General features: G+C 40.1%; 9 protein-coding genes across 14 annotated transcripts; 7 read left to right on the top strand and 2 right to left on the bottom strand.

The window, feature by feature from the left end:
* Positions 1-17,233: 17,233 nt before the first annotated feature.
* On the top strand, positions 17,234-26,578 carry cabp5b (calcium binding protein 5b). The gene is made up of 6 exons (XM_071533308.1): positions 17,234-17,284; positions 20,550-20,580; positions 20,709-20,852; positions 21,250-21,359; positions 24,478-24,625; positions 26,550-26,578. Exons 1-6 carry the CDS (start codon positions 17,234-17,236, stop codon positions 26,576-26,578), a joined length of 513 nt encoding a protein of 170 aa, XP_071389409.1.
* An 11,779-nt stretch (positions 26,579-38,357) lies between these two features.
* On the bottom strand, positions 38,358-43,728 carry asphd1 (aspartate beta-hydroxylase domain containing 1). The gene is made up of 5 exons (XM_071533370.1): positions 43,276-43,728; positions 41,771-41,977; positions 40,855-41,062; positions 39,038-39,151; positions 38,358-38,467 (listed from the first exon to the last, which is right to left on the bottom strand). The coding sequence occupies exons 1-5, from the start codon at positions 43,726-43,728 to the stop codon at positions 38,358-38,360; spliced, it is 1,092 nt and encodes a 363-aa protein (XP_071389471.1).
* A 3,470-nt stretch (positions 43,729-47,198) lies between these two features.
* sez6l2 (seizure related 6 homolog (mouse)-like 2) lies at positions 47,199-66,020 on the top strand. The gene is made up of 18 exons (XM_071533307.1): positions 47,199-47,256; positions 47,490-47,618; positions 47,706-47,921; positions 52,334-52,467; positions 53,854-54,046; positions 54,517-54,702; positions 54,960-55,143; positions 55,805-55,968; positions 57,173-57,367; positions 59,842-59,980; positions 60,643-60,839; positions 62,578-62,772; positions 63,423-63,617; positions 63,734-63,925; positions 64,374-64,412; positions 64,790-64,907; positions 65,586-65,697; positions 65,901-66,020. The coding sequence occupies exons 1-18, from the start codon at positions 47,199-47,201 to the stop codon at positions 65,928-65,930; spliced, it is 2,676 nt and encodes an 891-aa protein (XP_071389408.1). The 3' UTR covers positions 65,931-66,020.
* Positions 66,021-69,755: 3,735 nt separating this feature from the next.
* Positions 69,756-75,893, top strand: kctd13 (potassium channel tetramerization domain containing 13). Its single transcript, XM_071533324.1, has 7 exons — positions 69,756-70,157; positions 71,406-71,666; positions 72,216-72,385; positions 72,745-72,834; positions 73,303-73,355; positions 73,551-73,746; positions 74,373-75,893. Exons 2-7 carry the CDS (start codon positions 71,429-71,431, stop codon positions 74,613-74,615), a joined length of 990 nt encoding a protein of 329 aa, XP_071389425.1. The 5' UTR covers positions 69,756-70,157; positions 71,406-71,428; the 3' UTR covers positions 74,616-75,893.
* A 406-nt stretch (positions 75,894-76,299) lies between these two features.
* On the top strand, positions 76,300-82,426 carry hirip3 (HIRA interacting protein 3). Of its 2 annotated transcripts, XM_071533372.1 has the most exons (9): positions 76,309-76,370; positions 76,514-76,608; positions 78,043-78,163; positions 78,271-78,430; positions 78,924-79,322; positions 79,417-79,592; positions 80,034-80,181; positions 80,737-80,835; positions 82,007-82,426. In XM_071533372.1, exons 3-9 carry the CDS (start codon positions 78,125-78,127, stop codon positions 82,189-82,191), a joined length of 1,206 nt encoding a protein of 401 aa, XP_071389473.1. In that variant the 5' UTR covers positions 76,309-76,370; positions 76,514-76,608; positions 78,043-78,124; the 3' UTR covers positions 82,192-82,426. The 2 variants fall into 2 exon arrangements, with proteins under 2 accessions (XP_071389472.1, XP_071389473.1); XM_071533371.1 differs by lacking the exon at positions 76,514-76,608 and having other exon boundaries at positions 76,300-76,370.
* A 5,129-nt stretch (positions 82,427-87,555) lies between these two features.
* On the top strand, positions 87,556-92,291 carry antkmt (adenine nucleotide translocase lysine methyltransferase). 2 transcript variants are annotated; one of them, XM_071533319.1, is made up of 6 exons: positions 87,556-87,606; positions 88,133-88,297; positions 88,569-88,673; positions 89,150-89,290; positions 89,901-89,951; positions 90,298-92,291. In XM_071533319.1, exons 2-6 carry the CDS (start codon positions 88,136-88,138, stop codon positions 90,520-90,522), a joined length of 684 nt encoding a protein of 227 aa, XP_071389420.1. In that variant the 5' UTR covers positions 87,556-87,606; positions 88,133-88,135; the 3' UTR covers positions 90,523-92,291. The 2 variants fall into 2 exon arrangements, with proteins under 2 accessions (XP_071389420.1, XP_071389421.1); XM_071533320.1 differs by lacking the exon at positions 87,556-87,606 and having other exon boundaries at positions 88,115-88,297.
* A 1,621-nt stretch (positions 92,292-93,912) lies between these two features.
* xpo6 (exportin 6) lies at positions 93,913-116,856 on the top strand. Of its 2 annotated transcripts, XM_071533317.1 has the most exons (24): positions 93,913-94,647; positions 96,364-96,454; positions 98,073-98,185; positions 98,976-99,173; positions 100,185-100,344; positions 100,833-100,910; positions 101,086-101,620; positions 102,295-102,421; positions 102,546-102,655; positions 102,859-102,967; positions 103,171-103,263; positions 104,970-105,039; positions 105,177-105,336; positions 105,757-105,849; positions 106,459-106,603; positions 108,554-108,700; positions 109,323-109,512; positions 109,676-109,831; positions 110,312-110,426; positions 113,487-113,658; positions 113,957-114,118; positions 114,436-114,534; positions 114,927-115,157; positions 115,698-116,856. In XM_071533317.1, exons 1-24 carry the CDS (start codon positions 94,645-94,647, stop codon positions 115,797-115,799), a joined length of 3,459 nt encoding a protein of 1,152 aa, XP_071389418.1. In that variant the 5' UTR covers positions 93,913-94,644; the 3' UTR covers positions 115,800-116,856. The 2 variants fall into 2 exon arrangements, with proteins under 2 accessions (XP_071389418.1, XP_071389419.1); XM_071533318.1 differs by lacking the exons at positions 93,913-94,647; positions 96,364-96,454; positions 98,073-98,185; positions 98,976-99,173 and adding an exon at positions 99,192-99,379.
* A 1,521-nt stretch (positions 116,857-118,377) lies between these two features.
* On the top strand, positions 118,378-121,358 carry nme4 (NME/NM23 nucleoside diphosphate kinase 4). 2 transcript variants are annotated; one of them, XM_071533341.1, is made up of 5 exons: positions 118,378-118,392; positions 120,024-120,134; positions 120,239-120,340; positions 120,858-120,970; positions 121,241-121,358. In XM_071533341.1, the coding sequence occupies exons 1-5, from the start codon at positions 118,378-118,380 to the stop codon at positions 121,356-121,358; spliced, it is 459 nt and encodes a 152-aa protein (XP_071389442.1). The 2 variants fall into 2 exon arrangements, with proteins under 2 accessions (XP_071389442.1, XP_071389441.1); XM_071533340.1 differs by lacking the exon at positions 118,378-118,392 and adding an exon at positions 118,746-118,896 and having other exon boundaries at positions 120,004-120,134.
* A 2,500-nt stretch (positions 121,359-123,858) lies between these two features.
* Positions 123,859-132,169, bottom strand: eps8l1a (EPS8 signaling adaptor L1a). Of its 2 annotated transcripts, none has more exons than XM_071533342.1 (15): positions 132,048-132,169; positions 130,734-130,851; positions 130,436-130,494; positions 129,944-130,082; positions 129,104-129,192; positions 128,888-128,962; positions 128,657-128,805; positions 128,424-128,568; positions 128,210-128,268; positions 126,889-126,997; positions 126,634-126,774; positions 126,306-126,453; positions 125,749-125,914; positions 125,421-125,553; positions 123,859-124,499 (listed from the first exon to the last, which is right to left on the bottom strand). In XM_071533342.1, the coding sequence occupies exons 2-15, from the start codon at positions 130,849-130,851 to the stop codon at positions 124,413-124,415; spliced, it is 1,617 nt and encodes a 538-aa protein (XP_071389443.1). In that variant the 5' UTR covers positions 132,048-132,169; the 3' UTR covers positions 123,859-124,412. The 2 variants fall into 2 exon arrangements, with proteins under 2 accessions (XP_071389443.1, XP_071389444.1); XM_071533343.1 differs by having other exon boundaries at positions 130,734-130,912; positions 132,048-132,090.
* Between the last annotated feature and the right edge of the window lie 10,706 nt (positions 132,170-142,875).

Below are 142,875 nucleotides of genomic sequence, written 5' to 3'. Positions count from 1 at the left end.
CGTGACATGAACTGTTTATAGCAGACTGTAAGGAAGTCAACTTTGCATAGAATAGGACACTGACATGCTATAAAAGGAGGAGGGATTGTCCTATTACAAGCTTTCAAGGGTTGAAGAGAATGTGATCCCTAATTCCTTATATTTGTTAAGATACAATATAAATTAAAGTAAATGTGTTTATGAATTTACACAATCACTTAAAAGGTGAGTCTTGTTTTTTGCATTACAGTAATTCATTGAAGACTTTAGATCACTGCAGTCTCACAACCAGGCAACACTGGAAACACAAAACGACGAAACACCCCCAAAAAATAAGGTTTAGTGTGTCCTCGTCCTCCTCTTCCTCCTCTTACTGTTACTCCTCTTCCTCTGGCTCTCACTGCAACATTGGTTTCTATTGTTCTCAAAAACAAGAGAGCTCACCTGCAGCCTTTTTTATAGCGCTAAAGGTCTGATTTCTGAGTGAACAATTCAGATATTAGTGTTTATATGTGTGATGAGTGGATGTGGCAATTGGTAAATGAAGTTAGCATTTGGCATGGCAGTGCTTCCAAATGAACACATGTGATTTTAGTTTTTGAATGTCGTGCCCAGGGTTGGGAGGGTTACTTTTAAAACGTATTCCACTACAGATTACTGAATACATGCCCTAAAATGTAATTTGTAACGTATTCCATTAGATTACTCAAGTTAAGTAATGTATTCTAAATACTTTGGATTACTTTTGGAATACTTCAAAATCGTCTTGCTGAGCCCATTTGTCTGGGTCACTCTGAATGTAGTTAACACTTGCTTAGGAATGACTTTATTACCATCTTCAGAGGAAAAGTTATGCAAGTATGTAAACACAAATGTGGTGTTTTGTCCTGCAACTGATACTGTCTAAAGAAAAATGGCATCCACCAGAGAACAAAGTCTTCAGTTTTCCTTTACCCTTTCTTTAATTTCCATAGCATCAGTTAACAAGTAGAGTAAAACACATTAGACAAACTTTAAAGAAAAAAATAGCAATTTAAAACAAATTTCCTGCATTTCTACACCACCTAACCTCTTGGATTAAGTCAAGAAACAGCAACCCTGTATAATGTTAACCAAAAATGTAAAGATTATGTTATATTACTAGATTTCAGCATTGAGGTGCTTACATTCATGATTTTGCATAGGCATACTAACCTAAAAACCTATTATTGGGAATCGTGAAAAAGTTTCAGAGCGACAGACACAGAGCGTCCCCGTAACCATAGCAACTCACTCTCACTCTTGCCTGCGTGCGCACGGCGCGAGAGGAGAGGGAGAGACAAGAGCCGCTGACTGAGATTACTCTGAGCAGCATGCAGGGGAATAAATTACAATATAATACATTTGTGTATATTTCAGACTTCACTATTCAGATGGTCTGAATAACTCGCTGCTGCGCTGTGCTGCTCTGTCTCGTCTGTCCTGCTGTCAGTGGGCTTGTTCGGAACCGGATACTAACGTACTGCCTACTACATACTCAATATGTATGTACTGTATGTACTGCATACTGCCTACTAATTATGAAATTAAGTATGCAGACTGTTCACACTGTAGTATACAACCAAGTATCCCAGAATGCATTTCGCACTCGCCGGCAGCGATAGCGCGAATTTTAAAGCAGGATAAAAGCTGTTTTAATTTTGGCTCTACGATTGTTAATGTCACTTTAGTAAGTTTTAATATTTTTTCAGGCGAGAAAGTAACCATGTAGATTCCCAATATGTGGTCAGTGTATCCAAATAACGCCTGTTTGTAAATCTGCTGCGACGTTTTCGGAGATTTGAAGGTAAACAAACCAGACCAGCGCGCCGCCGCTCCTGCCCCCCCGTTCCCTCGTCCCCCCGTTTGTTTTCCTACCTGTACCATAACGTCCTGTGCATCACGTTCACTCGCCATCAACATTTTAACATTTTGCATTTTATTCATTTCATTTTACATTTTATCCAACCATGCCTCTTACCAGACGACAGAGGCAATCAGCTCGTCGTCTGCGGTACATGATTCAACTGTACCTGATTTTGGGATTTCCCCCAGAAGTAAGTATTAGCACATTATCAGCTCACTAGCTCCCAGTATATTAATGTGAAGTCTGAAGACACGCAATGCATTTTGGGGCGGTTGAGTATATCCAGTAAGCTCACGGCGCATACTCAGAAATTCTTGCTAATCTAGTATACATCCGGGCATTTCTCACGTACACAAAATTCACATACTATGCAGTTGGAACGTACTACATACTTAATTTCACGTCACACTTAGTATGAATAGTACGTTAGTATGCGGTTAGTATCCGATTTCGAACACACCCGGTGTCTCTTTTCCCGTCGCCACGTTATCAGTTATGAATTTGTTTTTCACTGCGTGAGAAAATGGACTTGTGGCGTGAGAGCGTGTGAAAAATGTCAATCGCGTGAGTCTCACGGTCAATGCGTGAGAGTTGGCAGCCCTGTGAACTCGCTTGACATTATTATGTATGAAACTGCCAATCAGATTTATTTACTTATTAATCGAAGGTGCCGGAATGCGGTTCCGGATCGTTCCGGCCCACTTTAACCCCTGTTTGTAAGTAAAATGTTCTTTATATTTCCATGTCAAAAACGCATTCCTGAGAGTGTCCTGGCTGTGTGTCTCCTCCCACATTGCTATTGTCTTGTGGTGTGTGGCAGCTGCACCGTGCACGCACAAATTGTTCCACATTTTTTAAATCTGTTTATGGGAAATGTGTGCCTCATATGAATTGTAGAGCAAATAAAACAAAACAAACAAATAAAGTAATCCCTTCAAGTAATCTATTTTTAAAGACAGTAACTGTATTCAGAATACCACCAATTTAAACTGTAACTGTAACGGAATACAGTTACTCATATTTTGTATTTTAAATACGTAACGCCATTACATGTATTCCGTTACTCCCCAACCCTGGTCGTGCCTAATGTAGAGAACGGGAGAACACTACACATTACTGTGTGTGTTTGCAAAAAGTGTGACTGAGAATTGCAAACTGAGTGAAAAGCAGAAAATGTGCTTGTAGGTTTGCAGACTTGGTTTAGGGATTTGATAGATGAGTTTCAGCTTTTAGTGATTGTGTCCCAAGTTCCAGTTTTAGTGTGTAAACAAGTGTGAAAAACTGTAATATGATGTGTTCTACTTTTGGAATATAATTCTTTATTTTTGGTTCTTGCTCTTTCAAAAAATGTTCTTTTTTAAACCCAGTCATACTTCAGTGCTAGTCTGCTACAGATGAGTGTTGCAAGTAGGGGTGTGTGTGTGTGTGCATGTACTAAGAGATGAATCATGTGAGACAGAGGGGGGTCTAACAGCCCAGTAAGGATGAGTACTGTAGGATTTTGTACAGCTGCAAAACCAACTCCAGTCACTGTGGAAATCGAGTACAATAATAAACAGCAGAGTCTTCAGTCTTCAGACTGTTCATCTGGAGATACAGCTGCTGTCTGCTGTCGTCTCTGGAGATGGTGAACCGGCCTTGGACTGACTGAGAGTAGTGGATGCTACTACTATAGATATAGGCAATCCACTCCAGTCCTTTTCCAGGAGCCTGTCTGATCCAGCTCATTTCGGAACTGCTGAATGTGAATCCAGAGGCTGTGCAGGTCAGTCTGTGGGATTCTCCAGGCTTTTTAACCACTGGTTCAGATTCTGTCAGAGTCTGACCATCAACACCTGTCAAGACAACAGAGAAAACCATCACATGCATTAAGTTAGTAACTTTAATGAAGACAACGTCAAATCAAGATTAGTGAAAAGCTTCACCTGCCCAGCAGATAGTTTAAAAGCAGCAGTCCTGTCCTATAGCCCATCATGTTAAACTGTGTGGCCACTGTTCTCTGTCATCCTCTCTGCAGTCAGATAAGTAGAGATGGAAGACATCTAAGTTTTGCATTGACTCCTCCTCACAGGTAGGGAGGATAGTACTGGATTGGACTCTCAGTTATTGTTTGGTGAAACTGGAGAATGAATGTTCACTGTACAAAGGGACTATTAGGGTTAAATTTGACCCACAGGTAAAGAATGATTGAGATTTCAGCAGAATATAGAGATAGAGTTTCCAGAGCCTCAACACACCTCTAAGTCTGACGTGTGCCGAGTTGGTGATAACATCACATCACCTCCTACAATATTATCATCACTAATTATCAGTATATGATTATAGTATATATATATACAGTATAATTTGTATATACATATATATATAATATATATATGTATATATATTATATGTATATATAATATATATAATTTGTATATACATATGTATATATATATATTATATATATATATATATATATATATATATATGTATATACAAATTTACAAATTTGCCCAACCTACTTTTCCCCCTCTGCTCCCCCCCTCATCCATTCACTTGTATTTTATATTTCTGTACTATGATGATTCATGAATTTTGACAAGGTCAATAATGATTATTTTTATGTCAAATATTTATTTAAGATAAAGATTTATTCAGGATTTACTTGATCTCCTTTCAATTTTGTTATATTTTTCCTTCTTTCTCTGGGAACTGGCCTTGAATTTATTAGTGGGCTGATGGTGCCTCCTCTGGTGACTTCATGTTACAAGTGTTCAGGGACTGAGGGTTTTTGTACAGGTCTACTGATGGTTTGTGTTACTGTGGATCTCTGGCACAATTAATACACAGCAGAGTCTTCAGGCTGCAGATTCTGTCCGTTTAGAGTCACTATTTTGCTGGAAGAGTCTAAGGAGATACTAAACTTGGTTTTTAGTGAATCTTTGTAGTATTCAGCTCCAGTAGCTTTCATTCCAATCCACTCCAGTCCTTTCCCTGCAGGCTGTCTGATCCAAGCTGTGTAATCACTACCAACAGAATAAGAGACCTGACAGGTGATGGTCAGAGGTTGACCTGGCTGGACAGTCAGAGAGGCTGGCTGTGTCAACGTTTCACATTTCACACCTGTGGAGGAAAACATATTGAATATTTCAATGTTTTACAGTGTAGTAAGAATGAACAACTGGTGCACTGAGATCAAACTGTTAGTGTTTCTCCCTCAAAGAGACTTACAGATCCAGCAGCCAGCAGCAGCAGCAGTGGTTGGTGTTGAAGCTTCTCTTCATCTGCCTCAACTGACAGCGTGACATGAACTGTTTATAACAGACTGTAAGGAAGTCAACTTTGCATAGAATAGGACACTGACATGCTATAAAAGGAGGAGGGATTGTCCTATTACAAGCATTCAAGGCTTGAAGATAATTTGATTCCTAATTCATTATATTTGTTAAGATACATATTCAAGAAAATGTGTTAATTAATTCAAACTATTTCTTAATGATTAAGTGTTTTTTTGTATTCATATGTTTCACTGAAGAGTTTAGAGCACCAGGTAACACTGGAATGCTTAGTTTGGTTCTCTGGTAATAATCATACAAGCATCAGCAAATCTTGCCACAGATTATTTTATGTCTGTCTGGTGAAATACTGTTAAGGATTTACAACCAGGATTTACAACCAGACAACTAGGCTCAGTTTAAAGATTAAAGTTTAAACCATGAATTGTTAGAATGAGTGAGCTAAAATACCATGGTAAGCTTTTGAAAGGAGTAGAGGGCCTGGGTTGGGAGATTGAGGGAGAAAGGAGGTTAGCAAATGGTTTAATGTATGTGTGCATATACAGTATATTTGTATGTAGGTATTTATAGTGTTTGTGTATGTTTTTATAGGTGTGTATACACAGGGTTCTATTTTAGGCCCAACATTGTTCACATTATATATAAATGACATTGGTGCCTCTGTGAAGAACTGTAAGCTACACTTCTATGCAGATGATGCAATTCTCTATGCCTGTGCATCATCCGCAGAACAAGCTGTAAAAAATCTTCAAGTTGCATTTGACTGTGTTCAGAAATCTCTGATTGATCTCAGATTAATCCTCAATGACTCTAAGACTAAATTTATGATCTTCTCACAAGCCAGAAACCAAGACAAAGCATTAAACATTTGCTCCCTTAATGGGGCCAAAATTGAGCGTGTAGCCTCATACAAATATCTAGGTATCTGGCTAGATGAAAAGCTTTCATTTAAAACTCACATACTTGAGCTCAAAAAGAAACTGAGGACTAGACTGGGATCTCTCTACAGAAACAGATCATGCTTTACTCTTGAAAACAGGAAGGCAATTGTACAATCAACTCTTACATCAGTTTTGGATTATGGTGATATACTTTATATGCATGCAGCCCCTACTACTCTGAAATCACTAGATACATTCTACCATGGTGCCTTACGGTTTATAACTGGGGATAGTTTCAGAACTCACCACTGTTTGCTTTTTCTGAAATTAGGATGGCCTTCGCTTAGTGTTAGAAGGGAACAACACTGTCTCCTCTTTGTCTACAATGCATTACTAAATCAGTTACCTTCATATCTTACATCTCTTTTAAAGCTCAAATCTATCTCTTATAAGACACGTGCACAGGAATATTTGACTCTTGAAACTCCCTTCATTAACACTGAACTTGGGAAATTAGCTTTTAGTTTTTATGCACCAGACAAGTGGAACAGGCTGCAGGGACTGCTGAAACTAAAACAGATGGTTTCACTCAATCATTTTAAGTTTTTATTGAAGGACATGGTAACAGTGGAGTGTTCCTGTTTCTATTGATCTGTAAAGATGCTTTATGTTATATGTATATGTATGGCTTTATGTATTTTCTATATATTGTGTTGTTATATTGTGTGTCTCTGTGATGCTTTATTGTTATTGCATTGTATCAGGGCGTCATTGTAAAAGAGGGCACCCGCTCTCAATTGACCACCCTGAATAAATAAAAAAAATGTAAAAAAAATCCTGTTTCCTAACCTCTAATCTGCCATGTAAAGGGAAAATGAATGAAAAAAATGTAGTCGCAAAAATTATACTGTAAATATTTGAATTATACTGTAATCACTGATGGTTAAGTTTTTTATTACATAATATAGGAATTATATTTATCATTTTCACTTATACTCTATATCCATTTGTTTTTTTTAGTTTTAGTTTTCATTTAATCAGGGAACTGGTCTGTTTGTAGACTGCTGTACATAGTATGTCAGTTGTGAGGATGACTTTATTTTTCATATGTCCTTTATTAGTTTTCAGTGTGAAGATTAGTTTGTCCACATATTATTCAAATATGTGTTTAAAAGCTGAAAAAAATTATACTGTATTTTGGTTTGTGTACTAATGGATAGTTTAGAAGATACTCCTAAATGTCTCTATTTGTGGTTTTACACTGTAGCAGGTAAATGAGCACCTTTTCATTACAGGTAGCAATGCAATTAATTCCATCATTTCTTAAATATGCTAAGATGTAATCAGACATAACTTTTGAAATATACATGATAGAAACATGGGGTTAGATCATCGTTTTTCAATTAAATCCTCTACCATTTAAATATGTTTTATTGACCTTTGAATGAAACAAGGGATATTTAGGTGGACACCATATTGTTAGTTTGATTTATTTTTTATTAAGAAGAGTTAGGGTTGTTTAATTCAAGATAAATTTGGCCAAACTTTAGTCACTCCTCCAATCTGCATATAGATATAACATATGCCATTTGACAGACACTTTTATCCAAAGTGCTTTACAGTACCATAAGTGCATGCGTTCTTAGCATGGGCTGCCCCAGTGGGAATCAAATGCTTAAGTGTGGTGAGGTTAGGTCCATGCTCTACTCACTGAGCTGTACAGTACCACAGGACTACAGGTATATGAACCACAGAGATGGAAGAGATCACAGTTTTGTCTCAACGGCTCCTCACAGAGGGAAACCCCACAAAGATATTTTGTTTATTATATATACTTTAAGTATGCATATAAAACTTTATTCAAGGCTATTCACAAAAACATGTCAAAGACAATACAGTACTGTTTTTATTGAGACTGTATTTCTCTAAGTGTGTTGATATTGTCATATAATGTTGTTGATTCTGTGAAAATGAAGTGCAGAAAGCAACTCCCTGACTTGGTTTGACTTGTTAAGTTTTTGTACAGCTTTGCCCCCTCCTGTGTCACTGTGGCTGTCGAGCACAATAATAAACAGCAGAGTCTTCAGTCTTCAGACAGTTCATCTGGAGATACACCTGCTGTCTGCTGTTGTCTCTGGAGATGGTGAACCGGTCTTGGACTGACTGAGAGCAGTAGGTGCTGCTACCATCGCTGCTGATAAAGGCAACCCACTCCAGTCATTTTCCAGGAGCCTGTCTGATCCAAGCCATCCAGAAGCTGCTGAATGTGAATCCAGAGGCTGTACAGGTCAATCTGTGGGATTCTGCAGGCTTTTTAACTGCTGGTCCAGACTGAGTCAGTGTTTGACCCTGGGCACCTAAATAAATGAAAATAATTAATTAGCTGATGCAACGTATTGTCTTGATATCAGTAGGTTCTTCAAAACTAACTCTGTCCTTACCTGCCCAGCTAATAGACAAGATGAGATAAGCAACCATATAGTCTGGGCTGATCATCTTTAACAGCCTTTGTCTCTACCAGCCTACAGTGTGTATGACAGAGATTTAGTCCCTCTCCTTCACTCTACAGACAGATATGTAGAGATGAAAGAGATCAGAGTTTTTGCATTGACTCCTCCTCAAAGAGGGAAAACCACAAAGAGTTAAGTTAATAAGAAGGGTTTTGTGCTCTAGTCCTAAATTAACAGATACACTGAGACTTGTTGGCAGCAGCTGTATGTTTTAATCTTGTTTTAGGAAACTGGTATTTTACAGTTTTTTCTGATTGCTTAGGCACTATCATTGAAACTAGAGGCTATTTTTGCAAAACTCTACACACTAACCACAAAACCTTACACCAAACCAGCAAAACATTATACATCTCTTGCAAAAGCAAACAATTCAAATTCAAAACAAAGCAAAACTCTTCAAACTCTTTTAAAAAAGTGTGTTTTTGCGTCAATACAGTACACACAAACCATCATTTGCACACGAAGCACCAAATGAAAAACACTTGTGGCTTTTGCTTTTTTTTTTTTGCAATAAAGTTTTGTCATACATGTAGTAAACACACATACACACAGGTATCCAAATGTGTAAAGTATTGATGTACATTCCGAACATAAAACACTATCAATACAAATAAGGGGGAAAAGTTATTTACATTATTTTTTTTCTCAAAATGTTCTACAGTAACACTCCTCAAACAACAAAAGCGCAGTAGAAGAAAACAAAAACATTTGTGCTAGAAACAGAACAGAACAGAAAAAAAATAGGCTATCTGGCCAGAAGTTTACAGTGTTGCTAGAAGTGTGTAAATTGCAAACTGAGTGTAAAGCAGTGAGTTGAGTTTACAGTTTTGCAAAAAGTGTGTTATAAAATTACAAACTGAGTGTAAAGCAGAGAACGTGCATTCAGTTTGGCACACTTGGTAAATGCATTGGCTACAAGTGTTAATGGTTTCAGAGATAGTGCTTCAAGAATCACTGTTAGTGTTTAAGCATTCAGAAAAAACTGTAAACCCATGATACACTGTTAAAAATCTGGTACATGGTAGATGGGTGATTTTGCCAACAAATTATATCCAATAATGTTTTTACTTTGGTCTCTTTTAGCCCACAGTCTTATCCACATATTGCCAAATGTATCAGTGCTTCAAAATGTTCAAAATATCACAATATGTGTAACATATCTAATGAAAGGACTGTAACAGTATCGCTTCATAAACGAGAGAGAGAGAGAGCGAGAGCGGTGAGTGGTGAGTGAGCTATGCCCCCACCCCTCGCGAATGGAGCGTCAGATGTATGAGGCGCCAAACCGGACAAAAGCTGAGCAAAAATTGCGAGAGGAAATGGTGATACATGCACAAGAGAGACCGAGTTACTGCGCGAGAGAGACTGGGTTATACTGCGTGAGAAAGGACGAATTACTAGTTACTAGTACCATTACTATTCCACCTGTGGGCGGGCTTGCTCCTGATTGGTTACTGCGCTCTGTCAATTATTTTTGCGCTGTGCACCTTCAAAATAGGAGTTTGCTACTTCCCTCTTTGCCAGCAGGTTGACAGCCTCATCTAGTTATGAAAAATGTATCAATCTTCAAATAAAATAATAAAGTTGAGTTACCATAAAGCATCATATCTATTTTCCGAATTCAAAGAATAAGCTCAGTTTTAAGCCCACAGTCTTATCCACATATTGCCAAATGTATCAGTGCTTCAGAAAATGTTCAAAATATCACAATATGTGTAACATATCTAATGAAAGGACTGTAGCAGTATCGCCTATTTCATAAACGAGAGAGAGAGAGAGAGAGAGAGAGAGAGAGAGAGCGGTGAGTGAGTGATGCCTCCACCCCTCACGAATGGAGCGTCAGATGAGCCGATCAGGGCGATCAGACAGCAGTATTTTGGAGAAAAACGGAACAAAATGGCAAGGAACCCTTCCAAAAAACGAAAGGGTGGGGCAGAGAATTTCAGAGATAAAAAAAATAAAGGCCTGTGAAGCTGAGGCATCAAAATGCGCAAAAATGACTGACCTTTTCACCAGCAGCATTTCCATTGCCGGTGATGAACATCATCAAGAGGTTTAGTGCCTCTCTGTCCACCTTCCCCCGTCCTGAAGGGAGGTAAAGGACACTGGCCTCACTGCCTCTCTCTACATGCCCACCGCTTTACTTTACTTTGTTTATAGTTTATTGTTATTAGACAACGTTATATTTCATTATAATTTATTGTTACCTGGTGTTGGTTAATTTAAATATTTATTATTGAAAGTTACCAAATTAAAGTGAGAAAAATGGCAATGGCAATCCCTGACTGATTTCATCTGTATTGATATAGATTATATGGCACTAAATGCACAATATAGCAGCCTGTATCTGTTGTGGTATCCTCACAGTGGTCTAAGTCTTATTGTATTCATGTATGCGTCAATGGGGTGGGGATGGTGTGGAATATTCGCAGGCTGGATGGGGGCCAGTCTGGGTCAAAAAGTCCAGGGCCATTTTCTTGTCCCAGTCCAACCCTGTACTGTAGCCTCCCTTCCTTTATTTGGTGTGACTTATTCCAGATAGATAGATAGATAGATAGATAGATAGATAGATAGATAGATAATCACATGCTATGTGGATGGATAGATGAATAAGTATGTGTGTGTGTCTCTCTGTGTACAAATACATGTATATGTAAAAATAGTTGTTCAGAACAACTTAATGGATTGTGTTTTTAGCATTCTTCTCTTCTTCTCAGGAAATGGACAGTTGGACACAGAGTAGCTGCATGTTCATGTTTCATGTTCATTTTCTGCACTGTTCATGTCGTCTTATGTCTGATCCTCTGCTGCCTCTGCAGGTTTCACAACCACTTTGATTCTCTGAGTGGTTTTTGTGCAGCTGCTCTACTCACTGACACCATAGTGTGTTTCTGGCACAGTAATACACAGCAGAGTCCTCCGGCTTTAAATCAGACAGTCTCAGATACACCATGTTGTTGGGGTTATCTCTAGTGATTTCTACACGTCCTTGCACACTACTAGCATAATCTGTTTTACTTGCATCATAGTAAATAAGCCCCATCCATTCCAGTGTTTGTCCTGCAGGTTGCCTTATCCAGTACATTCCATAGCTACTGAAAGTAAAGCCAGTTCCCCTGCAGGACAGACTGAGAGTTTCCCCAGGCTTTTTCAGCACTGGACTGGAGGGAATGGACTCCAGAGCCTGGCCATTCAAACCTGCCAAAGAACAAGGAGAAAAAGAGAGGGGTGAGCGAGATACAACAGAGAGGAACAACTGGTAAAACATTAACATCTTCATCTAGTGTTTTGTCAGTATAGCAGCATAGAGCATGACAACTCACACGGCACACAGAGAGCTGCCAGCAGAAGAGAGAGTTTGTCCATCATCCTGAGGCTGAAGGTGTGAACTCAGCTGCTCCAAAACAACAAGACAACAAGTCAGCAGGAAGACAGAAGTATACGCTCTGAGAACTCTGTATTTGCATTGGCATTTTACAAGGGAGGGGCTAATGTGTTTAGATCAGAGATCACTCAGAAATAAGATAAAATGTGTTATGTGGATGGTCACACCTATTTTGACGTACCAGCACTAGTTTCACTGACACACATGGACTCATGCTTGCTCCTACCTTTTGTGCTTCTGTTTCCTGGCTACTATTAGAATAATTAAACTATCAAATCAAAGAATTGAAAAGTCAAACAAAAAAAATATACCTGTTTTTTTATCCTTTTAAAATGACTTTTTATGCCAAACACAGTGTTTAGGACACACCATCCTTCTGTTTAGCACATCAGAAGTGTTGTCGGACTCAGGATTTACATCAGGATGCCAGGGAAAAGACATCATCTTTGAGAAAAGCTCATTTTGCAACCTGAAAAAAAGAATATGTCAAAGAATAGCTATACCTGCACATAAGGGACAGGCAGAGTCTTCACCTGCACATTGGCTGAAATTGTGGGGGAATTGTAGCACACCAGACGTTGCACCTATAATGAATCTAATTCAGTTGGCCTCCATACACCACAGCTCCCTCCAACTGAGTCTCTTATTCTCTTCACTTTCCCAATTCATCCACTGACCCTACTTTACCTGAGAGACAGCCTTGGCACACCTTGATACTTCTTCCTGCAGATCTGTTTGCTCCACAACAATCTTTTTTTCCCCCTGACAGCGTTGCCCTGCTCCATAAAGTTTACCCTTTGCCCCGCCCTAAGCTTCCCTGCCCTTGTTCCACCTGGTCTACAACATCCCAACGTCTGAGTGCTCACTGTGGCCATTGAACTCCTTTTCTTAACTTCTCTGCTAGGTTGATATAGGTTGTTCCAAAATCACAAAAGAAATTCCAAAACAATTGTTCCTGCTATAGCTCCTGATTCTTCTCCTTGTCATTTAAAGTCACATCACATCACCTAATCTTTTGACAGGTTTCTCAAAAACTGTTGCTTCCTTGTCTATGTGTAACCTTGTATTTGGCAGTATCCTCTTCATAAGGGAGACTTTCCTGGACTTGGCTTAACTTTCAACCTAACCCAATTTAGGTAATCATTAATTTTGTTCAGCAACCTTTTGGTAGGCTTACATGGTGCTGTAATAGTCATAATAGTCATATCATCCATAGGCTATGTGTTCTTTTAGATTGACTTGCTGTAAAAAAAAAAACATTGTTGGAAATACAATTCCAAAAAATATGACAAATATTCCAAAATATAATTGTAGAAAAGTGCTTGTTGGTAAGAAGCCAAAGAAACAGTTAGTCATAAACCACAACTCAGCTGACTTTCACATTATCTGTCTGAGTGAGTGACTGAGTGCATGCGTGGGTGCGTGGGTGCGTGGGTGCGGTGTGTGTGTGTTTAGTTTAGGGGCAGTGCCACACTGTTGTTAGTGTCATCACATTTCAGATCTCCTACTGCCCCCTGCTGGACATCATAAGAATATTCTTTGAGGTGTTTTTGTGAAGCCCCTCTGCTCGCTCAGATCAGTGTGGCTCTCTGGCACAGTAATACACTGCAGAATCCTCTGGCTTTAAGTTGGACAGTCTCAGGTTTACCATGCTGTTGGTATCATCTCGACTGATTTCTATACGTCCTCGCACACTGCTAGCATAAGTGTTGCGACTGGCATCAGAGAAGCGTGTGCTATATGTGTTTGGCTCAGAGGTCACTCAAATATACCTCAAAGATAAAAAAAAAAATGCGTCATGTGGATGTTCATACCTATTTTGAAGTATCAGCACTAGTTTGTGGACTCATGCTTGCTCCTAGATTTTATGCTTTTGTTTCATGCTTGCTATTAAAATTATGAAACTATCAAATCAAAAATTGAAAAGTCAAGCTGTCCATGATCTTAAAAATACACCTTTCTATGTGTATGCTTTTTTGACACTTTTTAAAATGACTTTTTATTCCAAGCAGAGTATTTAGGATACCTCTGTCTCGCTTTTCCGCTGTCTGATGCGTCAGGATTTGTGTGAGGATGCCAGGAAGAAGATAGGGGTTGATGTGTTTCAGGTGAAAGGTTATTTTAATAGCCCCTTTGGGATTTTTTTAATCTCACTTGGTTAATCTGTGCTTTTCCCTTTTAAACTCCCTTTTAATATTAAACCCAATGTGATTTGCAGTTGGTTAAAATTATGGGACAGCCAGTAACATATTTCCAGCAGGACTGAGTGTCACTGGTTACATTTACACCCAAACCCCAACCTTACAATAGTTTTAATGTTATTAGGAAAATACTATGATTAAGACATGGGTCATGTAAATATTTCAATTCTGATGCTTAGATTGAGATTATATTCATAGAGTATTAATAAGTAATAAGTAAGACGTGAAGTACTGCGATATTGTGATTTGATTATTGTTGGTTTGTTTGGTATATAAACACCATACCCAAAGTAAATGTGTCCATCATTGTTTTCACAAGTTGCTGCTTGCAGTAAACCTTGAGCTGAGCGACTGAGCAGTTCCCTTCCCAGTGGAAACCCCTCAGTGGCCAACAGTAGAAGACTGGTTGTACTGGTCAGCTCCTAGTGAGAATGTGTGGAGCTGTGTGAATGTGAAGCAGACTGTTGCTGGAAAAGATCAAGCATGCTCAGTCTTCTTTCCCCTGTATAAATAAAGGTTTAAAAAAAAAAAAAAAAAGATTGCAGTTCTTCACTGATATCTTTTGATCCTACCCTGTGGTACTGGCCTTAGTGTGATTGTATTCAATATATTCCAATGTTTTGCCAACTGGTTGTCTCTGTCAGGGCATTTGTTAACTACCTTTTTACCTTTTTTCCAATTCATCAGTGTTTCTCCAGGCCTTTTCACCACTGGACTTAGGGAAAAGACACAAGGTGTTTACCCTGTACAAAAGAGGATTGTTTGGTCAAGGTTTTACAAAGCTGAAAGTGAACCCTACAGTCTCCACTTGGACTGTTGTCCAAAAACCACCTCCTTTGGAGAATGCAGGTATCAGTCCCACAACGTTTTGTATTAACTCTGCCAAGAAATTTGGCCACAAGGAATATTCCCCAAGGCAGTGGCACCATTTATTTTATAGGATAATCCATATTACTATTTATCAACAGCTGCAAATGTTTGTGCTTGTGGCCCATTGAGAGATTAAACATATGGATCTTAATTCCTGTTGCATAATGAAGTGTCAGCTGAAACTACCCATCTTGTTCAACGTAAGTGCTCTACCCTTTGAGATGATTCCCTTTGTGATGCTGTCTCATAGATGACTCAAGAAGCTGTGCCCCTAGGGTTTTGCTTCATGGTAGGTCATGCTGCAGTAATTTCACTTTGCACTAATGTCAGTAGCAGGCAATCGATGCAAAAGCAGCCTCAGGAGCCCCATCAGTGCAGCAGAGGAAAACATGGAGCCATATCATCTTCTCACACCCTGACGAGTAAAACCCTTCAACTCCATAGTCTCGTGGTCAAATGTTTGCCTAAACTCTTAATATAGCTGCCTATTTAGAGCAAATACATTGTATGGGAATAGGAATATGTTGTAACTATTAAATGCTAACATACTGCTACTGTACTTGCTTTGTAAATTACAAGAGCATTAATGCTGTGGATAATGCTCAATACTGCAAGAGAAGACAGCAGACCATGTTACAGTGTAACCAACAACCAGCCCTGATCATCTCCCTCATGCATTAGCTGCAGTGACATCATGTTGCTATCTTTCTCAGGGACACTATTTCTAAAAGTTATCAGAGTACAAAACACATTTAGCATTTCACTCCAAGAAAATCAATCCTCCTTGTTTTTAATCTTTTTAATAAGTGCTATAATACATTGCAAATACAGTATATATTACCAAGTGATTCTATTTTCTTTAAGTGAAATATCACTCTAGTAAACACTTTGCTTTTTCGGTTAAATTAGCTCAGGAAAGTACCCCATGGTTGGTGATTTCATTACAAGTGGTGAATTTGGTCTGTCTGTATGCCGTTTATATGAACACTCGCGGATTAATGCTGTTATGTAAAAAGATTTGAAAAGCGAGTTGAAGACTTCTATGGCTATTAGTGCTTTATATAACAAAGAGAGTGGACCTTTGAATACTTTGTGTGTGATCTAATTGGTCATGTGTTGATTTAAATCATGTTCATGTGTTGGGCTCCTCATGCAATGCAACAGACTTGCAACAATTGAAATTAAAATGTGATCATGGTGAGGAGATTAGAGAATATCTCATCTTCTTAAGTTACACTAACGCAGATCAGCACCTTTAATATTGCCATAGCATACATGGTTATGTAATCAGCTGATGATGTAAATTCTCATATGAAAATACATGTTAGTCCACAAGCCTTGTGACTGCTCCATTAAGTCTCAAATGATTATCAGATAATTTTCATGCTGAGATTGATTACTTAAAATATTGTATGTTGACAAATGCATTGCATCTATTAAGGTTAATTTTGAAAATCATTTAAATCTTGTAGCAGTACAACAATGCCCTTAGATTAGATTTGTTTTTCATATAATTAAAGAAATTACTGCTGTGCCATATTATGTAATGGCATGCAATTCAGGATCCTGTCCCATCTAATACTAGACTTTTTTTTCTCTCCCCACCATCTCGCTCCCCATCTGTTGCACCCCTGCCAGCACTCTTTCTTGCTTCGTTTAGGGATAACAGCTACAAAGCCCTATCTAGTCACTCATTTGCTCAACTAGCACCACATGAAAGGACAGGAAGAGGAAACAAAGCATGAAAACAACAGGAAAAATCAGGAAAAAGAGATAATTATTCTACATGGATTCCCTTTTTTCCTACTAATAAGGATTAAAATCCAAAGAGGTGAGAAAATAGTTCTTTATATCATATTTCAGTTGAATTTTATAACATATTACAGTAAAACATAATTTTTAATAACATTGCAATCAGTGTTATTTCAGTCATACCGCTTTTACAGTAACTGTAATGTTCCACTGAAATACTATATATAAGCCTATCTTTCTTTTCTAGACCAAAGCTGCTGAGATAATCCATAAGAGACCTCATTCCTCCTCACTGGCATACGCAGATCAACACTGATCACAGTTTTACACACACACACACACACACACACACACCCACTCGTACATACAAAAGAAAACAAATGATATAGCTACAACACACACATAACATAACAGTAGCGTTGAAATTTTGGCAAAGAACTCAACAAGTACATAGAAAGAAACTATCTTGGGATCTCCACTAAACCCCTCATCATGAGCCATGGGCAAGCATGCATCTTTCTTAGAGGAGGAAAGAGGAGACAAGTAAGTGAACATGTGCCTTACGATTTCTGTTTTATAGTTGTGTTTTTCCATATTTACATTTGTCTTCACTCTAAGAATTTTTGTCAAATTCTCAAATGAGGAAAAAAGAAAAAAGAAAAAAATCGAGTTCTTGAATTTCCTTGTTTTACCAGGAAGGTGGATCTTGCCTTTATCCATTGTTCATTTATGAAAAAATATTGTTTTGTTATTACGGTTATTGTTATATGTTATTATTTTGGTAATTGTGGCTAAAAATGCTATGGAGCTAATAGGAAAAGAGGCTTGAAGGACTTGTCCCATTCTGGCACAGTAGTAGGATGGCAAACCTTTTAGCTGGTGCACCAGCTGGGGGCATTGACAGCGACTCAATTTCATTTTTATTTGTCCTTAATTGCACAAGCTTATGCTCAGGAAAATAAAAATCTATTTTTATATGCAAGTAAAAACATACCCAAAATCAATAGTTGGGATTCTACACAAGAAAATAGTTGTTTATATCATATTTCGGTTGAATTTTATTACTTGTTACAGTAAAACACAATTTTTAATGACCTTGTAATCACTGTAATTTCAGTCTACACTTACTCTTTATGTACATAATTTGATGAGCAACAGAAATTTCAGAAGTTTACAGCAAATCTGTAGCAATGCTTTCTGCTAAATACATATATGTATTATCTTGGATCAATAAGATAAGATATTGTAAGATTAGAAATTGAGGTTTAAAGCGGGGATTTAAAGGATGGCACAGACTCAGCTAGCCTGAAAGCCTATATCATTCCTAATATCAGAACATAATAACAGATGGCGGTCATACAAACAGAAATGTGTATAGATATGCACAGACTCACAGAATGTACAGAAATATAAAAAAATATGTGCAGATCAGAAACTCTTCAAGCTGATGTATAGATAAACTCTAGATTCACTATGTTTTTCCATTTTGTTCACAACTGATTTTTGATCAGTTAGATGTGGCTAGGCTCATTCTCTGTAAGGTCCTCTGAGACATGCTTGTGCTATATAAATAAACAAACTTGAACTTGATAAGGAATACAAAAAAATATATATTTTTTTAAATGCAAATCCATTAAGTTAATAAGAATTGCACTTTGATTTGCAAATTATCTAAAAACATTATTCTTTTAAATTGCAAATGCCTTAGACATTTAAGTTAACACTAACAAGTTTCAGGAGTAAATGTAAGTACATTCAAGAGTTGAGTTTACTCGATCATTCTCTTGATGAGATTATCACAACCAAGTATCTATAAACTCAAATGCGCAACAATATTAGAGTGGCACATGAAGCCTATGCAAAATAATAAACAAAATAATATCTGTAGAGGAGTTACAGTGAAAGCAACAAATTTTGAACAAAGAGCACATAGTATGTGGATGGTGTGGCAAAGCAATGCTGCTACATATTTGGATGTTAATTATTGCTCAACAGGGTTTGGATTAGAATTATTGCTGTCATTCAAACTAAAAAGCGAAAAGTCCAGGAAAATTACGAAGTGACCCATCAAATCATAATAAACCGATTAATGAATTAATTAATTGCATTGTTCTAGGACTTTTGTTCTGAAATCTGTTATGTAATCATATTACATAAATGTGTAATTTGAGTAGGCTATGTCATAATTTAATGAGACTGGTATGAATGTGCTATGTAAGCCCCTTCATAATTAATGTAGTCTGATCGCATGGGCCTTGTAAAGGTACATTGTTATTTCTTGACACCTGTTATACATCAAATCTAACATGAATTCCCCAACCATTAACTTTTTCTTGCAAAGACCCCGAAATTACCTAACCAAAGTAATCAAAACCCCTGTGACTATAGTAAAAAAAAAAAAAAAGCATTCAGGCCCAGATCTTAGGTCACGTTACTTCTTGGGGCTTTTTTTTATCATGGACAATGTGCTCAGTTTCAATGAATGAAACTATCATGGTTAATTATGAAATATCTTATAAGCACTTATAAGTAGTACATAAAAAAACAAAAAAACAAAGACACAGGTTAGTCATAGACTCGATGCAGCAGCCTACACAGTTCAGCAGTATTGAAGCGAGTGAATGATTCTGGTTCATTGTGTCGTCTGTAGACATTGCCACTGATGGCCACTAGGGGCAGATATGTTAACTGTCAGTGAGCGAAAGAATGAATACGTGAATTAGGTTTTCTGGATGAATGAGGTGCTTCACATCTAGAAAAAAAATTCTGCCAAGTCAGTAGGTTTCCCACAGGCTTGGTCTACTGCAATGGAAAAATGGTCAACATGTCTACTGCAAAATACGGATTCCCTGTTTTCTGTTTAACTAAATACGAACCTTTTAAGAGTTTTGCTGATTCCTGCAGAGAGAAAAGGATATTCTTTTTTTTTTGCTTTGGCTTGGTCATTCTGCTCTTTAATGTAATAATGTAGTGCAGTAATTCCTAAACTTTTAGTAAAAAAGGTTTCTATACCAGAAAATGGTTAATTAGGCTTGTATCATAGCAGAACCCTTTATGGTGCCATAACACAAAGAACCTCCTTATTCTGCATGTAAGACCTTCAACCCCATTGTGTACTTCCTCCAGCATGGAGGAAGTACTCAATTTCTTATTACTTTTTTGTCATGTTCAGACATGCACAAATAATTAGGCAGAGAGCAAGCTATCAATAATTTACTGTTTTTTAACCTACTCAGTTATTTTATTTTATTTTATATATTTTTTATGTATGTATATGGGTTTTATGGGTTTGCTTAGAGTGACCTTCAGCATACATTGACTAGAAATGTTGAGATGTGGTTAAAATAAATTCTGATCAGAGATTTTTTTATAGCCTGATGTCTTTCCACATAACTCTGTTGCTATATTTGGAAAACAAAGTTGTAGTTTTCCAAAATGCATAATGCTTGTGTGCTGACACTTTTACTCTTGCAACTGCATCAGCATTTGTACAAACATGGAGTAAATCTATGTCTCAAAGTTATTTGCTGTATGAAAGTAAAAGAAAAAAATCTTTGTGTGTTATGTTACCAACCAAGCACATTTGTTTAATGTTGGCTTGTTCCATAAAGACTGCATTTTTTTATTTTTTAATCTGTAATGCATCATTTGCTTTTGCTGGATATACAGAGCTGTAAGACCCTGTAGGGTCATTCTCTCAGAGAGCCACCATGTGATGACTATATGTTAATGGTTGTAGAGTTTGGGGTAAGATACTGTATATAAAAAAGTACTAATCATTTCATGTCCATTTCATATTGCTTTGCAGACAAGAAGTCTTACACATGATGAAATAGAAGGTAATAATCTTTGCATGGCTTTCATTAAAAGATGTGCTTGTGAGAGACATTGTTGACATTGTTCTTAACATTTCGCTAAATTTAGTCACATGACATTCTCAATCTCCCTCTCCCTGTCTGTTCTGTAGAGTTACGTGAAGCTTTTGTAGAGTTTGATAAGGACAAGGATGGATTCATAAGCTGTAAAGACTTGGGGAACCTGATGAGGACCATGGGTTACATGCCAACCGAAATGGAACTGATAGAACTGAGCCAGAACATCAACATGAATCGTAAGTAATTTCCTCTGGTTCAAGGAAACAGAAAAATACTGGACAACAAGTGAGTGCTCCAACTGCATGGGCACCTCTGTTAATATATATACATATTACATACATACATATACATATTAAAATCAGAGAAGCTTTTACCATAGCACATATTTTGAAGATGAAGATGATAGAAAGGCCTTCCAGAAATGGTTTTGGCTGTATTTCAGGGGCACTTAAAGGTCGATCTTGGACAGTTTAATCAAGACAGCCAACACTTTAATTTGTGTCAAGACAAACCTAGGGGTTTGTCTTGACACAAACCCCTAGATGCTTAACTCTTAGTAAAAAATATTTTTTTCAGTTTCAAATTTCTGCCATGGCATGCCTATAATAACCTGTGTCCTCTGTCCTACCACAGTGGGAGGGAGGGTGGACTTTGAGGATTTTGTGGAACTAATGACCCCCAAGCTTCTGGCTGAAACTGCAGGGATGATTGGGCTGAAGGAACTTAAAGATGCTTTTAAAGAGGTGAGCTCATGAACATACCTCAACTCTGTCTGTCTGTCTGTCTGTCTGTCTGTCTGTTTGTCTCTCTCTCTTTCATGTATTCATGCAGGTGTGAAATGATTAGTGATGGTATATTATGGGTGGTGAACAAGACTTTCTTACTCTTCATTCCAAATCAAGGAAATGGGTCCAGTTGACTGGAAGACCAATCGACTATCAATACATCTTTGGCACCTCCTGGTAGACACTGAATGAATACAAACCGTTGCACTGCTAACACATGCCAGTTTAACTGGGAGATCTAGTCCCTCGAGCATGCCCTGGGTCAGCTCCAGGGCATGCTGGACCTCACTCATGCAGAGAGTGAAGTTAGCAACTCAGCAACCAAATTTTGGCCACTTGTATCCACAAACTCATTCTATCAGTCACTTCCCAAAGCTTGTGAACATGGGTAAGGGTCAGAATGAAGATCGACCTGTAAATTAAGAGTTTTGCTGTTGTTGCTCAACTCTCTCTTTGCCACCATGGCATTACTGCAGCCACTGAACCCAACCAGCAGTCAATTTCATTATCCCTTTTACGCTCACTCATGAATAAGGCCCAAGATATGTGAATGCTTCCATTTGGAACAGTTGCTCATCCCTCACATGAATGGGACAGGCCACCATTTTCTGGGAGAGAGCCATGGCCTTAGACTTGGAGGTGCTGACTCTCATCCCATCTCATTACTGCTTCAGTGCAAAAGGAGATCACAGTCCGATGGAGGCAAAAGGATGACATCATCCACAAACAGCAGAGATGCCACCGTAATGTCACTGAACTGGGCACTCTCCAGACCTTGGCTGCGCAGAAGGAAAAATACTCAGACCCAGTGGCAGACTCAGGCTGTTTGAAGGGCAGGGGCGAAAAAATAAAAAGGGCACCTACTGCATGACATGGGGCCCCACCGGCACAAAAAAAGTTATGATGCATCATGTATGATGAAATAGTCTTCATCCTTGATTAAGATTAAGATTAAGATTATGTTATTAGGCAATCCAGATTAAAAGTATAACCACACCTCTATGATAAAAACACACAGGGAAATATAAACTTTTAAAATGTTTATTTCACAAACACCTCCAAAGTAAAACACAGTAACTACATCTTAGAAGGTTACTTTACAACTTGAATATAGTCTATTATCGCGAAAAAAAAATATGCCACAGAAAAGCAATAGCCCACTGTAATAGCCCACTGTAAGAGATTATAGGCTATGCCACAAGGTCACTATAAACTCATCGCTGAGTAGGCTATCACAAACACACTGTAGGTGCCAAAAAGAATATAGTGATTTTTCGTTAGGGATGCAAAATTAAATGGTGAATAAAAAGAATATATGAAAATTGTACTCACATAGGCTATAGTCTATCACCACTAACCATTATCTCCTTCAAAATAACAAAAAAGCTATCAACTCCATAATCCCAAAATGTAAACAGTTAGACTTATAGGCCTACTGTAGTTTAGGGGCTTTGTTTTACTGTATATAGCCTAGAGATAATGCTTTGCCTTAATGCGTTTTATTACCCGTCACTATCTATAAAAGCACTTGCAGTGTACATACATTAGTATTTAGTAATGCATCATTGGTAAAACTCAATCTTTACAACTTCAAAGAAAGCTTGCTGTATTACCTACCTCACACACTGTAGTAGGATGTCAGGGATACAGCTCAGATTGTATTAAGCCCCCTCTGACATCTGAATATTCTAGAGGGGGTGTGGCTAAAACTGAAAACTTAAATGGATGGAATAGATGTAAGTTTTTAACAATGGGAATGAGTATTTAAAACTTTATTGTGTAATTGTTGGCAACAATTTACTTTGTCTTTTACTATCAAATACAGTTAACCTAACATAATCTAACCTAACCTAAAGGGTACATTGAAAAATAAAAAACAGGGACAGTGCAGATGAGATTACATCAAAATGCTAGCTATATATTAGCCTAATTGGCCCCTTGCAAAAACGCAGAAAAGATTTGTTAGCAGCCATACAATGTGTTTTGAATGTAAGCAGGGTTTGAGAGGTAAATTCAAAATCTTATCAAAGTATCTGGCAGCACCCCTAGACTGTCGTCACGGCACCCACTTTGGGAAAGCCTGTCCTAGAGAGGGCACATTGTAGCAGAGACTGTAGGGCACTGCATCTCATTTTCTTCACTGGGATTTTTTTCTCTCCATTGCAAGGGCACTTCATCATGTTTTCTCACTTGGAAGGGCATCTAAGAGGGCACTTCATGAGTTTTTCATCAGAAAGGCACCTGTAGGGAACCTCAAGTTTATTCCATTGTAAGGGCACCTATATGGCACCACATCACATTTTCTCCACTGGAGGGGCATCCATTAGGAAACTTCCCCACATTCTCACGCATGTAGGGACGCCCTTTACAGCACTGCATCACATTTTATCTACTGGAGGGGCTCTTCTCCATTAGAGGAGCACCTAATTGGGCACTTCATCATGTTTTCTCACCTGTAGGAGTACCCTATACAGTACTGCATCCCATTTTCTCTACTGGAAAGGGCACCCTTTGGGACACTGTCATGTAGGGGCGCCATAGAGGGCACTTCATAACGGCATCCTTTTCCATTGGAAGGGCACCCATAGGGAACGTCAAGTTTAGACCATTGTAAGGGCACCTTATAGGGCACTGCGTCACGTTTTCTCCACTAGAAGGGCACTCATAAAGACACGTTATCAAATTTTCTTGCTCTAGAGGGCACATCATCATAATTTATTGCATGAAGGGGCACCAGAGAGGGCACTCAATAATTTTTTTCCCATGTGAAGGGCAGCCAATAGGGCACTTCCTCTCGTTTTCGCCACTCTAGAGGGCACTTTAGCAATGCTTTTTCAACCTCCCCTGGTGCCCAACAGGCATAGCAACTGACTCCTACCCGTCACCTTGCGGGTGGTGGGCCCACAAAGCAGTGGCCCTGTGCTGTCTTGGAAATATCTATGACAAAACCCAGACATAATGGCTTCCAACTGCATAACAATGCTCCAGTGTCAGAAAGGCCGCTATGTTGAATTATTATTTACAGTAAATCACATTCACAGTTTCTGTTTTTCTCTTTCCCTCTTTCGCTCTATAGTTTGACATGGATGGTGACGGTGCTATTACATCTGATGAGTTGAGGCACGCCATGATGAAGTTATTAGGTGAACAAACCAACAAAAGTGAGATTGATGCAGTGGTCAGAGAAGCTGACAACAATGGAGATGGGACAGTTGACTTTGAGGGTGAGACACACAAGTGCACACACGCACACATGCATGCACACACACACACACACACACACACCCACACACACACCAAGTACTAAGCACTAAGAATATAAAGGTCTAGGCCTTTTTATAGCAGCCGTATCTCGAATATTGATAATGTTATGGCCTCCAAATGTTGGCTTAGAAGACATCATTTTGATGTTATTTTTAAGAGAACATAAGGTTGCTCTGTGAGAGAGGGGGAATGTGAATTAATAAGTCTCCAATTTTTCAGATGCTCACACTGCGCCTTTTGTGACCTGTCACATTATTAAATGTGGCCATTAAGGAGAATCTGGTCCATCATTGTCAGCTTTTTTGGCCTACGGATTTTATGAGAATGAGTCATATACTATATTCTTGACATAAGAAGACGAATCAGTTTGTTTCTGTCACCCTTGTAGACGTGTGTATTGTTGACACATAATCTACAACCTGAATACATTTCTTGCATCATAACACCTTGACAAAATCCATTTTAACAATTGTATTTGCTATTGCATTGTTAAGCCCTAATTTTCTACTGCAAACCACACTTTAACTTTTATTGTACACTTTTATGTTCTTACTAGTAAAAGGGTTGTTTTTTTTTAACCAAACCCTAAAACTAGATGTCAATCATACAATTTTATATGTTTTACTAATCATAAACATATAGTGAAAGTGGAAGAGCAACTAATTTTTAATAAACACTTATTCGCAAATAATTAATAATAACGCATAGAACTGGATTGGAGACTAATGCTAATTAAAATAGTGACTAGTGTGTAATGAAAAAACTACTAGTAAACAAACATGTTGTTGATATCTTAATCACATGTTGATATGTAAATGAGAATAATTAATATCAGTCACTTAAAACTAGTAGTAAAAATTATTAGCCACTAATATTAAATCAGAACTACTATCTATGAGCGACTAGTACACGACTGTAGCTGGCAGAATAACTAGTGACTAGTGCTGCGTTGTAGGGAATAAATGACAAAACGGCCTGCCATACAAGGACATGCTCATGAACCCTCTGCGCACCCTCCGCTCATTGTTTGTTAATCTGTACTTCTGTGCATGCTGGAAAAACCCTGCTTTTGGTGTCAGTAACCTATTTTGCTCTTCCTAGTAGCCCCTTTTTTAGGCTAAGAAGTGGCCAAAATGTCATTGTACAATTTTAAAGACCCTCTTTAAATTACTGTTACTTAACTGTCCGTTAAGTTGTTCATTAAACAATAAATTAGAATAAGAAATTCATACAGAATTCGTACAGAATTCTCCAGCCCCGTTTATCTTTAGTGTGATCATTGATGAAGTTGGGTTTGATTGTGTACAAATACATACATACATACATACATACACACACATACCTTGAGTTTACCATCTTTCAACAACTAGTTCCTGCAAAGCAAAGCAACCAAACTATATTCTGATACTCGCCGAGAGTATGTTATACTCTAATACCAGCAATTGTTCGAATAATAATTATAAAAATGTTTTAATTCCTACAAAATGACTTTGCATACTGTAAATTAAGATGAAAAATAGAAGAAAAAAATAGAAGATAAAAACAAAAGATCTTTTGTTTTTATCTTCTATTTTTTTGTATACATTTTTTTTGTATAAATAAATAAAATGTTTTAGTAACCTACATCATGTGATTGTGACTCCCCCTGCTGCGATAGACCTGTTGTGCCAGTTGTGGACACCTATAATTAACCCCACCTGTGTCTATTGATTGTGAAATTACCAATACACACGCTGAAGAAGGGCGTCTTGCCCGAAATGTCCGTGTGGCAAATAAAAAGTCAATTTGGAGTGCTGTCCTAGTTTCTTTTTATTTTTATTTTTCATTAACAATAAAAACCTACAAGAACTTAACTAATCATTGTTGTGTCCATCTTCTTTGCAGAGTTTGTGAGAATGATGTCACGGGAATGAGGACCACAAAAAGAAGATGTATAATCGTGAATGGAGAGGAATTATTTTTAGGAAATTTTATGCTAATGGTACTTGTAATGGATAATTTCATACATTTGATTTGCATTTGCCTCATACACAAAATCATCTTGAGCTAATTACATTTAATTTAGTTTACTCAGTGAACAAAGAAGATGTTGTACATTGTTTTATGTCAAACTTGCTGCTGATGAAGTTAATTAAAGGTGATTGTGATACTGTAGCTCTGGACTGCCACACTCATCATTCTTTGGACGTTTTTGGTTCAGAAATCACAGCAAGTTAGGCAAGGACCAAGACATTGTCAAAGGTCATCGGTAGTTCATTACTACTAAAAAAATGTAATTTGCACCTATTATTAAAAGATCTTATACACTTTGTATTTCTTAAATCCATCTGAAATTCAGCAATGGATATCCCTCACTTCCCAAATATTTTTGGTTACATTTCTTCCCATACAGCCCTAAATTTTCTTGAATTGTCCCACACGGTTCCATTTAATCACTACTACAATTCTGCTGAGGGTCTTTAGGGGCTGTGCTGAGTAGGGCAGGGATTGAGAGAAACCCAGGAGAAGTCCAGCCAGTCTATGGAGCACACCTGCTATTAATTAACCATCCTGAATATATGTGAATATTGCTTCTAACATGGAAAAGGGAGCATTTACTTATAAAGAATGATGGACTTATCTATGAAAGGAGATCATTGAACTTAGCACTGGTGGTACAATTTATGTTAGCATGTTGATTTATGTTTTGATGCAGGAATAAATTACTCGGACAGAACCAGACACTGAACATTGTGATACTAGTGCTGGAACCTGGGAACGGGAAGCGCAGGCTGAGGACCGGGCTCTTGTGAGTAGTCTGCTGTCACCGTTCCCCACCTTGCCCCTGGACATGCCAAAATGATGCTGGCAGATGAGCCCAAGGCGTTCTTCAACACATTTGGTGGTGTGTGGGTGGAATGAGTAATGTTCCTGCTTTCTTCTGCTCACTGAGGAGGTTCAGTTGGTCACCAACAGTTTTTCAAAGGGACATCGGCATTGGTTCTGGGGGATCACCTATGAGGATGTCAGCTGCCCGTCTCCAATGCGCAGCAGCTCCTCAACTCCTGTAGGCAGCAGCTGCAGCTGTGGTTATCCACCCCAGAGGAAATCATTGAACAGATGTTCTTGGAGCAGTTCAGCATTGGCCTCCTGAAGGCAACGGCTGACTGGGCCAACTGTGCCACTGGCCCACTGGCCCCCCACCGTGGCTGCAGCCTTGGCCCTGGCAGCGAACCATCTGTTCCTCCAGCTGACGAGGGGAGGTCCCATGTCCTGGAAAATGCCCTACGCCTGCTCCGTGCCGGTAGAAGCTTCTTGGCCCTATCTCCTCTGCTCGTGCTCCTCCCATGCCAGTGTGTCGCCGGTGTGTACAGGCTGCTCCCAGATTATGATCCATCATCACCTGGTTCAACTATTGGTGGAGATAGCAGCCGGTCTCACCTGAGACTGACAGAGGCAAAGATGGGAAGTTGAGGCCGAGTTGGGGGCACATCTGTTCAGCAGAAAGGGAGGCTGCACCGCTTCCAATGGAGGATTTCCTTCTAGTAGTCTCAGGATGACACCTTGTGGTTTACATTTTAATAAATAGCAAAAGGTCAATGGTCAGTTGGTGCAGCAGTTGTCACAACACTCAGACAAATTGTAAAATCACTCAGTTGTTGGTCCCTAAAAGCTGTCGAGACACGCTTTTCCATGGTGGCTCATCATAATCCAATTTCTGATCATTAGGAACAGAACAAGACAATAAATTGGTTAATGGCCCACTTCTCATGGCCAGACATTCACACAGAAGTGTGTTTAGGTGCTGCTGCCCAAGTACAACCACAGTCTTCTACTATTGACCACTGAGTAGCTGCAATGGGGCAGTAGGGGGTTAAGTGTCCTGTCTCTCTCTACTGTATCAAATAAATGGAAAAAAAAAAGACTGTTAGACAGGCTTTGTTACATATTATCATTCAGTACATAATCCCAAAAGGGCTTTGAGTTGCTGTATGGCCAACAACCTATGGGTGTATAGGACCTGATTAAAGAAAGCTGGCAGAACAGTCCAAGGATCAGTGAGTGAGAGCAAAATTGTCTGTCCTGGACCTGCAAGCAAAACTCCATTCACTAGGGTAGATTGCAAGTGAGAATTTACTCCTGGCACAGAAACAACGCCTGTATAACAAAGTTACCCGGCTGAGACAATTTTCAATGGTAGATAAAATGCTTGTATTACTCCCACTTCCAGCTCAAAATTACACACCCAGTGTTAAGGGCCTGTCATGGTCACACAGCGAGTCAGGGATGCTGTCTTAGCACAACTTGAAAAGGGTGATGCACTATAGTTTTGCCATCTCAATTTCCTAAAAGCTTGGAGCGAGGTGGTTGCTGTTTCTTTGACTACAACAATTAAGAGAGATGGGGTAAGACTTGAGGTTCTTTGTGACAACCGTCTCTCACCGCGGCAGAAAGCAGAGGTAGCTGTGTTGCAAAAGAGCTTTGTTGAGGTGGTTCCAACCCTGCCAGGATGCACAGATGTCCTTCCTACTCATAAAGACTGAACATTATCACAGGACCTCTCTGCATCCAACAGCTCCAGCAAGAACTGCAGACATTGGGGACCTACTTGCATGCAACAATTCCTGACTATACACAAGAGTGGGTCTATGTTTCATCACTCTTTTTGATGGGGCCTGAGGTCTCATTTCCCTTATCCTGTGATTGTCAGTACCAGTGTTGGGCTAGTTACTCAAAATTAGTAATTAGTTACAGTTACTAGTTACTGCTCTCAAAAAGTAATTGAATTACTTTACCAATTACTGCATAATAAAAGTAATTAGTTACTAGGGAAAGTAACTTTTGCGTTACTTTTAAATGTCTGCTTCAATCCTCTTATTAATGCACACATAGCTATATTATTTTAATGTTGCTGTGGCACAGTGTGGGACAAGACAACTGTCAAATTTTATCTATCATTGTACCCATTATCACTATGATGAAAAGTAAGTAGTGGAACAATAAAACACAATAGATATGTTTTGATAGGCGTATTTATTGTAGCCTCGACAGGCCTTCAAATCAAGCATTAGGATACTCTAACAATAACAAATCGTACTGGTGCAGTGGAAATTATCCTTATGGCCAATCTGAGTCCTTTAGAAATGGAAACATGTTACATTTGAGCAGAACAGATTTGGCAATCAACCTTGTTATTAAATACATCATGACCAAAAAAGGTAAATGTATGTATTTCTATCAAAGAAATTGTTATGAATCAGATCAGTGTTGTAACATAACCTCACGGGGCTGTACATGGTAGTAGGCTCATGAGACTCAATGATGATCATTAGGGAGCTCAACTACTGATTGATAAAATATAGGCAGATAAACCCAAATGTCCCATGAATTTGGTCATGAAAATGCAATCCCCCTACAGGCAAGCCTGATATTGCTTCTGAATGGCAGATTGCCCTTGATATTAATAACAGACTTATTTTCCAACCACTTTGTTCATTTGGCATCTTTCACTAGTGAAAATAAGCGGCTGGCTGATATTATTGCATAATAAAAGGCTGACAATATAAGCTGTACAATGGGACAATTATTATTTTCCCTTTTCATTTTTTTTAAGGTGAATTGAAGGCAAATTGCAACTAACACACAATCAATGTGCACATTTGCATAGAAAATGTTGGAATTGATAAATCATTGCAATGAAAGATTGAAATAATTGCCAATAATAATGGGACAATTCACTGACTAAGTTTGTAGATTACATTGTGGGCTAGTTTAATGTCAAGATCTTGCTGATGTTTAAAGCAAAGTTGCCACAATATTGGGTTGCGTCACATATACCATGATTCCATATTCAAAATCCAAAAATCATCCCTTTTACCAGCCATTTCAAATTTGGTCCAGTGTCTTCATACTTCAATGAAATCAACCAATCAGGACTAGAAAGGGGAGCCCCAAGCACAGCCAACCAATCAGAGTAGTTCTTCATTTCCTTGTCTTTATGGCAAAGTGCTGCAGTAATAATTATTAAAAATAATTCTAAACAATTTTGTACTGAAAAATTTACCTTACAGATCTGTTTCACAAAAGCCAGGTTATGACATAAAATGTCTAAAAAAGTGAAAAATACCTCCTTATAACTAGTGTTAATGCAGGTTATAAACCGACATCATAGTAAAATATGAGCAGATGCCATAGCTGAGCAATTTTCAGTAATGCTAAAGTTCCTGCTTCATACACACTTCATACCCACTAGGGCCATGGCCCACGCAGGTATCTCGACTGGCTACTTGTACTGACATGATGAGGTAGACAGTTGAACAAATTTAACTGAGATTAATTCCAAGAGTTTCATTGTAAAAAATGATGCCTAAGTAAACCTCAATATGAGATATTTGATTTGATATTTATGTCATATATGCCGACAAAATACAAATAATCTGACAATCAGATGCTTTGCCTTCCATCCACTCACAAACCCTTCATAGAATGAAAGTCCAGTGTAGAATGAATGATACATTGTGAAGCTACATAACTACATATACATAAACAATCTCTGGAATAATCTGCCTTTCTGTGGGGGATTAGTTCAATCTCTGTAATCCTCATCATGGGAACCTCAGACGAGCAGATGGCAGATAAGACAAAATCGCCACACAAACTCATCTACTGACTGAACAAAAAAACACAGTGACCGAAAAAGAGCTATTGGAGCTAAATCTGAACTACAATTTGTATATACAGTGTATATACCGTGTGCGCGTGCGTGTGCGAATGTACTGTATGTGCCTGTGTGTGAGAAAAGGCTAAGATGAGATGAATAGTAATGCTCCTGGGGCTTGACCTCAAACACGCATCCTCCCCTTGTTGAAAGTCTTACAGTAGCCTATCTCATTCTATCAGAATATGATCCAGCTCAGGGTAAATTATGCAGGAGTATTTCCATCTGTATTGAACTGAAAATAGGGGGCCTACCCATCATGCGAGTGGGCAGGTGGTGGGCGGGGCCATGCACATTAGGGGAAACATCATGCACTTTACAGTGTCAGCTCAGTGAAAGCTCTTTTCAAAACTACTTTGACGTTTTAACAGGTACATCGGCCAGATTTGACACACAATGTTCCACTCAAGCTCTGAGAAAGGATTTACCACATTAGCATAGTAATCCAAATTTCTCCCTGCAATTACACACAAAAAGGGATACCAAGGTATGTTAAACAGTTGTTACTTGGTTCTTGACATTAAGTAGTTAACACTCATATCCATAACATTTCGCTGTTTTCACATAGGCCACTGCAATATTTAAGAACTTTGTTCCAAATGGAAATACAGTATCGTGAAATGTGCAACTACATGCATCATGTGGCCCTTCTGCTAATCTCTTTTCCTATTTTCAGTTAAAATGTCATCCATAACTACAGGGAACAAGCACTGATAACATTTGTTTTGTCCTCCCTAATTACGTTATTGTACCATGTAAATATTTTTTAAGTATGCAGTAATTACAAAAATAGTTACACCATAACTACCATGTAACTCTCTCAGAATTACAAAATTGTTACCCCTTAATTCCCGGACTTCTTGTTTTGTTACACTGTAACTACAGCATTGTTATTTTACTAGTACCCCTGATTATAAACTATTTCTTTTTTAAGTGGTATATTAAAAGATTGTCAGTGAAAAAACAGCCACATTTAGAAAAAATATTGATTATATTGTTAGTAATAGAGGTATAGAAAAGGTTAATGGCCAACATTTACTAATTCCATTACACTTTCACTGCTTTAGGCTACAGGTTACCCATACCTGCAGGAATAAAGGTGTGTTTTGAAGAAATTAGCAAAGACACTGTAACAGTAGTGTGCAAATAAATGTATTCAAATAAAATGATTCAGTTGTTCATTTGTGTAAAGTGGATAGGAGGATGACAGGAGTTCAGAAGTGGACTGCAGGTGAGAGGGCAGTCAAGCAGGACTGCTGTTGCAGCCATGTTGTCAGCAGATTTCTTGTTCTATTTCACACTCTAACAGGGCTCTAGCCACTCATCTAGGCGCCTCAGTGCGCTGAAAATTTGCATGCACGTACTCAGCCAATCAGGATGAGCCTATACACCCTCTATGGGGCCTCGTACTATAAATGGTGAGCAGCCCCTCATTCAGCATCCACTAAGTCTTCAGCGCCTACGAACAAGTTTGCTTAGGATGGCATCGTCTGAGAACAACATTGCTAAATACTGCCCGGGCTCGGAACATGCCGCGGACGGTGTCTCCGACTTGCCGAACTGCAGCAGCTTCAGGGCTCTCTCCAGGGTGAGACGGTGGCAGGGTTGGGCACATTTCGAACGCTATCAGCATCAGCGTTCCCCTGAAATCGAACTCCGCTGTGATGACAGTGAGGTGGAGGCCGGTGGCGGCTCGCCCGAGCCCTGCTCCTCTGCCGCTGTCACAGCGCTTCCGCTGCCGGCTCCTCCCCTGGTGGCGGAGGACGAAGAAGGGATTCCGCCGGGGGACAGCGATGACAACATCTCCTCTGTCTCCGTCACGGCTGCATCCTTCACCTCCGCCGCTCTACCTCATCCATCCACATGGCGGCCCAGACGGCAGCCATGGCCAATAACCTGGGGCTGCTGGGGGTGTCCCTATCCACCATTTTGACTGGAAACGCCTCTCTCTCTGCTTCTGAATTGGATCATGTATCCCGTATTGCGGGACAGATGAACAATTTAATCAGTGTCCAAGAGGCGTGGACGGCGTAATGTGGCTTCCTCTTCCGCTACGTCCTCCTCTCGCCGCCTGCCAGCGTCTGCAGCGCAGCCTGCCCTGCCACCGGCTCACTCCGATGGCGACGCTCCTCCTCCACCACCGGCCCAGAGAGGACCCCAGGGCTCCCGTCGACCGCTGGCTTGTTCCTGGAAGGCTGGGAACCAGGCGCGAGGGCTCAATCCACCATTGATAGCTACAAGGCTAAATGGTTGGGCTTTCAGAAATGGTGCGGGGAGCGGAACATTGATCTTTTGAACTGTGCTCTACTGGTGCACTCCACTATTAAAGTGTATGCGTCGGCAATCTCTTCCTGCCATGAGGGGTTTGGAGAGAGGTCGGTTTTCGGCCACCCCCTCATGAAGCGTTTTTTGCAGGGGGCTAGGAGAAAACGCCCAGTGATGCGTTCCACCGCCCCCCAGTGGGAACTGCCTTTGGTCTTGGAGGCTCTGTCTAAGGAGCCTTTTGAACCAATTAGGAAGACTTCTCTTAAGCTGTTGTTGGTCAAGACAGCTCTGCTGCTTGCTTTGACCTCAGCTAAAAGGGTGAGTGACTTGTGCGCTCTTTCGGTCCATTCCAGCTGTTTGCTGATACGTGGGGACCTGAGTGGCGCCACACTCAGACAGAATTCGTCTTTTGCACCCAAGAACATCAATAGTTCTTTTCGGTCTAGGACGATTCAGCTGGAGGCTTTCTATCCTCCTCGTCATGGTGAGGAGAGGGAGGAGAGGCTGCACCATTTATGCCCTGTGCGTGCGTTGGCGTGTTATGTTGAACGCACAGCCATGGTGAGGCGCACACAGCAGCTTTTTGTGTGCTATGCAGACAGTGTGGCTGGCAAGCCCCTGTCAAAGCAGAGACTCGCCTACTGGCTCTGTGAGGGAATATCACAGGCTTATGTGCTGGCAGGTAGGGACCCTCCTGCAGTCATCCGCGCACACTCAACACGGAGTGTGGCTGCGTCAACGGCTCTGTTTAGTGGAACAGGTGTGGAGGAGATCTGCACGGCGGCCTCCTGGTCAACGCCCTGTCCATTCATCAGGTTCTATCTGTTGGATGTGTCTGGGTCTTTCTCCGGTTCTGTACTCAGTACTGGTACACGAGATCTGTGAAGAAATGACCTACTAGGCCTGAGTCTCTCGTGTTGAACCCCGATGGAGACCGGCCACTGGGTTGGCCAGCGTTACATCTTACTGTTTGTCAACATGATTAAGTGTAGCATTGGTTTTTCACGCCCCCCATTCTGTAGACATGGGTGTGAGCGGAACCATATCTGGCTGACCTATTACATCGTTACAGTCAATCCAGGCTATGACACAGCATGTTGTTCGTGTTAGTGTCTCGGCAGGGAGTGAAGTCATCGGGCTTTGCCCCCTAAGCCAATAGAGTCCTGTTAGAGGGCGAAGCCTGTGTGAAATAGAACGATAGTTAAGTATTGTAACTCTAGTACTATGATCACAGGCGGAGCCCTCTAACAGCTCGCCCTGCCGCTCCACGAGTCGCTGAAGACTTAGTGGATGCTGACTGAGGGGCTGCTCGCCATTTATACTGCGAGGCCCCATAGAGGGTGTATAGGCTCATCCTGATTGGCTGAGCATGTGCATGCAAATTTTCAGTGCGCTGAGGTGACTAGATGAGTGGCTAAGCAAATAGAGCCCTGTTAGAGGGCTCCGCCTGTGATCATAGAACTAGAGTTACAATAATTAACTATCGTTCTTCCTCCGGAATGCGGGACAGCCAAACAAAGAAGCCATGCTTTTTCTTCTTTGGTTTTGTCGATAGGCTGTCTTTGGCACCGGAACTCTGAGGTCCTGTAGGTTTGACGGGTGAAAGTGTCTTTTCCAGGGTCAGACCGGACAGATCCTTGGTGTCCTTTACAGTTTCAACCACAAGGCTTGGTGGAGCTTTGACCTCAACCTGGATGGCTGGAGCCTGGGACTCCTGAAGCAGGTTGGTCGATCCTTCCTTCAGCAGGTGAATCAGGGTGTCTTCAGCAAGAGAGACGGGGAAAGCCTCCTCTGAGGTGGAGTCATTGTCAGGTCCAGCAGAGAGGACAGTGACTTTTGTTCCCTCACAACATTCAGGTTGATGCAGGACGGTGACAGAGCTTTCAGGAGCGGCCTCAGTCTGTGCACAAGGGCTGAAGGTTTCTGTCTTGATGATAAAAGGACATTGTTCGTATTCCTTCTGCAAGTCCTGGAGGAACAGCATCAGTTTAGAATCAGCTTTGACTATTGCCTCATGGGATGGAGTCTCAACAAGGCGGAGCAGGTTGGATTGAGCCTCAACATGCTGAGCCGGGTGGATGGATGCTCCAGCATTACCTAACGCTGTGTCTTCGGTCATGAGAGGAGACTCTTTCTCTGTGGGAGGAAGGTCTCCTTTGTCCATATCCAAGAGAAATTTGCATGCTGATGAAGCTGTGCTGACTATTGGTTCCCATATATTGAGGTTCTCAAATCCACAAGCAGGTTTGGAGCCGAGACCAACAGCAGACTGAGGTGAAAGGTCACAGTCGAGCTCAGCAGGACCTCCAGAGAAACTAGAGGCTTCAGCATAAAGGTATTGCTCCTTATTCAGGACTTTCGCAAACATGCAGTTGATGTTTTCATGGCGATCGTCATTAAGGGCATTGAGTTGAGCGACCATTTGCATGGATGCTGAAAGAAATGCAATGGCAACATCTTAATAATCAAACAACCATAAGGCCACCTGATGGAGCTTCATTCAAGGTCAACATGCTTCATCATAGCTTTATCGTATGCCTTTCATCATCAGCAAAATCCCCTGTTCTAATCTTTTTATGTTAAATAATAAAATAAAAAATGCATGTGGCTTACTAAGATGGAAATCACTCTCCATGTTTTCTTTTCTAAAAGGTAGATATTGTTGATGTTTCTCCAAATGAATGCAACGTGAGTTTTCTGTCTCAATTTGCAGGTGAACAGTGATCAGAGATGAAACTGTGAGTCTGAGTCTGTTCAGGTCAGTCAGGTCTTTATGACACTAACATTCTAAATTCTATGAACGCTGCTGCATTCTGTCCAGCTGCATTATGACTCATCAGATGAAGCTCAGGCTCCAGTAAACTATAATGACAGAGATGCCCCTCTTCATACATGGTTTATAAACTACACATGATTAAAAAACACAACTGAATATTTGGAATTTGTATTAAGATAGTGTATTTTTTTATGCAGAAAACATCTATTTAATTCTTAATTCCTGTTGCACTTTCAGCTGTTTTAAGCCACAAGTTAGCTCATTCTAATCTTACTACCTACTACTACTATATATTACTATTACCTATTACAACTACCTACTATCATATCTGAGGGGATACTTTAGGAAAATAAAAAGTCATCATCTTTATTTCAGCTTTTTTCCACAACAACCTGTGCATCAATACATGTAGTTAATAGAAACATGGGTAGCACTTTACAATGGCCTTTTCCAGTGCATGAACCTTTAAGCACGATAACATTTGTTTTGTCCCCCCTAATTACATTATTGTACCCTATATATTTTAAGTATGCAGTAATTAAGTTACACCATAACTACCTTATAAATCTCTCATAATTACAACATTGTTACCCCTTAATTCCCGGACTTCTTGTTTTGTTACCCTGTAACTACAGCATTGTTATTTTAATTACAAACTAGTTACACCGTAATTTAAATGGGCTGTAAAATAAACCAACCATTTATACCACTTGATCATTATTGTTGATTTATTGCCTTTTTAAACTAAATTTGTCTCTTGAGAATCCCTCAGCAAATTCAGGCCTGCTCCATATGTATTCATACAAGCATATGTATTGTTCCTTTGAAAATGTCTATTCCAGCTTTTACCTCTGTCTTGTAACAACAATACAGTATATGTATATGGTTCCTGTTTGATCTCTGCTTGCTTGTAGAATAGAGCACATGTCAGAGAGCAGTTATACTGTGAGCAAAGGAAGAACCTATCCTCCTATCATAGTATCTTACATTTTACAATTAATTTACAATGGCACTCAGTCAATACAGGTTTATTTGTTGCATACCATTAGAGGGTTTGGCTTGTATATTCGTGAGTAGTACATGCCATATGTAAACCACAGTGAAAATGCTTATCAGAACAAACAAACAAATACAAACATACATAAATTCATATTGATAGATACACACATACAAGGTAGATACATACATACATGATAGTAAGAAGAAGAAGAAGAAGAAGAAGAAGAAGAAGAAGAAGAAGAAAAATCACAGTATACAAAAGGTAAAATAAGTACGGAAGAGGATTAGGGCCACATGTGAAAAATGTATTTGAGTTCTGAGTTTAAAGTCAGAATTCTGAGAATAAAGTCAGAATTCTGAGAATAAAGTCAGAATTCTGAGAATAAAGTCAGAATTCTGCATCAAACTCTTAAAGTCAGAATTCTGAGATTAAATTCAGAATTCTGACTTTTTTCTCAGAATTCTGAGTTTAAAGTCAGAACTCAAATAGATTTTTCACATGTGGCCCTAATCCTCTTCCGTAAATAAGGCATCAAATTAGAAAACAAAAATAAAGATATGGAAGTTCACATTTTGGTGATTGAACCATAGATCATTGACCTAAATTTCAAAATAGAGCATCTCATTCATGGAGCTGATTCGAAAGGCCTGCTCTTCCTCAAGGCATATTAGCACATGCACCAGCTCAAAACAAAGTCCTGTAATCAAGAGAAACAGGTTTCACATGCAAAGAGCATTCATGAGCATAGCATGTCATGATGCTGAGTTTTTAGAAAAGTTAAAACTATTCCGCTCTTCTTAGCTTAGGTCTTAATGGCTTGTACAATTCGTAGAGTAGATTCACACAGTGATTCATTGGCTGGAATGATGTTAACATTTAGATTTATGACCCACAACAAGCGAGGCTAAGATAAGGCACCCCTACATGTCGTATACTGGTAGTGCAGGAGCAAATTCAGAGGTCCGGGTTGAATATGAAGTCCAGAGCTTGTCTCTCTGCTGCAGCCACATTCGGATGCCAGAGATCCACACTGAAAATGACTCGTGGTCCATCCTCTGGAGGCCCTTTAAAAATAGATATTGATACAATTGTAAGTGAATATGCAACAGCTATTTTAATCAGATCTCATTTTGGAAAAACAATTAATTACACGCTAATAAGGTTTTTCATCACATCTGGAGAAAGTAATCTCATCTTTGAGGGGTTTACCTGTCCATGCAACTTTAACCTCACAGAGTAAATAAAATGATGCACCTTTAAAGTTTTTGGGGTTTCTTTGTCACTGAGTGCTGTTTATATTGGAGCAGTGCAACATGGTTTGCTCCAATGGATCTACACTCATTATCTTGGATAACAAAGTAATTATGGGGCTAAAGTAAAGACTCACTTAAAGCACTACAACCTTTTTTATACACAGAGAAAATGAATAACATTTTATTTCTGTTTTGGGTGTGTATGGCCCACACCAATTAATTTGGCACCAGTTCTCTTAACTACTCTTTGTTCTTATGAACTGAATAAATGCAGCCATAAGTAAATTGAGTTTTCTGCATAATTTCCCACTCATCCGTAAGGAGTAAATGTGTACACAAATAAGAGAAAAAGTATTTCAAAATTATAAGTGATTCACAGACCCTTGTGGGAGACGGTGTGAAGGAATGAGTCGTCAACCAGGAGGCAGTGTCCCTCGGACCAGCACTGAGGTTCCCCTCCCACCACCAGCTCACACAGAGGTGGGGTCTGCAGACCTAGAAAAGAGGTTTTCACCAAGAGGTTTTGTCATTTCAATTACAAACTATTATTTTTTCATTCAAATAAGAAGGGCATGCACTCCAGCCTGCCACCATTTACTCTTAAGTTAGATAAAGGGAAAACACAAAGGATTACCACCAGAGGGATCACAGTACAGAATGTGGTACAGAAGGGGAATTGAACCTCGACCCCAAACCACAAAATATTATGCAAGGGTTTGAGAGTCAGCTACTCTTCTGACTACACCACAAAATACAAATGTGTTAAACCTCTCTTTAGATCCATGTGACCTCTTCTTTTTGTCTAAAAACCTCAGTATTTTGTTCAGTTTTTTAATTGTGATAACCCGGCATGCTAGATGAACCCATGCAGTCGCAGCACAAGGACAGTTGCCAGATAAGTGCACTTGTTCCCTGCACTTGTATGTACTGCTGTACCCTCTCTCACCCAACCTGGTGTCTGTTGCTATTTAGAGTGTGTCACTTATATTGTACACTGAATATTACCGTACTTAACTATTGGGTATTTGTGCTAAAATCCTGTAGGGGCTCAAGCCCTCTTTTTCTCTTGGTTTTGTTACAAAGTCCCTGGTGCACAGCAGCAGTCACCACTGCCCTTATTGCCCTTTAAAAACCCCAAATGATGGGGTAATCCTCGACTGACTGAAAGGAAAGAAATTAAATGGATATAATTTGTCTGCTCCTTGACTAGCCCTCTGTTTGGTCCTCTATCACCCACATCGCTGCACTCCATTCTACTGGTACTTCACAGGCAGTGCCTTTAACAGGTTTATTATTATTAAAAGATCAAGGGCTGAAACCCTATTGCCTTGATTCCAGTTTTTCCTGTGAGAGGCGTGCAACTTCACATCATGGTAGAGGACAGCATTTCACAGACCAATATGCAAGATGACCCCAACTGGCCAAATGGGATCATTATAAATAAATGCCAATCTCTACATTTTCAAATGACTATACCTCCAATACTATTCAGAACATGGTAAATGTGCAGTTCACCTTTGCTACCAATGTGCCTGTCAGGTCCTGAGTCTGGACTTACAGTAAAATCTGATTCCCTGACATGAGCAGTAAGTTGGTTCCTAAGGAAGCAGAAGGAGGAGGTGGGGGAACGTTCTGCCCCCGGTGGGTTCCTCAAAACAGGGGAACGATGAGGAGGCCTGCATCCTGAGAGTGGAGTGTTCAAGTGGGTTTAGTAAGTAAATATGTGATGTATTTAATTCTTTAATTTTATTCCAAGTTAGAAGTAAGTAGGACTAAGTAGGAGCTAACAAAAAGAGACATGGACCAGGGTTTTGTGATCATGTTTTCTGGTTGACGTCAGTATTGTTGATGTGGAGTATTTAAGTTGAATGCTTTTGAGAGTAGAGCTGGGACAGTCAAAGAGTAATGTGCTGCAGCAATCTATTCGCTCTCAGTTGGAAGAGGAGAGTCAGTGCCTGATCTTGGAGATACTTCTGAGATGACAATATTTGGTTTCATGTGTCTGAGAGAACCTTTGATTCATAATAATTACACTGCATCAGAGCCAAAGCATTTCCTTTCACAATCCTCACCACCACACACAGTATTCTCCACTTTCATTCAAGCCTGAATATGTAGAATCTCAAACTAGGACTTCAGACATAGAACTTCAAAACCCCAGTGTTTCTTTTCTCCCTGAACCTAACCAATTTACTCACCCAGATGACATCGTAGACGTGTATTGGTGGGTCCATATGAGCCCCCCAGTGTAGCTCCAGGCCCTAACAGCCAAAACCCAGCGGCTCCCAAGGAATTACTGATTATAAATGTACGGAGAGAGAGAAGTGTTCGGTAGGTGCAGGGACAGGAACGGCAATTCCCTGCCACACAGACACCTGCACTGTACAAGGGAAACACTGCCTGACCCTGAAAGAGACAGTAAGCTGCATTACATGTTACTCAAATGAGCCTGAGGACAGTCTCTAAAACTGTAGAATAGACACACACATCAATATCGGGATAAATTCAAGGGGTGAATTTTCAATAGAGCAAAAATGAATGACATTGCAAAAACACAAAATAAATATTGAATTTAAATGTAGATTTAGTTCTTGATTTGGGTCAAGTGAGGTGGATTTGATCCATCCCTGATACACATGCAAAACATGTAGAAAGAAAACTAAAAATCCAATAAATGACAGTGGCCTATTACTATGGCTACTTAACCAATAAGACCTGGATTTAGTGAGCATTTGTTTTGCCACTAATGCAGTAGAGCATGATAAATTGGTAGATTCTGGTTTCTTAACCATCTACACAAGCATTTTGGGCATATGGAAGGAATGGGGTGGTGACTTTTTGTATTGTTAAACAAATAAATATGTATTTTGAGGTATGTCAGCAAAATTGGAAGGAGATCAATCAAACAACACCATCAATGTGATTTATTATATCAGGAAGCATGAAGTACATTTTGGACTGTGCACTCCATATAAGACCTATTTATATTTAACATCTAAGCCCCAGATAGAGCCAGTATTAGTAAATCACATGCAAAGGTTGAAACTGTTTCTTGGTAATTCTTTGCGCCTTTCTCATATAGTAGATTTGAACCTGAATTATAATTTTCTGTACCTTTGGTCCCACACAGGTCCATCCTAATTTTGGGTCAACGCCCCTCTGGTAAACAGCCTGGAATTCAGACAAGATTACAGGGTAGTTGGCCTCTAAGACCTCTATGTCATGACGATGGGCATCGCGTGGGAAGAAGGGAACGCTTGGGACATCTGGGAGGAAGAAAAGATGAGGCTTCTGGATTGTAGAGTGATCACTGAGTCTGACCTGAAGTGAGAACAATCAGAAATTAGTGACAAATTCTTAATTAAATTCCATGACAAGGTTTTTCTTAATCCAGTGTTTACTATATTGTTGCAGTACGGTGACACACCGGATTAAGGTAGGTAGTTGGTACACTCTATTCCTGTAATGCTTTGTTTCCACCAAAAAAGGTTTGCTTGGCACTGTTTACTTCATCTGCGGATGGGCTTAATATAAACATAATGTGAAAAAAGTGTCTTCATTTAACAGTCCATTTCTAAGCAAATACACTGATTGATTTTTTAGCTAGTGTTAAGTAAAAACAAAAAAATCAGGAAATTCTCTTAAAAGCATTTGATTTCCTGATTTGTTTAGTCATAGAGTGAAGATTTCTGATTTGCAGTCACTCTTCCAACTACAGTTTATCACCAATCAACATTTTAGTGGGCTTTTCTAAGAGTAGAAAATTGTCCCTTAGTTGTTTTTGGCCACTGTCGCTGTGAAAATTTGTTGATGTGACTGTGCAAACTACCTGGCTAGGGTTCCTCTGCTGCCACAGGAAACACAGCCCAAGCATAACATGGTGCTTGTTGGATTTCGACTTCAAACACACAAGGTGCACACCACAATTCTCCCAGTGCTTGTGAGGACCAGTGGTTGCGCCCTCAAACCATATAAAGCTGTGGGGAAATGTTTCCTATTGACCACATAAGACCACAACCATTGTATCCCCAAATCTGGCATAAAACCTTTGAGGAACACCTTAAACATTTATGTACTTTTCTCACCTTTATTCTTTGTCTTTAATATTTCTTTTTAGTCCTAGGTTCAGTTGTCTAGTTTAAGTAATCATTTACTGTACCTTCATGACAGGGGGCGTAATACATGGTGTGATCGGTCGGCCACAGCACTGTGTGTTACTCATCTGGGGGAGCTTCAATAAGACTAGTTTGACAGGTTGTATATCACTCACAGCAGGAGGTTATTAAGTTCATTAGGTCTCTGTAAATTGCACAACACTGTATCACAAATTTATTTTCTGGGTTGTAATTTGCATGGAGCAATTTTACCTATTTTGCAAATATTGATAACACAGGTTGGGGGGGAAGGACTAAAACACTGGTAACAGCAGAACTCTGAGAAAGCTAATGTGTGAGGTAAATTGTTCATTCACGCACAAGTTATTTATGCTATGAAGCAATATCTTCTACAAAAATGAAATATGGCTTCAAAGTAATGCCTTATTGAACACATATACAAAAGACATAAGGTATGTATGATAGTAAGCATCAGCCCATGGACTGCATGGATTACACTCTTACCTGCTCACTGAGCCCCTTATGGATGCGGCCCATGCCCACCCAACTGTAGCGCTTGGCATACTCTTGCAGTGCTGCATATAGTTTCTTGCCTCCTGCAGATGCCTGGGCTGGGAACAAGGCATGACTCAGCACTGGGGAGAGGTAGCCCCGTCCCTGCTCCTCATCCTCCCCTGTTTCCATGGGAATGCAGGGGGTAACTTGATCAGTTCTCAACAATTTGGATCCTGCATTACACTCAGTTCCAACACAGCTGCCAGCACGGGACAACATGGTCCGCCTCGAGCCTGACTTGAGCTTTCCAGGGTGAGCTCGTCCTGGGGTGGGCAGGTCAGAGCCCATCCGATAACAGTGCCACAGAAAGAGGAGCAGTAGAGTCCACAGAAGCCCACTTAATGGATGGACACCCAACGCAGCATATGGAGGCAAGGGGAGTGGGTTCATTGACCAATACATCCTTTAGATTTTGTGAAATGCTGAAATAATGAAATGGAAACAGATTAAGAGATGATGCCAATGAGGCCAAGTGAGGTAACAATGAATTATTATAATGTACATTAAAAAGTAGTTCAAACTATGTTTCTACCGACAGAAAAGTAATTCATAAATCACATCATTGCCAATTGACTCAAGAACTTCTGCACCTGTCTTAATATTAGCATACTGGTCCACACTAAGTTGGTGCAGCCTTGACTGTGACAGTCACGTTAACAGGAAACCTTGTCACATAACATGTGGCTAGCTTGCTAGTTAAAAGTGACTGCTAGAACTTTTTTGCACTCTTTCCATTCCGTCAATATTGTATGTGGCAGTGCAGCGCTACAATTGTATGACACACTCAACAACATGATATATTGTTTATTATTAGAATGTTTTCACATCACACTATAAAAACAACTAAGTTACAATATTCTCAGAGAATCTTCCCTACAATCCAAAAAGCTTGTGAAGCTCATACTGAGCATGCAAAGAGCAAGGCAGGCTCTGACTGCCAGCGGTCAGGGGCCACTGGGAATGCTGGACCTTTCTGGCTTGAAACTGCCTACTCATTCATTCATTTTCATTACGTTAATCATTTTCAGGGTCACAGGGGGCTGGAGCCTATCCCAGCATGCATTGGGCATAAGGCAGGGAAACACCTTGAACAGGTTGCCAGTCTATCACAGGGCTAACATAGATAGACAGACAATCGCTCACCATTTACACCTATGGGCAATTTAGAGTCTCCAATCCACCTGACTTGCATGTGTTTGGAATACAGGAGGAAACCAGAGAGGAAACCCACACAAACATGGGAAGAATCTGCAAACTCCACACAGAAAGGGCCGGGAATCGAACCCTGGCTGTTCTTGCTGTGAGACAGTGAAACAGCGCTAACCACTGAGCCATGCACCGTGTTTCCCACAGCCCACTCAGTACTTCAAAAATCTCATGAGATAGATTTCCCTACTTTCGGCCCCAACTGGCATCATTTATTTTCACCCAGAGCCACTGACCTTTCAGTTCGGCTGCTTCTGAGGCTGCTTTTATGGTGTTATGTAAGTCCTGATCTCAAATCCCTAGCTCCCTGAGTAAACTGGTTGTGGATGTCGCTACAAATCCACAGCAGCCAACTTCCCCAGGCTTTCCAGCCTCACTGTTCAACCTTGGCTGCTAGTTCAGTGTATCTCAGTTTCTTACTTTTAATGTGCTGCATTTACTGCATCTTTCTTTCCCCTACCAGCCCAAACGTGTGCCTTCTGAACAAAGCCATTTTAATGCATAGTGTTGTCTTCCCTATACGTATAGGTAAAGAATTTGTCTTTTTTCCCTGACTTTCAGTTGATGCTCGCATGCACTTCAACACTTGGCTATGTCACCATGTAATGTAATAAAGTAATGTTATTTTAGATGTTGATAGTGTTAAAATGAACTCTTACAAACAATATTATATTTGCAAGAGTATCAAATGTTGCCATTGTGTTTCCCTTATGTTATTTTACATAATGTTGTGTAGTGCAGTCAAAAACTGCAGAGATGCCATGATGCACGCAGAACCAGATGTGGAGCAGACCTGCATCAAAGCCGGACCAAAGGATGAGAATAATGGACCTGTGCTGCATTTGGGCAAAATATAAACCAATAACAAACCAGGACCAGTTCTGTACTGTTTGAGCACTTGATATGCAAATTGGATTTGCGTGGATTTTGACTGTTGTGCTTAAAGATACCCAGTCTCAGTTTCCCTTTACATTTCTTGTTGTTTCAATGTGTAAGACAGACAGACAGAAACTGGGGGCTTTGGGACTCTCACTGTTACTTTACCCACCAGCAGAACACTGTGTACGCGTGTGTGCACGCACGTCCGTGTGTGTGCGTGCGTGCGTGCGTGCGTGCGTGTGTGTGTGTGTGTGTGTGTGTTCAGTGGGAGGGCTCTTTCCTAATAGGCTTATTCCTACAGATTCGTTTCGTAGTTACAGCAATTACATGCTAAGTGATGGTTCTGCCCAGCGCAAACACACACAGCACGGTTACACACCACAGCGGTGTTTCACAAACAGCCCACCATCTGGCTTCACTCTTATCTTTTACACATATCTGCTCACTGCTTGAGCTTTCATTTTGTCTTTGCTCCGCTGCTCCAGCCCCTGCAGTTCCCCTGGCCTATGGTTCATATTTAGTGTCCGCATGCCATGTTAGCGCAAACAAACCTCCACCCATTACTGGAAACTACTGCACGAGAAGGTTCGGCATGCATAGCGTTTGGCACATGCGGGCCGTTAAATGAGTAAACACACAGTAGATAGCACGCCGCGTCTCTCTGTGATTACCTTGATATAAAGTGCAGCGCTGTGTCGGACAGACTTCAGCACCGTCCTGGTGGACAGCTCCTCCAGCGCTCAAAGACAAGTCTGAAAAACCGCCGCTCGCCGGTGCAATGCGCGCTTCCAGCCACTAGGGCGCACCTGGAGCTTCAACACAAATGCCCTCACACCACAGCCGAATGCGTCAACCACACGGCAACCAGCTAGGGGCATCTCACCAACACCAACCCTTCTGCCTTCTCGGGGCCTAGAGCAACAGGATATACAGTCGAAGAAAAAGACCAGAGGAGGCAGCTTGGAGACGAAGGTAAGCGGCAGCTGCCTTTCAATGTTGCCGACATGGTTGTCGCTCCCACAGTGGAGATGACTGACGCTAAAAATCGTCCTCCGCACAAAGAGGGCCGGGTGAGATGCGAGTGATGCTGCCTCCTGTAGCCCCATCATTTTGTCACACACCACGCTGGCATTTTCACCGAGGAAACGCCTCGAATAACGACGGACGTGCTTATTAACACATTAGCATTAACGCGTTAATGATATAATTAGTCTTATGGAGTGCGTGTGGTGAGGGTAGCCTTGTTTGGTGAATTTTGGAATAGCGCATTTTCTGGCATGTTGTTGCAGATTTGGAGAGAAAATGCAGGGGGAATGCCTGAAAATTTAACCTTCTTGCGGGCGCAATGTTTACCTCTTTCACTCGCCCAGGCCTGTGAAAATAACTATTATTAAATTGCCATTTATGGGTCTACATCATATATATTGAATTGGTTATCCTCCTAGATATATCGCAGTAATCCACTAATCCGAGTCATTTTGGCCTGTGTGATGTAAACATACGCTCAATATCTGAATTGCGAGGGAATTTTCCTGAATTTTTCAGGGGGAAAATTGTACTATTTCTTCTGGGATCAATGTGATAAACATGACAACTTCAACCTCTAATGAAGGACTGCAGTTCAACAAGAGATATTCCTGCGCCTCTTGATGAAACCCTGCGTGCTAATAAATAATGAGACTGTGATGATGAGATTGGTTTTTTTTCTGTAGATGATCATAGCATCTTTTTGCTTAATCATTCTGCACGCTTCAACCCTCTCAGGTCACTCAGTCTCATCCAAAGCCATGGGGTTCTCACGTCTTGCTGTGATGCTGTCTGTCACCATGATCCACCTAGCTTCAGGTAACAAATACTGTGTGTGCGTGTGTGTGTGTGTGTGTGTGTGTGCGTGCTCTGATGCATGCACGTTTGTTGTCCCAGCATAATCATGGACTAGTGGTGAGTGGCTTTTAGATTACAGACCAGTGGTTAGAAAAATAGTTATTTGCTGTGCAGTTTGCTTGCCAAGTCCTGCTAATCACATGCATCTTTAGTTATTTTTGTGAATAACAAATAATGAGTCTTGCCTATTTCAGGAATGAGCTTTGTGACTCCTGAGCCTGATGCTCCACCCACATCAACCCCAGACTCTTATCCACTGGGTGACCTGATCCATGCTGCTCTACAGAGTAAGGAATATTTGGGACAGGCTTCTGTAGGCACAGGTACATTAATATGGGTCTTGGCTTGGTATGATGTGGGTGGCTCATTTGAATTGACACTTACGGCGTTTGAACCTTTGGACTTTGCAGGTACTACAACCAACCCGACGCAGGCTGTGCCCGGGCTCGGCCAGACCGAGTCTGCGGCTACCGTCATATCTCCGGGGGTGCTGACCACAGCTTTAACCTCGTCTTCTGCAGCCGGCCACACAGGAGCAAGAAATTCCATGTCCTCACCGCTCATAGAGGAGGAGACCACTACCACTCTGATCACCACAACAACCATAACCACAATGCACATGCCAGGTACCTGCATGGCGCTATGAATTTAATGGGATCTGACTCTCCCAGAGCTGTGGTTGTTTATCTAATTACTGTGGTTCTGATAAAGTGATGGGTAAAATGCTCGAGCAAGTAATTCAGAACCCCCAAGTTTGTAACTCAATGTTTTGCAGATCTGTTTAAGTGAAGGTGACACCAGTAGTTTTGGAGTATTTTAGATTTTGGTGGTACCAGCAGTGACAAGTGCTGTGTTTTTTATAAACACATTTCTATTGAATCACATTGGTTCCCGTCGCAACGTCGTCTGTTTCTCTCTCCGCCTGCCTTTGAAGAAAGACTAACAAGGAAATCTCTACAGACAAGGTAATGTGAAACAGCCATTTTTAAATTTGAATTATGAAACTTGAAAAAGTTTCTGCATAATGTGAGATACTTACAAAACAAAAAAAATTGATTTAGTTTATAATGTTACAGGATCAGTCCTCAGTAACCTAATGTTGTATTTTTGTAGCTAGTTATAGAGTTAAGTTAGCAAACTACTAATTATGTTAACTGACATTCTAAAACATCAGCAAGTGTTGATTTTAGGTTTTCAGCTTACTGCTAATATCATAGTGTTTGTATTTCAGCTAAATTTAGAAGTAGTTAATGACAGCTGCTGGATGATAATTTGAGTGCTAACAGTCTAATGTTCATGTGTGTTTGTGTATGCTCCTGCTTTTCTCCTGCAAGTGCCATGTAACATGTTTCATGTACGTCCGGGTTACAGGATTCAAGTGTTGAACTTTTGGAGGGAGGTGGAGGGTGAAGGACACAGATGACTGAAGTCTTGGAGACCAGGAGAAGATGAGAGTAAAGAACGGCTGGTTTGTATATTTCAGATTTTTCAGATTGATTCCAGCCAGGAGTGTTGTGAAGCATAAACACAGCAAAAGCCTAGTTTACACACCCTACAAGCTGATAAGCCATGAATGTACAAAAATATTAGGGACACTTTCTCTTTTCATGAAGTACACCGATGAGGTGAATCCAAGTAGAAGTCATAATCCCTTATTGATTTCCCTTATTAAATGTATACCAATCACAAAGGAGGAGATGTAGATAAAGAGAAGGATTTGTAAGCTTTGAGCCAACTAAGATGTGGATTGTGCTCAATATCAAGAGATGCCCTAATATTTTAGTACATTCATTGCAAATCTTTATGAAAATAATATAAAACATAAATTGGTACTATTCTGAAAACACCTTTTATTATTTTTGTTATCCTTTGGTTATCACCAAATGGATTTCATTGTTTACCCATTTTGTATTCACTAGTGCATCCCTGCTACTGTCCCATACAGTAATGAAACTCCACACCAAGAAGCTTTTCAAAGGTGGTGTTTTTACTCTTTTCACAGGCTAAAAACTGGGGGTTTTCCTGTCAGCCAAAGGCCCGATACCTGGTGATGTAGGTGATGAAATGCACTCCAGGTCTCCTGTTTGATGGGTTCAGTGACACCACCTCTTTCCCCCTCTGTCCCCCATAACACAAAGCCAGAAAAACACAGTGGTTCACCTGTCTCAACTGCTGGGAGAAGCCAGCTGCATCACTAAAATTACCTACATGGACTTTCATGTATTATCCCTTATTGATTTCTGTTATTAAATCTATACCAATCACAAGGGAGGAGATGTAGCTAAAGAGAATCCAGTCAGAGAAGAATGTTAAAGCTTTGAGACAATTGAGATGTGGATTGTGCTAAAGGAGCTGCGACACAAAGTCAGGAAGATGTCTGCCATATTTTGTACATTGTGTATTTGTTGTCAAGTGACACATTCGCTGTTTGTAACTAACTTATTTTTTCAAATTGTGACATGAAAAGTTTTGTACACAGAAAAATATTTGCAATAAAATTTCAAAATGCCCTTTGTCTTTTAGTAATTACAAAAAAACAAACAGAACATGGATTATGAACACAACCAACAGTTATTCTCAAATCAAATAAACCAATAGCCAGGTGAATGAATATAACCATTGTCATCAGCAGCAGCACCTAATATCAATGTTGTAACATCATCAGAACGGCAGCATTAATTTGACAAAGTATCAGTTAGTTTCAACATGACTAGATAACTAATAATAGAGTTGCTGACGTGCCAAATGGTGTCCTGTTCAAATGAGTGGCTAAAATGCACTTCAGCAGTGCGCCATGACAATATAAACCTTTGGCTGAAGGGGCTCGGCTGCCTGTATAGCACTCAGTGAAGGTGGGTGAGAGCTGTTGTTCATTCTGGTGAAAAAAGAGCATCACCATCACCATAGTGATGGTTTGAGATAAGGATGAGGAAATGGCGTTGAGAATGCAGGTGGTGGGTCAGCTGATTGACACCAGATTTGTGGACAGAAAGGTCAAGCCAGAGAAAGAGGGGGAGGGAGCTTCCTCTTGTAGTAGGTGACAACATCGGGTGGAGGGCGGCAGCGGTGGAGGGGAGGGAACGAGGAGAAAGAAGAGAGAGTGGAAAATAGTCTCCAGGTGTAACAAACAGAGGATTGCATTTTAAAAATGTATTTAGACCAATACTGTAGCCTGGAATGGGAAGTAGCAGTATTAACAGAATATTGCTGTGGTGGGACAATTGGCTGATATATTCAATATCTGGTCTTATCAACTGATGTCGGTCTATATGGGTACATGTTGTGGTGATTTGGTTTTGTTTTACTTGACTTTTATGTTGTTTTTATTCTTTTTACTGTGTTTTATTGTTTTTTTGTGTGTGTGTTTTTATTGCAACCTCTGTTTCCAAAACACCTTTCCCCTACAGGCTGAATATGACAAAGTTATGGGACAAAGTTTGAATTTTCAAAAGCATAGGAACTATCAAACAATGTTAGCAGGTTGCTAGTATTACCAACACAGTCTCATCTTCAAATGTCCTGAAAAGAGCATGAACGTAGGTGATGTGGATGTGAATTATGCAACCATTACATTCCCCCACCATGACAGGATTATGTGACCATACCACGAATCACCATAGAGCACAGTATTAAATGACATTTTAAAATGCCTTCAATACATTGCCAGATTGGTCTGCATACCTAAACTTTATTGCATGGCATAAGGTCATATCATTATTTCACAACACTGCCTGCCATTAAGTGTATCCGCTACATGCAGAAGCTCAGATGAATCCATCTTGAAGCATGTCACTTCAGTCTCCTGGCTGATGGTGCAGTGGCCCTTCTGATTGACTCTCCATTTAACACTATCAGCTGAATTATCAAACCTGACATTAAATAATTTCATTTCACCAATGTTGGCACTCTTACAGTAGTTTGAGCTTGTCAATATTCAGAGCATTATTACCCAAATGAACTGTAGAGCCATCTCCGGACAGCATTAGTATTACCGGGGGAGGTCAGTAATTTGATTTTACACATGCTCATCGGTAATTTCAGTCAGTCATCTGGACAGTAAAATAATTATCTGGGGGACAGTGGTATACCAGGGAGAAGCCACACATCTTCACCCACAGTACAGCAAAACAGCTCCGTATCATTTTATTATACTGACTATCTGGTAACTTTTCCCTGTAATTATCAACTCATTATACTGCGTCTTTTGCTATGGCCTCTACTTCCATGGTGAGCTTTTACTCATTTCCCAGAACAGTTTGAAAGCAAGCTGCCGCTGTGCTCCCTGCAAACCTTCTTAGAAAAGACAATGCTCGCTAAACTAGCTTACTGCTTTTAGAACGTTTTTTTTTTCTGTATATGGTATATTTGAAAATATATTTTGAAAATGTGAAAAGGCACTGTGAAAGTGATGCATTTGGTTTTCAGTTCACTAAAAAATTATTTGTATGTGGCAAGGCAGTTTCTGATAGCTGAAACCTCCGCTTCATTATTGAATTGTGATCTGTAGCAAAATACAGAAAACTATTTGGTTAACTTTTTATGTCTATTTGTCTTAAGTTGGTGAATGTGGTTTTTCTGGTGATGTAATCATCTATCATATATCATTGTTTACAGCTTTCATAAAACTTAAACAGATGCAGTGCAGGATAAAAGAAAGTTTACAATAAATGTGAGGATAAATCCATGGAATTGAGAATAGAGAGTGTAGCTGTACAATGGGACATGTCTTACCACAAAATGTGATTATTTCAGATTGTGGCGGCAGCAGCAAATTTTTAATGAAGCGGGCAGGTTGCCAGTTCAAAGTTCAGTTTGGCCCGACTGTGAAAATAGTGGGGAAAATGAAAAGGCAATGCTCAACTAGAGTGAAAGTGTGTAACTGTATGAATGTCAGGCTGTTGCTGAAAAAAGCATGCATGCTCAGTAAAGCTTCCCTGGATAAATTACGTTTTTTTTTAAAGTTAAGCCTATTTCTTCACACAAACATACACACTGAATACTTAATCTTTCTTCTCCCACCTCTTCCCTCTTCTCACAGTACAATGCAATGCGACTCTGTCAGCGATGGAGGATATCGTAGAGTCACCAGACCCTGCGTCTTCATCTTCTTTTTCCCCTCTGGAATGCACCTACAGCATTACTGTGTACGCAGGTTACGGTGTGGAAATTCAGGTAATGTATCTTATCTCCATGTGAATCAGTAAGCAGTAAATCACAGGAAATGCAAAGACAATTCTTCCCACTGTCACAACAAAGTCCATTCAATTTGATCTTAGTTTAGGATTCTGTGCTTTTCTGGTTAATGAGAGGAATATAGTACAAAAACGATCATAAAACGTATTTCTTAGTAGAAGAAGACATAGTTAAAGCATTTAATCAACCTACAAAATTTTGCAGTCAGAATGAACAAATTCAGATGCTGTACACTCCCACAGTGAAGACATGAGAGCCAATTATTTATCAGTTTATTTGAATGTGATATCAGCTCTGTGGCTCCCTAGTTAATTAGTTGGTTTAATCTCTTCTATGGTGAATACAGTAACGTTAGGCTACTTGGCTTGCTAATTAACATTAGCAAACATAGCTTAAAACATATTACATACACAAGTACTTATACAACAATATGATTTATTATAAAATGAATGAGAAGAGCATTATGGGACAATTAAGGTGTGAAGATTCAAGTTAATTTGGTAACACTTTGTAGCAATCACTAATAAATGGTGAAGTAATCATTGTTTAGCATTTATTACTTATCATTTAATGTTAACTACAACGTATTGAAGATCAGTAAATTTGTTCAAATTACATTGCATACTAATTGATGGTAATTGGGTAGTGTAATTTATTTTATCATCTATCAGTGACATGTTAATAAATTAATAATTTGTGTACTGTATCATAACTGTTAAGAATTTAAATCAATGTGATAACAAGCTAACAATTTGTTAGTAATTTATTATTTAAATTAATCTCTTTTAAAATACCTAATTCAGTATTCATGAATATTTCATACTGTATTTTGCATCATGATACAGTATATTCCTCTTCATTAGATGTTTCTCTCACTACTCTTATTAACTAACTTACTTCTCTATACTGCGAGAATGTGATCTTATTGATGTCAATTACAGGCCATAAGCTGTTTTAGACCTTTAGATGTTGTTGTCACCAGTAGAGGTTGATAAAGTCATGGATCACTTACTGCCCCTTTAAGTAGCCTAGGTGTTTAAGTGTTTAGTAGTAGTATTAGTAGTAGTTTATTGGCAGCAACATCACAGGTTTACAAGACAGCTGTCAGTTGAAACACTGAATTACTGTGCTGTAACATTAAAGAGAGCAAAACAAATCAACAGCTTCACTAAAATATTTTTAAAATCCACTTCTGTTTAGGAGTGTTGTGAGATGGGATAGGGGGGTGAACTCTGATATCTGGAGAGGATGGAGCAGGATGGAGGAGGAGCAGGAGGAGGAAGACAAGGAGGATGTCCTAAAATGTTCATCACACAGTAGGACATTACTGTTTTCCATGTTGTTTTTTTCCCGTTTTCCCTCTAGGTGAGGAAGGTCAACCTGTCTAAGGAAGAGTCTCTGACAATCCTGGGGTATGGAGGTTTGGGACCAGAGCTGTTGGCCAACGAGACTCTGATGAGAGAGGGTCAGGTGATCCGCAGTTCAACCAATCAGGTGCACATTCACTATCGCAGTCTCCGACAGACCAACCATGGCATGTTCAGCCTCCACTATCAAGGTAAAATAACACTCATTTGCTTGGATCCTTCAGGGTAACAGAAAAATAAATAGACAAGGCAGGTCTTTTCCTTGATAGGTTAGAAATCTCTCATACAAGTAAAGGCTAGTACTTTGATGCTATTGCCCAACAAAATTGCCTATGATAAAAACCTGGCAACACACAAGGCAGCAGGGTTGTACAGTGGCCTTTTGTTTCCATAGGAACACATGCACCTAACTTGAAAAACATTGGTAACATTATGTTGTGTGAGTGTATTTTCACTAAACTCTACTTCACACTTACTTCAGAGTGCTTCCTCTGCCCAGCCTTATTTAGCCAAGCCACAGAGAGCTTCATACTGTTGGTCAAGTTTAGGAATATGCCTAATGAGGTGTGAGGGGGGTGATGCAGAACAGATTATATTTACTATGTTTTAAATATATCATGAATTTTCCTCTTCCTTCCTATCTCTCAAAAAACGTCACCAGCCTTCCTGCTGTCCTGCCCGTTCCCTCTGTCTCCTGAGGGGGGCGGAGTGACGGTGACAGACATCCATCCTGGAGGTCAGGCCCACTTCCACTGTGATCCAGGTTTCCAGGTCCGGGGCCATGAGGTGGCTACCTGTGTCAACACAACACAGCCGCACTGGAGCACTCCTGAGCCACAGTGTGTTGGTCAGTTGCATGTCTTTCTTTCTGCCTTCCTTTCTTTCTTTCTTACAAAACTGCTGAATGTTTTGTATTCATCATTCACCAGTGCACCAGTGAAAGCCAAAATGATTTCCAAAATAAAATAAATAAATAAAAACAAAAAGCCAAAATAAATTGAATTGCATGTAAGGTTTAAAATCACTGGCTAGTCATTAATTTCATTGTGATTTTTATGGTGGTGGATTTTGGGAAATAATGTATGGGATGTTATTTTTCCTTAGCTGTGTCGTGTGGAGGGTGGATTCGTAATGCAACAGTGGGCCGGATACTGTCACCTCCTCCTCCGTCTGTCAGCAACCACAGTAATGGAAACAACCTGAGCTGCCATTGGTTAATAGAAGCCAAGGAGGGACACAAACTCCATCTACACTTCGAGAGGATTGCACTGGATGAGGATGATGATAAGTAAGATAAATCTGTGTGTTTTTTCACTGGCTTGTGTCTCATACAGTCTGGTTTCTCCCAGAATGTGCACAACAGTTTTGTCATTAAGACCACATGGAGTACAGATTATTATGAATGCATATATCAAACTTAAACATTATGAGTCTTGTTTGCTATGGTGAATCAAAACGTGTATGTTTTGTTTTGAGATGCCTCCTCAGTCCTTTGCACCTGCACCATGTTCCTCTTAAAATGACACATTTTCGAGAGGTCTGGTGCAGTCATAGGGCAGATTACAGCTTTTCAGATCATTTAACGATCAACACATATCATAAATAATTGGCTATATTACAAAGAATGCAAATTAAAAAGTCATAATCTACTAATAAAGGAATCAACCATTATTTAATTGTCTGGGTGAACATTATGTTAATCAAAACTGTTTAATCTAAGCATTACACAATAGATTTGAAAGTTTTAGCCTTGACTTCAGAAATGGGATCATATGTGTATCATCAACTCACTACCCGTGTGCATGCACAGTTGTCCTGAGGGCCTTTTGTCCAGTTCACACACTGCTCACAGCTGGGGTTCTTGGCCTAACTCGCTTTTGATAGAGCATCTCACTCTTCTATCAGGTTTACTAATCCCATCAGTCTCTTTTGTGGTTCGTTCCTCTTAGGTTAATTGTGCGCAGTGGAAACAGCTCCCTGTCTCCTCCGCTCTTTGACTCAGACCTGGACGATGTTCCTGAGCGTGGGCTGCTGAGCGAGAGCTCCATGCTGTACCTGGAGCTCACAGCCGATTCCTCCTCCATCCCTCTGCTGTTGGCACTGCGGTATGAGGGTGAGCAGAGAGACTCCTGATACTTATCCTGCATCCTCTCTCTTCCATGAGCAAGCCTTTTCCTTACTCAACAAAACACAAAGGCAGCAGCAGAGCTGCACCTCATTCTGTCACATTTTTGCAAAGTTTGATCAAAACCAATCTTGAGGTTTAGCAGTGAGGAAGAAACAGTGCTGAAACCTAACATAAGAACAATTCTTTCAAGAAGCACCGTGTTAAGATGATCACAAGATGGTTAAAAAAATTATGTATAATTTTTGAAAGCATTCTCCCTGAAAACCAGTCAGATTCAGTCTAATACTTGATACAATTAAAATAACTCACCACAGAATTTAATAGACTTTGGATTAACATTGGAATTGTCATTTTCTTCAGTTTTATTAAAAAGTAATAATAGTTAATATAATAAACTGACATTTTACTGAAACTGTAGCTTCTAAAACTAAAAGTAAAAGCCACCATGGATTGATATGAGTTGACTACAACCAAAATGGGAATGGAGTTTAATAGGAGGCGGCCCTCTAGAAATGCAAGGCCCTCTCCTCATTAGTTTCTTGTCGGGCATAAGAGGGGAATAATGAGGCAACAAAGTGCTTATAGTCTGCCCACGCTTCTGTGGGATTTATTTTGGGCCTTGATGGTGCTCACTCCTGCAGCCTTTAGTTCGTTTCTACTGCCTAAACTTTTTTAGCCAAAGGGAATTTGGGGTTTTGGGGGGTACAGAGCCCAAGTTAAAAGCTACATTTCTCCCACACCCATAAACTGGGGTTGCATAATTTCTTCAGGCAACTAAGTGAAGGAGAACAACTTTCTTTCTGACGCTTAAAACTATTCTGAAACAAATTAAACTGAAACCAAAACAAGAAAATCACTGAAAAAATAATCTAATCGGTTCTTAAATCTATACAAATCTAACTGGAAATGCAAGGAATATTGAACACATTTTTGCCAGTGGGTCGACTTGGCCCAAGTGATGCATGAGAACACTTTTACAAGCTAGATTTTTGTTGTTTAACTATTGTGCTTTTGTAGTACAGAAAATGAAAAACATATACACAAAAAGTTGGGATTGAGGGGGAGATACTTATTGTAACTGGTACACACACACACACACACACACACACACACACACACACACACTGCTTCTTACCTCTCTCTCTCTCTCTCTCTCTCTCTCTCTCTCTCTCTCTCTGTCTTCTTTCAGCTTTTGATGGTGAACATTGCTGGGAGCCCTACATGCCCCATGGAAATTTCAGCAGCAGTGACATCACATATCAGCTGGGCACCACTGTTACCTTCACCTGCTCTCCGGGCTTCGTCATGGAGCAAGGCTCGGCCATGATCGAGTGTGTCAACCCCAGCGATCCGCACTGGAACGACAGTGAGCCTGTGTGCAAGGGTAAGTGTTTGCTTTTCATTTCCTTTATCAGAAGTGCGCTCTGTGTGCCCTTTCTTATCCTTCTTCCGTCCTTCTTTCCTTCCGTTCTGGGCCGCATTTCCTAGATTTAATCGACCTTAATCCTCTGTGAGTTCATGCTTCCAGAAGCGTTTCCCAGACGAGCACGCAGAGTTTTGACATTCAGGACAGCATGTGGATTCTATAATCACCCATTACACAACAATTTGAGGATGAAGAGAGAAAGACATTCAGTCAGTTTCTAGATGTAGTACTGGAATTGAACTGTGTTGAATGTGAGATGCTGTGGCATGAAGTGGAGAGCCACGCTGACAGTGTCATCCGCTGATCTGTTGGCATGCGATGCAAACTGAAAGGAACAGACGGTGAAATGATGTCAGTACCACTCGTCTGTAGTCATTAGGGCAGGAGATATGTTTTTCTGGGATAAAACTGTGGAAGATAAAACACCGGCAGGGACTTTGCACCGGGCCAAGGTCTGGCTGAAAACTCACGTGCCATATTATCAACATGATGTGCCCAGTGTGGAGGAGAGGTTAGAGGCTTCAGCAGGGTCCTGAGAACTGGTTTTGGAGGAGGGTTGCCTCTCATGCCTCCGATGGACATTGTTCAGCTGGTTAGGTAATGACAGATCAGCCTGTGGTTGGGAGAGCTTCGCGTCTGTGGCTGGTAATATTTTATAGAGCTTTCCCAAATACAGGTGCACTCACTGGAGCAAAACTGTTGTTGCAGATTCTGCTTGTGTTCAGTCTCGGTGGCCGTGTCTGTCTTATCCAGCTCATATTTGCCTCTTTCGCGCTCAGCCTTATTACCACTTTTCATGACCCTTCATAGCCTTCTCAGATTGTAAGTGAACTATGTTTTGTTACTGCTGTATTTGACTGTTTTGGCTGGAATGCAGTGTTCCTCACAGAAGCCGGTGTAGGATGAAAACTGTCTTCATGCGCTGATCTATTCCATCACATGTTTCGGTGAACACGTGCCAGAGCGATGAGTCCAGGCAGTCCTGGATCCGCTCCACAGCCTAACCTGGCCACATGCACACTGGTATTTAGTCCGGCTTGACAGTTTCAAGCCTCGGTTTGTAAGAAGGAATCAGGAGGCGCTTTGCATGATCTGAGTTACTTAAGGCGCCTGGTGGGAGAGCAACACCTGGCATCGTGTGCTACACAATGCCAGGAGTTCACTCTACTGACGCACCTCACCAACTGCTTGTATTGTATTTCTGTTAGGGTCACAAGTTAATATGGTGGAAGTCAAATATATTGATGCTAGTAGTGTCAGAGTGATCATTCTCAACAGCTTAGATTTGATCTGCCATAATAGATAGATTAAGTTGACTATTCATTTAGGCCATCACTACACACAGAAAAATAAAGGTGCGAACTGGAACTGAAAATGGTTCTTCGGAGCAATGCCACAGAAGAACCATTTCTGGTTCCACAACCATATGGTTCTTTGGGATATTAAAAGGTTCTCAATTCTTCGTTATTGGATGGTGGGTGATGGCATAAATGTGGAAAATAACCAAACCCCTCCATATTATATATTGTGCAATTGCAAATGAGGCTATACCAGGGCAGATAAACAAAAACACAATGCAGGGGTCTAAGCAAAGGAGTGCAGAAATGGTTCTTTAAAAGGTTCTTTGCGGAACTAGAAATGGTTCTTCTATGGCATCACTCCGAATTGTTGCTGCACTCATGACATCATATGTATTGTACTGTATTGTCTGTGGATTTCAACTTTTGTGTTGTATTGTGTGTATATGGCACTCTATTGCCTTTTTACATCTGTATATTTCCTGCCCAGGGACTGCGGATGAAAATCAGCTCTACAGTTAATTTCAGTACAACAGTGTTGTTCATGGTGCCCGACAAATAGATAATAATGAAAACATTTTTCTTTTTTTAAAGGCCATTGCAACAGGAATGTGAAACCGAAATTGATGTCAATTTATTATCTTTTTGTACCATGGCCAATCTACAAAACTCAATTCAAAGTCTTGAAAGTGGAATATATTGAAATTCACTTATCTGCTCTACAACTGACCCAGATGTCAAAGGTCTGTAAGTGGTTTTAAAGGAATTAGTATGTAGTCGAAGTGTAGCTATTATGAAATCTTTTTGAAACATCTCAATATATTAGGTAAGCTGGTCTTCATTATGATAATTCTACAAAGGCTGTGGGAACTTGTGCTCTTTGCTTTATAATATTTTGTACATCTCTCTGTCCCTTCTTTGTGTGCTCTCTGAAACCTTCATCACCTCTCCCCCATAATTTCTCTTCTTTTATACCTTTATTTATCTTCTCCCCCTCCATTAATATTTTATTTCTCATCACTTCACTCGCTTTTCCCTTTTCCTTCCCCCATCGTTATTTCATCACCCTTTGATCTTCCCTTCAGTCCTTCAGTCTACCTCCTCACCTCGATTTCTCTCTTCCTACCCTGTAAGCTGTGTGTGGAGGGGAGCTGACCGAGCCCTCCGGCACCGTCCTGTCTCCTGATTGGCCCCAGAGCTACTCCAAGGGGCAAGACTGTGTATGGCAGATCCGTGGTAACGAGGAGAAACGTATTGAACTGGATGTACAGATGTGAGTATAGCTAGTTTGATCTGTGTTTCTGTTGAAACTACTCATAGCTGTGTCAATACTTATCAGCCTGGCTTTTTTCAGGTCCCAATTTGAATCAATAAATTGAATAATCATGTAAAGACTAGTATAGATAATGGAGAATTTTACATAACTAATGATACAAACACTTCATATAAAAGCTTTCTTGTTATTTATGTCACAAAGAAATTAGCAAAATTGTAGAAGCTCTGCAGATAAAGTAAATGAATCCCTAATGTTGAATTCTCAGATGTTTGCTTCACTGATTTTGTTTCAGATTTGATAATTTACTGCCTGGGTTAAATTTCTCAGTTACCATAGCTGTAGGAAGTTGGTTATTGGATACTTAATATAAGCTTATATAGTTTTGTAGCTGTATTTTTATACTTGCTGTATAATTTCTATCTATCATCTTTCATCCATAAAATGCACCTCAGTGCTCAGTACAATTAACACTGAAAGCAAAACAGTTACAACAGAGTGAATGGGGAAAAAAATAAGGTCATGTTAGAGATGATAGTCATGATAGTCTACTGCCTTTCCTGTCTTTCTTCTCCTTGTTCTGACTAAGCCCACACTGAAGAAAGGATCTCTTTGCAGTGAATTCTCATTTCTTTTTTTCTCATTGGTTTTCCCTCTTGAAGTTTGAATATCCGCCACACTGATGTGCTGACTATTTTTGATGGACATGATCTCATGTCCCACGTGATCGGCCAGTACCTGGGGTCCAGAGAGCGCTTCCAGGTTGTATCTGGGGGGTCAGAGGTCACCATTCAATTTCAAAGTGATCCAGATGATTCCAGTTTCATCCTAAGTCAGGGATTCCTCATTCATTATCGTGGTAAGTATGCTCTGTAAGTACATGAATTTAATTATTTGGTTCCATTTATATTATGTTCCACGTTTGGCATATGCACTCAAATTGTAAGGCAGCAAGTTACTACTTTAAAATGCAATGGAATGCAAAAGCATTGCACAACATGGTGCCTGAGATGTGTTTGTCCTCTGAAGAAATAGATCCCACAGTGGACATGCTCACTGAAGTCAGCAGATCAAAGTCAACTCTTCCCAAGCCCCCTAATATTTATGTATTTCTCAAATCCATTGTGTGTTCCTGGATCCATGTTTTGAGAGTAACTGCCAAAACCTTCATGTGGTTGATATTTAATTTACCAGTACACATGATATGATGCAACTACCCCTTGTGCTATTTTGGGAGAGCTCCTCTAGAAATAGAAATCTCGCTCGGATGTTAGCGGAAGCAGGATGTTAGAGGAGCAGGTATGCCACTGGAGTTATCAAGTGGCCTCTTCCCATCACACTTATTTTTTTGTTATGTTTACTGAAATTTCACAATTGAAAAAAAAGACAACACATCACGCACTCATACACGCGTCAAAAATAAATAAACAGGTCTTCAAACAGCCTGCTCAGCAGCTCAGAACTCAAATTGTACCAACAGTAAGCTAAAGGGACGGTTGACCCTTGTATCTGCAAACTGTAAGCTTAATTATGTAGGACAAGTTTAACAAGAGCTTGTAATGGTGTATGACGACCCAATCCTGCTACCATATCCTTGCTATCATGTGATATATAACTTCTGTTTTAGTCATAGATTTTTATCTTTGGGACCCTGACCTTTGTGGCCTGCAGTAATCCCTGACCACAGGTCCCTAACTCCCTGAGCAAACTGGTAGTTAATGTGGCTGCAAATCCACGGCACTTCATAATTGCGAGGGGAAATGTTAAGCGCTCATCAAATTGTTGATGTTGATAAATTATTTAGGAAGGGATTTACACAAACACTGTGACATCCTCACGAGAAAAATCTGCTTAGATGATGATTCCTCAAAGATTATGTTCTGCTCACAGAGATGAAGCAGACAGTATTTACACTTTGTACTTCATTAGTAAAGTCACCATGAGATTGAGATCATGAGGCCGATTTCTGACAAATGTACATATTTTACATGTTTTGTCTCAACACGGTCATCATTCAAATAGACTTAATAATCTTTAATCTTTAGAATGGCTGTATTCTGTTTATCACCCTGAGTGTTTTTTCTTGTGGCCTGACCTAGCTGGCCCGTCAAAATAGTCAGTTTTGTAAAGTAAGCACATAGTTAAACAGTGGGTTTGGTCATAATAAATAATGTTGCTTATTTTACTAAAGGTATAAGGGTCATTGTAATTAAATGCTTTTGTTATTGTGCTTCCATGCTGCCACCAATGTTTGGATGGTGTAACATGAGGAGAAGAAACATTGGAGTTTGTTATTGCTATATGGCTAAATTTGAAGCTAATATTGAAGCTTTTACTCGGCAAATGATACCAGGGTTACAAAAATCAAAACTTTTTTTTTTCAACTACTGCAATTTTGCACTGGACACCAACTGTCATGGACACATAAAATACTTATAGGTTCTATCTGCATTTTGGACAGAAAAGCATTTTACACATCTAAAGCAATATGCCAAAACTATCGGATGTATTTATTGATGAACAGATAATGAACAGATTAACTTCTTTCTACCCATCTTCTCTTTATAATTTAAATGCACTCTCTCTGTGTCGTGCAGAGGTGGAGCCGAATGACACCTGCCCCACCCTCCCTCAGATTGAGTATGGCTGGATCAGCTCCTCCCACTCCTCTCCTGTGAGAGGCAGTGTGTTGACCTATCAGTGCCAACCAGGATATGACATCAGCGGCTCCGACATCATTACATGCCAGTGGGACCTTTCCTGGAGCAGCAGTCCACCTACTTGTGTTAAAGGTGAGACAAGTTGGGGCTCATACTATATTTTAAAAGTCCAATCCTAAATCCAGACAGGAACTCTTGATATGGACTGGCATATGTATGTGATAAGTAAATATGAGTTTGTATAGTATTTTGAAGCTAAGGGGGTTCAAAGTTGTATTTTGTGTGAACATTGGACAAGAAAGATATGAAAAGTTCAAAATATTTAATTCCAAGCAAAAACACATTGGGGCTTCTTTCTTCTTTCTGATTGCCTGTATGTTTTTTACTTGTGGCCTTCTCATAGTTTTATTGATTTATTCTTTTATCTACACCCTTTTACCTGTGTTTTATCTTTGTTTTATGCTTTCATTGGTTTAACTTTTATTTGCCTCTTCTATTCAATATATTGTTGCTTTGCTTATCCCTTGTTGTTATAATTGTTATTTTTCTTGTCTTTTATGTTTTATGTCAAGCACTTTGTAACTTTGTTTAGAAAAGTGCTATATAAGTAAAGTTATTATTAAGTTATTATAATCAATGCAGTTAGGATTCACATAGGTGTTGTTTTCCTGTTCTGTGTATTGAGACGTTTTTAATGAAGTCCCACCACAGGATCAAATTAAACACCAACATGATGTTGTAATTTGTAAATTGTATGATGTGTCCCACGTTGTCCCCTGCAGTCCAGCAGTGTCCTGATCCAGGCGAGGTGGTGAACGGAGCGCGTTCTGTGCGTCCTGAGGCTGGTTTCGCCGTCGGCACAGTGGTCCGTTTCTCTTGTAACCAGGGTTATCAGCTGGAAGGTCCCAGCCAAATCTCCTGCCACGGGCGGGACACGGGCACCCCCAAATGGAGCGACCGCAGCCCAAAGTGTGTCTGTGAGTCCTGTCCTTGCCACCCAGTGTGTTCACCGGTCTGTTTGTTAAGCCTGTTGCACACAGCAGAAATTAAGTGCAAATACTTAATTGTCCTCTGTCTGTTTCTGTGTAAACAGTAAAATATGACCCATGCCCAAACCCTGGCGTTCCTGACAATGGTTACCAAACCTTGTACAAGCACAGCTACCAAGCAGGGGAGACGCTGCGCTTCTTCTGTTATGAGGGCTACGAACTCATCGGTGAGGTCATTATCAACTGCGTCCCAGGCCATCCGTCTCAGTGGAACAGCCCACCGCCCTTTTGTAAAGGTAAAGACTGTCACTAATTTTGTGATTTGGATTTTCTTTGGCCAATGTTTGCAGTCTGGAAACAGAACAGGAAAATTGCTCGAAACATCTCATCTGCAATTTCCCCAGTGTGAATTAATGAAGTTTTATATTTCTCAAATATACTTAACTTATAGGAAGTGTTTGTGTTAAGAATGCCATTAACTGTCTAACAAAGTTTGATGCAAAGTTTGTGGACTATGGAGGTGTTGTGCTCTTCCATCTTATACAATATATTTAGTAATAGAAGATAAAGTAGCAAGAAGAAAAATGATAGTGAGATCCTGAAGGTGCAGTCAGGATAGAAATGTATTTCAAGGATCCAGGCTTCCATCTGGCTTCCAGGGTATTCATCGGAGGCATAATAACAAACAGCTTGTTTTCTGTCTCCTGAAATCATGATAATGTCCTCTGTCTCTGTCTCTCACAGTGGCATATGAGGAGCTTTTGGATGATCACAAATTAGAAGGTGATTTTTTTTTTCTCAAGTCCAAGTCCATTGGGTCATAATGTTTTAGGCATCTATCCAGACATAGACCATCAAATCATATTTGTAACTTCCACTGGGTAAAAATGTTTGAAATGTAGGAAGGTGTGTATTGGGAGTTGTGTATTGGTTTACTAAAGACATGATGTCCTGTTTTTATACAAGTCAAAGGCTATGAGAGTTTCTCCAGATTTAGTATTTATGTGTTTCCATTAAAGTAATTTGTGATGGTAGATTAATAACCCAATGGAAAGTACATTTATTAGGAACAGAAAAAAAACTCACAACAATCAGTAGAGCCATTACCTGTCACTTTGTGATTCATTTTCATGTTTTCTCTATCTATCTATATTCTACAGTTTCCCAGTCATTCGAGCCGTCCCATCAGATACTGAGCGAGAACATTGCCTTGGCAATAATTCTGCCCATCATCCTGGTCATCCTTTTGATTGGAGGAATTTACATGTATTATACGAAGTAAGTGACACTCAATTGCATCACCTGTGTGTCTCTTTGTGAATGACTAAGGTAATCAAATTCAATGTAAAAAGTTGATGTCCAATGTTATTGTCATCCTGCTGCTTGATAGAATCAAAGTAGTGAGAAAACATGCGCCAACCAAAGAAAGTCAACTTTTCTGCTATTTCTCAGCTAAACTCCTCTCCTCGCATCAAAGGAGAGGACGACTAGTTATAACGCAAAACAAATAGGAGGAAGGGATATAGTTATTACAACAAAAGTAATGATTGGAAACTGTACCATTATTACTGAATTCAAAATAGTAATTTGTGACACTGCTTGCTACTGGGAAAAGTAATAAATATGCTGTAACATGTTAATACATTTCTACCCAACATTGAACATGATAAATACTTAAAGGTTATAACCCAATATATATACTATATATAATATAATATATCTATATAATATATCTTTTTTCTGATCTGACACCAATTGTCTCAATACAGTTGTCTGTGCAGAGCTTTACTGTTGCTTTGGGTTTTCTGTTGTTCCCCTTGGAGTGAGATTGTGTGATATCTGTGTGTGAAGGGAATGCAAGAACCAACACTTTGGGAAAGCTATCCAGCTCAGTTTATTATAATAGTAATTTATACACTCTAGCCCTCATTCATGCACACTCTTTCTCACCCACAGCATATGCAGACTAGAGTGGAAGCCTCTATTCTGGAAGTCTCTTTCTCACACACACTCCTACAGTCCCATTACAGTCGAGTCGGATTTCAACAACCCGCTTTATGAGGCAGGGGTGAGTGTGAGGCTAATGCTATAAACACATGTGTGCTTCATATTTGGTTTTATTCAGACTATAGACCATTTTATAGTGTCTACTCCATAGTTTATAGCCTGAAAATACAAAATGCTGTATAATCTTACTTATCCTGTCAATAAAATGTTGTGTTAGAACATGCCAGGTAACTTGAATTGATTTTATTCTCACTTTGCCTGCAGGATACACGGGAATATGAAGTATCCATTTAAAGAAAAAAAGTCTTGAGGAGAATTCAAAACCACGGGAGGATTCAATTCTTTTGGAAGACAAGTCCCTTACTCTAAGATGGCCTCACTCCCCTTTTTATCATTCTTTTTCCTTCTCTTTCTGTTTTACCATCACTATGTTCCTTATTTATCGGTTATAGACGTGCTTTACTTTATATTTGTTTGAGCAGATGTGGTGGTCTCCCAGTTGTGGGCTCTTCTTCACAGTCCAACTTTAAGTATCATTAGGACTGGTGCCTTATGAAGGGTAAGACATGAATAACAGAAGAAATGACAGAGTGGGAGGCATAAGAGCAGGAAGGGGAAAAAGGAGAAGGGAAACGGATTTGTGTAATAACTTAAATTATTATGAGGCCAAAACATTAGAGAACTTGGCAATACTTTATATGTAACAATCAATGGTAACAATGCTGAATGATTTTCTTTAATTTTCATTGTGGCTCATGTTACATTTTGAGATGTATTCAAGGGGAAGAATGTTTTATTTTCAATAATGATAAAAAGTTTGAGCTCGTCATTTTCTCTCTCTTCCTCTCTCTTTCTCTCTCTGTAACACACATACACAAATTGAATGTAAATATTTGACTTAATATTGACTGAGGCTGATATATATATTTACATATATATATATATATATAAGCCTCATATATATATATACACTTATACATGGTGGCGGGAGGTTATATATTTTCATTATATATATAATGAAAATCCAGTGCCAAAATATAATGTTAAATAATTTAATGTCCTTAAGTGTTTCATCTCTTGTTGCCATAGTGTTTACAAAGCCAGTGTTTATTTTTATTCTTTGCTGTTTCTGGAGTGCATTTTCACCCAATGTCACATGACATGTAAGAAAAGGTGAGGACATGAATGTCATTATGCTTATAGCATGCACTGATTGTAAATTTTATTGCTTCTGCTAAATCTTGCCATTATCATTATAGTTATTGACAGTTGTCATTGTTATCAGATTTGATGTTGTATGCACTACGTTGATGAAAAATTCCAAACTTGGCTGCTTGCTGTAATGCATTATGTATTTATTTACAACTGATTGTTTGAACGGTGAATTTAGTCTCATTCACTGAGCCAAATGAAGGATCTCGGAGACTTTTGCTTTGTAGACTTAATTCTTCTATCATCAGTAGCATTTCTTTGCTTCATATATATAAATACACTCTTTTGAAGGCAGTAAGTTATTTGCTGAACTTGAAATAAAGTCTCTGTTGAATGGTGTAACACTTAGTAAAATGAACTTTTATTTTTCCAAGTCATTTCCGTTCCAAGGCCATCATGCCTGTTACATAAGACACACACTGTGTTGACAAATGAATATATGTCACCCGACTAAAGGAACATCACAATGGGAAAGTAATGTTCTAAGTCTGGTTTGGAAGAAAAAATCCACCTTAGATCAGATCACATTGTCTATAAATTACCTTAGACAGTCAGGTGTATGTGAGCGTGAATATATCTTCTGAAGATAATAACTAGAAACCTAAGGCTCTAATATGTCATGTCATCAAGGGACAAAAGCTAGAGCTGCTCCACTGAGAATCATTTTTTTATCTAATCTTTATTTAACCAGGTTAGTCCCAGTGAGATTAAGAATATCTTTTTGAGGGAGACCTGGCCAAGAAAACAGCATCAAGAGAAAGTTTAAGACCAATAACAATGTACAAAGTCAGAATACAGTCAAAATCACATTAAACAAGGAGCAAAGTAAGATACCATTGAAATACAGTCAAGATCATATGAAACAGTAAGTAAAATCTGCATAGACTCTCCAAAGTCAACCAGACCAATATCAAACCAGCAGATTCACAGTCAAAACCTATTTAACTCTTGAACTAAACAAACCAAAGGCAAAACATTTTGAGAAAGCCACAAGTTCCTTCACTTTGAATTCACAGGCAGACGTTTAGGCTTTCAGCTCTAAATCATTTTGCAGTGAGTTTGCAGAATACATAAAGGCTCTCACCCTAATTCAGTTCTAACCTTAGGGACAGATAACAAGAACAATTCCTGAAACAGTCATGTTCACCAAGTTTGTAGAGATATAAGAGCACAAGGGAGCAGACCCAAAATGGCTTTATAGATAAAACTGTACCAATGAAAAAGACTACAAGTGAACAGGGCAGGCCAATTAACTCAAGCATACAAGGTACAATGATGAGTGAGGCCTTTAAACCTCAGCGCTACATGATGCTCAGTAGGCTATCTAAGGCATGGAGAAAATCATATCAATCATCATAATCAACTATCAGCATAAAAAAGCAAGATACTGAATATGTGCTCTACAGGAAAGACAGCCGTCAATCAAAATACCTAAATACTTGAAGATTCGACTGACTCACTGAGTAAGTATAGGTGGATCTTTGTAAGTTTGTTAACAACAGTTTTTTTTTCTTAGTATTAAGAACAAGTTTCAATACGGTCGCTTGCAGTTTTAAAAGCAGCAGCTTGGAGGTTTTTAAAGGCCGCCATTGAAGAAGTTGAAGAAGAAACATTGTTTTATTTCATGTAAAACGATTGAATAAGAAGTTAAACTTAAGTTATATGGATGAGATTTGGAGGAATGTTTTTAGATTTTAGGACTGTGGTTTGACACTAGGCTTACATGGAGCATTCATATTGATAAAATAATAAGAAAATGTAAACAGGGCTTGAATGTAATGAGATATTTGGTTGGGAAGGAATGGGGAGCAGATAGATCAGCCTTGAAAGCAATATACTGTATATAGGACTGATCAGTGCTGTGGATTGTGGGTGTGTGGCAAATGGATCAGCGTCAACAACATTGCTGAAAACGTTTGAGGTAATATTCGGCATTTAAGAAGGACACAAACTAAATCACCCTACAAAAACATTCATTGAACCATGTTGGAAACACAAAAGAAGGAAGAATACATGTTTTGGGTGGAATGTGACGGAGAAAGTGAGAGAAATGGGAATATTAAATGGGACATAAGGTTGCTCCTCCAACTATTCCACTATGGTTGTTACTGCAACCAATGGAACTGTGTAAGTTAATAAGAGATGAATGTGTTAAGTTTGTGTGGGTAGGGTAACTCATGTAGGAGTTAAAGGGAATGAAGAAGCAGACATGCTAGCAAAACAGGCTTTAAAAGCAAGCAATATACAAATTGATGTGAAAACCATAAAACAGAGATTAAAGGGGTAATTTAAAGACCAATTAAAAAACAGATGGCAAGAAGAATGGGACGACATTTATTCAATTAATATTGGTTGACTTCACACAATCTGGAGAGAGAAATAGAAAGGAGAAAAATGTTATCACCAGATGGGCTGGGACATACAGGATTAAACAGCACTCTGTTCTTGATTAATAAACATACTGTATATGGAAGATGTGATAATTGTGGAGAAGAAGAAACAGTGAATCGTGTTATATCCCGCTGTAGTAAATATAGCAGAGAAAGAGATACTGTATATTAAGATCTAGTCTGCAAGAGTTGGGAGTAGAATGAAATGTAAACAGAATTTTAAAATTATCAACAGGAGACAAATGCATTACATTTCTGTTAGAGTGGGCTACTTGAATGAAACAGGACTGATGAAATTAGATAGAATTACACTGATAGAATAGACTGATAGAATTGCAGTTTCTTTCTTTCCTTGTCTCTCCTGTTTTTAAAAATAGGCTAATATTTTATGATTAGAAATATTGTAAATCCCCAGTACACACTCCAGGTCAGTGAGCGGCGGTAATGCGCCATTTTACGTTTGTCAATCGCCATAAAATAAAGAAGAAGAAGTAGTAGTAGTAGAAGAAGAAAAAAAGAGGGCGACGACGACGACGACGCAGTAGCGGAAGAAGATGCGCTAGTTTCGGAGCGACCTATTTATACATTTTAGCGTTACATATTTTTTCTATCCAATTGTCTGAGTTTGTCTATTCTTAATTTGGAAGTTTCCTTTTTTGACAGCTAGCTGCTGTTTCTCAATGAAGAAGAAGCAACACGGAACTGAAGAACGTTACTGGTTTTGAGCCTGGCAAAACAGACGTGCTGCTGTAACGCTAAGCCTCTTTGATTTAGCTGGGCTGCTGTTTAATATGAGTTGGCAAACGTTAGCTACGTTATAATTAATCTGTGGATCCTTTTGCATTAGCTGGCTTGCTAATTATCGCTTGCTGGCTATCGTTAACTAACATAAACGCCACTCCCTTGGATGCTTAGTGTGGTAAGTTCAGTTTGTGGGAAGCTACTAACGTTAGACATTGTTAGCCATATAGCATCTCATGTCAATTTGACGTTTGATATACTTGATTTAACAAAAGCAATCGTAGCTTAGGTGTTGGCGAACATTAGCTAGTTTACCAACAGCTAACATCGATAGAGCATCGGCCAGCTCGGCTTGTTAGTTTAACGAGGTAAAGTTAGCGCAAAGTCAGGGAAAACGAGAGCCAGTCAGCTGTCAGACTGACCGGGCGGACAGCATGCATGCTGTAAACGTGGGACAAAGCACAGCAGTATTGTTCCTGTCTCTGCTGGCCAGGAGGTTTTAGGTCTCTCTGCCTCGAGGCGAGTGTGCCACTGTCCTTAGAGTACCAGACCACAAGCTATAACATGAAAGATTAAGGGTTAACAATTGTAAAACGAAGGTTTCCTGTAGCCCCGGTGGGACTGACTCTCCACGCAGTGTTGTGTCAGTCTCAACGGGGCTAGTTTCCTGTAGCTTACATCATGGAAGTTTTGCGAAGGCTGATTACGTATTGGTAGTAAATTGATGTACGTGACATGCGAGTAACAATCAGCGGTCAATTTTCTGTAATTTTGTTTCATGGTACAAAATGTTGATTTGATGTTTGCCTGTCATTTTCACGTCCTGCTGTGTTTTGGCTAATGAACCAAACTACACTACAAACCACAGCTTGTCCCATTGTGTGGAACAGGGCAAATAGAGACTAGGTAAAGCAATAACAGTTAAGTTGCATAGCATTCAGGCTTCAGTTACCTGTAGTAAGTGATTGGGAGAAGAATAGTGAAATGGTTGTTTTTATATTTTCTTAGTTAGGCAATAATGAGCATTTGTCCAAGTGTTACTAGTATTACTCACATTTTGAAATTTATATTGTGCCAGATGCAGTACAGCAGCTGGCTTCTGTGCTGTTCCTGAGCATACCAAATAAACATTATTAAACAAAAGAAGCAGAAAAAAAATAAGGAAGCAGACTCTGTATTCATTGTTCCTGTCCCAAACTGTAACAGACAGATTGTTGTTTACCTGTGATGGATATCATGAGAGTGAACTAGCAATCAAGGCTGTATTTGGAGTAATGTTCACCTGCCTGGAGTGTGCCTGCCTGGATATATGCAAATGAGTTGGTGTTTCTCACAAAAGACACAATATCTTATTGTAATATTTTGGAAAACAAAACTTAAAAACTAGACTGAACATTAATGTTGTCTGTGGTCTTATGTGTTACAGTCAAGTAGTGACTCTCAAGCCCCATGTCTGCTGAGGCTTCAGTTGGCAGTATGGCTGCCGTCTCTGCCCACACCAGCGTTTCCCAGGCCGCCTGCCAGAACTCAGAAGACCACGGAAATCGAGGTCTGCTGGGGAGCAAGTATGTGAAGATAAATGTCGGTGGCTCACTGCATTACACAACCGTCCAGACATTAAGCAAAGAGGACAGTATGCTGAGGAGCATGTGCAATGGAGGAACAGAGGTCACTATAGACTCAGAAGGTGAGTACATGTGTTTGTCTGGTGAAACACAATCCATTTTGATCCATAATATTATTACTGAACCATACTGGAGTTACCTCCTTTTAATGTATTTAGGGCTGGGCCAGTGATAACAGGATTTTTTCCTAGCCTGAACAGAAAAGCCTGAAGAGGCATTTCATGAATAATTCACTTCAGTACAATGTAGTTGTTACCTTGAGTGCCATTCAAGATTTCTGCTGTGGTCTTAAGTTAATAAGATATTCAGTTCAAATGCTTTGTTTTGAATTCCTATAAAAACCTGTTTATTTAATACATAAAGCAACTTAACTTAGAAACTATATATTTACAACAGTATCCCCCTAGGGCTTTGAGCCTTGCTTATTTTTAAGATTTAAGAAGTAAGTTGTAATTCCTTCAGTGCAGGACAATTCCATCAATATTTCTGAACTTGAACACCTCACACTTGAAGCCAGAAACCAGAGAACTAAGTCACAAACTTGTGATGTCATCCAGTATGATGACATGAAACATGAAAATAACTTAATGCAATTTTTCTTTCTGTCCTAGGCTGGGTAGTGTTGGATAGGTCTGGCCGCCATTTTGGATTGGTTTTGAACTTCCTGCGAGATGGCTCTGTACCGCTTCCAGAGGACCACAGAGAGCTGGATGAGGTCCTGAAAGAGGCTCAGTACTACAGGGTCCAGGGACTCGTCCAGCACTGCCTCACTGCCATGCAGGTAAGTGGATGGCCCACTAATGTTCGGTTTATTTGGTACATTTCCAACTCTTTGTAGTTGATTGAGATCTCAAATTCTCATGTTTTGCTGAGAATGCACGCTCTTTGTCAGTATTGTCCTAGTTCACATTCAGAAAGACGGACACAATGATCACACAGCCGTACAAACACACTCTCCTGTTGGCCACCCAGCAGCTGTACAGGAGCAGTTTAGGATAGTTGCTCTTATCAGTTCATGGCAATAAACAGTTTATTATGAATGGTCAGAGGGAGTTGTTTTGTGGGAATTGAACACCAGCATAACACATTCTGCCTGAGTCATATGTGACTGTTTAATGTAATTTCTTCATTTGCCTTCAGAAACAGAAGGACGTCTATGAGAGTGTGTGCCGCATTCCCATGATCACCTCAGCCAAAGAAGAACAGAGGATGATTGCTACTTGTAGGAAGGTAAATTTTGTCCATCCTATTGGAAAGACGTTTGGAAATTGTCTTAATAGGCTGTGCTGAGGGTGGGGGGCGGGAGAAGCCACATTGGTAGCCACAGGCCCGTTAGATCCATGCAAGGTTCGACCTTTGCCCCTCCGAGTAGAGGGGAGATGGAAGATGGAGATGGAAAGAGTTTTGTCGGAGGGGTCGAACAAACCCTAGAGCCTGATTGTTTGTCCTTGAGTCTGTTGTCTGTTTTCATGAGACTAGCGTGTTAGTATTGTGAGCTGTGGGAATTGTGCTCTGTTATTTTCAGAATTTGGGGATTTTCTGAAGTCAGTTTCAAGGAAATGTTCAATACTATAAGCCATATCAATATTTTTGAGAAATTGCTGGAGGAACTGGAAACTGGTTCTCTTTGTGTGCGATTTCCTTTTATAGATTACAAATTTCCCCACCCTCATTTTTTCTCTTTTCTTTTCTCTACAGCCTGTAGTAAAATTGCAGAACAACAGAGGAAACAACAAATATTCCTACACCAGGTAAGATTCAGGCCTGACAGTGCATGTGTCCTACAATATGGAAAACAATTTGACAAGCTACAAGTCAGTGTTGTCAATGTTTGGACCTGGTTATTTGACCTTCACCTTTGGGACTCTTTGGATGTAGAGTGAGGAGAACTTGTTGGTCTGCTCACAGCTGATAACCTCTTGCCCTTTGTCTCTCCCTGCGACCAGTAACTCTGATGACAACCTGCTGAAGAACATTGAGTTGTTCGACAAGCTCGGGCTGCGCTTTAACGGCCGCGTCCTGTTTGTGAAGGACGTGCTCGGGGATGAGATCTGCTGTTGGTCGTTCTACGGTGAAGGCCGCAAGATCGCTGAAGTTTGCTGCACTTCCATTGTCTATGCCACAGAGAAGAAGCAGACCAAAGTAAGCATGACATAACCTGTTTGAGATTAAGTTGAGTTGATGGCATTTTTGGATTTGGAGTGCGGTGCTTTGTTGTATCATATTAGCAAACATATTTATATATACAGTATTAAAAAAGAGCAGTTGGCAACAGAATGAGGTGCAAGTGAAAACAACCCATAGTGCATTGCTTTTTGCGATTTTAGGAAACTCACTTTTCAATTACATTCAATGTTGTGTAGCTGAGGCAATGTGTGCTGGCTCAATTTTTGCATTCCCATAACTTTGTGCAATCAGTTACTTATGAGGCAATTCCATTATGATAATTAATTTTTGTTTTGTTATTTATTGGAGTCAAAAAAGATACTGTCACCTACCCCGCCACACAATGATATCTGCTCTGTTGATGATTCTTGTAGCATGTGTAATTCACCACAATTGCATGCGAATAGTTTTTTGGATAGTGTAGTAGAGCGAGACGGGGACTAGAAAGGGGTTCACTTGCAACATTGGCCAATAGCCAAATATATTAACCCCAGTCCACTTCACACCGAGTGCCCTGTCAAGATCACAAATTTCAACCATACTGTCCAGGACCAATAAATTATGAGCCACTCGTCACCAAACTTTGACATCTGTGTTTTCAGGTTGAGTTTCCTGAGGCTCGCATCTTTGAAGAAACCCTCAATATCCTCATTTATGAAAATGGCAGAGGATCCGGTCCAGGAGGCCTGCCCCTTTTAGATTCAAGAGGCTCAGGTTCGTCACTAGGCCAGTCAGAGGAAGAGGGCGCTGGAGGAGGGGACAGGCGAGTGAGACGGATCCACGTCAGGAGGCACATCATGCACGACGAGAGGGGGCACGGCCAACAAACTGTGTACAAGGACTAAGGATGTGTGGGGACGCAAGGCGTAGGAGACAGAATGTACGTGAAGTGTTTCTGTTGGAGACTACCAGAATGAAAGAGAGGACGATGATCATAGCAATAGTGTGATAGGTCAATTATTACATTAAAAGTCTTAATGTAATAGTTGTGAAATTAAGGGGTTGTTGACTGATTTTGTCACTGAAGTACGAAAGTCATTTGAAGATAGAAAATGCTTCTGTTTACAAGAAAACAATCTCTTACACATTTTTGTAAATTCTTAAAATAGGACATATGTCAAATTACCCAGGCCATGGGACTGACATGAATATTACCTTCCAAACTATAAGGAACCGCCCACATGGTTACTGATCATCATAGTTACTGGCCTCTTTGCCCAGCTCCCACCCTGTCGCTGGTTTTGATTTCTAGAGCAGGCAGTGTGAACGATTTGCACTGGGAGCCTCCTCTGTGTCGGACTATACCTGTTCGTTCAGGTTGTGAAACATCTGGCACCTTTTTATAACTTGGACAGAGATGCTATATGACAGTGATGAACGGACGAGGGATTCCAAGTTGAGCTTCGCTATTTTAACACTGGAATAAAACAGTTGCCATTTTTAATTTGCCAGCTGGGAGGTTGTCTGTAAGTGAGAGTGCTGACCAGCTCCAATTTTCTTTGTTTAAATTATTACTGCTATTGCTTCAAGATGTGTTTTCTATTAATTTATGAACTTAATTTAATTTATTGTTTGCTATTTAACTTTTTTTTTATTGTACGCAATCTTTCATGCAAATTGTGTTGGCTAGTGTTCAAGTGGGTTTTAATTTGTGGCATGGATATGATGCACTCCATGGCACAAATCACATTTTTGAATTTACTCACTTATGTCGTGAGCTTAAAAACATTTCAAGAGGAACCATGATGTGTTTACCATCTCCTTGTCTACATTATGGTATTTCACTCTGAGCCATGATCTTTCACTGCTTTATGTCATATACCAAACCACTTAATCTTGCTCAAATAATTGGCTGCACATTGATGGTAAATTTTGCTATGAGACTGTTAATACTGAATTGTATTTCTATTGCCCTCAGGGAGAGGATAATCATTTTTTGTTTGAATATTCACCAATGTCTTGTACGAATCTAATCACTCTGAAAACTTAAAAAGCATGAATGAGAGCAATATGTATCTCAATCCCTTTTTTAAATCACATGTTGGAATACCTTCAATATGCACTAATTAAACTTCCATCCGTCCAAAGTGTATTTGTTAGTGGTCATTGAAATGTTCTCAATAAATTACTTATGAAATCTGATTCTTGTTTTTTTTTTACTAATTTTACCTCTTACCTCAGGTAGAATCAGTGCACTCACATGTAGCGACAAATTAATGGAAATTTATATTTTATTACTTGATAGACTATACACCTGAATCTTTCATTGATTCCTACTAGAAACTGAGATGCTCAAAACTTGGCAAGTATCTAGATTACAGATGCAGTGACATGAGTTACTCCATATAAATAAGATGTGTAAAATCGTGTTATTTCTTATAATGCTGATTCTTTTTAGAGCATGGTGCTCTAAAATTGACACAGGTAGAGTGGGCCCGCAGGTTTAGCTGTATACTACGTCATGTCCGGCGACGTTTGAGCTGCAGCCGCCAAAATATACAAATATAACCAGAGCCCACAGTCAGCACCATGGTGTCCGAGGAAGAAACACGCATCAGGAAATGTGTGTGCCGTCAACTCAGGGACGCGCCTGACCTCAGGTAAAGTTTAGCATTAAAGCGTTTGAGCAAGTTTTGTGTTTTGCCGAGAATGTGTTTGTGTGTGTTAGCTCTGCAGACAACGTCAGTGTGCAAAGCTAACGGTAGTTTACACAGTGATGTTCCAAGTTTAGCTAACTTTACAGTTACTCTGATCGGTTTGGTGCTGCCCTGGCGGATTGGGGTATCGGTCTCTTTCGGGGGCGTGGAGATTTCTTGGTGGTTCCGGACTCTTTGAAAGGTGGTGTAGCCTACTTGTACCTGTATCTCCATCTTATTGCTTTCTTGTGTTTTGGCACACACTTTTATGTAATGTTCCATCTGTTTTTAATTGTATCTCTGTCTGTTTGTGTGTTTTTAGTTGTACCTGTCTACCTCATATATTACATTTTATGCCTATTTTCTATTATTGCTGCTTTTGCGTTTTATTGTATGTAAAGCACTTTGTAAACATTGTTTTTAGAAAAGTGCTATACAAATAAAGTTATTATGATTATTATTATTGTTATTATCCGTCTAGCTAACACGAGCAATACTTTCGTCTAGCAGGACTTGCTTATTGGAATATTGTCTAGCTAGAGGAAGTAGCTAAGCAAGAAATTGATGACAAGCTGCTGCTGCTGCGGGCTGGCGACAAGATAACCAGGGCTGACAAGATTAGTCAACTGGCTGGTGTGCACACACACACACACACACACACACACACACACACACACACACACACACGCACTAAGAAACTTATTTTCGCTCCTATTATTTCGTAATCAATAGTATTTTTCTTGTTAACGTTACAAAGTGCAGCCACACTTTGTCTTCATTCAGTACAGTAAACAAATTGATCTCACTTCATATTATGTGGCATTACATGTAAGGACCTAATGACTTTGATTGTAGAAAATATGAACATATGGCTACTGAAAATACAGAAGCGTGCACGCAAGGATCACATCGCTCTTTACACACTACAATGTTAAGCGTGCTTTTTTTAATTGCCATTTCATAAGTATCCTAACTTTTTTTTTGTGTATTTTTTCTCTAGTCATTAAGCAGATAAACTTCATGCATCACTGTGACTGTAAAAATAGAGACAATTTTTGGAGACATCCTCAGTGTCTTGTTAACCACTTTGTAACATTCACTTGTAGAAACATAATCTTTCTTTGTTTGTCTGTCGAATGCAATCGCAACCAAAATTGTTTTCTTTGGTACCTCTTCTCTTTTTTGTTAGGCTGCATCTTAATTTGGCTTTTGACACAGTTGCTCAGAGTCTCAACACAAAAATATTGCTTAATTCTCACTGTTGTTGTTTCTTTAGTATGCAGATTAATGAATCAGCATCTTTAGGGTCTGCAGTATCCATCTGTTTAAAAATAGTACTGTGCAGGTATATTTATCCTGACTGTGTTCAGAGAGTCATCTGAACACAGTCGACCCTCTGTCTCCTACGTTTTACTTCTTGATGCAAGTCTTAGTTCTCTTCATTTTCTGCCTTTGGGAGGGAAATGTTTATGTTGCACTTTCCTAGACCGTAGGACTGATAGGCCTATACAGTGATTCTTAAATTGAGTGATATTAAGCAATATTCAGAAATATATGGCTCAAGCTGATCATTCGGTGTGTGTCAGATGACCACTTCCCATTCACTGTCTAATGTAATCTTATTGTCTCATTCAAGTACACTGACTTTAGGCATTTTAAAGCGGCAGTATTTGGCACTTGTGGGCCATGAAGCATTAAGTCCAGAGGCCAGAAGTGTCATGAAAAGGGTGGTTGAAGAGGAGCTGATGAAAATGCAGGTAACTAAATTCTTCATATACACTTCATTGAGTGGATATGGATTTTTTTTTTCTTTGAGTACTGTAGTCCTTACTCTCTAGCAAAATGTAATTTTTTTTCCTGCTAGGACAGTGACAAAGATATCAGTGAGTCGGAGAGTCCCCCTGCCGCACCCCGCCAAAACAAGAGGAAGAGGGAAAAGGAAAGTGAGGAGGAGACTAGTAGAAGAGTAGTAGATGAAGGTGAATCCAGGGCAAAGAAATTACGTCGTCAGTTGAGCTCATCAGGTGGGTGTAACTGATCTTTTCCCACTATGCAGCTTTTGTCTCCTGTAATTTGAATCATATAGTGTTCTGCTTTTTAGTCACTCTACGTGGTACTGTATGTCCAGCAGCATCATGAATTGTTTGTGTGCCTTTAGAAATACTGTCACATGGCAGTATTTCTAAATGCACAATAAAACAATAATGTAAAGTTTTAAGTGAATTGTTCCTCCTCCTTAAACTAAAGCTCTGATAAGGATTTAAGCACATCGAGCCACATTAGTGAGATTTACAGTGGTGCAGATCATTTGAGCAGTTTTTTTTTTATATATACATCTAAGACACATAACTGTCTAATGTAATATGAATAAGTCATTCCATTAATTAGGCAGCCAAAATGCTACTTTGGTCCTTTTATTCCAGGCCTTGGTCATGCAGCATTTGCAAATACTTCCACTACAACACTTCCGTAACACTTGCTCCAATATAAACAAATACATGTTCTGTTTGTGGGTAGAGGACTGCAAAACAGGAAGTGAGGAGAGTGACGAGGACGAACAAATTAACAAAATCGGAGAAGGAGATGAAGAGCAACGGGTGAGAAAATCACAGGAAAAGACAAATGGAATCAGCGAAGAAGAGAGAAACAGTGAGGATTGTGCAGAAGAAGAAAGAAACGTATCAGAAAAACGTAAGCAGGGCAAAATATCTGCAGAGGACAGCTCTGATGACGATGAGAAACGGATGGTAAAAAAGAGAGCAAAAAATACACAGAATGGAGGGAAGAGAAGCAAGAATACAAGTGAAGGAGAGGAATCTTCTCCATCACAGAGGGATGGAGAAGATGAAATTGGCACTGATGGCAAGAAGGAAAATACTCAGAGGAAGACATCATCAGAAGAAGACAGTGAAAAGGGTGACTATGCATGCTTTGGTTGGTCATGAATTTATTTTGTAAATAAAATATTGAGCTCATTTTGACATGACATTTTCTCTGTTGTGATACGCAGAAGGCAAAGTATTGAAGGAGAAGAAAAACGCTGAGCTTGTTGAGGACTCTGATTCGTCATCACTCCCCTCTCTGGAAGATGAACAGGATAGTGGGACAGAAAAATCACAACTTACCAAAAAGAAGAAAACAAAAGAAAAAAAAGAGGACAGTGAAAATATTCCCAAAGGAGAAAAGGTGAGCTTACGGGTGACGTTAGCAATCAGGATATCGAGCTTTGCAAAGTTTGTATTGGATAATCTTCAACATCCATAGGTAGATTTTCAAAAGAATGCTGAGCCTACATGGACAGACTCCAGTGTGCTTTGTGTCTGGTGTCATGCAGCGTCTTCGGGGGAGGGGGGGGGTTCCATGGCTGGGATGGGAGGTCTTGCTGGTAGGCTATCCCAAAAGCCTGTGATATGATCTTTTGAAAATAGATTCCTAAAATATAGAATCAGATGGGGATCAGTGTCCTAGCTGGGTGCTCGATAGCACAGGATGCAGGCTTTTGAAAATTGATTATCAAAACAGATAACCCAATGGTACAGTCAAGTATTAGGATACATTATTTTTTCCTTTACAACATGTTTGTCCTTTTGTACAGTCTATTTGTCTGCCTTCCGATTCACTGTGCAGGATGGCAACAAAGCTGTTTTGAGGCTCAAGCGCTACATTGGCCTCTGCGGTGTAAGGCGGAATTACAAGAAGCTCCTAGGTGGCTGTCGCTCTATTCGCGCAAAGGTGGCTGTTCTGAAGAAGGAGCTTGAAGATCTTGGTGTCGAAGGTTAGTGGGAATACATTCAGCTGTTTACCTACTACCCGTTATGATTTTTTTGCTTTTTAGGGGTGGGCAGTATGTCTTAAATTTCATATCGCACACAATATTTACCATGACTGAAGCCCTCTAAAACTTTCTACTATAGCTGAAAATATTGTGTATGTCTATTTCTAAACTACTTTCAGGGTGCACAATCATAAAAACCTAGTGGTGCAGCCCTGAAATGAAACCAATCATATTTTCAGCACCTCTAGTCAGTGGTCACCTGCACATAGTGACACATAAGCAAATATGACAATACCATGGGCCTCAACGTTTTTCTCTGCTTACCATTTCAGAAGTTGCTTCATTACATTACATTACATTACATTACGTCATTTAGCAGACGCTTTTGTCCGATGGCAGGTCTACCCATAATTTCATTCAATTGTGTCTAAATTCTGTAGACTAATGCTACTACCTATCCTCTACAGCCGTTTAAGCATATCAAAGTTGAGACAGTTGGACATCAGACTAGGGACCCCTGAGTTAATGTAATAACACAATTCTCTCTACACACAGGTCAGCCATCTATAAAGAAGTGCAAAAATGCCCGACTGAAGAGGGAAGATGCTCAAGAAGTAGCTGGCCTTGATGTCAGCAACATCATTACCACACATGGTGATTATTAGTCTACTTTCTTGGGTGTCAGCACCCATAACCATGTTTTTCTATTCTGGAGGAAAGCATTCTTTATTAATTAATCTTGATTTATACCATCAAGCAGAATTTCTCAACATCCCCCACAGGCAGGGGAAGGAACCAAAATGATTTTGCTATTGGTTCCCTTCAAGCAAAATTGGAGGGAGGTGCAGCTCATATACTGTAGTTTTTGTTGAACTCAAAATTGTTTTGAAATGCAGTAATACAGCATACATATCTTTGTTGTTAGAATCCACTCAATAGCCTACTCTGTCTAAACCCTTAATAATACAAAGCACCAATGGGCCTTAATTATCAAGCAAGAAGAAAATACATTTTCTCAGAAACCACACAGAAGGTGATTTAGTACTGAGGCATTTATCAGAACTTATGGAAATTACATTTATGTACATTTTCTTTTATTTCAAGCATGTGTAAATATATGATGATTTTCTTGGGGCCTAAAGCAGCAAAAATTCATTTTTGTGGCTTGTTTATCATGCAAGCTACTACACTATGTGGTTTGCATTGCAGTTTGATCAGGGAAGGCAAATGAACTTTAAGTCTCAAAAAAGACAATTCAACAACTATTCCAATTCAAAATGTTGTGGGAGCCTACTTCATTACTCTTCTAAGAAATCATACACAATAGAGGTGAAAGCTTGTATTGCGTTATGTGGCTATAGAAAAAGCAACTAGATGTTTTTGAGCTTCCATTGTTGAGTCTGATGTTTTTGCCTACACACTAGATGTAAACGTAATCAGCATTGTAACATTATTTCTGCTTCTCAGTTCAGGATTTGTGTTACTATAGTTGGGTCAAAAAAATTAATAACTTTAAAGTTTACATGCTTCTCAAATGGGGAACTGGCTACTACTCACAGCAATATAAAACTATGTTCCAAAAGTGGGTGTCATTTTTATATAACAGCATATTAATGAGCTTTGGGTGAACAAGTACAAAGTGTACCCATTGTAATTTGGGATTTGTATTTCTGTCAAATCCCAAATTACAAAGCACATTTCCCCCTTGTGTGTGCAGCGTTGATTAATATGAAGGAAGTTAGTAGTGTGACTTCATTTGTACACACAAATACAACAGATTGATAAATGAGACCCATTATCAATGAACTGTCAATTTCTCCCGCAGGTCGACCTAAAAGAAGAGCATCAGCATGGCAGAAACAACCTGTCCCTCCATCTTCTACATATCAGCACATGGTGAACTCCAGCTCTGACAGCGACGAGCCCAGCCGCACAGGCAGAGGGCGCAGGAGAGCGTCAGACTGGGGCAACCTGCAGGGCATCATCAGTGATGATGGAGACAGCGGCTGAGGGGGACAGTGGTATTGAAGGGCCACCTGGACATGGACATTACTTTTCCTGTGTAAAAGTTTGGTTTTGACCTGTGTAAGTTATACTAAGGGAAAAACGGTTTACCAAGTATGACCTGAGAGAAAATTGTTCCCTACATTTGCATAATGTTTCATTGAATGGTTCACCCGTCAGTTGAGTTCTGTGGCCATTTCTTTGTGAATTCCTACATTAAATGTTTGTGGTTTGTTGAGAAATTAACATTTTTTTCCTGTTCATCTTTAATCAATTTCTTGAATCATTCTAATAAAAGGATTATGTTTATATGGAACAAATGTTTCTTTTATTTTCAGCTGGTCAAAAAAACACAAGGAGTGCTAATTAAGAATTTTTTGCTAACTTGAGATGAAGGGTATAGAAAAGGCAAACTAGGGTGGCGACCTTTCAATAATATTTCTTATTTTTACCAGAGAGTTGAAGAAAGACAGGAATGTGAATACACAGATTTGACAGCACAGCAAAGTACACACTGAGCCTCCAGGTTGGTCATTAGGTGTCAGGGAGCCATAGTGAGTAGGGAGACCAAGTGTGTGTCTGCAAGCACCCAACCTGCTGAAGTGTCCCTGAGCAAGACAGTGACGGTGCTGCTCTGTAGCTGAGCCTGACCTCTGACCTCCCTGTGGAGGGGGGCATGCAAAAAGAGAATTTCCCTATAGGGAAATAAGTATCACATTCTTAAAATTATCATTGAAATTAACCTGTGACTACATAAACTTTTTCATTCTGTGGCTTTTGGATTATTGTTGTGTATAATGTTCTCAATGTTGCAATCTCACCACTACATTAACTAGCGTTGGCAGGAATGTCATTTCATGTGAATGAGAAAAAATTGATCCTCAAGAGGACATTATCGTAAAATTACCTTTATTACAAGACTTTAATCACCTGTGGTGTCACTTTGGGTAACGCTTCATTTTACAGCCCACTAATTACGATGTAACTAGTTTGTAATTATGGGGTACTAATAAAATAACAATGCTGTAGTTACAGGGTAACAAAACAAGAAGTCCAGGAATTAATTAATTGTGCTTACTTATAATAATAATTTGATGAGGGGTTTTTTTTGGTTGTTTTTTACAGAAAACAAGTGGTCTATTAAAAGACGGCCAAACAGCCACATTTAGAATAAATATTGATTATATTGTTAGTAATAGAGGTATAGAAAATGTTGATGGCCAACATTTACTAATTCCATTATACTTTCACTGCTTTAGGCTACAGGTTACCCATAACTGCAGGAATAAAGGTGTGTTTTGAAGAAATGTGCAAAGACACTAACAGTAGTGTGCAAATAATTGTATTCAAATAAAATGATTCAGTTGTTGATTTCTGTAAAGTGGATAGGAGGATGACAGGAGTTCAGAAGTGGACTGCAGGTGAGAGGGTTTTCAAGCAGGACTTTGGCTCATCTCCTTCTGTCTGGCAGGTCTGATGGAGCGGCGTCTCTGCTGTTGCAGCCATGTTGTCAGCAGATTTCTTCTTCTTCTTCCTGAATATGCGGGATAGCCAAGAAAAGAAGCCACGCTTCTTCTTCTTTGGTTTTGTTGACAGGCTGTCTTTGGCACTAGAACTCTGAGGTCCTGTAGGTTTGACCAGTTGGATGGGTGAAAGTGTGTTTTCCAGGGTCAGACCGGACAGATCCTTGATGTCCTTTACAGTTTCAACCACAAGGCTTGGTGGAGCTTTGACCTCAACCTGGACGGCTGGAGCCTGGGACTCCTGAAGGAGGTTGGTTGATCCTTCCTTCAGCAGGTGAATCAGTGTGTTTTCAGCAAGAGAGACGGGGAGAGCCTCCTCTGAGGTGGAGATATTGTCAGGTCCAGCAGAGAGGACAGTGACTTTTGTTCCCTCACAACATTCAGGCTGATGCAGGACGGTGACAGAGCTTTCAGCAGTGGCCTCAATCTGTGCACAAGAGTTGACCGTTTCCCTCTTGATGATAAAAGGACATTGTTCTTCCTCCTTCTCCAAGTCCTGGAGGAACAGCATCAGTTTAGAATCAGCTTTGACGATTGGCTCCCATTCATCAAGATAATCTTGAGTAGGGGCATGGTGTGCAGCGCAGGCAGCCATAAATGTAGAACTCACTGATGAGGAAGCATTCATGTGCTTTTTACCAAGTTCCTCCTCCTCCAGGAGGACCGAGAGGAACTGCATCAGGTGAGAATCAGTGCTGTTGACAACAGGTTCCCATTTGTCAAGCTGGTCCAGAGTCGGCCCATGCTGTTGGGAGCAGTCAACTGCAAATCTAGAGAGATGTGATGAAGCGTAGAGGAGCTCCTCACCAAATCCCTCCTTCTCCAAGTCAAAGTGGGATTTGATCAGTGGCTCCCACTCATCCAGGCAGTCCAGAGTGGATCCACAGGGTGAGCAGCAGTCAGCCACAAATCCAGATGTGTCACATGGGGGAGCATAGAGGTATCTCTTTCCAACTGCCTCCAGGTGGTAGTCATCGTCAAAACCAAAGGGGGAGTGCTGAAGCTGCCACAGTCTCTCAATGATTTTGAAGTCATCAGTCGTTTGAGCCTCATGGGATGGGGTCTCAACAAGGTGGAGCATGTTGGATTGAGCCTCAACATGCTGAGCTGGGTGGATGGATGCTCCAGCACTACCTAACGCTGTGTCTTCAGTCATGAGAGGAGAGTCTTTCTCTGTGGGAGGAAGGTCTCCTTTGTCCATATCCAAGAGAAGTGCATATGCTGATGAAGCTGTGCTGACTATTGGTTCCCATATATTGAGGCTCACAAATCCATAAGCAGGTTTGGAGCCGAGACCAACAGCAGACTGAGGTGAAAGGTCACAGTCGAGCTCAGCAGGACCTCCAGAGAAACTAGAGGCTTCAGCATAAAGGTATTGCTCCTTATTCAGGACTTTCGCAAACATGCAGTTGAAGTTTTCATGGCGATCGTCATTAAGGGCATTGAGTCGAGCGACCATTTGCATGGATGCTGAAAGAAATGCAATGGCAACATCTTAATAATCAAATAAACATAAGGCCACCTGATGTAGCTTCATTCAAGGTCAACATGCTTCATCATAGTCCATATAAAGGAATTATCCAACCACACACTTTTAGACTTTGTTGCCAGTTTACTCACATCTTTATTTTTCTTATAACATTTGCAAAAATAGGCTTAAGGAGCGAACGCGTTTCGCTTGTTGCTTCATCTATCACCTTTCATCATAGTTTTGTTTCAACAACAAATCTAACTGTGAATTTACAATGTAAATCAAACTAAGGAAGCACTGGACACAAATGCAAATCCTTCAACACAAACAACTAGTCTATTCTGACTGTCTCTTGTCTGTTCAGCAAAATCCTCTGTACTAATCTTTTTATGTTAATTAATACAATTAAAAATACATGTGGCTTACCAAGATGGAAATCACTCTCCATGTTTTCCTTTCTAAAAAGTAAATATTGTTGATGTTTCTCCAAACAAATGCAATGTGAGTTTTCTGTCTCAATGTGCAGGTGAACACCGATCAGAAAAGACATCTGTGAGTCTGAGTCTGTGTTCAGGTCAGCCTGTCTTTATGACACTGACATTCTAAATTCTATGAACTCTGCTGCATTCTGTCCAGCTGCATTATGACTCATCAGATGAAGCTCAGGCTCCAGTAAACTTTGAAGACAGAGATGTCTCACTTTGTATATGGTTTATACATGATTAAAAAACACATAACTGAATATTTGGAATTTGTATTAAGATACCGTATTTTTTATGTGGAAAACTTCTATTTAATTGCTAATTCCAATTGCACTTTCACTGTTTTAAGCCACAAATTGGCTCATTCTAATCTTACTACTACCTACTACTACTATTACCTATTACTACTACCTACTATCACATCTGAGGGGATACTTTAGGAAGTTGTTCATCTTCAATTCAGCTTTTCAGGTATAGAATTTCTCTTTTCCATAACAACCTGTACATCAATACATGTAGTTACTGTAATAGAAATGGGTAGCACTTTACAATGGCCTTTTTCTAGTGCATGAACCTTTAAGCATTGATAACATTAGTTAAGTCCCTCCTAATTACGTTATTGTACCCTGTAAAAGTATGCAGTAATTACAAAAACAGTAACGCATAACTACCTTATAAATCTCTCATAATTACAAAATTGTTCCCCTTAATTCCCGGACTTCTTGTTTTGTTACCCTGTAACCACAACATTGTTATTTTATTAGTATCTCATAATTATTCATAATTAGAAGTTCACAAATTCCCTACTCAAGTAAAAGTGCAAATACTCATTTAAAAATATACCCTGGTAGAAGCTGAACTACAAATCCTTTATTCAAGTCAAACTTCAATTTACTTTTATAAGTATAAAAGTAAAAGTCGTTCTCTAAATCCCAGATGAGAAAGAGTCTGCAGCTCAAATCACTAACCCTAACCCTAGCAGCTGAATTCACTAACGTCACACACACTATTCAACGGCTGACAACCAATCTGTATACTATGCAGCTCAAATCCACCTAGAGGAAAATGTGTTACACAGTCTGCCTCACATCTTCCACTGCCTCTCTGCAGTGGAAGATGCTGTGTCAGCATGTGGTGTGAATATCAGATCTGTACACAGTGGTTTATGGAGGTACTGACCCTGACCACTTCAAATATAAACATGAACTTGATGTAAGCTGCACTGATAAGAAATGTAATACAATCTTGGCCTTCTGCTGCAAACATTGATTCCTTCTGATGAATGTATTATACACCTCATGAACTGAGGCTGCTTCACCATACTAGTTCTTCTATCCAATGTTGCATCCAATGGGTATGGAATAAAAATCACAGTGTTTAAGATGACATCCTTCTTGTTAAGGTGACTTAGCACACGTTTTGGAGGGTGCAGTTTGTATTGCTAATTTCTGTTTAATAATTTTGTTTATATTAACTGTATTTAGCCTATATAGCACTTAAAAAGCAGAGTTACAAAGTGCGTCACAGGAATAAAAGAATAGTAATAGGAGGAAAGGATACATGACAAAGTAATATACATAATACAAATACATTCCCAGAAAAACCTACAAAGCTACAGAAAATTATGATAAATAAGCAACATTCCCAACACAAGTTAAGTAAAAGCAAGTCCAAAAAAAACTATGGTTCTATTTATTAACTGTGGAACGAGTAAATATATTTGTTCACTAAACAAAGATCAGTTTCATTCTCTTTATCAGCTGATTTGTTCACTGTGCACACAGTAGGTGCCAGACGCCGCCGGGTATCCAACAAGCGTCAACTCCACTCAGACGTGAAGCAGGCGGAACTAATGTCAGGAAGCTCGTGGATTTACGGAATATTTCTCAGACGGATTGAACGGTGCGGCTGAATAATCTGGCCGGGTCCGTTCCCACTCTTGCAGGTCAGTGATATAATATATTAATACTATAACATAACAATAATATAATGTGTTCATGGTCAGTAAGATGTTTTGTCAGTTTAGTAGCAGCACCGTCATTAAGTTGTTTGTGTGTGGTAGTGTGTGTATCCGAGGCCAGTGAGCTGTTTTGTAATGACAGTGTTGCAGCCAGGTAATGTAACTGGTTGTTAGTAATAATAGCCAGTTGTAATAGAGTAGTACATATAGTGTTACATTTCCTGGAAAAAAAAACAAAAAAAACAATGTGTGGGCTAGCTGGAAGCAGCAACACGTGTGCTTGCTTTGATCCCTGTTGAATTCCTTGGAAAGAGTTTATCCATTTGACCACCAATGTCACAGTTCACTCTCAGCCATGGATCTCAAGAAATGTTATATCAAAAAGTTGATTACATCTACATCAAGATATTACTGTATTTCCTAGCTTGATAGATAACTACATCTTTTTTCCCTGTGAGTTATAATGTTTTCTATACAGTTACTTACACTATACATTACATATTTCATGCAGGTAATGGATGATGACGCACCAGATGAGGTCCTTGCTGAGTTCAAGGACAGGCAGCTCGGGGCTTGGGGTGTTGCTCAGATAGCTGCTGGCACTGGGCTCGCTGTCTATGCTATGTGGGTGGGAATCCTCCAGCCAGGCTTCCGAAGAGTCCCCCTGAGGCTGCAGGTACAGGCTAACTCCTCATAGACCTACCTGTTGATTTAACTAGGAGGCCGTGGTGATGATGATCACAGTTTTAGCTTGTATTTTAATACACTGCTAAGCCCAATGTTGTTGAAAGACCCTGAGCAGGCAAAACAAGCTGTGAGAGGAACACGTAAGATTGGTTTGATTTATTATGATCAGAAAGTCATAACCCATCTTCAACATTTGTATCTCTGAGAGGCTTGAGAAACACCACTCCTTTTCTCAGTAGCTATTTAAAAATTTGTCACAGGTCCCATACCTTCCTGCCAGCAAGACCCAAGTACAAAATGTGATGACGTTGCTGCGGGGTCGACAGGGAACCCTCGTGGATCTAGGCTCAGGTGACGGCCGCATTGTAAGTATAAGCTAGATGTGCGGGTTCCTTTCACTTAGGTAAATGAACCTGAATGCATACTAGGCTGACAAACAACAAATGACAACAATGTGTGATCAGCATTGTGTGTGTTTAAGATTCATATTGTACAGAATCAGAGACTTAAAAAAAACTCGATAGCAATAGCTTGGTTGTAAGGCTACTAACTTAGAACCTGTGCTCATTATCAACTAGTGTGCAAACTAGGTCTGTCATGTAATATTTGATATTCCAGGCTCTGAAATCAACTTTTCAAGCTACCAGGTTTGGAAATCTACCAGAAAATCATGATTTTTCCAGAAAATAGATTGAGATAGACACAAAAACATTTAGTGGACATTTTGAGCATTTATTTAAAAACCAGCAATTCATTCAAATGGGTTTTAGGATAAACTGCATTTCATTTAACAGTTTGGCTGTGCTTCCACATTTGACCGTGGTCATTTTTAACTGTTAAGGTTCTGGAAGCCCATCGCCACGGCTTCACTCCTGCTGTTGGCTATGAGCTCAACCCCTGGCTGGTTTGTCTGGCGCGCTTTCATGCGTGGAGAGCTGGGCATCATGGAAAGGTGTCATACCGCCGAGAAGATCTGTGGAAGGTCAGAAATTTGTCTATTGGGTTATTGTATTGGTAGCATTCCTATTCCAATTTATAAAGGACAGCTATTAGGACTGGGACGTTATATCAAAATTAAATATATCGCAATACAAAAATGTGACAATATGTATTGTGGGGCAGAAAAATGAATCACGATATTAGCTCCATTTTATTCTGCTGTAGTAATCACAAATGAGACGGCTTGCCCATCACAATTTCACAAGCTCTCCATCGATATCATATTATTTGCACTTTGTAATGATATTTTTAAATTGTTGTTTGCATTGTTGTTTACACTGCACAGTCATACTTTGTCATTGAAACTTTGTTCATTACATTGTATCATGGTTGCATTGAATCAGAATCCCATATCGCATATTGAATCGTACTCAATGTGCGATCGATTGTCCCATCCCTAATAGCTCTACATCAGTTACCTAGGCAGTAAAGTTGGATTCACTAGAAGCTTTATTTATAAAATGGAACAGTTGGCAGATTTATGACACAAACCAGTGTGAACAAATATGTTCACTGTTCAAAAATGTTCAGTGAAAACTACAGGATGAATTATATTCATTATTGATTGTGAATTTTGTTGCATCTCATCACAGGTCGACTTGACACACTGCAAGAATGTCACAGTGTTTTTGGCCCCCAGTGTGGTGAGTAGCATAGTAGTCAACATATGGGTACCGTCTGAACTACTGTTTCTGCTCTGCCTCCATGGTTAACTAGCCTAGCACTAGCTGAAACTTAATTATTCCCATGTGGCAACACATAACAGGCCACCAAAAAGATCAATTGTATAAATAGCATTGAAAACAGTTGACATATTTCCATGAACAATTTAATCATATGGAATAATTATTTTTGGCCTGCAAAGATTTTTCTTGGCAGGAGAATAGTTGAGGTACAGTTGCTTTCAGATGCATGGGTCAAATAGCCTGTTCAAGCATTGCAGGAAGTTTCAGATTAACACATTTTTTTGTATGTGCTTTTGTTTCCTAGCTGTCGTTGCTGCAGGAGAAGTTGCAGGCTGAGCTTCCTGATGACGCCCTGGTGGTAGCTGGACGTTTTCCCTTCTGTGATTGGACACCCTGCAGGACTGAGGGACATGGTGTGGACAGAGCCTGGGCCTATAGCATGCAAGCCCAAAGACAAAACACCCACATGAAGAATGACACAAACTCTGCTGCGGGTGGAGACCTTGTCAGTGAACTACCCAAGGAGTAAGGAAGCACTCGGAACAGTTTGCAGCTACATTGATTTTCCTTGTGTGTATACGTTGTCAGAATTTCTTTTTAATGTGTGGCTTGACCATTCATCATGCTAAGAGTCTTCCTATCACCGAACAACCAACCAAAATGCTAGAAAATAACTGCTTTCAAGGTGCAAATAGGCTACACAAGGAGCGTTAGGTAAATTTTGAACTCAATTTCACTGTCAAAATAGATCATTGCGCATCGCATTTTTTTGTGTGTACTGTGTTCCCACCACTTTGTTCCTAACACACTTCACAACACAAGCGTTTATGACCAAATCCACAAGAAGATGTTACTGACAAACTGAGGGCAGTGTATTGTTTCTGTTTATTTTACCAAGAAATCCTTGAGCAATAAATACGAAAACTTTTTGGACAGTAACAGTAAATATAAAGTAATTTTATGGGAATAGGGGCACATTTTCATCTTCATAATTTTTACCACTATGATAAATTAAGTCAGTGGGATGTGAAAGCTCAAGCATTCCATTGGTTCACAATGTGAGCCCATATTGCCAGAGGGCCACCAGGTTTTTTCTCTTGATGATCCCAGGTCAAAGCTGTAGTTCTTTGGGTTCTAGCTTTGGGAGAGAGTTGATCATTAACCGATAGTGAGTGAACTAAGATCATCAGAAAAGCATAGAAACTTTAGATTTTGTGGTGGATTGTCTCTTGAAGATCACATGACTGCAAAATTGGCATGCATTAATCGACAATTAAAGCTCAAATAAGCAATCAGTGCCTCTCCCAAACAATCCATCTACTCATCATTGTGGATGAGTTCATAAGCTACCCAGTTGTTGAGGTTGGGCAGATGCAGCTTTTCCAGTATTGGATAAGTCTTCTCTGTGTTAAGAATCTCTATAGCATCCTAAAATAAAACTCCACCAGTTCTCCAAGTTTGCGACCTACCAAGGATTTTACCACAGCAAGATCACATCCCTCTGGCTTCATGCACACTCTAGGTAGACCATCCGTATAGCCGGACGACAAGGTCTTCAATGGAAACTGCATCCTTTCTCACTGGCTAGTGTTCCATGCCACATAGCACTGCTGAGCGCACCAGCAGAGTTCCTGTTTCAGTGAAGGATTGAAACAGAAATCCCCACAGTCGGCCGCACCCCTCCCAAGGGCTCAGCCTGTGACATCAGATCAAGACAGCAAGGACAAGGCAACGACAGCATCACTCCGTACCAAGCAGTCTAACTGCGGGTGAGACTGTGCTTCACCGCCAGCCCGAGCACAATAGCTAACCACACCTTTAAACAACGAGCCAAGCACTGTGTCAGAGGTCAAAGGCTCTGTTGTCACAGCGGCAAAGGATGGACACTACATCACCAACTCATTCTCATTATATCATATAAGAGGATTATCTCTGAGTTCCCGGACTTTCACCAGAACCTGATAATGATGACTCATGAAGACTGTTGTCACTCTAAGGTACGCTTTGAAGTGTAAAAGGAAGCCTGTACTAACTACACGACAATAACTGTTATGGACCATCATGGACTGCTCCCTGTGAGACTCATACACTCAGTGAGGTTATTTCATCTCATGGAGTGTTGATATTTTGACACTTTAAAAGACTGTTCAATTTCATAGACTGTTCACAACAACTATACTACACTGAAAGAAGTCTGATTTAATGGGTTTTCTTTCAAGCTTCAAGACAATACAAACGAATTTAAAAGGGAATGTAGACTTGATATCTTCTGTAAGTTCAGTTGTTCATTGTCTTGATGTCATGCACTGACAACATTAGCAATCTTTAAACCAAATATGAACGAGTTTTTTGTTTTTATTTCACATTTGTTGTTACTATTAAAATTACTACTACACATTGGTATTATTGATTTATGTTGGTTGGCATTTAGTTCTGGCTAGTTTATTCACTGTTACTCACTGATTTTATTTAGCTGATGGCTAAGTGCTTTAAAACTACCTACTACCTACACCAAGATTGATATGTGCACTAGTGCACAAAAAATTGAAAACCTTGGCCAGATGATTAGGTTAGACAAATACATTTTCCTCATTCTCCCTCTAAACTCTGAAGGGAAGCTTACTTTGGCTAGCATAAGTCATGCTCACATAGCAACTTTGGGCAGCTCAGGGTCTTCCACTGTACAAGAATTGCTGATGTGTTTGTCATTTTGTGTTTTTCAGTTGCGCATAATTATATAAAGTGAATGATAGACTGTGTGAATGATTGTAAATTTTGCTGATGCACATGCTGGACTAGCATGTAGCTACATCTCTGATCTTTTAAGCCCCAACGAACCAGATCACAGATCCACAGGCAGGGCACTGTTAGTCTTTCCAAAATCCAGGCTGAAATCAAAGCATGATTGGGCTTTCTCAGTAAGGGCACTGGTGCTGTGGAACAAGGGCCTGAAGAGATCAGGCTAGCTTCTTCAGTGTCTTTTAAATTAAGATGGTGTGGCAGCAATGACAGCAGTGGGCCCTTTCGATAAGAATGGCTTTTATTAAAAATATGTTTGCAAATGTAACAAACCTAATCACTTTCATAATCATATCTATTGTCTATGAATTGTTCTTGTTGCACTACCTTTGCCTATTGATTTTAGAGCAGTGTGCTATTGTTTGTATATGAATAATTTATTTTGAACTAAAATGTGAGATGGTACTTTATAATTCCATGGTCGCAAAACACCATAGATTTACATATAGATCTTTTTGAAAATTAGTTAATTATTGACTGAATGTTCTCCACACACGTCAACCAACAGAGCCCTAATTGCCTGTTATAAATGAGGAAAGACACGTATGAATCAAATCCCCTGTTTAAATATCCCTACAGAGAAATGCAGACTTTACCAAATTGTGCTCAAGTAGCTCGAGAGGTAATGCAGATAATGAATTTTGAGGAAGAACATTATAAATGAAGGGGTTCTCATAAGGAGAGCAATAATTTTAATAAAACTTTTACTAAACTATTGATCAGGTCAAGCAAGGCTCTGATGATGATGCATTGCCTTGTATATATTGTGTATATGTGCTTGGGTCTTTGTATGTTTTTGGCAGGCCAATTTATAGGCCTAGTAGGCTACTATATGGACATTTCAATAGGCTTATGAGTAAACTGTAAACAACATTTTGAGGAATTTTAATGTTATTTTAATGTACTGGTAATTTCCCATTAAATATATTGTTCATTTTCACGTTGAAAGAAATGTAATTTCATGTTCATGTTTCATGTTCATCAAAATAAAGTGTTTTAGTTTGAAAGTTTTAAGCGGAAATCCTTTTTAAAAATTCAGTCTGACTTGACGAATGTTGGTCGGGTTGGTTGATTTCTGTCGTAAAAGAGGAAGTTGCGAAGCAAACCCATGAAACAAGCCAGCTAGCTGTACTCCTGAGCCACCCTGAGCACCGAAAAGGGGAAAAACAGGAACAAGCGCGCATGATATTATTCACTCAGTGTTGTTGCATACGTTGCTAGATAGACCGGCGTGTATAACTACACGTTTTCGAAATTGACAAGGGTAGTATGCGGTTCATGTGAGCGACAGCCAAAGAAGCATAACGTCTGTTTGACAGCTAACGAACGTTATGCATCCATCGTTCCAGAACAGCTAGCCGAGTTAGCTATCCGCTTTAACGTTAGCAATCGTGTAACGTTAGTAGCATTGAACCGCTTGACCACATAGCAAGCTACCGCTGCACATTTCTCCGGTGCTGCAATCAGTGTTAGATTTCCGACAATAATACGATTTCTTTTTTTACGTGAACCTTATCTATGTGACGATGAAGCTACCATTTCATGATTACTAATAAGTAGTAAGCTTGCAAGCAAAAACGTGTTTTATTTGTTGCGCTAGCAAGCTAATGTTAACTCAATGTTGTGTTATGTTGCAGTTGTAAGTAACATTATCGACGCTAACCTTAGCTAGCTAGTTGTGTGTTGTCGTATCGACACAAGGCAAGCGAGCAGACCATGAACCTCCGCTACGGTAACATTAGCCAGCAACACCTAAGCTAGCTATTGAAGTGGCTAGCTGGTTAGCTAACATTAGTTTGCTACTCATATTAATTCGAGACGAAATAATTTGGGGAAGCCATCTGAGCTAAACATGGTGAGTATAACTTCATTATTTAGCTAATTATTCGTGTTGTCCCACTTTTATCAATCATTTAATATTCATTTATCAATAGCTAATGTGATGGATCAGCTTCTGTCCTGCATACTTCACTAGACAGACCCACATGTCAATGTCAGTAATGCATTACTTCAACCACTTTCCGTATAGCTGATTGCATCTGAATTCATGCACCAAATTCCTCTACGTAGGTTAAGCGATATAACGGTTTGTGTGAGGCCAGTTAATTTCCGGGATGCAGCAGCTCGCTAAGCCATTTCACGACACAAGACGCCCATCTTGCAAAACCGAATATTTGTGTTGGGTAATGTTAAGTCTCTGCAAGTTGTGGCTCATTTGAGGAATTCAGACCTGCCTGCCACTGGGGCTCGTGTTTAAATGTCATTTTGCGAGCTAGCGTTAGTGTTCGGCGAGGCAAGGCCGAACTTCCTCCACCTGTCAAATGCGTGATTACCATTGTTAATAGCCTAACGTTACATATTGCACTGGGTTTGCTTTCATTAGAACATGCTTTGGTCTGCAAGGCCAGTACTGAATTGAATTTTGGAAAGCTGCACAATATGTAAGTCAGATAGCAATATTCTTAGTATTGCAATTGTAATTTGAACTGTAAAAATGCTAAGCTGTGGTCATATAAACCATATTTTCATGTGATTATGCCAAAACGTTCATAATATCAGTGATACCTGTTTAATGACCAACTAGAAAGATGCGTGCAAGAATTGACTTGTGATTGACATGAAATTAGTGAGATTGTCCAGCACAATAAGTGATCCACCTGAGCAAGAAGGTGCACAGGCCTGCAAACACTCGCCTACTAAAGGTCTCCTCTTCAAAGCAGTCTACTGGGCTACATGTTAGATTACTGTCTTTTTGTGGTTGGGCTGCCCTTATGTGCAGATAAAATCATAACTTAAAGCCAGTTTATATGCTGAATACCTTTTTAATACTGTGTGTTTCTAACACATTGTTTATAGTATGCTTTGCATATTACAAAATGAATATACAAAACCCACCCTACTAAAATGCTCAGATATGTAAACTAAAGGCCAAATGTGATAGAAAAGTCTCATTATTTGTTAGTTCATTAGCTTAATTATGTAATTAACATGACATCAATGGGAGAAATGACATTACGTGAAGAGAGAGAGCAATGGGGTTAAATAAAAGTAACCAGGGGCAAGTGGCAGTGTTGGCAGATATGTTGATCAAGGGAGCAAAATATTTCCTACCAGTATTGAAATGGCTGAAATCATTTTGACCATAGCCTAAGGTTTTTTTTTTTACTGCAACTGGCTGAAACATTGAAAACATTGATTGGACAATACAGCTGTAACATTCTCCAATTGACTTCTCCTCGTCTTGCTACTTAAACAGTATATAACAGTAATTTTCCTTTTCACCCATTCAATACCTCCTCGGAGGTTTCTCATCGGAGAAAAATGGTCAGGGATGCTTATGATTGGCTTACAATTGAGCCTCTGCTGCACCTATAGTGCATGCATGCACACCGTGGAGAGTGACTGTCCAGCAGACAGATATCATGTAATTGATGGTGTGTTATAAAAATGGCAGCTTTTTGGTTTAGATGATGCATATTTCCAAGTGGCACTTAATTTTAATTTGATTAATCATGCAGTCGCTGTGTTCTGTACTAACCATCCTCACCACCAACATCTCTTGGTCCACTAGGCATCAGAGGAGGCGTCATTACGTGCGCTGGAGAGTCTTATGACGGAGTTCTTTCACAGCTGCACAACCAATGAGCGCAAGAGAGAGATAGGTGAGTTGGGCCGCCATGTAAATCCTACCACTACTCTCTATGTAATAGTGTCTACATCTAGTTTACATTCCCCCCAAACATTTTGCAATGTATGCCGTATGTAATTAGATTTTTGAACATTGTTCGTCATTTTTAAAATACAGACTTTACAGTGTCAAACCTAGCTTGATATTAACTGCTGTATCGGCTTATAAAGACACCCTAAATAAAATGAAATGGATGTAATGATAAAATTTGTAAGGCAGCATGTTTTTATGGATTATTTACTGGCAGTGACTTCCATTTTTCCCCGTGGGTGTCAGATGATGGACAGTAAGCAGAGCGTAACTTAATGCGCACATCGATATGAAAACACTCAACTTAGACACAACGATATTACAGATATAATGGAAATATAACAGAAACTTTGACAAAACAAAATTAAAACAAAATTTTCATACTATACAAGAATGAATGGCAGTAAATGGCTTCTTCTGAAGGTAGGAAAACAAGCCCTGATATCTCCAGGCAAGGAGAGGAGCAACCTAATCAATTGACACAAACTTAAAAAAAAAAACACCAGCACCACTTTTCAGTATCAAGTAGTTTAGTTGGTAGGTGGATGACATGAATAGATCCATCTTTAATTTACAGAAGGCTAGTAGGGCATGGCCCAGCAACAAAGGGATGGCAGGGTGGCCTGGAGATTAGAGAGACCATCCGCTAAGTAGTGGGTCAGCGGTTCAATCCCTGCAACAGCCAATGTGTCCATCCTTGTCAGTCTGTTCTTGAACGAGACACTGAACTCCTGCCTCCACTAGCGGCACTGCTCCTTGTTGCCCCAAAACTTAGAACCACTTATTGGCTCAGAGGAATATGTAAAAAATGTAACTCCAGATTACGCTTTTCTATGGTGAGAGACATGCTCTAAAAATGGTTAGCACAAACTTGCTAGCTAACTCTTACCCTGTTTAACTGACACATTTTCAGTTTATTTTTTTGTTTTACACTAAACTGGGATGTAAGGGCACCAAAATGTTTGAGGCCTGACTTGGATCTTATACTGTATTTATTAATTTTAGTGGTAAAGAAAATTAAGATAAAAAAAAACTAGGGTCTGTAAAAACTTGCAGAACTCTCACAGCCTTTTTCTCTTTGAAACTTTGTTTCATAGCATGGCAACATTAAACCAGTTGTAGGTATTTTATTTTTTTTTTTTTCAAGTGAAATGGATTCTTAGTATTTCTGATCTTGTTCTTTGATAAAATATTGGAACACCTGAAGCCTTTATGTGTTTATGTGCAGATTGGTCACGTTGTGTCAAAATTTTGCCTTACAGTTATTGATATTGTATCATGTAGTCTTGTAACAGTTGGGCCATATCTGCCTTGTGTGTCTGTATCCCCAAATAGTCCTGGAACATAAAGCTCTTGGTGTCAGACTGTTCAATCTAAATGTCATTGTAGAGCAATATGTTTAGATTTTCCTAGCTGTCATTTGGCCTGAAATTATTTGCTTAGTATTAAGTTTTTTTAATTTCATTCTCACACACCTTGTGTTGTGACGCATTAGTTTCAGCCTGCGTACCAATAAAGGGTGAGATTGTCATGCACCTCTGCCTACTTCCTTTTTTCTGCAGAAGAGCTGCTGAACAACTTTGCTCAGCAGACGGGAGCGTGGCGCCACTGCTTGTTCTTCCTCTCCAATACTCGGAATGAGTATGTCATGATGTACAGCCTTACAGTATTTGAGGTAAGTGCTGTTGGTGGATGGAAGTGGAAGATGCATATTTTTGGTGTATAGAATTGCCCAATGCCTTTATTACATTATATGTAAAGAAATAAGACAATATAATACAAAGGGGAATATTATTGTATAAGCTTTGAACACATGCATGGAGTGTCAAGGAGTACATTGTTTCCTACCTTCCTGTTTGCTCATTTAGTTTATGCTGCAACACAAAGTAGTTAAATGTGTAATAAATATTGCATGGCATGAAAGGCTGAATATTCTGTGACCCGTAGATGCATGCTTTTACCTTTTTAAGCAATAGGTGATATTTTAATACTTAGATTTGATTTTGTTGCAACTGGGCACTAAAAGTTTCCTTTCTACTTCTCCACATCTCTGCCTTTTTCTGTCATAGGCATGCTTCTAGTGCAAGGTGCAGTTGTAAAAATGGCTTTCTATGTCATCTATAATGTTTAATAGGGAATTTTGGCTGCATTTGACTGCTATTATAATATCACATTTTCTCCCCTAGTGGTAGAAATTATGTTGCTGTGGTGTCATGTCCCTGCTGGATGAATTCAGAGGAATCCCTGATTACACCCATTATAAAGAACAATTATAATCCAAAATACTTAGCATTTGTGAGGAACATGAGTGCAAATCAGTGGGGCACAAAATAATTTGAAATCATACAGACCACTTTGCAAATAGCCCCATAACTGTTTGTCACATACAGTATATAACTATATAGAGGGACTTGTCAGAGAAATGAGACACAGTTCTGGCAACTGCTTGTCCTTCTTACTTTCAGAACCTGGTGAATAAAATGTGGCTGGGAGTGGCTTCACAAGACAAGATGGAGATCCGCAGCTGTCTGCCCAAGCTTCTACTAGCCCAGCACAAAGCTATGCCATATTTCATCCGCAATAAACTCTGCAAAGTAATTGTGGACATTGGTCGTCAGGATTGGCCGATGTTCTACCATGATTTCTTTACAAACACCCTTCAGGTAAGCCCTGCTGATGTGGTAGTTTCTGCTGTTGGCTGTTTAATGTCTGTTCCATTAGATTTAGTCAGCTACTGATACCCCCACCCTGAAATCGGCGGAGGGACTACTACAATTCAGACGCCACTGATCGGATTTTTAATTAACTTTGGGAAATGATGTATGCCAGTCCTCCATTCCGGCATTTTCATTTGTTGGATCAGCCCAAGGTGGGACACTACATAATTTGTTCGCTCATCCATGTGTCACTTACAGTATCTCAGATTGATACAAATTTGGGTAAATGATGCATCTCACCACTGCATTCCAGCATTCAAAATTACACTGATTTGGAGAGAAAAGGTGACATATTTGTTACTGATTGGCCCAGACAGTGACTTCATCATTCGTGGGGGACGATGTGTTTACTGTTGCCTTGTTTAAATTGTGATATTTATGACTTATAAAAAAGTTGTTCAGTATACAGAAGTCATATTAAAACAACACCAGGGCTACACCAGGGATACATAGCTGCTGTTACACAGAGAGTGATTCTCTGATAATATAAACTTGCTAAAAAAAAAGTATCTCCCTTTACCTATTGCACATCTGTCAAATTATTTCAAAATGCATTTCAGGTTTTCTTTCTTTTTGAATCTGTTTTTTTGGAAAACTTCTAGTAATTTAAGGTTTGCACTTCAAATAACAGAACAATCTATTTTGTAAAAGCAAGTGTTGGTTCATTTGGGCAAAATTGCCTTACTGGCTACAACAATATGTCACAATGTCAATATGTTAAGGTCTTTCCGCACTTTGCATTTTAGAATATCTCCCATTTTATAGCACCAGATGATGATGTGCAGAAAGTCAAGGGAATGAATACTTTGTTGACGGACCATCATATAGCCTTCATCACATAGGCCTATGCACGAAACCATTTTGAATGATTTATGGAGGGAGAATGTAGGTGATGAGCAAAATTCAACAACTCCGTATTGATTAAGCTGTTATTTTTCAATCTGTGTTTAATGACAGTTGATCCAGTCCCCAGCCCTGGCCTCATTAGGGCTGGTGTTGTTAAAAACCACATCAGAGGAGCTAGCATGCCCTCGAGAAGACTTAAGTGTTGCGAGGAAAGACGAGTTGCGCAAACTGCTGCTGGAGCAGGTGCCCACAGTGCTTGGACTATTGACAGGTGAGAAACCTTTACACTTAATGCATGATTGCCTAATGTAAAGGGCATTTTTTGAAAAGCGCGTTAGAACATGACATACTTTCTGACAAAATGTGGCCCGAGTGTACTTTCTTATCATGGATCTGTGTAATTTATAGAAAAACTAGCCAGTACAAATGTCTTCAAATGACTTTAAACGATGATTATTTTACGGGACATTATTATTATGAGAACAGGAACCTGTTCCCCACAATTTCACTATATTACATTGACACGGCTTGCAGGAGTTGAGACAACATGAAATAATTTTCTTTCTATAATATCACCTTGATCAGACCATTATAGAGCAAAGTGACAGCTCTTGTTACTCACCTATGACTCAGGTTACTCTCTGCTACAGTCATGCATATGTGTGTATATATGTATATAAGGACATTGATTTTTGTGATCGTGTTGGAGGAATATATTGTAACTATTAACCTCTCCTTTGGTCACTCCTTGTTCTGCAGGTATCCTGGAGACGTACTGGGACAAGCACAATGTCATAGCTTCCACCCCGCCTCCCTCACCCACCTCAGGAGAAAGTGGTGAGTGAATAGGCCTCGAGTTACTTGACACGTCAACGAATCACTAATACTGTGGTTGTTATGACGGAACAATTGTTGCTGGTCACAACATCCTAACATTACTACAGTATGCATGTTGTGGAGAGGTTTGTATTACAGCATAAACCGGGCCGTTTCTTTGTCTCCTCTCTATCAGTGGAGTTGCTGGGCAGTCTATTTCAGGGCAGCCAGTACTCTAAGCTGCTGTGCCAGCCCATGGCAGCATTGGACAATGAGAGTCAGCAACTGTGTTGTCTCGTCTTGGAGTGTCTGGCCCACCTGTTCAGCTGGATCCCGCTGTCCACAAGCATCACACCCACCCTGCTGGCATCTATTTTCCATTTTGCTCGTTTTGGGTGTGACCTCCGGACAAAGGCCAAGACTGGATCCTTCATCTCCTCTTCCACCTCCTCCTCTTCTAATGGCCAGCTGAATCCTGGGACATTGGCACCAACGTCAAACGGAGGAGGACGAACCTTACAACAGAGTGAGGGGAATAAGGTGGATCGGGCCCGTCTTGGGGTCATGGCCATGACCTGTGTCAATGAACTGGTGTCAAAGAACTGTGTGCCATTGGATTTTGAGGAGTACCTGCTGCGCATGTTCCAGCAGACCTTCTTTCTTCTGCAGAGGCTGACACGAGAGAATAATGCGCACACGGTCAAGAGTCGATTACAGGAACTTGATGAGAGGTATGGCTCAGTTTCTACATTGCCAGTGGCTATATTTATTTTTTTACACCAACGGCCAGTCTACACCAGAAGTGACTCAGCTGCGTTTTTTTAGTCGTCCGTCTCTCAGAACAGAAACGCTCTTGTTTTAATCAATGCTGTTGTCTACACTGGCTCCGTATAGTCATGTGCTTTAGCTCTGCTCCATCTTTTTATGCTTCAGGTCTACTTTTTCTGCCTGTGTGATTTAAAACCCTTTGCATAGACTTTTAAACAATTTAAATACCTGTATTTTGGTGTATTTTCTCTATTAATCAGACAATAGCTGAGAACGATCCACTCTCTTCATGGTCACCTTCTGAAAAATGGTTTCTTTTCCATAGTCCCATTTGGTTTATATTATACATATTCATCATAGACCAATGCGTGAACATACCTATTTATGTTTGTATCTATTTTAACTTTTCTTATACAGAGCAAACTATAAAAAAAATCACTGAAAAAGTGATGAAAATAGGTGTACTTGCCCATATCAAAGATGTTTCATTTTCTGCATGTGTACTGTATATCGAGGCTGTGTGCTTGATGCTGTTGACTGTGCAGCTAAAACGCATCTAAAATGGACACAAACAAAACTCAAATCTGTTGGTGTTTCCCAAGTCATTTGATGTCTAATTTTCTCTTTCTATCTACAGTTACTTGGAAAAGTTCACAGATTTCCTGCGCCTGTTTGTCAGTGTTCACCTGAGGCGGATCGAGTCCAGTCCTCAATTTCCAATTGTAGAGTTTCTAGCCCTGCTTTTCAAGTACACCTTCAACCAGGTAAAAACCTAAATCACTGAATCCATACTGCTAATCAGTCATTCGTTGTTGTAATACACCACAGGGTTGCCACAAATTATGGTTTCTGACAAGTTGGAAAACTGACTTCTACTTGGTTTTTCAGCCAAACCATGAAGGCTACTTTGCCTGTTTGGATATATGGAGTGTGTTTTTGGATTTTCTAACAACCAAAATCAAAAGCAGACTAGCAGACCGAGAAAGTGTTCTCAATAGGTAAGTCGCTCAAACATGTATTTATTCCCTGTAACTTTAATGCTTTTCTGAATTCTGAATCCCAAACTAATGCAGTTTAAAATCATGTAAAATATGGAAATTCAAGTATGAAAATGTTCTAACTGACTGTATTTTTGTCCATTTGTCATTGTTTCATGTATAAAATGTCCTTTTAAAATGAATTGGTTTGTATGGTTGGACAGGTACAAAGATGCCTTAGTGCTTCTGTTGAGGGAAGTTCTGAACCGAATACAGTTTCGATACAATCAGGCCCAGTTAGAGGAGCTGGATGATGAGACTCTGGATGATGATGTAAGAATAATTAACTCATACTTCAGTCCTGAGCACCTCTTCACATCATGTTTTTACTGTGTATCTGTCCTAGCCTGGTATATAACAGAAGTATTTTATATTAATAGTATATTAACCTCTTGAAGACGTGCACACATTGCCAAAGAATATATCACCTCACCTCAATCAATTTCTGGATCTTCTCTCCCATTTGGTCACCATAGCAACAGACTGAGTGGCAAAAGTATCTGCGTCACAGTCTGGAGGTGGTTGCCAAGGTGATGGAGCTGCTCCCATCCCATGCGTTCTCTACTTTGGTAAGAGATCATTTTTGGTGTCACCTTGGTCATCTTGACATTTCACAAGGTTTTTAAAAAGGCTCTTAAAACCAGTTCCAGTTTACGCAACCTAGCTAATGAGAATTCTGATGTCAATGTTAATTCTGTCACTGCTAATCAAATTTATTCATGATTCTCAATTCAAATTTTTTGAATTTGAATAAAACATGATTGCCCCCACAAGACAGTTTTTCACCAATTTGGTATACTTTAGAGCTTCATTAGTATACTGTGTGCACTGTAATGTGAATTTTCAAACTGTAAGGCTTTAAAAAATTTAAAAATCTGAAAGCACCTTTTTACATCTTTAATTCACTTTCACAAAAAAATATAAAGCTGAACAAGTTATTGAACACCATCTGTTGGTGTTTTTCTTGAATACTGTTTTTCTTTTAGGAACAAGTGATTGGTCTTGAGTTTTAGTTTTGGAAATGTGGAATAGACAAGATAGATGAGTGCAGAAAATGACAGTCAACTACAGTGACATCACGCCCTGAGTTAGACATAGCAATGGCAGGGCACTATGTGAGCAAGATAGCTTGAAACACTAATTGAAAGAGAAGGTTATTATTGCTTCACCAAAATAATAATTTGGTTAGACTAGAACGATATTAGAAAGATATTTTTGTTGTTTGCATAGATAGCATCATGGAAACTATTTTTGGCTAGCTGTGGCTGGCAACCGGAGCACTTTGTGACACTTGAAAGGTGCTATACAAATACAGTTTTACTTTTACTTACTTAAGCAAACAAGGTGCGATCCTGTAGGGTTGGTTCAGTTCACTTCGAGGATTTTCTTAAAAATTCCAAATGCTGAAACACTGAGGCTCTAATTGCAATTCTATATTCTGGATACACTGAATATCCAGATACATCACTTTTACCATGAGTTGTTCAGCTTCAATGCTTTCTACCCTCCAAATGTCATATTTCAACTTGGCTTTCATAGAAAATCCAGACAGTCAATTCAAAACAAAATAGCGGGTAGGGCAATGTACTCATGTTCACAGTATACAGTTACACATCTGACAACTAAAAAATTGCTGTCTAGCACAACTTTTTACAAACACGTAGGCAGTGTGTGAAGTCTGGAATTAAAGTTTCACTTTCATTTTTGCAATGAGAGTCTCTGTTGACCTGGATGAGGTACAACAGGAAACCAACTTCTTTCTTCTTCTTACACTGCACCGCACTAAACCCAAGTCAAACAAAATGTAGAGATGTCTGGTGCATGACTCCAAGTCTCCTAACATCAATATGGTGGTCAGATTCGGGGGCAATTACCTTTTCAAAAATAAATAAAAATTCAATTATCAGCTGTTGTGGAAAACACTGTACAAGCTAGAACAGAACACATAGCAGGAGAGGGTTGCCATGCTCACTAAAGAAGTTACTCCAAAAAACGGGCACCAAGACAATTATTTGTAGCTGCATCAGCATGCCCACATTTAATTTCCAGGTCACACAATTTCATTCCAAAATGGTTGTACTTTAAAGCCCTGTTTTGGCATGAGATAGGCATCATATCATCCTAATAAGAAATGAGAAGTGTGGACTATCGTTCACACTTTTCATTTACATTTTGAATTTATTGAATTGAAAGTGAATTCTGTTCATGTGATTGTGCATTTTAACTCCATGTTGTTCAGTGCTGGGTGATTACTCCTTACTTCCTCTTTCTTCAGTTTCCAGTCCTTCAGGAAAATTTGGACGTATACCTGGGTTTGCAGCAGTTTATCGTCACCACTGGCACAAGTAAGTAACAGTTCTGTTGAGCTTTTGTGTCTTCATCTCATCTTTTCTCTCTTTTGTTTTGAGGTGTAGTCAAGTTGAACGATGCTTACCCATAGATGAAAACGTTAGGATAAGCTGACTTGGTGTCACCCCTTCAGGTCGGAGGCTCAATATCACTGCAGAGAATGACTGCCGTCGACTGCACTGTTCTCTGAGGGACCTCAGCTCCCTACTTCAAGCTGTAGGACGCTTGGCTGAGTATTTCATCGGGGAGGTTTTTGCTGCACGTTTCAATGATGCCCTGGCAGTGGTGGAGAGGTCAGTGCTCTGCTACCCTTCCATAACGTCTTATTTCCTTTGAAGGTTTTAGATATAACATGAGTGTCACCGTTTAAAAAAAAAAAAAAAAACTACTAAGCCTACTAATCATCAACCAGTCATGGCTGAAAACATCCAACTGGTCGATGATTGAGTGTTTTGCCATTTTGTGTTGATTCAATATTTCTGTGTGATTTCTGGGAGTATGAATGTACCCTTGACACCTTAAAAGCCAATGAAAATGCTCTGATTTGATGAAAGTATGCCACTTTTTTTCTGGAAAGCATCTCCTATGTATATTCATGTAGTATTTACACTGGGGACTGTGAGATTCTTAAAGATCAAATTGTCATTTGCAGCTTGTCTCACTCTTGGTGAGAGGCAAAATGCCTTACCTGACCAAAGTGTTTGTTTTTCTAGGTTGGTTGAGGTCACTTGCTACGGCTCTCAGATCAGCCTTTACGACCTAGAGACCGCTGTGCCTTCTGTTCTCAAGCCAGACCTCATTGATGTGTGAGTATCAGACGGTTAAAGGAAAACTATGCCCTGAAATGGAATTCACAGTATTTATGAATATGAACAATTCTTTCTGAAAGCCGGAATCGAAAGAAACAAAAGACTCTAATCTGTTCTGTCATCAGACCAAACACTCTTTGGAGCATCATTAACAGAGAATGAGGAACTGAATTTGTGAACTGTTAGAATGTTTGCATGAATGTTGACACCCACATGAGCTTTATTTCATAGCAGAAATAAAATGCCACCGAAAAAACATCCTGGCTATTTGTACAGTGTCCACAAGTTGCCTCCCGTTCCTTGTCAACATGGCAGCTACAGAATAGTTGAGTTCCACCTTTGGGAGGGAAAATCCAGACTAAATTTCCCAAGATTATCTTCCCATTTCAGTATTCATTTTGGTTTGTAATTTATGACACATTAAAAGGTACTATAAATATTTAACACGTATCACAAGGACCATTTTAGATATTTTAGAATTTTGGAAGACATTTGGCTTCACTATACGATGGAAAACAAGTATGGTGTTTTGTCAGATTCATTGCAATATGTTTTGTGTGTGTGTGTGTGTGTGTGTGTGTGTGTGTGTGTGTGTGTTGGTTCCAGCCATGCCCAGGCCCTTGCTGCTTTGCAGGCCTACTCTCATTGGCTTGCACAGTTCTACAGTGAGGTCCACAGGCAAAACCAGAGCCGATTCATCAACCTCATCACATCTGCAGTAGATGCAAGTAGCCCACTCATCACTGCTAAGGTAGACTCCCTCACACTTCCTTTGCCACACACTCAAATATTAAGTCTGTATTTGGAGCTTCATAAATGAATAAGTCAGTCTTGGATTGATTGATTTGATATATGCATTGTTCTATAGATATTAATGCACTGAATTGTCTCTAAGTCAATTAACTAGAAATCAATCAAGGAACTATGGTCCCATTACTCTGCAGTCCAATTGAACTTTCAGGACTTTGCAAATTCCTTTAACAGTTAACTTGTTAGTGTTTTGCATTTGTCCTCTGTTGTAACATCATGATTTAATAATGGTGAGTTAAAAGTTAAATAGTCTTCAAATTAACAGAACAAGATGGCACTTGATAACGTTCACAAAAAAATGGTCAATTAATCATTACCTCTGCCAAGGAGGTAATGTTTTCACCTGCGTCTGTGTGTCCGTCCCTCTGTTAGCAGGATATCTCAAAAAGTTAGGCACGGATTTGCAAGAAACTTGGTGTGAAGGTTGGTTATGAGCCAAGGAAGAACTGATTAACTTTTCATGTCGATTGGCCAAAAGGGGGTGTGGTGGTGGGCGCGGCATATCACCAAAAGGTGCATAACTGCCTTACGGGGCGTTGTCGGTCTTGGCGGAAGTCTGTGCTCTACTGAGCACATTTTCTAGTTACTTAATGTTTTTTAAAGTGCTGGAGGGGCGCCCCGGTGGCTCACCTAATAGAGCGCGTACCATCAGGCTCAGTCCTTCCTGCAGTGACCCGGGTTTGAATCCGGCCCGTGGTCATTTGCTGCATGTCCTCCCCTCTCTCTCTCTCCCATACCTTCCTGTCTCTCTCTCACTCTGTCTCTATCAATAAAGCATAAAATGCCTAAAATAAATATTTTAAGTGCTGGAAAAGTGGATGTGAATAGGCTTTTATTTTGCCTGATGTTAAAGCTGAGTGACAACTGCAGTAGTTACAGAGGCCAAAGCCACAGTATATCTGTTGAGTAATCATAATGCTTCCCTCATAGTTTACAAATATTTTGATATTTAAAACACGTTCCAAAGAATTCTTTCTTGTTTAAGACATCAATCAATAGTAAATGATGTCACATTGGTGGATATTATGGAAAATGACGATCTGTATTCAATGATGTAAGAATTTAAAACAATTAAATAACTATATTTAAAAAGAAATAGAAAATAATATATTTCCAATGCCTAAAACCTGTGGCCCATGTCCTGTCCTTACTGGTCATTGTTACACCTGGCTGGATGTCAAATCACTAACATTATGAAATTCTTTAGCATTTGTATTCATTTCTGTATCATTCACATCTTGTGGATAACATTATTATTTCCTAGATGTACCTGGTATTTTCATTATTACCTGTACTACATATTACAGAAGAGATGGGCTTGTAGGATTGGGCCAGAGATGGTGAGAGAGAGATAGCACACATGACAAAGCACAGCTCCTTCAAATAGCTGTGCCAGTCCAAACCTGACTATGCTAAATCACCAAGAGAGTATTATGTTTCAGGGAACTAGAAAAGCAGATAGATATTTTTGTTGTATTGGTCAAAGAAAGGTAGATAAAACATGAAACACGGTACAGGTATTGCAGGTTATTCTGTAGCACTCTGAGGCAACTACTGCAGTGCACATGAGACAGCTCATGTGCACAATGTGTAGACGACAAAATGTGTTCTTGAATAGGAGATAGAATCTCATGCATTATATAAGTCCAGCGACTCAAGATGGCTTTCAAGGCTTAGTGGCTATTTCAACTTCCAAAGTTATATCAACTAATGCTCATATTCAGCCCCATGTCATTTCAATGATCTGTTGTCTCAAGTGGAGATGCCATTGTTTGACCAAAATTTTCACTTGTCACAGGCAAGCAAATAAGCCTTAATACTGAGCAGGCAATAGAAAGGTATGGCAAAGTTTTTGTGTGTTTTAAGTACTTAGATTTTCTCTTGTTTCCAGGTACCTGAAAAGTTGCTGCTGTCAGCATGCCACCTGATGGTTTCCATAACCTCCACAGTGCGGCCCGTGTTCCTGGTCACTCTGCCAGCTGTTCAGAACATCTTCAACCTCATCACAGAAAACCAGACTCGCAGACTCCCTCAAGAGGTTAATGTCCTTTTGCTTTTGTTTTGCATGTGATGTGTGCTGACTCAGAAATTTATATATTTTTAACCAGCTTGTGGTGAAAACAAACAATACTGCAGTCACAGAATTGCGTTGCGGCTGTTTCTCAGCATTTGCACACATTGATAAGACTTTCTTGGAGTTTCCCTTTTGAGAAGTAGCTAAGTAGGCATGCCGGGTGGAGTTTTTGTGGGCGTGTCCACACGCTGATAGGCTGAGGTGGCATCATATTTTTACCAAATGACGTATCTTAGGACAATTGTCCTTGTACACGGCTGCATCTCCAGCTGAACTACAGCCTGCCAGTTTTAACCACTGGAGGGCGAACTGACCCATGTTTAGTGAGATAAATATGGCACTGGCACATCTGGGCTCAAATGTTGACAGTATGACCGGCGTTGTATTTCATAACTACATAGTGCTAAATAACCAGTTTACAACTCAAAAAAAATGTTTAGTGTGGAGTTACTCTTTGCAAACATATGATAAAGTCAGATAGAACCTCATATTTCCAAGATCATAAAATGTCCTCAGTACTCAAGTCATTACTCAACTGCTGTTTGTGTGCGTCTGTGTGTGTGTCTGTGTGCGTGCACTCTTACAGGCTCACATGTTGGTGTGTAGGGCTTTATCCAACATGCTGCTGCTCCCATGGCCCAACTTACCAGAGAGTGAGCAGCAATGGCAAACACGCTCCAGCAACCATGCCAGCCTGCTGACGGCGCTCACTCGTGACTACCGTATCTTGAGGGGAACGGCGAACCTTCCCCCACGGCGTCCTGACCTGGATGACAGTCAGTATCTCTGTCTTTCTTTTGTTTTTTGTATTTTTCATTCTCTTTTTTCTCTTCTTGAGCTTTTTTCTTTGTTCGTTGTATTACAGTGATACTAATTATAGATTTTCTTTATCACACAGTACAGTAATTATTTTCCTTGCTGCTCTTTTTCCTACTGCAGTGAAAACGGTGCTGCAGCAGACTCTGCCTGTGCTCAGAGACATAGTGGACAGCATCTCCGGGGAATCCACCAAATCACGTCAGATCTGTTACCAGAGTCTTCAGGAGTCTGTCCAAGTGTCCCTCAGCCTTTTCCCGGTGTTTATCCAGCAGCCAGGTCAGAGGAGGCTAATCTCATATCTGCATACCTGGCTTTACATCTAGCATTTCTGTGAAAGATTTGATCACAATATAAAAATGATGCAGTGCGCACTGCTCCACATCTTGATTCAATCTGAGCAGATTCTGTTTACCACAATTTAGTGACAGGGCAGTGGGATCTGTACTGACAACTGCCCTTTATCCATGCAGCCAGTTTGTGTTGAACACTTGACTTAGAGGGAGTTATTTCCACCAGACATTATGACCGGAGAGATTTAAATATGTCGGACTTCAACATTACCGGATTATTACCGGATAACGGAAACCCAGATCCTGGTTATCCTGATATATCTAGCGGTGTAATTTTACCACCGTACATTTTCACAATCTTCAAGACCTCAACAAACTTTGTCATGGAAAAAATGGAGACTCAAAAAGTTCAGAAAGAGATTGGTAAAACTGACCAACTACATTAATGGTCCCTTGTCTTCCTCAGATGTGACGGACGAGATGTTGGCCTTCTTCTTGACGCTGTTCCAAGCCTTGCGAGTCCAGATGGGCGTTCCCTTCACAGGACAGATCATCCACACTTTCCTTAGCATGTTCACCAGGTAAAGAAACCGTCATTGCTACTCACCTACACATTTTGACAAACACATCCTACCCACACCATTAAGTCACACCCTCTCTCAAACCTCAGCTTCAGTATGATTGATTATGCTATTCTAATTGCAGGGATTCAGGTTCTCCGTTGCTATGACGGATTCCGTCAATTTGATTCCAGAGAGGCCATGTATGAGATCAGTGTAGATCCGAAGGGGAAAAAAAGCTAGGGGAGGGGGGTGTTACGTGACTTAGGAATCGCGCTATCAGGTGATAGGTAGTTGATTTGTATAGGCATACAATCTACTTGGATGTCGGTAATTGTACATATATAGCCTGTATTTCTCGTTAGGCCGTAATATTCTCGAATGCCTAATCCGTCTTTTGACTAGAATGCAGATAACGTAGGCTTGGCTCCCCATGTCCATTTCAGATAAGTTATGGCTGTAGGCTAAAACGTTGTAGTGTTCTTTTAATAATTTTATTTTATTTACATTAGCCTACTTAGCCTACTACTTTTGTAAGCAATGCAGTCATGACTGCATATTATAAATACAAACAAGCCTGTTACTGATTAATGCATATATATATGTTGTGGAGTTATATTTTTCCTAAAAATTCGCTCTTGCTCTACTATTACCATGCTACCTCTGATGTTGGTTGTTTCTCATCATCTCTTGTTTTGTTTAAGTAAAGGGTGTAAACATACAGCAAAAAATAGGGTGTAAGCATGCAGCTAAAAATAATGGTTGAGTCGCATGAACGTTAGGATACAGTCACGTTGGATTTTCAGTCATACTGCGATTCGATAGAGTTCTACAAAGGACGGGTTGGGAGAATTCATTAGTTCACTGCAGTGATGGAGCTGCTGCTGAGGAACTGATGACAGAAGTCCAGAGGAACCCGGCGCTATTTACAAAGACCATCGCCTCTAAAAATGTTGAAAAGAAACGTGACATACCGTTCGGAATCAGAAGAGCTCTTGGGGTTAGCGGTAAGGCAGTTTACTGACCTGGAAGCTAGTTAACTCGCTAACTTTTGCTAGCTAAACAAAACAGCACCATGTCTTGGCCAACCTGACCGCAAATGCGCTATTATCCTATGTTTTTATAACATGACCAGGAGGTAACAACATGTGTCCCTTCAGTAGCCTGTTGAAACCCGTTTAGCCACGGTGAAGTTACAGGTGTTTCTCTCAACATGGGCTACAAGGGACTTTACTCTTTGGTCCACAGTAGATGTGGTGTGCAGAGTCTCCTACTGGTAAAAAAATGAATAGCTTCACTTGGTGGACATTAGTACAATTAGCTCTCATATAAACTAAGCACAATAATGTAATGAAAGCGCTGTATAACAGCATTATCGATTCTGCTGGCCCCTCTCTCTTTTGCGGCAATTCATGAACCCAAATCCATCAGCTCTGTCGTTATTTACTTTAGAGAGCGAGTAAAATAAAAGCACATTGATAAAGCTCCATTGTTTTCTCTGAATATTTGGTACCAATATCCTTGTAGTGTGAAAGCTTGAGCAACAGCATGTCATTATAGTTTATAGTTCTCTTTATAGTTGTCACTCTCTGTGTGAATGGGCCTGCTACAAATGCGTTCCAGGTCGTGGCTTGTGCTTCATTGAGAGACGTCCACAGTATCACATAGTGTGTGTGCGCGTGCGTATGCACGTGTTTGCGTCTCATCTCACACATATTGGGATGTGGGTGTGTTTAACAGCATCTGCCAAAGCAGGGGGGAGGGACAGCCCCTTGAGAGGAGACTGAGTTTTATGAAGGCAAAGATCGCAAAAACAATAGTAAAACTACTAATAACAACGGCAACATTTTCTTTCTCAGCGACATGAAACTGTGGCAGTGTGCCACAGTTTAATACATTAATGGAAAACCCTGAGCGCTCACTTAAAACAAAAACATTGTTGTGTTTGGTGTTAAAATAAGATAAATAAAACATATGCACTGAAAAGTTATGTAGATGGTTGATTATTTGTATGACTAAAAACTGAGTCAAGCCTTGCAAAAAGTATCAGTTTTATTTCATAGATTGAAAACAGCATTGAAATTACGTAAAAGCAAACTGGCAATAGAAAAGCTGTTCAAAAGCATCTTCTTCCCTTAAAACGCTATTGGTCTCAAGTATTTAAATAAAGTGTAGGTTAAAGCCTTTTTACAACTTGATGGCTGCATTAGAGAACAGCAGCAATGGTTATGCGTGGGGTGGTGCTGAAATCTCATAATTTTACTTGTTTAGCAGGCGTCGAGGGCTAAGGGCGTGTACACACTGTCCGCCTTTTTCTCAGCTGCCTCTGCCTTTTTTAACATGACAACCTATGGGAAGCGACCGCACAGTGGGGAAAAAAAACGTCCGCTCTAAAAAGGCCGTGCTGCACCCCCCTTTTCTAAAAAAAAAAAAAAAAAAGCCGGACAGTGTGTTCATGCCCTAATGTGGGGGCTCCTCTATAACTTGTTTTACAAATTGTAGATGATATGACTTGGCCTGAAAAAAGATTTTCAGTCAGAAGATTTTTTTTTTGCTTTAATCCCTGTAATTGATATATTAAGGAATGAGCCGGTATCTTGGACTGGTTCCCATTGTACCTGTCGAACCGGATTATGTCTCCTCTACGTCTTTAATGAAGTGTAGTGTGCCTTGAGGCTCACTTCTTTGGCGGACACTCTTTGCTACCCCTTAGCCATCTGACCCGTTGCCATAGCATCTGAACACAATCTAGATTAAATCATCTGTCTCTTGCTTCTTTATCTCCTTACATCCAGCCTGTATCTCAGGTTTAAGGAGTTGTCTTAGATTCATGTTTAAACCCTGAGCAAAATGATGAAAAGCTTTTATTAACTTCAGAACATTACAAAGACTAGCTTGCATTTATTTAACAACACTGAGACTTTACACATGCTTTTATATCACCTCACCTTGATTTGCAACATCCTGTATAAATAAAGCTTATTAGCTCTTATTAAGGTTGGAATCGCATGGGACCAACAATACCAAAGTGCTGGTATCATCCTTTATGCAACTGTCTGTCGTCACTTGTGTATTTCTCAGGGAACAGCTGGCGGCCAGTATTTTGCAAGAGGGCTGTGCGGGGTGCAGAGTGGTACAGAAGTTCCTGAAAATCCTGCAGGTGGTGGTGCAAGAGCCTGGTCAAGCTTTCAAACCCTTCCTACCCAGCATCCTCTCTCTCTGCATGGAGCAGGTCTACCCCATTGTGGCAGAGGTCTGTTGGTGCTCGCCTATAATTTCATTTGATTATTCAGTCACCACACCACAAATGGTTTGGTGTCAGAGCTATACTTAAAGCAAAGAAAAAAGCAGGACTTTGACAGCTAAATTGTTATTCTTCTATTCATTTCTAAAAATTCTAAAAAATAAATTTCTGGAACATGAGAAATGATCCTGCCTACTATTAAACCTGAATGTTGTTAAGTATTCTGGACATGAAGATTGTCAGGTACTGAATGATGAGATCCATAGACTGTCAGGGTAACAGATGGTCTTTGTTTCTCCTGTGATAGCGGTCTTCTCCAGACGTCAAGGCAGAGATGTTTGAGTTACTTTACCAAATACTCCACCAAAACTGGAGGTACTTCTTCAAAACTTCAGTCTTGGCAAGTGTCCAGAGAGGAGCCGCTGAAGATACCATGGAAAATGAGGCCCAGTTCACAGCTGCCATGCAGGTGTGTGTGTGTGTGTGTGTGTGTGTGTCTCTACACTTGTCATCATCCGTCCTCTTTTTGTTAACATGAGAAAATGTAGAAAACATGAAGTTTTTTACTAGATATGGGAAAATGTCTTTACATTCATGATGGATAGAAGGTGGTTAACTTGTGGACGAAGTTTCATGATGATTGGATAATTTGTAGTGGATACAGCCAGTTTTCAGAAATGTACTGTATATTCTGTATAATTCATTTTGTCACAATGTGTAGATAAAGACACTGTTGAATCTAGCTCCACTTGGTTCCCTGACTTTGTACTGAAATGTGTCCAACAGGCTTTTGGACAGTCTTTCCTGCAGCCTGACATCCACATCTTCAAGCAGAACCTCTGCTATCTGGAGTCACTCAACAGCAAGCACAAGTTGTACCACAGGGTAAGTTGAGTTAAAGTCTGTTCACAATGTTTGGGTCAGTCCAGTCTCTAGCCCCTACATTGGTGTATATCTATCTATGATATGCTCTTGTTAACAGGGTCATCTGTGAATCAAATCTCACTCTCAAGCTGTCACTAAAAGTAAATGATTGAATTGAGTTTAATTGATGTGAATGATCTCTTGCAGGATGACAGTACTCTTATCCACAGGGCTCATAGTTCATCCCTCAATGGTTTAATAAGCATGAAAACAATGTTTGGCTTGTGAAAGATGGAAGCAGAGCCTCCATCGCGCCATTATAAATGATAACGGCTGGAAACATTGCAAATCGTACTCCTCCACTACATTTCCAGACTCCATGGTCATTCCTCTTTGTTTTTATTCTACTGTAGAAGTTGTTCCGGACCTCCATGTTGTTCCACTTCATCAACGTGCTCCTGCAGGTGCTTCTCCACAAAAGTCATGACCTTCTGCAGGAGGAAATCACCCTAGCTATTTACAACATGGCCTCCGTCGACTTTGATGCCTTCTACTCGGCTTTTATGCCAGAGTTCCTGAATGGCTGCCAGGGTGTGGACGCCAACCAGCGAGCTGTTCTCGCACGCAACTTCAAACTTGAACGGGTAAGAAGTGAAATTTAAAGCCAACAATGATAATTTTCCTCCACACTCTACTGAAAGTGTAACGAACCATGGCCCCAAAACCAAAATACACACTGACCTATGAGTTTTGTGATAGGAAGCACATTTATTGTATTAGATGGAGATAAGAGATGTGATGGAGATGTGTTAAAACTAGAGTTTTAACAGTTAAATGTACAACAGTCATACTTTCTCAACATATCAGATGAAGTAAGTGAAAAATGTTAGGCTACAGAACAGTGACCACCAAAAACCTGGTGTGGTCCTAGATCCGATACATATCTGATATGCTGGTAGAAAGCAGCTCCACCGGGCCTGTAGAGGAACCACTCAGGTCATTATTACAGTTGATTTGACAATGATATATTCAGAGGTGGTTTACCTTTTTATATAATTTCTACCACTAATGTAAGTCTGTCTGACCAGTGTGTACCATTGAATGTCCTATCCACTCTGAACAATTTGAACTCATACCTCTTTTGTAACTAATATTCATGTCCAATTTTTCTCTCCTCTTTCAAGGACTTGCCATCATTCACTCAAAGCGTTCACAGGCTGGTGAATGACCTCCGCTATTACAGACTTTGTAATAGTAGCCTGCCCACAGGCACCGTCAAGCTATAGCACAATGACTGCTTGAACCACTCCACACATCAACTATGATCTTAAAGGATTGCCTGTGCTGACCACTTTGCCCAACACTCCTCCTGCTCCAGGTTCCAGCCTTGCTCCACCTGTTCAGAGTAATGGGAAGGAAAACACAGAGGATGAATTGTCTGGTTGAGCTGATGGAGGTTGAGGATGCTGCTGATGTTTTTGTTTGATTTCTGCTGTAGAGGGTTGGCGCATTATTTTTTTTTTTTAAAGCAGCGCCCTCCTTATCTGTTGCCAATGATAATTTGGCGAGAAGGGTAAACCTGGTCTACAGTTGGCTTTGGCCCAGACTCAGAGCGGTCTGAGCCAGGCCTTCTATCCCACGCCTCTGCAACAAAGCCGGGCCGGGACTGAGCACTTTTCAACTCGATTTGAGTTTTTAAAATGTCTGCTTTTATTCATTTTGCCTTCAGTTTTTTTCATCTCCAAAGGAGACAGACTCTCGACTTAATTTCTTTCATATCATTCCATTCTGAAACAGAAAAAAACATGCTTGATTAATAAAGTGCTTTTTATTAAAACTCGGATATCATTTAATTTATGATTGTATCAGCGAATGTGCTCAAAATTTTATTTATCACAGCAACTTACAGTATTATTTCTAAGAATAATAGAAATTCAGCATTCTATGTATGTTTAACCCTTAGTTGCATCTTTTTAAACTCCCTGTCAAGCATGCATTTATCCCATGCCTTTTTTCTTTTTTTTTCTTTTTTCAAATTGCTGATTAATTCTTGTGGTCTTGCAATGCTTTTGTCAGAACAGATGGCCAAATGATCAAACCATTTTATTGGTAATGGATAGAATAATGGATAAGAAAGCATAGTTATAGGCCTGAAGTTACTAGTTGTTCCTCAAGTTGCTGTATGTTTTATGAAAACCATGAAAAGCAAGAGCAGAAGGTGTTATGTAACCTGGGGCTGGAAATTCATGTGACTCAGTACAACTTAAAGAAATCAAAGAAGTACAAAACTAAAGGATTTGATATGCTGGACTGTCCCTTAATTTGATTTGTTCACTTGTTGCATTTGGCTCAAAGTCTCTTGTCTTAATGTTGACTAAACAAAAGTTTAACAATATTGACAATTATATCTGTATTGAAGTCTTAGGACAACAGAAGTTTTCAAGATTTGTCAAAAATGGAGTGGAATTCAAAATGGCCAATGGAGCATTTAAGGGGAATGCCGTTCTCTTTAAGAACCCCTCTATGTTACTTCTATGCTCTTGGACAGTTCAATCCATAATGAGCATGAGCACTCAAGACAAGGTCATATCACATTATCATTCAGAGCTCCAGACTTTATACCTGATTGCACCACAAGTTCAAAACTTAGTTTTGAAACTTAGTTTTAAGTTTTGGAGAAATTTTCTGGATTCACTGCCAGAAAGAGCTAACAGTGTTGGGAAAGAAATGTATGCACTTGACTATAATTGTAAAAGGTTGCTGGAACTAGACTGTGTTTATTAACTTGTTTGGCAACCTTTTCAGGTAAATGACCCCCTTGTATTTGTTGACTTTTAAAGCTCCCAAAGGGGTGGGAACTAGTCTCAAGGACAGTTTCATCATTTAACTCATCCAGTTCTGTTTTTATACAGTATTCTTCACCTCCTTTGAGCTGCACAGAAGCAGGTATGAATTTAGTAATCCACTCACGACAACCAGTAAAAATGGCATTTCTTGGGGCCAGTGTTCACAAAATATTTTATCATGCCTCTTAAAATACTTTGAAACAAGCCGAAAATCCAACCACTATGATTGATTTGAGCAGTTGACAGCCTATGGTGCATTGAGCGGCTGCCATATTTAAATAATACATAGACAAAGCAATCTTCCCTCTGAAAACCAATGGACGAACTACTAAGGCCAAGCATCAGAGTTGATACAAAAAATCTGCTATACAAGAAAGCATACTTTACCCCTTTTACGTAAACAAGAGTAAACAAAACACATGTTCTATAGCTGGTATTAGTCAACAATTAGGTTTGGCACTAAAAAATGATTTTGACTAGATCATTGCCAGTCACTAAAGAAACTTGTGAATGTCTTCTACAGTACAGTGATGTGAAGAGGGGCATGAATTCACCTCAGCTGACAGTCAGCCTGACAGAGACAATACGCTCCATATAGATCGCTCAACACAACACTCAGCAGTTCATTCCTGAATTGGTGTTTTTGTCATGTGACTCCTATATCATTATTGCCTGGATGTGACATCATACATATGCATTTGTCTATTATTGAGATGTTTGGTTTCCTTTTGGTGCTGATTGAACATTTCCACAGGGTTCCACTGTGTTGGAAACCTTCATGTTTGAAATTGTGGCTCCAAAAATTGAAGGTTTACTCATTTTGGTGTGGTCAAATAATTGCATGGTTCATAATCAGCCCATGGTTAGGCCTATGGTCCATCTTTAATCATGTTGCCAACAAAGCTTTTAATTGTTAAAGTTTTAGCAGGTGACGCCCAGGATCAGTGTTTGGCTCTATAATCTAAAATCTCATGTTACTCACCACTCTTCTGTCAAAAACACTCAAGGAGAAAATAAAATGGCTCAGGTAGAAGTTAAAGTACTGTAAAAGAAGCTTAGTGATGGTGAAAGTTTATTCAAGTTGGCTATAATTCATGTTAATTTATGTCCACCTCTGCTGATATGTCCAATGTGAGGAATCAGACAATACAGGCTATAATTTTATGAATTCTCAGTCAAAGGCAGGACAAATCATATTTTCCAGTGATGACAGGAGCAACAGGAGGAAACGGCCTCTGGCATCACTGGAGTTAATGAACCACGTTTCTGCTTCAGTTTGGGCGACACGCAGGAGGAGGACTCGTGATTTTTGTTTGAGTTTGAGGATACACCAGTGTGTGGAGGGCTGGTTCACACACACACATATACACACACACACCTCGAAACATGGACCTGTTGCAGCGATGTGTTTTCAAGAGGATTTTTCAACACGGTCAGTGTTATTTAGGAAGTCAAGACGCCACTAGAAGTTTGGCGTCCAGGTTTCCCTCTGCCCTGCTGGACGGACACAGAGCTGCTGGACACAGGAGCAAATCAAGTGAGTCACTTTATATTTCTGATAGGCATTTAAGATGCTGTAGATCTGGAAAACGGATGAAGGACTAGACAATTAGCCTGTTGATTGTGCATTTGTACATTTTGTCTTTCTCCCATTAAAGAAAGCTATGCAGTGTAGAGAATTGGGACTGGTCAAAGGTGTTGATATTTACCTCCAGGACTGGAAACACAATATTGATATGTATAAAGCTTCAGATTTGCAGAAACAGGCCTAATAATTGCAGCAAGATGAGTAAGTTAAAAAAAAATATGTTCGTCTAGATTCAAGTCACAGTGTTAAACTTAATTGTCTACCCACAGCCAGTTACTAAAACAGACTTTAACGGGACTACTCGCGAGAACAAATACGCCTGCTTAACTGATGGGGTCATGAACTAGAAGTAGGTTAGAGACACTGAGGATAGTGGAGCTGATGGAGATGTAGGGCTCCGTGCCAGTGACACGCACCGCGCGCTCACGACCTCAGCCGGCCTCGGTCGGCCTGGCTGCAGGATCCGGACGACGCGCGCATTACGCCATCGCTGTATGTTTTGGCACAGATAATGACGTTATGTGACAGCGTGTTCCTTTACTCGCGAGTCACGTGTGTATTTAATTGATCGTCTGCTGTCATTCATTAGCTCGTAGAGTGGCTGCGTCTGTCCTCATCTACCCAATTCAGTGCATCCAGTAAAGTTAGAAGTCAAAAAGTAACATAGGCTAGAATCACGGGACCTTTAGGCGTTCTTTGGATTTACACAGATAAACTATATAGGTATATGACCCAGAGACAAATGGATGGTTCATGTGTGTTTGGCGTCAGCACACACACTCAGGAAAGAGCAATATGCCTGAAGTAGATCTGCCTGCCAGTAGGTCACAGCTGACTCCATTCTACTGATAATGTGTGTGTTGGAGATGGACTGAGGTTTATGTTTTCCTGCTCTAATGTAGGTGAGTTTGAGTCAGTCCTGTATGTCCTAGCTCATCCTTGCCCCACATAGAGAATGTCCTGCAGGTTAGTAACATTGGTTGTATGTGAGAGGGGGGTGCATGAAGATGGAAGGACCAACTTAACGAAATGGAACAAACTGTTGTGTCTCCCCAGGTGTCCCCGGTATAGGCGAGCGGACTCTCATAGCCGTGAAGCCAGATGGAGTTCAGCGTCGCCTTGTGGGACAAATAATTCAACGTTTTGAGCAGCGGGGCTTCAAACTGGTGGGACTGAAGATGTTGCAGGTATACAAGTCTGAACTAATGTGTTTGGGATATCTGTGTAATATGCACCTTGTTTTGTTTTGTTTGTTATTTGTATATTAAGTGTCACTGTCTCTCTGGTGAAGGTCTCTGAGGATCTCCTCTCTCAACACTACTGTGAACTGAGGAAGAAGCCCTTCTATCCCAGTCTGCTGCATTACATGACCTCAGGGCCGGTGGTCGTCATGGTGAGGCTCTTCTTTCTGGCACTACTTCCTACTTCCTTTGTGGCTTTCTGCCAAAAATTCACAATTATTTTACTTGAAAATACATAAAACAAAACCTAGACTGCTACAGGCTTTGATTTGCGTATTTGCTACTAGTCAGAATAATGTCTATATGATCATCGTGTGGAGAGAATTTCACACCAAACTCCATTCAAAAATCTGGCAATTTAATGTGGGCTGTCTTCCTACATACCTGGGAGTACATGACTTAAGGCCTTTTACAGATCTTTGGGAGACAGTTTTCAATTGAATTCATCCAATTCATCCAAATTATATGTATGCCGGAATGAAGAGGTCACACTGCACATGTGCTGAACGGGATCGAGCAACTGCGAATTTGAAGACACTTTTAATTCTATCAGCGGCTTAATAAGACATTAATATTGTGCTGTTTCAGAGAAAGATTTGAATGAATATTACTGGATATTGCTTGTTAGGCGTAAACCTGCTGCTTGTTCCTTCACTTTTCGTTGTCCAGGTGTGGGAAGGGCACAACGTGGTCCAGTCGTGTCGTGTCATGGTGGGACATACCAACCCAGCTCAGGCTCAAGCTGGCACAGTCAGAGGAGACTTCAGCGTTCATGTCAGCAGGTGATCTGATACCTGGAATCATGGGAACTCACTTAAATTTCTGTGTGTGCATAATGTTTAATAGGTCATCTATTGACATCACCTGGGACCAATGATCAGCCAATAGCAGATGGCCATTTCAGCAGCAGGCATTTTACCATTAGATGTCAGGCTTTACACAGATTTGGGTTTGGGGTTTACTCTTTAAATGTGATTTTTCTGACTTGGAGGTAAAATGGTACCTTAATGAGCAGTTTGTAATAGTTTGTGGATGTGTGTCTGCACCTTAAGGAATGTGGTCCATGCCAGTGACTCACTGGAGGGGGCACAGAGGGAGATCCAGCTGTGGTTTCAGGGAAAAGACCTGCTGAACTGGGACTGCTGCCACCACACCAGCACTTACGAGTGAAGAAGCCAAGAGGACAGCGCAGTGAGAGCAAGTCCAGTCCTTCTACCTCTACTGCTGTTCACACGTCTGTCTGCTGTGACAGTGAAGTGAAATAGATCAGTCGTATTCAGTGTTCTTACCAAAAATTGACCTCAATTACAAGAGCCTATTGCATTTATCATCAAAATGTTTTTTATATAAATTAGTTTGTTGAGAGGAAATATTTAATTTGATGAAAAGAGTTTGGACTGAGATTATTAATGTAACTGAATTTTTATGGCTTAAGCTAAATAGACTCCCTATGATTTTATTGAATGCTGTGATTTCAGGAATTGTACGTTTAGGGAGTATTCTCCATTAACATATAATAACCCCAGATATTATATTGTTTCATAATTCATCACATAATAATAGCCATAAATAAATAAATAGCCATAATAACAAAAGTTTGACTTTGGTCTCAAGGAGAAATGTGCGTAATTAGTTATCCTTTATCATTCGTTAAGTCAAACACAGTCATTCTGGCCCTTGCACTAACAGTGGATAGATATCTTTAATCAATATGTGTGAAATGTTTAAAGAAGCTGGAGTGCCGAGCCACAGCCTGATGAATTAAACATGGAGGCCAAATGATAAAAGTCAGTGGCACCTAATTTCCAAAATGTTATGAAATGTTAATTATATGTAGCAGCTATAAAACTGCAGCATCTCACATACCCATAAAGGCCAAAGCCCTTGTAAGTCATGGCTGAAATCTGACACGCATATTCAAATTAGACATCCTGACATTTATCGCAAGAAAAAATAAAATGTGAGTCTACACAGCTTTTAAGTTAGAAGTCACAGTGTGTTAGGGTTATGGAAACCTAATACTTAGACCCAGAGCATGTGGACCACATTAGATTAATTTTTTTTTACATCTTTGTTGGCCCCTTATTGGTCAGTTTTAAATGCAGATGTGGTTCCTTAATATTACTATGTGGTTCTGATATCAAATGTAGCTATGGTCAAAATTTTTACGTATTGATAATGGTAAGGCAACTTGTTCTCAGCTTTCCCCATTAAAACATATGTTGGTGTTTTTGCTAGTGGATAACCAATGCTGATTGGCTAAGAAGATAAGGTTTTTAATTAACAATGTTCATCCAGTTTTTGAAGATAAGAGAATGCAATCATCTACTTTTGGTACCACTGCAAAAATAACAGAACTCATAACACATGATTGCTCTTAAGGAGTAAAGTAAGTAAAGTACTGTAAGATCACTATTTTTGAAATGAGTAACAAGTGATATGTAGTTTAGCACTTTTTGGGAATAACAAGCCTAACACTGGTCAAAAGCACTGTAATTAACAACTCGGGTACTTAGTGAGCTAATCTTTTACTTCAGCTATTTCCTAGGTAAATACTGTAGTCATACTTATTCTTCTTGAGTGAAATTTGACTCAAGTTTTTAGTAACCGTCCATCTACTTAATTATAATATCTTGGTATTCTTCCCAACTCTGTTTAAAACCATTTTGGAGCAGAAGAAAAATAAGAAGCGAAATTTAAGGGGGGTGAACGGTTTAAAAGTAGTAGTAGTAGTAACTGTAGTATTCTGTCAGGATTTGCCTAACTTGTGAAGCATCAATAGTCGAGATAAATCAAATAATCAGTGTAAGCATGTTTATGTAAATGTCTTGAGGAACTCTTTGTGATTTTGACTTGCAAAGTGTGTTGCTAGGTCCAACTTAAATGTACTTAAGTACCCTCTCTCTCACCTCAGGGCCTTGCACATACACTTTCTCACAGATTTGACAGCCTCAGGAAGTGAGCAAACCATAGAGCAAACCTCCTTTTACTTAAGATCAGGGATGTTTACCTCCACGTCCTTTCATGAAATGTAGAGATTTAACTTCAATGCGACCTACCTGCCATTACGATCCAATATTTAGCATCACTTCTCTTGAAAGGTCAAAGGTCTCTTGAATTTCAAATGTCTAGAGTGGAAAAAACTGAGCCGAGTGGTTTTGTAGCACTTTCGACTTCATGTAATTCATCATCAAGCATAACTCTTTGAGAATGTGTGATTTGATTATATGTAGTGTAGTGAGTAGGAAAATATGAAACTATGCCTGATTGGCACTTTATTATCAGTGTACAGACACTCAATAGTGATGATCAAGTCATGTAATAATCACTATTGATTTAACATTGTGTTATAATATGCCCTGCAGCTAAAATCAAATTGAGAAACGCTGAATTAGAAAGTGTTTTGTCTCGAGAGGACATCATAGGAAGATATCAAATAACAGTTTGGTAAAGTTGACTTGGGTCACAAACTACACTATTTCTGTATAGGAAAAGTGACTGACATTGAATGAACTTTCATGAATTAAATGTAATTTATTTAGCGTATTTGCTCTAAAACCGAAGATAATTTAATTCTGGGGATGACAGAGGATGGGGGCTCGCTGCAACAAGTGACATTCTCCTAATATAGGATGATGTGCAGGAAATAAATACTCAGAATCAACAGCTGTCTGTCTGTTCCTTGGAGTCATACACAGGTTTGACTTTAATCAGAACCAGTTTCATTTCATTGTCCCAATACTTAAGTCTCTGTTTAATAATAACCAATAACCAGTGAAACTGTGTGATGAGATTTATTGTATTGCATTTACTGTGTTTGCTATTTGTAGTGTTTCAAATATTGTCTAAATGATAATAGCAATGTCTTCATTGTAAAAACAAATTATGGCAAAACAAATGATTAGAATGACTTCAGTAAACTGGCATAGAGCTGACAGTCAAAGCCCCTCCATCTCAAAAAACACTTACAGGAGAAGTTCCACTTTCCATGAGAGTATTAGCGGGTGTGCTTCACTTTTAACAGTTTAGTTTTGTTCGTAAATCTGTAGCACAAAGAAGTATAACTATATGTGTGATAAAGAGATTCAAATCCCTCTGAATTGCCATGTGCATTTGTGCACACTGCTTTCTAAGCAATTTTAAGCACATTTTAAGCAATTAAAACTACATTCATGTCCATTGCTTTCTGATGCCACATGTATTAGTGGATGTTCGATAGCTCTGTCACAGTTCTCCACTCTCCAATTTCACGTCAACCTTCAGTTTTTGCTTCTCCATCACCGTCTCCAGTTCTGTAGCTTTGCGAACATCCTGAGCAAGAAAGAGGATATAGTGTGATTCAAAAGGGAAATATCAAGGAAAGTGGTGTGGGTATTTTAGACACACAAGCAAAATCCCACTGGAGCTTCCCAACTCATCTAGTCCTGTAGTTTTTTGTTTTTTTTTTTGTCTTTTTTTTTTTCACCTTTATTTATTCAGGGGGAGTTTCACTGAGAGCAATGCTCTCTTTTTCAGGAACGCCCTGATCACATTCACACACACATTCACACCTGGAAGCTGACCAGTACAACCACAGTCTGATCTGCTGGCCACTGAGAAGCTCCACTGGAGCGGTTGGGGTTAAGGGCCTTGCTCAAGGGCACCTCAGTGGTGGTAATGAGGGAGGGGCAAGCGCTGCTTTTCAGTTTCCCCACCCAGATTTATCCTGCCAGTCCAGGGGATTGAACCTTCTGGTCACAAGTTCGCTTCTCTAACCTTTAGGCCACCACTGCCCCAGTTTGAATGTGTAGATTGCCTATTGCCTATTTTAACTTGATGTCCAGTTTAAAGACATCCCACATACAAAACCCCTGTGATTTCAGGCCAAGAAAGTCTGTTAAAGAAGAAATCATGTTTTCCATGTGATAATAATATTGTCCTTCTGGTGTGAGAAGGAGCTCAGCACACACTGCAGTGCAAGGTTTGGCTCTCTTGTAATCACCATCAGCTAAATCTATCTACTGCTGCAAATGGCCTACTGAATACCAAGAAGCTAATTTTTATTCTAGAAAATTTAAATTCACAGTTAAATGATCAATCAATTTAAATCAACAGCAGTGTGCTAATATATGACATAAGCGCATAAGCCAAGGCCGAGCAAACAACTTGTTTAGAACACATGGACACGAGCACAGGACACACACACACACACACACACACACACAGACACACACAGAATAACATTGGACGAACCTCCAGCAGGGCCTTCTGTACCATGATCTGACTGTAAACTCTAGCACCTTCCTCTGGTGCGACAGCGCGGAGCTCCTCTTTATTCAGGGAGAAAAGCTGCGCTCCGGTTAGGATGCCCAGACTCTGAACTGTCCTAAGAGAGGAGGAGGGAGAAACAAAAAGCACTGTGTGACTTTGAATGGTACGAGCCAGGGTTGGGATCAGTTAAGTTAAAGTGTTAAGGAGACAGGTGATTTTTAATGAGCTTTTTGATCAAGTTTGTGGAAACATGTTAAAGATAATGCAGTTTGGCCTCCCAGGTCTGAACCGGAGTTTCCTCCACACTCACTGCTGACTGAAGCCCTTGCCGGTCAGCCAGGATTCCACTTCAGCAGATGGGGAGTGGTAGTTGAGGGGGGCAGCGGTGTCGGCTGTGCGGGGGATCACCAGAGGACGGACCGAGCCTGACCTCCCATTGGCCAGCCGCTGAAGAAGCTCATCATTCACTATCAGGACTGCACACACACACACAAGCATGTTTGTACATAGAAATACAAACACACAAAAGCATTTACGTGTGAACATCCAGAGAGGTACAGTATCAATCGTGGTGAAAGTGCAATACATGGGAACAGGCAACGCCCGCTCCATTGAAAATAATGATAAAAAAGCCAGTGCTAAAAAGAGAGGATCCTGGTGGGCTGCAGCCTGAGATGTGACAATTCTGTTTAAGTTTATGGTTTGCAGACTCCAAGAAGCAAATTAAGACTTTTTGGGAGCCCATATACAAAATGAGCAGTAGTTCTTCCAAATACTTTGGGGAGCTCTCTGGACATGCTAACAGCCCCCTCTCATATTTATATAAGATTTACAGTGGTTGATATTTTACATGTATGTGTATATTACCTCTGTCTCCTTCGTCTCCCTGCAGAGTTGCAGGAGGCAGAGGCATGCTCTGAGGTCGCACTGGGCTGGTGGTGGTGGGACTGGTCCCAGTTGGGCTGGGCGGGGCGTACGAGAAGTACTTATTGGATGGAAGGGAAAGAGGCACCTTCTGTGGTGGAAAAGCAGGAAAGAATTAATACTGTGACATGAGAAGAGACAAAATTCAAAATGTACTGTGCACCACAATGCATCAAGCACTGACAAAAACAACAGCAAACCACCGAATGTGTGTGCGTGTGCGTGTGTGTGTGTGTGTGTGTGTGTGTGTGTGTGTGTGTGTGTGTGTTACCTTTGACTCTCTGCGTACCACTGGGCTGTGTCTGCCAGTGTTACTGAGAGCAGACAGAGGCTCCAGGATATTAAAGGGAACAAATCCTATCTGGTCAAAGCGATTCCGACACTTCCACCAGCGCTTTGATGACTCAATGACCTGGAAAAGAGAAACATAATCCACAGGTTAGAGTCTTGTCTTTCTGGGCATATTTCAAGAATATATCTACTTTTATAGGGTTATCACTTCTAACTATTGTTATGGGATGTGTACCTCTAGCGTTTCTCCTTGCAGCACAGACAGTTCGCTGCTGTTTCTTGCCACAAAGTCATAACTGCAGCAGAAGAGTCTCTCGCCCTCTGGTGGGAGCTCACTGTCATCTCTGAGATAGAGACGCCATTCAAAAGTTATGCAATATGTACAATATCATGAATTTATCTGTTAACATGATGGAGTCAGATACCAATGTTTAGCCTCAATCCAGAATTTTTTGGCAATACAAATTTTAGCTATGTATATTCACAGAGAACTTTGATTAGTTTGACTTCATAACGCATTGTAACACAACAAATACAGATCTGTTTTATGCAATTGTTTACAAATATTACCAACATACAAAATCTATTTACAGCCTCAAAATACACATAAAGCTGGTGTTTTCTTGTTGCATACTAAGTCCTCAAAAGCTCACACAGTCAGCTTTGGGATGACAAATCTCTTTAGTCCAATGAACTGAAGATAGATCAACTCAGAAACAAAGCCAATAGTGGATGGGCAGTGTTTCAGCAGAGGATGCCTAACCGAAATTTCAGATTGGGGTTTTAAAGGATAAGGCTGGTGTTTTTTTAATGCATTGCTTACTGTCAACAAATCCTATGAAAATAACAAAATCAACAATGCTTTTGCTCTACTCCCGTTACTTTCTGACTTCCCACGTACCGTTTTTAGCCGTCAACCCGGAAGTCATTGGCTCCAATTGTAAGCTAAAAACCTTGAAATACGGCTCACAAAGACATAGTTTACATTTTAAAAATCACTAACTGTTACCACGAAAAGTCAGACTGTTGTAGTTATTACCAAATCAAATTAAAATGGGAACAAATTCTTCATTACGCCTGAGACTATTTTCGGTGCTATGGAACTACTTTCCTGAGATCACAAATGTGTTTACAGCCGGCTTATTAAGTTGTTTGAGGAAAAAGTCGGCTGGCCCGGTGCATCGTGATGATGAAATATGCTGCCCAGAGCAGCAGCATGGCTCTTTGACGTGTTTTTAATCGTTTTTTTAATACAATGGAGTTCTATGGCTGCTGGGACATGGCTTCATTGGGCACCGGCTACATGGACGAGACTTGTTGGCAAAACAAAATCATTGCTGATTTTGTTATTTTCATAGGATTTGTTGACAGCAAGCAATAGATTAAAAAACACCAGCCTTATCCTTTAAATATATGTATTGCCCTTAACCTAATGGAAGTAAACAAAACAATATTTATGCCTATGAGAAAATGGTACAAACAGACAAAATCTGTTTTCACCAGGTCTGTATTGATATTTTATCATGATGCTTTGTTTTTAATGACTACAGACTTACAATTCGTCAGTTGGTTGTACGGCGGAGACCGGCCCCCCTGTTGTTTGTCGAGCATGGTCCTGCAGACAGAGTCACAGTCTTACCAGTGAGTCTGTTAATCTACATGTCAGGTTGAGTTCTTCATACAGTGTAAGAATTATTGTTTCACCCTTCTTGTCAGTTAGTTGATATGTCTGTATATATATATATATATATATATTTTCTGCACCCGTACCTCCCTACTTTGCCGGACAGCATCCTGTTTATGCTGTGACTCGATGGGGTCTTCCACAGGCTGGCCGTCTGATACTAGTCCCTGAGGCTGCCACCCATCCAGGAAGACAGGTGTGTATGGAGGGACAGACACGCTAAGCTGGGAACTGGGAGAAACAGCAAAAAGCGAATTGTTGAAAAAGAGTGCCACACCCTCAAACACAGATTTACGAGCATACATATGAACACACAGACCAGTGTAAAGTCCAGTTGTCCCCTAGTGAAGTCCACAGCTCTTTCTCCTCTGCGGTCAGATGCTCCTGGAGCAGCGATACAGCTCCGCTGGTCAGAGCGGGACTATCCACCGCCGCCCCTAACTTCGGCCCTCCGGTGGTTTTCACCATCTGTGAATGGGGGGTCACTACAGTGGGTATCAGACAGGAAGGGAGAGAGAGAAACAGCCAAGCAAGAAATTAAGAGACTCACCAGTCCAAGAGGGACAAAGACGTGATGCAGCAGTTCTGGCGAGTCAGGCTCTGTAATGGATGACTTGAGACGGTCCTAAATAAACCAGGAAAGAAGGTTAACTGCAAAGTGAGACAGCACACCCGAATGGCCAAAATGTTTTTCATTTTTCATTGATAATTAACCTGGAAATTTTCAGAAATATTCCAGGCTCAATTGTAACTAGTCTAATCTCACCAGGAGACTGAGGGAGTACTTGATTTTCTGAAAGATGTCCACAAATTCCTCCTCTGATGGTGGACACGCTTTCATGGTCAACAAATCATCTGCACAAAGAACAGAAAAATTACTGTTTAATTACAATCAAAGCAACTTCAAAATACAGTACAGTACAGTAGAGTAAAGACTTCCATCACAGATGATGATGATGATGATGATGATGATGACGGTGTGGAGAGCATTGTCTAGCATGGGTTTGATACACTTATCTCCTATAAGGCAAAGCCAACGGTTGTGACTAATACATCTCATCCTTTCATTCATTCATTGTCGTTACCCACGTATTCCTATTCAGGGTCATTGGGGTCTGAAGCCTATCCCAGCATGCATTGGGCAGCCAGTCCATCACAGGATAACACAGATAGACAAACACACTCACACTCCCATTCACACCTGTGGGCAATTTAGAGTCTCCAATTCAATTCCAAATATCCCATAAGTGTGTCAACTAAATGTCAAAAAATGCTCAACTGGGATTGAATCTGGTTATTGAGAAGGCTTTGGTATAAACATCATTACTCAATACCATTGCGTGGCCACTTGAGGCATCTGGATGGGGACATTTGTCACCCAGGGAGATACTGGTTCAAGAAAGTTATTTGTCATGGGGTGACCTTGATCACTCAGCAATGTTATGTTAGGAGTGTTTGGAATTTGTTTTGCAGTCTTAGGGATGGCTGGGTTGTTTTCATGCCAAGAAATGCACCGCACAGCAGAGCCTTCATCAGGGCAGGAGTTTAGCAGGTGTAAATCAATAGGAGAGTAGATTAACCTGGCAAATAACATCAGTACTCTCACCATCTTGGTTCTCCTTCTTTTTGCTCTTCTTGCTTCTCTTCTTATTCTTCCGCTGGTTGAGAACACTCTGAGCCTCAGCTGTCTGCTGCAAGCGCCCCATGAACCGCTCCACGTCATCAAAACAGTGGTTCAGGAGCTCCTGGTGCAGATTTTACAGATATGTTTTAGGCATTTACCTGAGCATCCAGGGTGACATACAGGAACTGCATGTCACCCTGCAAAGAGTAAAATATGTCAACATTCATAAGTCACCAGCATTGCACATAGTCAAGCAATTTAAAAGGTTAGAGCACACGGGCAGACCAACCAGGGGGCAGATGTGTAAAACTTTGCATTAATTCCCCATCAAAAGGCATGCATGTAAATTTGGTCACAAGTCGTGTGTGGAACTCACTGGAACTCCATCTTACTCATGACTTGTAAGGCTTGACTAGGTGAACCCATAAGCACACATGTATATGAAAAGATTATCAACATCATTTTTGTACATACCACCTCTCTCTCTGCATTTACTAGCGACGTATGTTTTGACTCCTCACTGGCACCATTCACTGAGCAGAGGAAGAGCAAAGTCAGTTATGCAGTTTGTTCAACAGAAACTTGGACTCTCTCACCCACGCAAACACCCAAGCCTGCTGTATTCTTTCAGCTGCAAGCAACAGGACAACATAGAGAAGTAAAAAAAAACATCTTTGGGACAACAGCTGTCACATACAGTGGCTCACTCACACACCATGCTTCTGACCTGCACTGTTCACACAAAACCACACAGAGACACAAATAAACATACCCTTTCTAACATTTGAGTAGACGGGCAGGCCACCGGGAGGAAGCTGCTCTCCTGGACCTATCATAACTCGGACACCCGATGGCTTCCTAGGCACAAGCGGAGGAGGTTGTGCAGACATCTGTTGTGTGTGGGGGTGCAGACAGAGATTTTGCTGAGATTTTTATAGAAAAGTTAGAGACCTTAAATCAAGGACATAGGGAAAAGTACATTATTATGGTTACTTGGTTTGTCGGAAAAAGTTGACCATATATCACAGGTGTATATGGAAAAATACATTGGGACCAGTATAATGTCTGTACACAACAATCGTTGACAACATTGATATGATGTGTATCATGGAGTAAGCTCAGTTATTCTTAAGATTTTGTTACAGAAAATGAATTGATGCTTATTCCCTTTAAAACACTTTCAAGCTTTCAAATAATTCCTTATGCTTTGAGACTGCAAAGGAACCAAACAAATCTTTCACTCTAAATATTTGTTATATTATCTTTCTAGCTTTGTCTTTATTATCTGAATACAACTTCATGAAAATTAATCTTGTGCCTTGCATTCATAAAATATAATTATATGTTTTAAATTGGACATCTTAGATATGAATTCATGTAATATTATGAAAGATTTACAAAAACCTCACCTGACTAAAACAAGGTGATCAAAACACACTCAAAAAAAGTATGAAGTCACCATCACATTAATGTGTGAAAATGAGTAAACTTTGATGAATGAGAGGCAGATATTGCCACATTCCAGTCTCTGATGGTAAGAATGTGGCTCAGCATTCCGTGTGCGTGCACACACGCGTGTTTGTGTGCGTGGAAATGACAGATTCAGTACAGGAAAAACCACTGTCACCAAGATGCATGGTATGCAGGTGAGACAACCACCAAAACTTGATACGGAAACTGCACCAGCTGAGTAATAGTCAGTCCATCACAAGATTACACCATGCAATTTAACTGGTTTCTTCTTTCTTTCTTTGAATGTCTCCTTTCTCTCTCTTCTTGCCCTTCTTTCTCCTTTTATTCTTCCTCATCCTCAACATTTTAATGAAGAGGCTAATAATAATAAATTGTATTGCCTTTACAAACATAACTATTTCTCATAAAATGTAGAAGGTATAGAGCCAAAGCCCTTCACACAATTATATATTATCACATATTCTAACTCAAGGTGAAGTGAAGTTACTTCAGTCTCCTCTGAGCAACACATTTCTGACATAAGATAATTAATCCTCACAACAGCAGTTTTTTTCTCTCTCTGTCTCTCTAGTTACACAAAGTTAACACATGTAGTGTAGATACATCACCGTACCTTTCAGTGCTGTTTGAGTGTTTGAGTCCAAAGCATTAGCAGAAGTCAATCCTCGCACCAAGTTGTATGTGAATCGAGCCTCGCTGTTTACACGAGTATGTCCCACCTTCTTGAGATATGCAAGAACGAGAAAAACGAGTCTGGCTTTCCTCTCACAAGAAATCTGTCTTGCTTTCACTCTCCTCCTCTGACTCTCTGATACACACTCCCTCCCTCCCTCCCTCCCTCCCTTCCTTTTCACTGTAACTACGTGAGCCTCTCCTTCCAGGTGACAGACATTTCTCTCAACTGTCACCTATGGCTATTATGCCAAAGGGCTAATGTGATCTGCATGAGATGCCATTCCAGAAATGTGAGGCAGTCTTCCCCCAACTCCCCCACCATCACAGCTTCAGTGACATCACATTTCCATCAAGACTATCACAATTACAGGAAATTACAGATTAAAAATGCAACTTATTCTTCGGCTTTCCCCTGTAGGAGAAACCTTGTCAATTCAGCATAGTCCGCTTTAGTTTGATTTAGAACCCCTTTCCTCTGAGGTCTTCTATTTACGGCCCTGCATACTGCCAAACCCTTTGTGCAGCAGAAAATATAAATGAATAATAAAACCACTTAAGAGCGTATGCTGATTCTCCCAAAAGACATTCATTTTGCAGAACCGTGCACAGGACTCAGACAGAGGTAATTTTATTGTGTGCTTGATGGAGCAATGATGGTGGCTGTCTTAATAACAAGACAGCTTGCTATAGATCCATGTTTTGTTGAACTAAATACATTTTCCTGAGGCTTTCCAATTGCTTGTTCTTTGAGACTGCACCATCACATATCACAATAATTTTGGGTCACTGTAAAGAGACATAAAAGGACATGAAATGAGCAGGTTATCAACTCTTAGAGAACTCTTTTAGAAAAGGTATAGTGAATGGAAGAGGTGTAGTGAGTAACCATTAGATCATTGGTTAGGGAACCATGAGGTAGTTATACTGGATAAAATTAAACGTATGAAATAAATCATGAGGATTAAAGAACATAGACATATTTCCTTAGGCTGAGAAGTGTCATAGGGTACAAAGTCTGAAATTTACACAGGGTTGTGCAAACATAAGCATAAGTAGTGCAAGATTGTGCAAATATTGCATGTGCAAGAATAAATAACTTTGTAACAAATAGTAACAACAGAAGGGTTATAGACAGGTCTGTAGGATGGTAAGGAGAGATGTGAAAGGGGGGCGTGTGCGACTCTTGGTCTCAAATCTCCAATCTGGTTGCTGACGTGTAACAGTCCACTTCTATCCTGTACATGAACTCAACATTATTGCTGGCCCATGCAAACTAAAGTCGTTTGACAGACGAGTGGTGTAGTCATTAGTGTACAGACAGGTGAGGAGAGCAGAGACCCAAATCCCTCTGGTGAGTCTGTGCTCACAGCAAGAGGGTCTGGCCGTCTGATCTGTTTGATATCCACGCCCAGAATGAGGAAACATTAAACTGATAATTTGCCATGGAGTTGTTCCAGGGTGTTACGTCCCCAAAATTATCTTGTGTTGAGTAAGTGAGCTCACTTACGCAATCGCTGCAGTGGTAGAAGGGGGGCGGTAATCTGAGGAGCGACATAGGAAACAGGAAACACACACAATACAGCCGTAACACAGGGTGATGGTGGTGAACATGGAGCTGAAGTCAACAAACAAGATCCTGGCATGGGAGAAGGGGATTTACAGGTGTTCCAGGACAAAGTGCAGTTCCATGTTGACTCTTTTCCATTGACCAACTGTCAGGTAACATGGTCCCTCTACACAGGAACTAATCTGAAGCAGGCAGGGACTTTCCCTATAGACACTGAGTGCTTAAAGATGCTGGTGAACACTGACACCAGCTGGTTGGCACACTGTTGTGGTTTAGCATTGTTGTACTTGCTTCATAATGGCTTTCTTTGATAAGCAGGTGTCCTTTACAGAAATATAGATGCAGATCTATGTAGATTTCAAAACTATCACTCGCAGATCTGCCAGCCTCCCAGTTTGTAGCACTGAGACAGGCTCTGAGCGCTCCAACTGCTTCAAGGGATGAATGAGTGGCATGCACCTTCAAATCTCAAGAGTTAAAGTGGTCCAATGTTTTGTTTCTCGTGTGCTGGACTGCTGGTCACTTGATTACATTTGAGAATTTCATGTCCCAACCTACAATGACAACATTATGATTTATTTTTTAGGTTTGTAGGTACAATTAGGGGCATAAAAACTTTGCATAGTTGTGAGAAAGAATGCCGTACATCTGGCAGGCAAGCAGCCGAAGCCCAACTTCCCGCTCTCTAGGGTTAGACCAATATAGAGTCGATATTGGTACTTGAGTCAATATCAGACTAACTTCTCATGCATAGGAGGGTTGGGCAACACGTCCATTTTAATGTTAATTGTCCTTCAATGAAATTAGTTTAGTGATATGGTCTTTTGGACTTTTGGAGTGCAATCGTTTGGCTTCAGAATATCTTTTTGGAACTCTAAACTTGTGTAAAGGTCTCAATGGTCATCTCAAACCTAGACTTCTTTCTTCTGGTCTTTCCATTGCTGTCACTTGTACAGAAGTATGAGAACACAAGTTGATCTATGCTGCCCATACCTGAAAACCCCAGTGCACAAGCCAATGAAAGCATGTGATCACATGCACTTAATAGATTCAAAAGGGGTGAAAGATGAAAATGGTTACAAGTCAAAGAATGTCACATGATTACTTGTTACAGAAATATAAATGATTTGCATTAAATCGATGTTTTGTGTTATGCCTGTTCCTTTGCCAAATTAAAGCAAAGTTAATTGGTAACTCACAATAGTACATTTCCGCAAGGTGTCGTGCATAACTACATCCTTCACTAGTGATTGGGTATTGCCTAAATATAAATATAATATAGCACAATGACAATTACATAGCCTCACAGTTTCATGATAGTTTATCATTAGCCTGTCTCCCATGTTTTTATTATCCTCCCAACAATCGGACTAACTGACAGCTAACTATGCTACAACTGTAATTCAATTAAAAACAGGTTGATGGAAATACTTTATATCAAAAAGATATAAAACAAAGGCAACTGTTTTACTATTAAAAAAAAATTTAACGCCTACTATATTGCTGATAATATTTACCTAGTACAAATAAGAACATGATACTGACTGTAGCAATTGATGTTGAACATTCAAAACATCCAGACAGAACTTATGATTTTTTTGCCTCATTTCCCCCAGTGTGGGAACTTTATTTAGACGTACAGTCCCTCAGTAAGCTATAGGCCTGTGTCTCCCTCATGTGGCCATTTTAAATATGATTTTCCCTCAATAAGGACATGCAGCTCACAGAACTGGAATGCATAGAATGGCCATAGCTAATCAAATCAGCACTCTTGAATGGTCATTTGACTGACTCACGATTGCTGCCACAGAAAGTTTGGTAATGTTGTCATGGATATCAGCATGGTTTACACAATACAATGGAAAGGTGTGTGTGTGTGTGTGTGTGTGTGTGTGTGTGTGTGTGTGTGTGTGTGTGTGTGTGTGTGTGTTTTGTCTTTGGGCAGGTTCCACTCCATCCCTCAACTATCTGGCCAATTACTAACGTTACTTAGAACATTATTCCTCCACTTACAGATGCTTGTCTAAACTGACTACAGCCAAATGGGGAGCGAGACATTTATTCAGGCAAGTTGAAGTAAGCTTTGCAAGCTAGGGAGCAACATACCTTCTTAATCACCGTCAAAGCCACTTCCACTGTTGTCCGTTCCATCACTGTCCTCAGGTCCAGAGCCAGTCCTAGGCTTTTGGTTACCATAAACAACATTGTGTCTGTGGCCCCAAAACACCCCAACCATAACCACCACATTACTCCCTCCAGTAACAATAATAATATTTACATTGCGTGGACCTTCCTACCAGTTGTGGCCCTAAATGATAGTGTAGAATGTTTATGTCATTTAAGAACTATCACACAAGAGGGAGTGCTGTTGTACTGTATATCAGCATGGCTGTGATTCGGTGAACACACTGGACCCCTCTCCCAGGATCCCTACTCATTCCTCCTCATTTGTGTTTCCTTATTCATCAATAACGCACCCGTGACGGTTTTTGCATTCACCCTGCCCAAGTCCTTGTGTGTGTTTTACCCTGTCAGAACTACCACACAACACATCCCCAAAGAAAAGCTTCCATGGCCTTGTTGTATTCTTGACCTTTTCAACAGTCTCTGCTGCAAGTGTGAATCTCCCACACTTCTTCCAAAGAGGTTGGATCTTGCCAAATGTCGAATGATACACATTTCTGTAGGCACTGTGTGATGTTGCTTTCAGAGCACCAACTGTTGATACTAAGTTGAGTAGATGACATGCACATCTCTGGTGTTTTGGCAATTCGTATTCCAAACCATCACCTTTATTCAGAATGCTACAAACATCATTTAACACCTCATCTTCACTCTCTGGTCTACTTCATCCTCTCCTGGCTGAGCTGCTTCTCCCACTGCACTGCTTCATTGTTGTTTTCATCTGCAGCAAAAACCTGAAAGCTTTCAGGAAGTTCAACCCATTTGTTGTTCTCACAGTCTTACCCCTGACGCCACAATGTGCAGCTGCAAACACATCAAAGGTTTGTCAGCCTCTCAACTGTTTGCAGGCAAGGGATGCAAATTATCTACTGAGACTGGCAAAGTCAATCCAATGGACTGCAACACCAGTGAAGCTTCTTCTGACAGACCAGCAGTCGGTGGCGACGGCAACACAGTCAACTTCTGCCACAGGCTCAGTCTCCTTCTGCTTCATCAATTCTCAAGCAAAGTATGGGCTTTTTCCACAATGGTTAATGGTTGAAGCCCTTGGTTGACAAACTTCACCACAGCTTTGTCAGTTGCCTTTCTGATAGACCGTGTTGTCGTTCACTGATCTGGTCTGCTTGGTGAAGAAACTTTCAGGAGCTTTTCTAAAGACTAACCAGGCAACTACCACATCCTAAATTAGTGAGAAATTAGTTGTATTTTTTTTTTATCATGTGTTACCATTAATCAATACAAACATTAAGCTACAGGCATTGTTTTTTTTCACAGGTATTAAACTAGAATTCGAAAGACAGATGTTTTTATTGTGCAAAAAGTTACTTATGTTACCATAACTCCAGATTCTATTTCGTATAGGCTTCGCTGTCTAAGAGCTGTCGCTATTGGGGTTTATCCCTCTCGCACATGCGCAGTCTTAAGATTTTCTTTCCCGCCACTTTACACTACAGTGGCTACACTCAGGTCCTCAACTATAGAATATACAGCGTCGGGACCTGAGCTCTGCTCCCAAAAGCCAGTAATTTCTTCGGCCACTGTCGGTGGAGCAGGGGGCCAAAGTCTTAGAGGGCTACGCCTATACTCATAGAATCTGGAGTTATGGTAACATAACTAACGTTCTATTTCGTATAGGCTTTGCCCTCTAAGAGCTGTCGCTATTGGGTTAAGGGTGAAACTGATGTAGTCAATGCCCACTGAGACACCAAGGACCTCAAGCAGATAACATACACCAGTTCACAACCCTATAATGCTAAGCGTAATAAGGCAGGAGAACACCGGCTGTGCCATGGTTGACCTCATGTCAACCTTGCGTGGAAAAAAAAGGCGAGTGATAGAACACTCGCTCCACACAACACTGCCGTTGCAGAATATGAGACGTTGATTACGTATCATGCAGCCCACTAATCCATGATGATTAGATTGGAGGTGCACCGTTTGGCATGTACGTAAAAACGCCAGATCTGACAACGCGTCATCTGCGGTCTAGCACGTTTAAGACTGAATGAGTCAAAGAGGACTCAGAAACATCGCGCAGATAGAAACGGATGAAAGAGCACAGAGAAGCCCAAGATGCTGCTGCGCAGATGTCTGCCACCGCCATCCCTCTGAGGAGAGCCGTAGATGATGACACGGCTCTCGTGGAGTGCGCCCGGACGCCCTGCAGCGGCTCGGCTCCCGCCGCACTGTAGGCTTGTGTGATGCAGCCAGATGTTCCGCTGCACCATAGTCTGCCACGCCATGATCCTGGACGACACCACCTTTGTTTCCGTGGCGAGAGTCAGGACAGCTGTCATCGCTTTGCCAATGTTCAAGGCCAACTCTGGGGAAAAAGCCATGGACTTGGTGGCCATGGTGGAGACAGCCAAGGACAACAGGGTGATGTTGATGTGCCGCCGTGATCTGCGCTGCACACTGGTGCGAGTAATCAGATAGGCGGGCATAGGCTCGGTCCCGCGGCGGCGGCGGCAAAGGTTTCCGCTTACTAAAAAAGGTAGCCTTGGGGAGGAGGATCGACGCCAAGCTCTGTTCAAGCGGCGGAACAGAGGGAAAACCTTTTTCTGTGTCCCCGTGGACCCTGGTGAAAGGTTCCCATCTGTCCACCGGAGCTCGCAGTTTTCCGGGGACGGAAAACGCCACCTCCCTGAAGGGCAGAAGCTCCGAAAACCTGGGCCAAAGCAGGGGCCGTTTGGCCCGGCAGCTCCTGGACGTCTACGTCCTGTTTGATGATGTCCGGCAAGTCCAGGAAAAGTCCTTGGGCGGCCAGCATGAGGCTGGCAGATTTGAGTGGAGAAGGAGAGGACCGCAGCAGCGGAGCTCCTTGCCGTGGAGGAGAAAAAAATCTTCAGACTGCGCATGCACGAGAGGGATAAACCCCAATAGCAACAGTTCTTAGAGGGCGAAGCCTATACGAAATAGAACTATATTACGACCATAGAACCTCAAACGAGTACAAATTAATCCTTTCCTTTCAAAGTTAAAATTCCAACTTTTCAGCGCACAGGGGGCCGCTGCACCCATGTCTAGCTAACAACTTACCTTCTGTAGTTTTGTTTACATATTTGACTGGGTTTGACCATGGGTTTGACCAGTGAGTGGAGTAGCTAGCTAGCCGGCGGTATACTCTGTTTTCTCTCTTTTTGTTTAGCTTAATGTTTTAGCTAGGATTTAATAAGTAAGGTGGTTAGGTTAATCCTTGTTTCTTGTTAATTATGCTGCATGCTTACCTCAATGATGGTGATGAGTCCTTGAAAGCTAATATTTCATTGTAAACACAGGAGACAATACATGCAGTAAGATTATTCACCCACTCCAAGACTCGGACTTGCCTTGACACCTTCTACTGTTTGGGTAGACTCGAGTTGGTGACGCCAGGCTCTCTGGTGGGTGGAGTTTGAGGTCTGGTTTTCCTGAAAATGACCGGACTGCATTGATTTTACATGCGTCAATGTGGGTGAAAAAAATTGAGTGCTCCCCTGTTGCTGTTAGATTTTTCATCAATTTGAATTTTGTGGCAAAGATGTCTGAGACTAGCCTATAGTCTATAGTTTCTTTTGAAAATGCAGTGAAGTAAAAGTGTTAAGTACACAGAAAAATGAGATGACCTCAAAATTATTTAATTGGATAATGGATAATGGATATTCAGTAGGCTACTTCTACTATTATTATTACTTTCCACCACTGTCTGAGTTTTACCTGAAAATCAAATCACTGAATGATATTTTCTCAGAAATAGAAATACATTTTCAATTAAATCGTGGGACATACAACTATCAAAAAGTTATTTCTTAGCAGGAGGATGTCAAAAATGAGAATGAATTTGTTTTGAGACCTCTTCATTACAGGGGAAAAGACCTATTGAAATTAGAATGTATTAAAAACAGCTTCTCTTTTTAGTGTCTTTTTTTTGTCATTGAAGTATTTATTATTTTTTCTTCAAAAGTTACACACACACACGCGTGACTTGTAAATATGACATTGCAAACATTGTACAATCAGACATTCAAAAATTAAACAAAACAAAAAACACAAGAGTAATGGAAAGACAGTCATTTAGAACACTTAAAGACAGCACCTATATTAATACATCGTACAGTTCCAACTGTAATGATATCTAGCCTCTAATTTTCTCATAACCCTTTAATATAGTAAGCCCTTAATGTACAGGAGGTAATGCTCGACCTGCTTAAAATCCCCTTTCATATCGTTCATTCTAGCTATTAAGTATTCAAAGGAGGCAGTTTCAGACATGAGTTTAGTCCATTCAGCGATTTCTGGCTTGCTTGTGTTCTTCCAGTTACGCAAAAAACAAGTCTTGCTGCAATAATGGAGCCTGCCAGTATCAGTTCAAGCTGTGCTTTGGTGGCACCTTTTGATAGAAATGTTTTATCACCAAGAAGGCAAAGCTGAGGGGAGTCTGGCAAGGGCTTCCCTATAAATTCTCCAAGCTTCGCCAGCACCTCCTTCCAAAAGGGGAGAACCAAGGGGCATTCTCATATAGCATGTAAGAACATGCCATTTGCCATCTTACATTTCCAACATTTACTATCCTGCATCAGACCCATCTTATATAGCTTGAGAGGAGTATAATAGTATCAATGTACAATTTTGTAGTGAATAAATTTGCTTCTGCTATACCTTGTGGCCCAACCAACTTTGGATATTATATCTTGCCAGGGCTCCTCTCCAATATCACTGCCAAGGTCCTTTTGCCAAATTAACCTCAGATTCTCACACTTCACACTTTGAGTATTGATAATGTTTTTATAAAATATTGAGGCACTGTGCATTATTTTAGGCAAATTAAACAACTCCTGTATCATATTATCTTCTTCTGAACCCCTATTAAGTTTAAACATACACCCTATACTACTTCGTAATTGAAGATATTTCCAAAATCCTCCTTTCCCTTTCAAATTGAACTGGTCTACCAGCTCCTGGTATGTCTTAAATGTTGTATCCCTATACAGGTCATTAATCACACATATACCATTCCCCTGCCAATTATCCCAAATAAATGAACGTTTCCCTATCCGGACCTGTGGGTTATTCCATATGGAAGAATAAACCTGCCTGTACTGAGATCTTCCCAGCATTTTATGTACTTTAGACCACACCCAATTGGAATGTTTCAATATGGGGTTTTTCATCCCATCTATTTGTCTCTTCTGTGAAAGGGCTTGTATGGGTTTGAAAGGGGCCGTCATTGACTTCTCTACTTGTATCCAACCTAATTGGGAATCATACTCTGCCCAGTGCCTAGCTAATTTGGCCATTTCAAAAGCTAAATTATATACTTCCACATTTGGGAGTGCCAAACCACCCCTTTCCCTAGGGGTGCACATCTTCTTAAAGTTGATCCTAGGCCTTTTCCCATTCCATAGGTAATCTTTCACCATTTGATTATATTGTTTAAATATCTTATCAGGTATAATCAGTGGTAACTGATTATACCTTAAATTGCAGGGCTACCACCATCTTGATAGTATTTATCTTGCCCCACAGGGTGAGATTTATTACTTTCCACCTGTCCAGATTGCTTTTTATTTTCTGAAGTAGTGGTGCCATGTTCATTTCAAGGATATTCTCCAAGTCTGCACTCAATCCTAAACCCAAGTATTTCATGCCCACTGGAGTCCACTTGAATTGGAAAGAAGAAACTGTTGATGAGAAGCATGTTCTAGATACAGGCATAACCTCTGATTTATGCCAATTAATTTTATACCCGGAGAGTTCTGCAAACGCCTCAATCTTGTTTAAAACTAGAGGTATAGAATTAGCAGGGTCTGATATCAGTAATAAAATGTCGTCTGCGTATAAAAATAATTTGTGTTCGCAGCCCCCGCCCCATACACCCCTAATACCTATCTCCGCTCTTAGTGCCGCAGCCAGTGGTTCTAGAAATAAGGTGAAGAGCAGAGGACTGAGAGGATCCCCCTGTTTTGAACCCCTTGTTAGGCCAAAGAAGGGAGACATCAGACCATTAGTTAAAACAGATGCTTTTGCCTACCTGGTCTGTGTGTATTACATGTGGTAACACCCTCTCCAGCCTTGTTGCAAGGACTTTAGTAAGTATCTTACTATCCACATCAATCAAACTTACAGGCCTGAAGCTGCTTGGATCAATGGGGTCTTTATTTTTTTTTAAGAATCAATTATATCAGTGCCTCATTGAATGTGTCTGGCAGTTCTCCTAATGAGAATGCTTCTGTGTACACATCAGTCAATATGGGCACCAGTATGTTAATATATTTCTTATAATATTCTACTGGAAACCCATCCAGTCCTGGTGATTTCCCTACTTTTAATGATAATATTGCAGCCCTGACTTCCTGTTCTGTAATGGCGTCCTCTAGATGTTTTATCTGATCTTCTGACAACTCTGGAAGATCAGTTTTTGAGAAAAAGGCATCAAGTTTGTCTGGCGATGGATTCATTTCAGATGTATAAAGCCTAGTGTAGAAATCCTGAAATACTTCATTAATTTCCTTAGCACTGGTTACCACATCCCCATTTTTGTTTTTTATTGCTGGTATTACAAAACTAGCATCTTTCTGTTTCAATTGTCTGGCAAGCAGCTTACCCGCTTTATCCCCACTTTCATAAAAATTACTATTCAGCCTGAACATTGCATATTCAACTTTTTTGTTGTACAGATCATTTAGTTGAAATTTCAGTTCACAAACTTGCTTCAAAAAAGTGTCAGTATGGTTATCTACTAATGCTCTTTTTAGTGTCTTTATTTTGAAGGCTAATTCCTCAGTATGCCTTTACATGTCTGTTCTGTCTTCAAGTAGCCTAATCTAATTGAAAACTAATCTCCCAGTATCAAACTAACTTGTAGGCTACTACTATTTCAGTAGTATAAACAAAACGTGTAACAAGGCGGGGCAAGTGTGGGAGCAGCGGGGTGAACAGCCAACATTGTTGTCACGTTTATATGTATACAGTAGCCTATATACGTTTTATTTTATTTATAGGCAGCTGATGTAGGCTAGATGATGCAGAAATGACA

Source organism: Centroberyx affinis, unplaced genomic scaffold (assembly GCF_046629955.1).
Source record: "Centroberyx affinis isolate AG114_WGS23_722 - 3 ecotype Tasmania unplaced genomic scaffold, CSIRO-AGI_Caff_v1 ptg002360l_1, whole genome shotgun sequence".
NCBI classification, from domain to species: Eukaryota; Metazoa; Chordata; class Actinopteri; order Beryciformes; family Berycidae; genus Centroberyx; species Centroberyx affinis.
Note: the sequence above shows the minus strand (reverse complement) of the source record. Positions and strands in the feature narration are given on the sequence as shown.

Excerpts from the sequence above, each read along its gene's own strand:
- cabp5b (XM_071533308.1), top strand. The coding sequence starts at position 17,234 with ATGAGCCATGGGCAAGCATGCATCTTTCTTAGAGGAGGAAAGAGGAGA. Across the intron at positions 20,581-20,708 it reads TACACATGATGAAATAGAAG|AGTTACGTGAAGCTTTTGTA; the intron begins GTAATAATCTTT and ends TCTGTTCTGTAG. Across the intron at positions 21,360-24,477 it reads TTAAAGATGCTTTTAAAGAG|TTTGACATGGATGGTGACGG; the intron begins GTGAGCTCATGA and ends TTCGCTCTATAG.
- sez6l2 (XM_071533307.1), top strand. The coding sequence starts at position 47,199 with ATGGGGTTCTCACGTCTTGCTGTGATGCTGTCTGTCACCATGATCCAC. Across the intron at positions 52,468-53,853 it reads GTTACGGTGTGGAAATTCAG|GTGAGGAAGGTCAACCTGTC; the intron begins GTAATGTATCTT and ends TTTTCCCTCTAG. Across the intron at positions 63,618-63,733 it reads CCGCAGCCCAAAGTGTGTCT|TAAAATATGACCCATGCCCA; the intron begins GTGAGTCCTGTC and ends CTGTGTAAACAG.
- eps8l1a (XM_071533342.1), bottom strand. The coding sequence starts at position 130,851 with ATGTCTGCACAACCTCCTCCGCTTGTGCCTAGGAAGCCATCGGGTGTC. Across the intron at positions 130,495-130,733 it reads CTACTCAAATGTTAGAAAGG|TGAATGGTGCCAGTGAGGAG; the intron begins GTATGTTTATTT and ends TCCTCTGCTCAG. Across the intron at positions 128,806-128,887 it reads TCTTTGTCCCTCTTGGACTG|ATGGTGAAAACCACCGGAGG; the intron begins GTGAGTCTCTTA and ends CCCCATTCACAG.
- asphd1 (XM_071533370.1), bottom strand. The coding sequence starts at position 43,728 with ATGTATTGGTCAATGAACCCACTCCCCTTGCCTCCATATGCTGCGTTG. Across the intron at positions 41,063-41,770 it reads GGACCTGTGTGGGACCAAAG|GGTCAGGCAGTGTTTCCCTT; the intron begins GTACAGAAAATT and ends TGTCTCTTTCAG. Across the intron at positions 39,152-40,854 it reads ACGTCTACGATGTCATCTGG|GTCTGCAGACCCCACCTCTG; the intron begins GTGAGTAAATTG and ends CCTCTTTTCTAG.
- hirip3 (XM_071533371.1), top strand. The coding sequence starts at position 76,300 with ATGGTGTCCGAGGAAGAAACACGCATCAGGAAATGTGTGTGCCGTCAA. Across the intron at positions 80,182-80,736 it reads TGAAGATCTTGGTGTCGAAG|GTCAGCCATCTATAAAGAAG; the intron begins GTTAGTGGGAAT and ends CTCTACACACAG. Across the intron at positions 80,836-82,006 it reads CAACATCATTACCACACATG|GTCGACCTAAAAGAAGAGCA; the intron begins GTGATTATTAGT and ends TTTCTCCCGCAG.
- xpo6 (XM_071533317.1), top strand. Across the intron at positions 99,174-100,184 it reads TCTTTACAAACACCCTTCAG|TTGATCCAGTCCCCAGCCCT; the intron begins GTAAGCCCTGCT and ends GTTTAATGACAG. Across the intron at positions 108,701-109,322 it reads CTCGCAGACTCCCTCAAGAG|GCTCACATGTTGGTGTGTAG; the intron begins GTTAATGTCCTT and ends GCACTCTTACAG.
- kctd13 (XM_071533324.1), top strand. The coding sequence starts at position 71,429 with ATGTCTGCTGAGGCTTCAGTTGGCAGTATGGCTGCCGTCTCTGCCCAC. Across the intron at positions 71,667-72,215 it reads GGTCACTATAGACTCAGAAG|GCTGGGTAGTGTTGGATAGG; the intron begins GTGAGTACATGT and ends TTTCTGTCCTAG. Across the intron at positions 72,386-72,744 it reads ACTGCCTCACTGCCATGCAG|AAACAGAAGGACGTCTATGA; the intron begins GTAAGTGGATGG and ends ATTTGCCTTCAG.
- nme4 (XM_071533340.1), top strand. The coding sequence starts at position 118,746 with ATGGACCTGTTGCAGCGATGTGTTTTCAAGAGGATTTTTCAACACGGT. Across the intron at positions 120,341-120,857 it reads CAGGGCCGGTGGTCGTCATG|GTGTGGGAAGGGCACAACGT; the intron begins GTGAGGCTCTTC and ends TTCGTTGTCCAG. Across the intron at positions 120,971-121,240 it reads TTCAGCGTTCATGTCAGCAG|GAATGTGGTCCATGCCAGTG; the intron begins GTGATCTGATAC and ends CTGCACCTTAAG.
- antkmt (XM_071533320.1), top strand. The coding sequence starts at position 88,127 with ATGCAGGTAATGGATGATGACGCACCAGATGAGGTCCTTGCTGAGTTC. Across the intron at positions 88,674-89,149 it reads GCTCAGGTGACGGCCGCATT|GTTCTGGAAGCCCATCGCCA; the intron begins GTAAGTATAAGC and ends TTAACTGTTAAG. Across the intron at positions 89,291-89,900 it reads GCCGAGAAGATCTGTGGAAG|GTCGACTTGACACACTGCAA; the intron begins GTCAGAAATTTG and ends ATCTCATCACAG.